At 40.6% G+C, this 144,179-nt stretch overlaps 1 protein-coding gene across 1 annotated transcript; it reads left to right on the top strand.

Moving 5' to 3' along the window:
* The first annotated feature begins 34,542 nt into the window (after positions 1–34,542).
* On the top strand, positions 34,543–141,874 carry LOC128686525 (dual specificity protein phosphatase CDC14B). The gene is made up of 10 exons (XM_070080474.1): positions 34,543–34,671; positions 46,294–46,386; positions 88,272–88,481; positions 88,636–88,954; positions 91,473–91,611; positions 107,220–107,394; positions 107,792–107,920; positions 119,400–119,533; positions 128,190–128,393; positions 139,661–141,874. The coding sequence occupies exons 1-10, from the start codon at positions 34,543–34,545 to the stop codon at positions 140,289–140,291; spliced, it is 2,163 nt and encodes a 720-aa protein (XP_069936575.1). The 3' UTR covers positions 140,292–141,874.
* The last annotated feature ends 2,305 nt before the right edge of the window (positions 141,875–144,179 follow it).

Here is a 144,179-nt window from a genome sequence, read left to right as displayed (position 1 = left end):
TGCGTGAAGATTCTTATCAGGTATTATTTTCTTGTCATCTTTGAAGCGACTAGCGTGATAGCGTATATATATATATATATATATATATATATATATATATATATATATATATATATATATATATATATATATATATATATATATATATATATATAATATATAGGGAAGTACCACCTCTATATGAATTTCTCATGTTGACACAGTTCATTATTATATATTGGCTTAAAAGTTAAATGTGACTTACAGCTTTCAAAAGACTGTGGATATATATTTGCATATCAACCGAACTTCACTTACAAGTAAAACTTTAACTCATAACATACAAATTTGATTAATTTACCAGATATAATCTAGCCTAAACTATCAGTTCAACTGTGGGTCATCATTTAACTGACCCACGTCAGGAAACGCTTGTCTTGTTTCCTGACAAACCTTAGCTGCCTAATAACGAGTATTAAGTCTCCCCGCAGATTAGAAAGGACTTTCTACCGGGAATGAAATAAAACTTAGGCTCAAATTTTCACCGCAGAATAAGCCAGAATGAGTTATCAGAAAGTATTTCTTCAGTATAAGAGTGGCAAAAAGGTGGAATGACTTGAACAGTGACAGAAGAAGCGAACTTCATACAAGGGTTCAAAAATAGATATGACAGGGCTTGCACGTCAGTCGGTCGAAGGTTAAGAGGCGAGACCAAGAGCTAGAGCGATCCCCCTTCCTTCTCCGTGCACACTCAAATAGGTAATTACAATGCAGGTGTGGACGCTATTATGAAGGTGGTGCTTAAAAATATGTGAGCACTCACTGAAGTACCTCTTTAGTACCTCTTTACAACAACAACAGCTTATAATGGAAAAACGAATAATCTGTCACCTTGAAAAAAAGAAAAACTTCCTAATACTGATCGTAAAATATAAGGAAAGCTGCCGTTGTAAAGGAGGCTATACTTACTAGACGCGCAGTAATACCAACCAAGGGTGTCATACGACGGACCCGTCTTGTGTGGCAGGGCTGCAGGCTGGTCACGCCACGAGGGCATTTCAAGCCAGCAAGAATTTCCACATCATCACGAACACATGAGTGATAATACAACACTGGCGGCTCATCCAGTCCTCACTCCAGCAACTCAGCTTTCATCGTCTTCCTCTTCATGTGACCAAAAAAACCTTGTTGATTTTCTAGTGAAATTTGATTATCTTGTGTAGTTATTATATCCCTTTTACCTCCGTCTTCCAAGAAGATGCGAGTGTCTTAAATTTCTATTCCTAATGTATATACATATTGACTCGCTGAACGAAGTGGAGTTCGAACCCATGGCAAACCAGTTCTAGAAAATAGCAGGTCACTGGATTAGCTTGCAGTGCGTTGAAACCTCACTCCGTTCAGCGCAGTTTACAATCGTGTCATTACTGTTTCGCGAGTCATATACTTATATTATACGATATCCATTTTGTAGCATTTTATCTCTTGTGTTTACAACACTACAAATATATAATCTTATTTTATTCTTTGAAAGCGTTCCGCAAACTCTGTATATGAAATATACTTTGAAATTCGTCAGTATACCATGCATGTTTTTATTACTACAGACTTTGCTAAAAGCCTTCGACAAGTGCGATCATGGCGTAATAACGCAGAAAATATGTGCTAAAGGAATAACTGGCAAAGTGGGTAGATGGATCTTCAACTTTCTAACCAATCGTACACAGAGTAGTGGTCAACAGAGTTAAATCGGAAGCTGCCATAGTGAAAAGCTCTGTTCCACAAGGCACAGTACTCGCCCGCATCCTGTTCCTCATCCTCATATCAAACATAGACAGAGATGGAATCCACAGCACCATGTCATCCTTTGCAGATGATACCCGGATCTGCACGAGACTGTCATCTATTGAGGACACTCTTAACCTCCAAGAAGATATAAACCAAGTTTTCCAATGGGCAACGGAAGACAATGAAGACAAATTCCAGCTACTCCGTTATGGAAAACTGGAGGAGATAAAAATTAGAACTAAGTATACAACAAACTCTGATCATACAATAGAGCGAAAAAATAATGTGAGGGACCTGATAGTGGTAATGTCCGAGGATTTCACTATTAATGATTACAACAGTGCCACGATCACAACTGCAAAGAAAATGATAGGATGGATAATGAGAACGTTCAAAACAAGAGATGCCAAGCCAGTGATGATTCTTTTTAAATCACTTGTTCTCTCTAGGCTTGAATACTGCTGTACATAACATCTCCGTTTAAAGCAGGTGAAATTGCAGATCTAGAGAGTGTACAGAGAACATTTACTGCACATATAAGTTCTATCAAACTACTGGGAACGCTTGGAAGCACTTGTACTCGCTGGAACGCAGGCAAGAAAGAGATATCACAATCTACACTTGGAAAATCCTACACAAATAACCCGCACATAAAAGAGAGAAGCTTACGACGACGTTTCGGTCCGACTTGGACCATTGACAAAGTCACACTAACCAGAAGTGGAGCAGGACGGCTATATATAGGCAGGAAGAGGTGGTGGTAGTAGTAGTAGTACAAGAATGGTATGTAATACCGACAAGATGAAATTAAGACACATGCGCAACCCCGGGCATCCCTATCGTAGACGTTTCGCCATCCAACCAGCCACTGGATGGCGAAACGTCCACAACAAAGACAACCAGACGCCGCACATGTGTCTTAATTTCATCAGTAGTTGTAGTAGTAATAGTAGAAGAGGTAGTGGTAGTGGTAGAAGTGGGAAATAAGGAGGACGAGCCAGTCAAATACAAAGGAAGGGGAGCACTGCAAGAGAGCTAGGTGCCCACTGAGGGAGAGCAAGCACACAGAGGTGCGTGAAAGGGGAAGTGGTGAAATAAATAAAGAAGGAACAGAAACACGAGACAGAAGAGAGAAAGACAACCCAGAGGAGAAAAGGAAAGAGGAAAGGGGAAGAGGGAGAAGAAAAAGAAAAAGTGAGGAGTCAGGGTAAGTCACGGGTGTTCTGAAGTTTGGAGCATTTTACAATGTAGTGGGAGAGGAAGGCATCTACAGAGACGAAGCCAGGGCTAAGGTTCATACAAGGAAAGTTGTGTATTAGAGAGGATTCAACTAGACGGCGACTGTTCGAGTTGGAAGTAGGGAAGACAGTTTTAGCAGAAGACCAATCAATAGGATGGCTATGATCTCTGACGTGACAGAAAAGAGCATTGTTAGTGTCGGCAAGCCTAACACTGTTTTTGTGCTCCCTAAGTCTGTCAGAAAGAGATCGACCAGTTTCTCCGAAGTATTGAAGAGGACAGGAGGAGCAAGAAATAGAGTAGACACCAGGAACATCTGTAGAGGGAGGAGAGGTATGAACGAGATTAGTGCGAAGAGTGTTAGTCTGGCGGAAGGTAAGCTTGATGTCTAAGGGACGGAGAGAATTGTTGAGATTAGAAAGACCGGAAATGTAGGGAAGGCAGAGGATAGAAGAGTTCCCAGGAGTAGAGAGTTTGGGAGAGAAGAAATTGCGTTTGGCACGTGAGAGGGCAGAGTCTATGAAATGGGAAGGGTAGCCAAGACAGGAAAACGAATTATGAAGAGTGGAAATTTCTGCTGGAAGGAACTGAGGATCACAGTTGCTGATGAAGTTAAGACACATGTGCGGCGTCTGGTTGTCTTTGTTGTGGACGTTTCGCCATCCAGTGGCTGGTTGGATGGCGAAACGTCTACGATAGCGATGCCCGGGGTTGCGCATATGTCTTAATTTCATCTTGTCGGTATTACATACCATTCTTGTACGACTACTACTACTACTATACTACTACTACCACCACCACCACCTCTTCCTGCCTATATATAGCCGTCCTGCTCCACTTCTGGTTAGTGTGACTTTGTCAATGGTCCAAGTCGGACCGAAACGTCGTCGTAAGCTTCTCTCTTTTATGTGCGGGTTATTTGTGTATCGTTCCAGTCACGGTATTGTGCCTTTTTTGTTATTTTTGGAAAATCCTATAAGGGTTGGTCCCGAATCTGCACACAGAAATCACTCCTTACGAAAGCAAAAGACTTGGCAGGCGATGCAAAATACCCCCAGTGAAAAATTGGAGCGCCATTGGTACACTGAGAAAACGCCATAATTGTCCGGGGCCCAAGACTGTTCAGCAGCCTTCCACCAGCCATAAGGGTAGTAGACTGCTGGCTGCCGTCAAGAGGGAGCTGGACAGATACTAAAGTCGGTGCCGGGCTGAGGTTCGTACGTTGGACTACGTGCGGCCAGCAGTAACAGCCTGGTTGATCAGGCCCTGATCCACCGGGAGGCCTGGTCGTGGACCGGGCCGCGGGGGCGTTGATCCCCGGAATACCCTCCAGGTATATGTATTATGACGATAACTTTTTCGTACCCACCCGTACAACCTTCAGGGCTTCATCCCTCTGTCCTGGTGCCCATTTTATTTACTGGGTGTACTCACCTAATTGTGGTTACAGGGGTCGAGTGACAGCTGGCCCCGCCTCTTCACTGTGTGTGTGTGTGTGTGTGTGTGTGTGTGTGTGTACTTACGTACTCTCGTCAATTTGCACTCAGCTGTGTGTGGTTGCAGAGGTGGAGTCGGCTTTTGGCCCCCGCCTCTCAGCTTGCCAGATTCACTCTCTCTTAGCCTCGTGGGCTCTTTAGTATCTCTTTCAAAAGTGCAAGGAGCCTACCTCCCCTTATTCATAGAAATCATTCCATTTCCCAACCACTCTGATATCGAAGAAGTGCTATCTGACATCCTTGTAGCTCATCTGCCTTTTAACTTCCAGTTGTGCCCACTAATACCCTTTTTCACTTTATCAATTTCCACTTGAGTATTTTGTGTGTTTTATCATGTCTTCCCTGATTCTTCTGTCCTCCAATATCTTTAGATTTAGTTTCGTTAGCTCCTCGTGCCTCGTGACGCATAGCCCTGGAACAAACCTTGTTGCATAATTCTCTACTTTCTCCAATTTCTAAAAAAAAAAAAATCAGGTGTGGGTTCCATTCGGTGCTGCACACTTTAAGATGGGCCTGGCATATGTTGTATTAATGGTTCTGAGTGATTGTTGTGATTTCTGAAGACCACTTTTAGACTTGCCAGATGAGCATTGGTTGCAGAAGTTATTCGGCTGATGTAATCCCTGGCGATATGCCAAACACTATGCTTATTCCCTAGGTCTTTCTCTGTCTGCAGTCTCTCTCCCCTAATCTGTACTCTGTGTCCGGTCATCTGGCCTCTTTCCCAGTATCCATAACCTTATATTTGCTGGGGATAAATTTAAGCAACCATTTGTCTGACCAGTCTTGCAGTTTATCCGGATCCGTTTGCATTCTCATTAGTGTTACATCATCAGCGAACAGGGATACATCTGACTTGATCTCATCTGGTATATCATTCACATAAACCAGAAACAGTACTGGTCCTAATATTGATCCTTGCGGAACACCTTTTGTTTTTCTAATCCTTTCTGACCTTTCTTCTTTCCGGACAATCACTCTTTGCCTCCTTTCCTTAAAGTACCTTTTAATCTACCGGAATACGTACCCTCTTATTCCTGCTTTTACCTCAAGTTATTGCCCCAGCCTTTTGTAGGGTACAGTATCCATTGCCTTCGTGCAATAAACCCATCCTTCTCTATCCTGTCTCGCTTCCGTTCTTTGCCATAAAATTCCAGTTTGTCATATCTGAATCCATGCTGGTTATCGTTTATAAGCCACTGTCTAAGTGTTGTACCACTCCCCTTCATATCTTTTCCATTGCCTTGCATAGTATGCATGCCAGTGAAAGTGATCGGTAGCTCAACGCTTCCTACCTATTTGTGGCTGCATAGGTCGAGTCTCGGCTGTTGGCTCTGCCTGTTTGTCTGTGTGTGTGGGGGGGGGGGTGACAGAGTAGCTGGCAGCCTGGAGTTGAGGTATGAAGGTAGGTAGTAGAGTGGGAAGCTGTAGTGTTTGTTGGTCGCCACCTGCCTCACCAGTTCTCCCACCACTTTGTATACCTGTTGCCCCATCACCAGCACCTTACCCATCCTTCCCTCCCTGCCTTCCTCGTTCTTCGTCCTGCTCCTCCTCCCCCGCCTTCCCTCTTCTCATAGTGGAAGTGATATAAGGAAGATAGTCGACACATATGTAGGTTCAGGGGCTGTGGGTATGGTAATTGATATGTGTGGGGGTTGATGAGGTGACTTTGATCATTATTGTCTTTACAGCCTCGTGAGATCATCAAACATAACCATCAGCAATGTTGTATGATCAAATTAGTTTGGGGTAATTGTAGCGACAATCGTTGGAAGATAACTGTATCATATTTATGGTGTATAATACAGGAAAGTTAATAAGACACATGTGCAACACTTACCTGTCTTTATTTACTGAAACTTATCACCTGCGCTGCAGGTGCAGAAGCAGTTTCAACTCTGGAGACAGTTCAATGCAGTTTTAATTTTGAGGTGGTTAGTTCCTCATCCTTAATAAGAGTGACACATGGAAGTCATTGTTTATAAAAAATATATATAATGAAAACTTGCAACCTTGACGCCAGCTTACCTACGCTTGTAGATTCTTTTAAGGGGCATTCTTTTAAGGGACATAAGAGCTGGTGAAGGGCGCATGATACTGAGACTTGTAGCAACCCCATCCTCCCCCCCAGGTGCTGTGGGGCCCCTATGACCTTAGCGATTCTTCTAGAATATTATAATAATGCGCATTTAGATAGTAGTGATTCTTTTATGCTTGCAGCGAGGCTCACCTGCCGTTACTCTCACGTGTTTCTCTGTGTCTGTCTGTCTGTACTCGCCTAATTGTGGCTGCAGGGGTCGATTCATAGCTCCTGGCCTCGCCTCTTCACTGGTCGCTACTGTGTCACTCCCTGCTCCGTGACCTTTATCATACCTCTTCTTAAAACTATGAATCCTGCCTCCACCATCCCTCTTTCCATACTACTCCACTTCCTGACAACTCTGTGACTGAAGAAATGCTTCTCAACATCCCTGTGACTCATCCGAGTCTTCAGCTTCCAAATGAGACTCCTTGTTGGTGTGTCCCATCTCTGAAACATCCTGTCTCTGTCCACCTTGTCGATTCCTCTCAGCATTTTATGTTGTCACCCCTTACCCCTCTGTACCTCCTATCCTCCAGTGTCGTCAGGTTGATTTCCTTAGCCTCTCCTCGTCGGACATGCCCTTTAACTCTGGACCAGTCTCGTTGCAAACCCTTGCACTTTCTCTAATTTCTTGGCGTACTTGGCCAGGTGTGGGTTCCAAACTGGGGCTGTATACTCCAATATGGGCCTGATGTACACGGTGTACAGAATCCTAAATAACTCCTTACTGAGATGTCGGAATGCTATTCTTAGGTTTGCTAGTCGCCCGTATGCCGCAGCAGTTAGGTGGTTTGTGTGTACTCACCTATTTGTGGTTGCAGGGGTCGATTCACAGCTCCTGGCCCCGTCTCTTCACTGATTGCTACTGCGTCCTCTCTTTCCCTGCTCCATGAGCTTTATCAAACCTCTTCTTAAAACTATGTATAGTTCCTGCCTCCACTACGTCACTTACTAGGCTATTCCACTTCCTGACAACTCTGTGACTGAAGAAATACTTCCTAACATCCCTCTGACTCATAGTAGTCTTCGACTTCCAATTGTGACTCCTTGTTTCTGTGTCCCATCTCTGGAACATCCTGTCTTTGTCCACCTTGTCAATTCCTCGCAGTATTTTATATGTCGTTATCATGTCTCCCCCGACCCTCCTGTCCTCCAGTGTCGTCATGCCAATTTCCCTTAGCTTTCCTTCGTAGGACAATCCTCTTAGCTCTGGGACTAGTCTTGTTGCAAACCTTTGCACTTTCTATAATTTCTTGACGTGCTTGACCAGGTGTGGATTCCAAACTGTTGCTGCATACTCCAGTATGGGCCCGACGTATATGGTGTACAGAGTCTTGAAGGATTCCTTACTGAGGTATTGGAAGAATAGCGTTCCAATATCTCAGTAAGGAATCGTTCAAAACTCTGTACACCATATACGTCAGGCCCATACTGGAGTACGTGTCTGCGTGTCTGTCAACCCTAGTCTTAAAAGACGTTACTTTTTTTTCACTGTTTACTGTTAAGCCGGGTTCTCTAAATTTGTACACAGTTTTTGGATAGATTTAATACGTTAACGTACATTAATCGAAAACATTTATAATAGAACTGAATGCAAATAGAAAAATATCTTACCTGGGTGTTTATATTCTTAACGAGAGTATATGGTAAAGACATATCAGGCGACTTCGTAGTCCACACCGAGGCTATCTGCTTCTTTTATCTTGAAGAAAATCACGAATTTACGAAAACGTATTTAAATACGTATTATGGAAAGAACTTCAGTTGAGTTTCATTGACTTGAGAAAGAAAGATTGATACTCGTCAATCCACATTTCATTATTCTGTCATCATGCAGGAGCAGCCATATATCTATGGCGCGCTCAACAAAATCAGCAAGACTCGTGCTCGCTAGTACACTGCCCGACTTCAGCCGGGTACCTCGGGGTTTAGCATTTCCACCTGATTGATGTTAATATAAACTTAATATAAACATTGCCTAAGGAACTGTTGTCACACCCTACGTCATTATCTGCCTCAATGCAAAAAAATAAATAAAAAGCCCATGAGTTTTAGGACAACTTACTCAGATGTTTTAACAACAGTTACACACTGTCAGCAATTCTTGTTAATATCGTAACTTTGCCAGTTGTAAATGACTCATTGCCAACAGTGTTCCTTCAAGGAAGATGCCTGATGCTGGTGAAGGGCTCTTGGCCAAAAGAATTAGAACTACCCCTCCCTTTATTTGGATTGAATGTCGTTCCCTCCTATTCCTTCCGTATGACCCTCCCCTCCTTCCCCATGAAGTAAATAAGATCGTGGCCACTGTAACTTGTCTAAGCAGTAAACCTGTGTAATTAACATCTTATTAAATTATTAACAATCTGCCATGGGTTCAGATCCTAAGTTGTCTTTCAGGTAGTTCATTATTACTTTGTTTAATTCAGCATTTTCAAGTAGTTTTGTTTTTTAGGAATTCAGTTTTCCGCTAAAATTTATATACCATATATCGTTAAAAATACTTAAATTTAGAGTACAAAATGCCCATACTTGTAGATTTTTAATGTTTTTTTTTTTTATATTAAAAATAATGTGAATTTATATAGCCACAAAAATATTACCGATATGTATGTGCGCCAGTCCCGGGACCCATTATACACCTTTGTAATTTTTTTGACTCTACCGCCCACACCATGGGTACAGTGTGTGTAATATGGCTGTTATATCAAGCTCCGGGAAAATCAGCGTTCTGCAATAATGATAACATTGTATATTCCACGGTTTTAAATTACAGTAAAAGAAACAAGGTTCTCTTAGAAGGATGGAAGCGAGCAGACGTGAGGTGTGCGTGCGTGCGTGTTTTGTCTGCGAGCGTACATACCTTATTGCTGTATTGTGTACGCTTGTAGTAATGCGTGCGTGTACACAACCAGTACACATAACTGCATGACTGTGTGCACGCATGGATATTCACGGTATTATATACGTGCGGGTATTTGTGTGTGTGTGTGTTGTACGCGCACGCGCGCGTGTGACACAATCGGCCTTGGCTGCCTGCCACGAACTTTGTGCCACTAAATGCTTTAACTCCAGTAAATAGCCATTACTTTTTTTTGGTTTGTTTGTTTTTTTAAGCCAGACTTGTGTTGGTGTTGTCACACGGGTTTAGCACTTAATGAGTATAATACTAGAAAATGTTATACTTGATTAATCTAGATAAATTCATTCAATACTGTTAGATGGAGTTGCAGATGTAACCGTGGAAATGTTGTACATTGGTCGAGTATTACAAGCTGATGCTTCCGTGTCTTGCATTTTCTGGTGCATTTTCTTGTGCATGTTGTTGTATTTGTGGCATAGTGCAGAGAGACAACACGGAAGCAGCTGCTGAGCCACCTATAAAATTAGCACAGTACCACCAGCGATACATCCTGAGGTAAGGTATTAATGTGCAAATAAAAGGAACCACAGAGATTTAAAGCAAGAGCACCGGGTCAGAGTAACAAAAATAAACAGCGGTTTAACGTTAGCTGATGCAAATATGCAATCTGTAACGCATCCATAGGCCTGGTACACGTGACACTTGTATGTCACACAGGTAACTTGTACAGACACGTGACGCACACGCACTATGGACAACAGTGAATGCAAATACTCACGTGTGTGGACAAAGACAGAACAAAAGATATTGATGTGAATCCTTTACTGGCTACGTTTAACTCGTATAATTCTGTTTGTGACTATTAACCCCGCCATGTAGGCATAACGTCGTCAAGAATTGATGATCGTTATTACTGCTGCTGTTCCTAATTGACACGAGTAACGTACGAGAGGAAATTGAGTCCTGTGTGGCAGCTTTAAAAATAGGTTGGATAAATACATGAGTAGATGTGGGTGGGTGTGAGTTAGACCTGATAGCTTGTGCTAACAGGTCGGTTGCCGTGTTCCTCCCTTAAGTCAATGTGACCTGACCTGACTAGGTTGGGTGCATTGGCTTAAGCCGGTAGGAGACTTGGACCTGCCTCGCATGGGCCAGTAGGCCTTCTGCAGTGTTCCTTCGTTCTTATGTTCTTATGTTCTTAATAGCAACTAGAGAGGGCAGTGACAAACTTCGGAGAGACCTTAACAGACTGATGTGTGGTCAAACTAGTGGCTCCTCAGGTTCAGCCCTAACAAATGCAAGGTCTTGCCAATTACAGCTGAGGGCAGACCGGACGGAGTACAGCATGGGTTGAGAAAAGCTGCAAATTTCAGATCGAGAAGATCTGCCGGTGAATATGACAGTAAACTATCACTAGACAAGCAACCTGGCAGGCACCAGACAAGCGTGGCCCATGGCCAGGCTGCAGGAAAGTGTCTTTGGGACCTGCGAAACACAGAAATAGGTAGAATAATAATAACGTGGTAAACAACATTAACACTCAAAAAATATCCTTCTTGGAAAAATTGCCTGTTATAAAACAGAAATAAATCAAATGTTAAAGCAGAGACAAAATAAACCAGGGAGATCAGAAACCCTCATATAGAGCATAATTAGGAAAGAAACGCATGCAACAAAGCACTGTGGTGCAAGGAGTACATTTCCATAGTAAAAGTGAAAGGTAAGCACAGATCATCGCAAGCAAGACAATCAGCGACACAAAATAGTGTCTCAGCTGGCGTTATTGTATGACCCGGTACTGTTTTCGAAGACGGTGCCTGCACAGCTCAGCTGATTTTGTTAGTGGTTCGGTTTCTATTTCTGGGGATAGTGTTGGCACAATTCTAGAAATAGTGTGCACTGGTGATCCTGGTATGGTCGCTGAAGACAGTGCTGGTGCAGATCTAGAATCTGCACTATTTAAAAATCCAGCTACCCAAATTTCTAGCCAGCAGAACTGTGCAAATTCTATGTTTGGGGTATCTGCAGGCATTGAATATCTGGAACGTGCAATTTTGACCATTCCAAAAACTGTCATGACCTCCTGACAATGTGAGTGTCATTCTTCCCCATGTAAACTTTTTCGCCCTAAAATGTGTTATACATCAGTTCATGAAAAAGTGATATAACACAAACTACCTACATATTGCTTGAAAAGAACCGGGTGGTCCAGACCCCACAAACCCTGGGAAACTAACCATGGTAGTAACCATTCAGTAGCAGAATTTTTAGTGCCAGGAAGCAGAAAAATTGGCAAGAAATGACAAAAATATTCCACCACCTCGGAACCTTGTTGAATTGGAGGAACAGTCATTGGTCTCCAATCCAATACTACAGATATTATTGCCAAAAAAAAAAAAAGCCCACGGAACAGGCTAGTAATACATTTATGTTAGGCCTTCCAATAGTGGACTCCTCTTGGAGGCAAATACAATGTTTGGTGCTTCCACAGAGATCCACACAAAAGATCATTATGATAGCGAAATATGGATATCAGGGTACAACTTATTTAGATGCGACAGGAAGAACAGGCAGCACAGGGGGGGGGGGGGTTGGCCTGTACGTCAAAAAGTCTCTCATCTGTACATTTACTAAACACCACTGATGATGAAGCTTGAGACATTTATACAACATATGGGAATCTTTATTAAGGAAACGTTTCGCCGCACAGTGGCTTCATCAGTCCTATATAAACCCTTTTTTTCTTTGTATTGGACTGATGAAGCCACTGTGTGGCGAAACGTTTCCTTAATAAAGATTCCCATATATTGCATAAGTGTGTCAATCTTCAGCTTGTCAGTTTTCAAAACTATTTATCACACTAATGATGTAGTTGAGGTTTTGGCAGTGAAGATTGAGAACCTAAACCTAGTCATTGCAGTTGTATATAAGCCACCAGATGCAACATCCCTACAGTTCAAGGAATAGCTATTAAAAATTTGTAACTTTAGAAAATCTTCCAACTCCATCCTCAAACATCTTGCTCCATAGCGATTTTCATTTAAGACATTTATAATGGAAAAACTTTGAGAATAATGTTATAGCAGAGATAATTCCAGGAGGCATCTCAGATGAAAATTCTCGCCCAAATGAGCTGCGGAATCTCTAATAAATACACTCTAAGCCAACAATTAGTGGAACCAATGGGACTGGAAAATACACTTGACCTTATTTTCAATATAATGATGACCTGATATGAAATATAAGAGTATCGAAGACAGTTAATTCAGATCACAATTTAATTGAAGTTCAGACTTGCATACACATGAGCACTGACCAGCAAAATTAAAATAGTTATGTGGGTGCCTTCTCCAGATTTAACTTCAACGACAAGAACATTGACTAGGATCAAATTAATCATTTTATTGAAACGTGCAAGGAAGATATCTTTAATGATATGGATCCAAACCAGTAACTGTAATTAAAAAGGTGAGAATATTTAAACTAGAAAGGGAGAGACGCTTCCTCTATAGACGAATCGTAGAACTTCTCAAGAGGGGCTAGACCATTTGAAATGCGGAAGGTAATACTAACTAGAGAAATAGAAAATATTTAACTTAAGTTAAATTAACCTTAAAGGACCCAGGAGAGACAGGACTAGCTAAAAGCCATAAATGAAATTGAAAGAAATCCTAAATATTTCTTTTCTTATGCCAAAACAAGGCAAATAACCACATCCAGTATCGGGTGTGGTTATTTAAACAAGATGAGACTTAAACTGATGAGAGCAAAGAAATGACTGGTGAGCTGTTAATCAGACTCAGACAATATGAATGATTTTATGCGAGACCCAAAGTCTTGTCAACACCTTCAGAATTTCTGACATAACCCTAACTCAACTGGATTTAAAAAAAAAAAAAATCATTGACATGCCCACGCACTCTGCCCGAGGCGCAGACTCTTGGAACTCCGTGTTCATCAAGAACTGCAAGAAATCTCTATCGCGTGCTTTGTGCATGTTATGGAGACTACTGACCCTTGACACGGAGGTTATCCCAGTCTCTTAATTAAAACAACGGATATTGCCCCCACTACACAAAAGTGACAGTAAAACAATAACATAGAATTATAAACCAATAGCTCTAACGTCCCACATAAAAATCTTTGAAAGGGTTCTAAGCAGCAAGACGCCAACCACTTGGATTCCCAAAATTTACACAACCCAGGACATCATTGGTTCAGATCAGGCTGCTCCTGTCTCTCACAACTACTGGACCATTATGACATGGTCTTGGGTGCACTGGAGGACAAACAGGATGCAGATGTGTAGTATACACAGACTTGAGCAAAATCCTTAGAGGTTCAAACTAGTATTAACTCAGGGGTAGGAAATTGCATCACTAAAGTTAGAGACGGGATGTTCAGTAAGTTTAATTTTAGCAACCATAGAATTGACTGGGAAAAAATAAACCAAGAGCTATCAGACATACCCTGGGAATCAAACAGGAGCACCCTAAATCCCCACAAGTGCCTAGAGAAGCTGAATACAGAAGCATACACAGTATGTATGAAACATGTACCATTGAGGAAACCCCGAAGAAGATCAGATATAGAGAGAGAGCGTAGGAGATGGTACAGAAGAAAACGGGTTACTGAACTGCTTAAAAACACAAATATGCTACAACAGAGGAAAGATACACTTAGCAGAGAGATCACTGAATTAGAGCAAAAACTTAGGATGTCATACCTCACAGAAGTACAAAGGGCCATACAGGATATTGCAAGAAACCCAAAATATTTATATTCCTACGCAAAATCTAAGGGGAGAACTACCTGTAGAATTGGACCACTACTGAGAGGAGACTCGTATATTGACGACGAACAGGAAATGAGTGAAATCCTAAAAGAAGAACAGTATGAGTCGGTGTTTAGCAACCCACTAAATGACAGCAAGGTAGAAAATGCAAAAATATTTTTCACTCCAGAAGAAGGCCGCACAGAACAACTGACATTAGTACAAATCCCATAGATTTCGAAAAAAAATGGAAAACATGCCCACTCACTCAGCACCTGGACCAGATTCATGGAATGCTCTATTTATAAAGTGCAAAGCACCACAAGCAGTATTCTTTGGAGAAAGAGCTTAGATCTAGGTGAAATACCGGAGGCCTTAAAGAGTGCAGACATAGCTCCTTTGCATAAGGGAGGTAGTAGGGCACTAGCTAAAAATTACAGGCCAGTAACCCTAACCTCTCACATCATAAAAATCTTCGAAAGAATGATGAGACGGCAGGTTACAGATTTCATGGACAAGCACAACCAACATAACCCGAACCAGCATGGTTTTAGAGCAGAGAGATCATGTCTGTCACAGCTGCTGAACCATTATGATAGAATTACGGAGGCATTGGAAGACGACCAAAACGCAGATGTGATTTACACAGATTTTGCAAAGGCGTTTGACAAATGCGATCATTGAGTGATAGCGCACAAAATGAAGGCCATTGGCATTACGGGGAAGGTAGGCAGATGGATTTTTGGTTTCCTAACACACAGAACACAAATAGTAGTGAACAAGGCAAGATCCAGCATCAGCGAGGTCAAAAGCTCAGTGCCCCAAGGCACTGTCCTGGCACCTCTGTTGTTCCTCATCCTCATAGCAGACAAAAATACCTGGCACACTTTTGTATCATCATCTGCAGATGACACTAAAATAAGCATGAAAGTCAGTACGGTAGAGGACACTGAAAAGTACAGGAAGAAATAAACAGGGTTTTCCAGTGGGCAGTGGAGAACAACATGACGTTCAATGGTGATAAGTTCCAGCTGCTTAGGTATGGAAAGAATGAAGAGCTCAAAAGGAGCACTATATACAAAACTCAAGAGGGTCACCAAATAGAACGTAAGGAACACGTAAAAGACCTAGGAATAATTATGTCAGTGGACCTTTCTTGTAAAGACCATAACCAGACAAAGATCACGACAGCCAGGAAGATGACGGGGTGGGTATTGAGAACTTTCAAAACAAGGGAAATAATGCCGATGGTGACACTCTTCAAATCGCTAGTGCTCCCTCACTTAGAATATTGCACAGTGCTGACGGCCCCGTTCAGGGCAGGAGAGAGATCTGAGCTGGAACAAATACAGAGATCGTTTACGGCTCACATTGAGCCTGTAAAGCACCTAAACTACTGGGAACGCCTGAAAGTCTTGAACATGTACTCTTTGGAGCGGAGGAGAGAGAGGTACATGATAATATATACCTGGAAGGTACTCGAGGGCTTGGTCCCAAATCTGCACACTGCCATAACGACATACTGGAGTGAGAGATATGGGAGGAAGTGTAAAATAAACCCAGTGAGGAGCAGGGGTGCGGTGGGGACAATAAGGGAACACTGTATCAACATCTGGGGTCCCAGACTATTCAACATCTTACCAGAAGATATCAGAAACACGGCTGGGACAAGTGTAGAAGCCTTCAAGAGGAAACTGGACAAGTATCTTCACCAGATGCCAGATCAACTAGGCTGTGATGGATTTGTGGGGCAGCGGGTCTCCAGCAGCAACAGCCTGGTTGACCAGGCAAGCACCAGACGAGCCTGGCCCATGGCCGTTCTCAGAGAGTAGATAAACTCTCGAAACTCTTCAAAGGTATATCAAAGATAAGTGCGATCATGGTGTAATAACGCACAATATGCATTCTAAAGGAATATTGAGAAAAATGGGTAGATGGATCTTTAACTTTCTAGCCGAGAGAACACAAAGAGTAATAGTAAACAGTTAAGTCGGAGGCTGCCACAGTGAAAAATTCTGTTCCACGAGGCACAGTACTCGCCCCCAATCATTTCCTTCATCCTTCTATCTAACATAAACAGAGATGTAAAACATAGCACTGTGTCTTCCTTTGCAGACGATACTATATTTTGCACGAGTGTCATCGATTGAGGACACTGTAAATCTTCAAGTGGAACTAAACCAAATCTTACAATGGGCCGCAGAAAACAAAATGATGTTTAGAATTAAAAAAAAAAAACGGAGTATCAAACGAATTCTAACAACATACTGGAACAAAAAACGAATGTGAAGGACTAATGAGTAATAATGTCAGAGGATCTCACTTTCTAGGACCAAAACAATGTCTATCACAACTGCAAGAAAAGTGATTCGATGGATAATGGGAGCCTTCAGACAAAGGATGTCAAGCCAGTAATACTATTTAAGTCGGTTTTTCTATCTAGGCTGGAATACTACTGTTCACTAACAGCCCCTTTCAAAGGCAAGCGAAAATGCAGATCTGGAGAATGTACAGAAGACCTTGACTGTGCGTATAAGTTCAGTAAAGCACTTCAATTACAGGGAACATTTGAAGTCCCTAAACATGTACTCCTTGGGATGCAGGAGAGAAAAATACATCATAATTTACACCTGGAAAATCCTAGAGGGACTGGTCCCAAATCTGCACACAGCTACTCCATATGAAAGCAAGAGACTCGGCAGACGGTGCAAGAACCCTCCAATGAAAAGCAGGTTGCCATGAGTACACTGAGAGAAAACACAATAAGTGCCAAGGGGCCATGGCTGTTCAACAGTCTCCCATCATACATAAGGGAGATTGCCAGTAGACTCCTGTCTGTCTTCAAGAGGGAACTAGCTAGATACTTAGTCAGTACCCGATCATCTGGGCTGTGGTTCGTACGTTGGATTGCGTGTGGCCAGCAATGACAGTCTGATCAGGCACTGATCCTGGTCATGGACCGAGCCGCGGGGGCGTTGACCTCCGGAACTCCCTCCAGGTAGACTCCAGGGGGGCACCCAGGACATGAAGAACCTGCCAGGATGCAGAGGTGATCATGTCTCAACTGTATAACGTCAGTAGCATATGCAGGATTAGCAAACCTCAGAACAGCATTCAGGGACTTAAATAAAGAACCCTTCAGAACCTTATATACGACATATGTTAGGTCATTAAATGAGTACGTGGCCCCACCGTGGAGCCCACACCTGGTCAAGCACATGAAGAAACCCGGAAAGCTCCGAAGATTTGCAACCAGATTTAACTGCCGAGATGAACACACTGAGGCGTGGTTGAAGGAACTAAACCTGACGACCTTGGGAGAGAGGACAAAGGGAGATATGACATACAAAAATCCTAAGAGGAAATGAGACGACAGATAAGGACTGACTGAATTAAGAGGACCGTGATCAAGGGGGAACAGGTGAAAGTTGGAAAGAGATGGGCAATAGGGATGCAGGGAAATACTTCTATAGTCTCGGGTGGTTGACAAATGGAATGACTTAGATGTGGCAGTAGTGGAGTCAAACTCAGTACACAGCTTCAAGAGTAAATGTGATAAGGCCCAAGGTGTCAGAAATCAGTGATGCTGATCAGGGTAGTTCTGGGAAGCGGGACAAAGAGCCGAGTCTCGACCCCGGCAAACACAACTCGGTAAGGACGTGTGTGGAATACAAGGAGTGGATATTCGACCACGTGTCCAAATGAAGGTATCTTTACAAAGAGGTATGCTAGTCATGAGTGAGGGTTGGGGTGTGGTGGAGGTATGAAGATGAACCTCGCTTCCCTGCCTGCATGCCCAACACAGTCTTAAACTATTGAAGAAGAGAGGGGAATCATCCAAGTTTTAGCGTTTCTTGATTATTCGAGTGATAAAGCTGGCGAAGGGTTTTGCCGGCAAAGATACCAAGGTATTCCACATACTTCTTAATCATAAATGTGATGGTTCCCTGGTTAGCCTGAGCCAGTGCTTTGCCAGACTTGTAGCGACCTCTGTTTGTAATGTGCTTATGGGTCGTTACATAATTAGTTTTTATAAGTTAGTATAGCTTAATATAACTCAAATAAAAGAATAGTGTTTGTAAGAATTAAGTAAATTGACGTTGGGTAAATTACAAGAAAACTAGATGTATTTTAGACGCTGTGCGATCCCAGTAAGATATCTCCGTATTGCACAACCCCAGCTTTCGGTACTAAATTTAATGCATGCGATAGGAATAGTGTGGAGTGCAGCATATATTTCTAATGCTGTTAAATATTAGGTTTAAAGATTTGAAGGGAATCAGAAAAGGTATTCAAAAGTCATCACATGGAAACTATCTTGCTTTATTCAACAAATATGGAAAACTAGGACATACATGACCCAAAACTAATTCAAACCATCCACTAAGGAACACCAGTTTTGAACCAAACTGAAGAGGCATTCTCTTATTATCTCGGTGAGATCAATATTCTAAAATTTACCAACACATTATGTTTGAAGCTAATTAGAAATTGCATTGTCAAATTATTAGCAATGAAAGGTTGAGGTACTTAGAAATTATAGCATGAAACTTATTTCAATTTTCTGAACTTTTTTCCATACAAATAAGGCAACTTGGGACCTGCTCTAGCTGAGGATATACAGACACAAGTATCATGTGTCCTCTAACCGAATTAATATATACTGTTGCTAGCAATGAGATTAACCAAGAAAACTGTTTCTGAATTTGTGAGAAAAACTTCTTTGGGTAGGTAATAAAACGTGTATTGAATAGCACCAACCAGCCTCGCAAAAGGACTTCCTTGTAGAGCTTACTGGAAAGATAAAGAGTGAAAAATGAAGTGGATATAGATCACAGAGCTAGTGAATTGGTAGAAACAGGTACGCAAAGCACGTGCAGAAAGAGCAAATACGAGATAAAAAGTGATGCAGAGTAGTGGATCACTAACAAGATTACGAGGCAACAGCAACAAAATCTGAAGAAACTAAAAATAGAAAAACTGAAATCACTCGTAGAATTGGACCACTACTGAGAGGAGACTCGTATACTGACGACGAACAGGAAATGAGTGAAATCCTAAAAGAACAGTATGAGTCGGTGTTCAGCAACCCACTAAATGACAGCAAGGTAGAAAATGCAGAAATATTCCATACCCCCGGCCGGGATTGAACCCGCGACGGGCTGGAGTTTTGAGACTCTATGACCGCGGGTTCAATCCCGGCCGGGGGTATGGTTTATTTGCAATCGCGTCATTACGATTTCTTAAGTCATGTTGACGGCAGTGAAGGGACATGAGCTAGAGTTCGTCACGGCCACGCTAGCTGGAGATTCGTCTGTAAAAACTTGCATTTGTGGTCACAGAGGTGCCTGTGCTAACCTTCCTATGGTGTAGAAATATACCTAGTTGGATAAATCTTATTGTGGCTAGCTGGTCTAGTGGCTAACGCGACGGGCTGGAGTTTTGAGACTCTATGACCGCGGGTTCAATCCCGGCCGGGGGTATGGTTTATTTGCAATCGTGTCATTACGATTTCTTAAGTCATGCAGAAATATTTTTCACTTCAGAAGGCCGCACAGACCACCTAACTGACATTAGTACAAATCCCATAGATTTCGAAAAAGAAATGGAAAACATGCCCACTCACTCAGCACCTGGACCAGATTCACGGAATGCTTTGTTTATAAAGAAGTGCAAAGTACCACTAGCACGAGCCCTCAGTATTCTTTGGAGAAAGAGCTTAGATCTAGGTGAAATACCGGAGGCCTTAAAGAGTGCAGACATAACTCCTTTGCATAAGGGAGGTAGTAGAGCACTACCTAGAAATTACAGACCAGTAGCCCTAACCTCTCACATCATAAAAATCTTCGAAAGAGTGATGAGACGGCAGATCACAAATTTCATGGACCAGCATAATCCGAACCAGCATGGTTTTAGAGGAGGACGATCATGTCTGTCACAGCTGCTGAACCATTGACAGAATTACGGAGGCATTGGAAGACAACCAAAACGCAGATGTGATTTACACAGATTTTGCAAAGGCGTTTAACAAATGCGATCATTGAATGATAGCGCACAAAATGAAGGCCATTGGCATTACGGGGAAGGTAGGCAGATGGATTTTTGGTTTTCTAACACGCAGATTACAAAAAGTAGTAGTGAACAGGGCAAGATCCAGCATCAGCGAGGTCAAAAGCTCAGTGCCCCAAGGCACTGTCCTGGCACCTCTGTTGTTTCTCATCCTCATAGCAGACAAAAATACCCTGCACACTTTTGTATCATCATCTGCAGATGACACTAAAATAAGCATGAAAGTCAGTACGGTAGAGGACACTGAAAAAGTACAGGAAGAAATAAACAGGGTTTTCCAGTGGGCAGTGGAGAACATGACGTTCAATGGTGATAAGTTCCAGCTGCTTAGGTATGGAAAGAATGAAGAGCTCAAAAGGAGCACTATATACAAAACTCAAGAGGGTCACCAAATAGAACGTAAGGAATACGTAAAAGACCTAGGAATAATTATGTCAGTGGACCTTTCTTGTAAAGACCATAACCAGACAAAGATCACGACAGCCAAGAAGATGACGGGGTGGGTATTGAGAACTTTCAAAACAAGGGAAATAATGCCGATGGTGACACTTCAAATCGCTAGTGCTCCCTCACTTAGAATATTGCACAGTGCTGACGGCCCCGTTCAGGGCAGGAGAGAGATCTGAGCTGGAACAAATACAGAGATCGTTTACGGCTCACCTTGAGCCTGTAAAGCACCTAAACTACTGGGAACGCCTGCGAGTCTTGAACATGTATTCATTGGAGCGGAGGAGAGGTACATGATAATATATACCTGGAAGGTACTCGAGGGCTTGGTCCCAAATCTGCACACTGCCATAACAACATACTGGAGTGAGAGATATGGGAGGAAGTGTAAAATAAACCCAGTGAGGAGCAGGGGTGCGGTGGGGACAATAAGGGAACATTATCAACATCTGGGGTCCCAGACTATTCAACATCTTACCAGAAGATATCAGAAACACGGCTGGAACAAGTGTAGAAGCCTTCAAGAGGAAACTGGACAAGTATCTTCACCAGATGCCAAATCAACTAGGCTGTGATGGATATGTGGGGCAGCGGGTCTCCAGCAGCAACAGCCTGGTTGACCAGGCAAGCACCAGACGAGCCTGGCCCATGGCCGTTCTCAGAGAGTAGATAAACTCTCGAAACTCTTCAAAGGTATATCAGAGGTATACAGTAAACAAAGCTGCAGCTGCCACAGAGAAGTAATATACATACATTCCATGGGAATCTGAATCTGCGAATATGGAATATGTAGATATTCACAAACAAAAGTTTTCTTGCCCTCTGGAAAACTTTGTTGATGTCTGCTTGCAAATTTTCTGTATCTTCTATCGACTTATTCTTGCTGTGGTATCGTCGGCAAAGCATTATTCGAAGCTGTGGTTAGTGTTGTATTTGTTATGAGGATGGGGTGCTGAACTTTTTCCTTTGCCTGGGCTAGATTTTTTTTGGTTTACTGTTTGTGTTCGGTTTCTTAAAAAGCGTTTATTAATAGCGATGAGGGTTTTGCAAGATTTTAAGAATTTCCTTGGGGCAAGGGTGGATCTACGATGAAACTAATGAAACGTATGCTTCAGGGTCCCTAATATCTGAGGGCCCCCAGAAGCAACTTTAGTCCACTTTGCTTAAAAATTTTGGGTCTATATGAGAAAGATTTTTTTAAGAATATTAATATAGTGTAATTCAATACCAAATAAGTAAAAATAAAAAAATATAAGATTATTAAAGTATCGTGTAGGCTAGCTGTTGCTGGTTACGAAGGTGACCCCATAATAATTCAGGCTTTAGGACCCCAGAAATGTAGATCCGCCACTGCCACGGGGTGTGTAATTGTATTTTATATAAAGCAAAATTGGGTACATGGGCAGTATATTGCTACTCTACTCTTTGATAGTAGCATTAGCAGAAAAAATAACTACTCTTACAAAGATAACTGCAATCAAATCTCTGTCCCAGATTTTTGCTTGGCCGACTTCATGGGACTGAAAAATTACCTGGGTGGGCTAAATTGGGATGTCCTGACAATGGGTCAGGTAGGTGATCTTGGTTGCCAATATGACGTTTTTCAGAGCATAGTTCTAGCTGCCCAGACAACTTTTGTTCCGAGTAGGGAAATAGATCTAACAAAAATGATCCCAAATGGATGAACAATAGATTAAAACATCTCATTGGTCAAAAGAGAGGCATATATAAGCGTATCAAAAGAGGGGATGGGCAGTTAAGAAATCAATATATTCAATTAAAGAGAGAAATAAAGAAAGGAATAAGAAAAGCAATAAGGGATTATGAGGCTAAGGTCGCAAGGGATTCAAAGACTAACCCAAAAGGGTTCTTTCAGGTATACAGAAGTAAGATTAGGGACAAGATTGGCCCAATTTTGAGTAACTCTGGTCAGATCACTGACAGTAATAAGGATGTGTGTGAAATTCTCAATACCTACTTCCTCTCAGTTTTCACCCAGGAAAATACTAGCGATATTCCTGAAATAATAGATTATGTAGAACTGGATGATGATAAACTATGCTCGATTGCGGTAACTAGTGACAAGGTCCTCAGACAAATAGAGAAACTAAAACCTAACAAATCCTCAGGTCCTGATGAACTGTTTGCAAGGGTGTTAAAGGAATGTAAAGGGGAACTTAGCATACCTTTGGCTAATCTTTTTAACATATCACTACAAACTAGCATAGTGCCTGATAAGTGGAAAATGGCAAATGTAATACCTATTTACAAGGCAGGTGACAGGTCCTTGGCTTCGAACTATAGACCATTAAGCCTTACCTCCATAGTGGGAAAATTTATGGAATCAATAATTGCCGAAGCAATTCGTGGCCATCTTGATAAGCACAGATTGATTAATGAATCTCAACACGGTTTTACAAAGGGGCGTTCCTGTCTTACGAATTTACTAACTTTTTTCACTAAGGTGTTTGAGGAGGTAGATCATGGTATTGAATATGATATTGTGTATATGGACTTCAGTAATGTTTTCGATAGAGTTCCACACCAGAGGCTGTTGAGGAAACTTAAGGCACACGGAATAGGAGGAGAAATTTTTTCCTGGGTAGAGGCATGGCTGACAAATAGGCAGCAGAGAGTTTGCATAAATGGGGAGAAATCAGAATGGGGGCACATCACAAGCGGTGTTCCTCAGGGGTCAGTGTTGGGCCCATTGTTGTTCACAATTTACATAAACGACATAGATGAGGGAATAAATTGCGACATAAACAAATTTGCTGATGACGCCAAAATAGGCCGTCCAATTCATTCTAATGAGGACACTAGAGCACTCCAGGATGATGTGAATAGACTGATGCAATGGTCGGAGAAGTGGCAGATGCAGTTTAATAGACATGCAAAGTTCTAAATGTTGGACAGGTAAATAACCATGCCACATATAAACTAAATAATGTTCATCTTAATACTACCGATTGCGAAAAGGATTTAGGAGTTCTGGTTAGCAGTAATCTAAAACCAAGACAACAGTGCATTAGTGTTCGCAATAAAGTTAACAGAATTCTTGGCTTCATATCTAGAAGTATAAATAATAGAAGTCCTCAGGTTGTTCTTCAACTCTATATATCCTTGGTTAGGCTTCATTTAGACTATGCTGCTCAGTTCTGGTCACCGTATTACAGAATGGATATAAATGCTCTGGAAAACGTACAGAGGAGGATGACAAAGATGATCCCATGTTTCAGAAATCTTCCCTAAGAGAATAGACTGAGGGCCCTGAATCTGCACTCTCTCGAAAGGCGTAGAATTAGGGGGGATATGATCGAGGTGTATAAATGGAAAACAGGAATAAATAAAGGGGATATAAATAGCGTGCTGAAAATTTCCAGCCAATACAGGACTCGCAGCAGTGGTTTCAAGTTGGAAAAATTCAGATTCAGGAAGGATATAGGAAAGCACTGGTTTGGTAATAGAGTTGTGGATGAGTGGAACAAACTCCCGAGTACAGTTATTGAGGCTAAAACGTTGTGTAGTTTTAAAAATAGGTTAAATAAATACATGAGTGGGTGTGAGTTGGACCTGACTAGCTTGTGCTGCTGGGTCTGGTGCCGTGCTCCTTCCTTGAGTGGAGGTGACCAGACTGGGTGGGTCATTGGGTTAATCCGGGGGAAGGACATGGACCTGCTCCGCATGGGTCAGTAGGCCTGTTGCAGTGTTCCTTCTTTCTTATGTTCTTATGTACTTGCGTGTTCCTGTCAAAGTTGATCATAAACGATATTGTTTGTACATCATGAAATGTGTCAGCCTGAGCTGGGCAAAGGGAAATGGTATAAAATACCGACACAATGGAGAGAGAGAGAAAGAGAGAGAACGAGAGAGAGAGAGAACGAGAGAGAGAGAGAGAGAACGAGAACACTGCTGCAATACAATGCCGTCCTTTATTGACAACTTCTCACCTGTACAATAGCTTTTATCAAGTCACAAAAAGATCTGATTTGCTACGTGATAAGGGCGAAACGTTGTCAACAAGGATCGCATTATACTGGATATTTTTTTCCATCGAACTGGGAAACTTTAGTAATGCAATAAGTTTATCAAATATACCTCTGCGGACAGAGTATCTACCCATAAAGGTATCATTTTCATATTGATCTCTATTGCTTCCGTTGTCTCCAGTATTGACGTCATGTCTATGTTCGACTGAACAAATTTGCTGAGCAGTCGAAACTTTTCGGTAGTAAAGATACCCTACTGTTGCATGTCTTATCGGTACTATATACCTGTAATAAAATGATAATTGCAAGGGGTTTCGTTTTAGCTGAACTAGAGTAACTTAAGCATTACCAGGGGATTTCCATGTCATAGCAGTTGTTGAGGGTTAGTGGGGTGGGGGAGCTTCCCTTGGGCTCTAAAGGGCATGCCACACACACAACCCATCTCTATTGTCTTGACACAGATTCCCGATAGTGGCAAGGTTATGCCACAATGACAGTGACGCATGTATCGTTGACAAATCCTGTGGTAATGCACAAAAACCTTGCAACACGCTGTCTATAATGCAGTTGCAGCACGTACACACATGACCGCAAGATTACCATGCACAAACTTGTGCCTTTTTTTTGACAAGGATAAATTTGACAGCTCTACCCCTGACGCTGGGTTACCGTAATATTGCGGGGGGGGGGGGGAGGGGTTCTCTTCCGATCCCCAGCGATGCTGGGTTATCTAGATTCACAAAATCGTAATAACGCGATACTGTACGGGCGGTGCTCGAACTCGTGACAAGTGAGTCGTAAAACTCCAGGCCAGTGCGTAAGCTGGCCCAGTGGCTTGCGCATTGGCCCGGAGTTTTACGACTGGCTTGCCATGAGTGCGATCCCCACCCGTACCGTGTTTTTTTTTTTCTGGATTATCTAGCGTAGTGGAAAGGTTTAAGCAGCTTGAGGGTTTTGTATCGTTCATTTTATGACTGTAATTAGCGTCTTTTCTGAGTTTCTTGTTTTTAGGCTAAGTGTGGGTACAGTAGATTAAAAAGTGCAACCAACTTTACAAGTAAATTAAACGAGCCTAGACAAACCATACCACGGACGTGTCATTACGATTTAGTGAGCCTAGACAACGTTAAAATTAACACTTTTTAGACGTGGTGAGGACGGACCGGACTAAAAACCCAGCAAACCATTTTTCCGCCTAAATTGTGAGATTTTCGTTTTTGTCAGTTTTTTTTATTATTGTTATTAATAGTGTGAACTTGAGTTAATATGTGGATTGTGACTAATGATATGGAATAGTCTACATTATATTGTGATTATTATGTATGTGATTCTATCATCAGTATGACAGTAAATTAATCATGATAGCATCAATTTTTTATATTCCTTTGACGGGTTTTCCGGAGTTTCTCTGCATCTGTCTGTAGTGCATAAGCTCCTCCGCGTTACTCTTTATCAAGATTTGATGGACTGAGCATATCGACTCCAGGCTGAGGGACTGATAACCTCAAACTCCTGATCTTCAACCGTTCTTCTCTGTATTGGACTGAGAAAGTCACTGGTTGGCGAAGCGTTTCCATAATAAAGATACGCAAGTGTTGCACACGTGTCTAATTCAATGTTTCTCTACTCCCGCAGCCCGGGCCAGGCTTGTATGGTGCTTACCTGGTCAACCAGGCTGTTGCTACGGGCGGCCCGCTGGCCCACATATCCGTCACAGCCTGGTTGATCCGGCACTTGAAAACCTCTTGACAATTTCAACTTAGCATTAATAGCATCAGATTGTTAAAATACCTGAAAATTGGTAATGATGACAGTGAATTAATATCTACAATTTATAATGTTACAAACGCTTGATAACCACAGTTGTAGTACACTTAATTATACAACCCAATATATAGGTTGTTTTCCACACCTGCTGTAAGTAGCTTTTTGTGTTCGCACCTGATTACATCAGCTCCTTGTGTTGTTCACACCTGATGTAAATAACTCCTTGTGTTGATGTTAACACCTGATATAGGTTTTGTTCTTGTTCACCCCTAATGTAAATAGCTCCTTGTGTTGATGTCCACGCATAATGTAGGCCAAATTTGTACGTGTTCACACCTGATGTCTTATGTTCTTGTTCACTCCTGACCGCAGCAACGCAACCCTGTGTTCTTGTTCACACTTGACCGTAGCAACACAACCCTTGTTATACTCCCGTGTCTTAACCTCTTATCGGTTTCTAGGGTTCTTCCTTCTCATCCCAGCCTGAGGCCAGGCCTCCCTGTTTACCATCTGGTGAACTAGGTTGTTGGTGCCAGCTGCCCTACATGTCCATTACAACCCGTGTGATAATGCACTTGCTGGAGATAGTGGCCTAGTTTTTCCTGAAAAACTTCTGACTTCGATCGTTCGAGATATTTCCAGTAATTTTTTTTATCATTGATAGCAGCCAATGTAGTACTTCTGTACGCATTAATGTGATACAGTACGAACACGTTGATGAATAAGACACATGCGTAACACGTGTACATCTTTATTGCCGAAACGTTTCGCCTGCACAACAGCCTTCTTCAGTAGAATAGATTTTTTTTTCCAGCTGTAATATCTCTTCTGTCTGGAAAAGTGCTATGAGCACAGGACATACCCACTCACACTCATCACGGTATGGTTTTCCTTTCATAACACAGGATGGTTTTCCCTCTCATACTCCAAACAGTTTGCTCCCTTTCATGCTCCATCATATAGGATGGGTTTGAAGATTGAGACACTTATGCAGCATATGGAAATCTTTATTCAGGAAACGTTTCGCCACACAGTGGCTTCATCAGTCCAATACAAAGAGGAAGGCGTAAGGAGAGGAGGAGAATGAGGTAATCAGTCCCTCAACCTGGAGTCGATGTGTTCAGTCCATCAATCTTGTAGAATGTACAGCATAGGGCCGTAGACGTGGCTTATATACTGTAGTGAGGTGACGTGAAGCAGATGGAGGCGGGGTCATAGTGGTACCATCCACTAGTCGAAGTAGGTCTTCGTCCAAAGGTTGAACAAGTGTTGAAGAATTCTTTGTAACAAGATCTCATGATGCTGCAGTGTCCGACAGTTGTGATGAATGGTTTGAAAAACCGACAAGTTGAAGATTGAGACACTTATGCAGCATATGGAAATCTTTATTCAGGAAACGTTTCGCCACACAGTGGCTTCATCAGTCCAATACAAAGAGGAAGGCGTAAGGAGAGGAGGAGAATGAGGTAATCAGTCCCTCAACCTGGAGTCGATGTGTTCAGTCCATCAATCTTGTAGAATGTACAGCATAGGGCCGTAGACGTGGCTTATATACTGTAGTGAGGTGACGTGAAGCAGATGGAGGCGGGGTCATAGTGGTACCATCCACTAGTCGAAGTAGGTCTTCGTCCAAAGGTTGAACAAGTGTTGAAGAATTCTTTGTAACAGGATCTCATGATGCTGCAGTGTCCGACAGTTGTGATGAATGGTTTGAAAAACCGACAAGTTGAAGATTGAGACACTTATGCAGCATATGGAAATCTTTATTCAGGAAACGTTTCGCCACACAGTGGCTTCATCAGTCCAATACAAAGAGGAAGGCGTAAGGAGAGGAGGAGAATGAGGTAATCAGTCCCTCAACCTGGAGTCGATGTGTTCAGTCCATCAATCTTGTAGAATGTACAGCATAGGGCCGTAGACGTGGCTTATATACTGTAGTGAGGTGACGTGAAGCAGATGGAGGCGGGGTCATAGTGGTACCATCCACTAGTCGAAGTAGGTCTTCGTCCAAAGGTTGAACAAGTGTTGAAGAATTCTTTGTAACAAGATCTCATGATGCTGCAGTGTCCGACAGTTTTTCAAACCATTCATCACAACTGTCGGACACTGCAGCATCATGAGATCTTGTTACAAAGAATTCTTCAACACTTGTTCAACCTTTGGACGAAGACCTACTTCGACTAGTGGATGGTACCACTATGACCCCGCCTCCATCTGCTTCACGTCACCTCACTACAGTATATAAGCCACGTCTACGGCCCTATGCTGTACATTCTACAAGATTGATGGACTGAACACATCGACTCCAGGTTGAGGGACTGATTACCTCATTCTCCTCCTCTCCTTACGCCTTCCTCTTTGTATTGGACTGATGAAGCCACTGTGTGGCGAAACGTTTCCTGAATAAAGATTTCCATATGCTGCATAAGTGTCTCATACATGAAGTAACGAAGTGTGTTGGTCTGAGCTGGGAGGCTTCAGTAAGGCGGTGAGGATATCCTCAAAATATTCCTGTGGGGGGGGGGGGGTTCAGTAACCAAGGCAGCTTTAAAACTTTGCTTGCAGCTAGAGGGAGTTATTGCGTGTCGGTGATCTTCTCTCAGGCAAAACTATTCCACACAGAGGGAGACATTTTATTAAGAAGTTAGAATGGAGAAGACAGAACTACCTCACACGGAGACACTTTAAAAATCTGGAATGGATCGGTGGTGCTGTCATGAACTTCAATGATTTAATGTTATCGTGTGCCGCCCACTTCCCGTCGTCTCGATTTTTACGATTTATGTATTTCTCATTTCCCTGCCTTCTGTTTGTACAAGTTTTTTTTTTTTTTTTAATTTCTCTTGTTCTTTTATACGTGATAATATTTCACTAATTAAATATGAAAATATAATTAAAATCTATAAGATTAAGCACTTAAACTTCAAATTTTTAACCCAGAATATTTTAATTTTATTGCAAATTTTGGCATTTTCCGCAAGGAAACACTGTGACTACCATCACCTCTTGTACCCTTTATTTGTCCACTCTTTGCCTTATTTTTTCTTATTTTTTATCATTTTCATTATGTCTTGTCTGGTTTCTTTATTGGGTTTCGTGCAACACGGAAGAGTTTATCTTGCGTGCACCAGGTACTCCAGCAATTGGCAGACGGTCCCATGCTCTATTATAGTGAGTGCTCCACTCTCACAAGAAGCATCTCATCCAACTGTCTGCTTATCCAGTTACTTGCTGTCTCCTCGTTCAGTCACTTGCTGTCTGTCCGTCCATTCACTTGCTATCTGTCCGTCCACTCACTTGCTGCCTGTCCGTCCACTTACTGTCTGTCCGTCCACTTACTGTATGCTTGTCCACTCGCTTGTCTGCTCGTCCATTCACTTGCTGTCTGTCCGTCCATTCACTTGCTGTCTGTCCGTCCACTCACTTGCTGCCTGTCCGTCCACTTACTGTCTGTCCGTCCACTTACTGTATGCTTGTCCACTCGCTTGTCTGCTCGTCCATTCACTTGCTGTCTGTCCGTTCAGTCACTTCCTGTCTGCTTGTCTGCTCGTCCAGTCACTTTGCTGTCTGGTTGTCTACTCGCTGTCTGCTTGTCCAGTCACTTGCTCACCATCTGTAACGCTCCTTTTTTCCTTCTTTCCTACCTCCAGTTTGATAGCTGCGAGATTTGGAGTAGACGAAAAGATTGAAGGAACTTATGGTGTGGGGTTTCAGGAATTGAGAGAGAGAGAGAGAATGAATTAATTGTGATGAGCTTAATCTTCCTGTTCTAAATACACGTTGGTCATGCATTTCCATTAACACGTTAAGTTGGCGTCTTGACTCCCTTTGAAAGGACTTCATGATATGTGTTGTTAACCCTTAAACTGTCCAACCAGATCTACATTCACATGCGTAGTGCTCCAAAAGTAGATCTACGTTTTTTTACATATTTTCAAATATAACAAAAAAAATGTAGATCAAAGTTTTTTTACACGTTTTCAAAAGTAAAAAAACAAAAGATCTACGTTTTTTACATACTTTCAAATGTTGAAAAAACGTAGATCTACGTTTGGACAGTTTAAGGGTTAATGCTGCTGGTCTGTATTTTTTTTTTTTTTTGCCATAGTTCTGCTGCCTCCTTTGTGAGGAGAGGCTACGTCTGAGAGATGATAAGAAGTTTCGTCATTGTGATTACCGAGTCAACCCTTCTGAAGTTGTTGAACTTCCTACTATTGTTGCAGCATTTGTGGTAGTAGTAGTAGTCGTAACTGTATAAATAATAACAGAAACAACAGTATAATCAACAATAGCAGTGGTGCTTATAATAAGTGGTATTATAGTAGCAGTAGTAGTAACAGCAGCAGCAGCAGATGTAATAGCAGTAGTGGTATCGTAACAGGATCAATAGTATTAGTAGTAGTAATAAGAGCAGGATCAGTTATATATTAGTAGTATTGCTGATAGTAATAGTAGCAGCAGCAGTGGTATAGTAGCAACAAAAATAGTAGTGATAGGTTGTTGCTTATCTTGAACATCACTAACCAAAAACACAAGAAAAAATGTTAGTTTGGGTCACCCTGGCCTGGTGGGAAATGACAGACCAGAAAACAAAATAAGAATTATATTAATTGTAATGACGCTACGACCAACAACGGCAGCTCGAAGAAAGTGATAACACTGAACGGTAAACAGTGCTACAGGATGGTGATAGTTGTATCTGCAAGTGTTGCTGGTGATAGTGATAATTGTATATCCAGGTTCATAGTAGTAATTGATGGTGGTAATTTTACATCTGAGTGAATGTGATAGTTGTACGTCTAAGTGCTGAAGAATTATTGTTGCTTGTGCCGAGTATATACGTTATATACTGTTTTTATTGGGCGTGCACTAAGCAAACCATAAATCTTGTAGTCATCTTTGCCAGCTGTCACCAAAGGAAATCAGAGCCTAAATATCTAGTGGTGGCATACAATTCAAGATTGTTTTGTGACCGCTAGGTGTACTGTAGCATTCTGAATTGTCAGTGGAGAGTTGGCAGGCTGGCTTGATTACTTCGTCTATGGTAATCATTCCAGTTTACCATACTGTCATAAGAACATAAAGAAGGAACACTGCAACAGGCCTACTGGCCCATACGAGGCAAGTCCAAGACTCCTACCGGCTTAAGCCAATGTCCCAACCTAGTCAGGCCAGGTCACATTCACTTAAGGAAGGAACACGTCAACTGACCTAGTAGCACAAGCTAATCACGTCCAACTCACACCCACCCACACCCACTCATGTATTTATCTAACCTATTTTAAAACTACACAACGTTTTAGCCTCAGTAACTGTACTTGGGAGTTTGTTCCACTCATCCACAACTCTATTACCAAACCAGTGATTTCCTATATCCTTCCTGAATCTGAATTTTTCCAACTTAAAACCATTGCTACGAGTCCTGTCTAGGCTAGATATTTTCAGCACGTTATTTACATCCCCTTTATTTATTCCTGTCTTCCATTTATACACCTCAGTCATATCTCCCCTAATTCTACGCCTTTCTAGAGAGTGCAGATTCAGGGTCCTCAGTCTATCCTCATAGGGAAGGTTTCCGATACATGGGATCAACTTTGCCATCCTCCTTTGTATGTTTTCCAGAGCATTTATATCCATTCTGTATACGGTGACCAAAACTGTACAGCATAATCTAAATGAGGTCTAACCAAGGATATATAGAGTTGAAGAACAACCTGAGGATTCCTATTAATGCTTCTTGATATGAAGCCAAGGATTCTGTTAGCTTTATTGCGAACACTTATGCACTGTTGTCTTGGTTTCAGATTACTGCTAACCAGAACTAAATCTTTTTCGCAATCCGTAATATTAAGATCGACATTATTTAGTTCATATGTGGCATGGTTATTTTCCTGTCCAACATTTAGAACTTTGCATTTGTCTATATTAAACTGCATCTGCCACTTCTCCGACCACTGCATCAGTCTATTCAAATCTTTCTGGAGTGCTCTAATGTCCTCGTCAGAATGAATTCAACGGCCTATTTTGGTGTCATCGGCAAACTTGCTTATGTCGCTCTTTATGCCCTCATCTGTGTCGTTTATGTAGATTGTGAACAACAGGGGACCCAACACTGACCCCTATGGAACACCGCTCGTGACGTTTCCCCACTCTGATTTCTCCCCATTTATGCAAACTCTCTGCTGCCTATTTGTCAACCATGCCTCTATCCAGGAAAAAAATTCTCCTCCTATTCCATGTCCCTTAATTTTCCTCAATAGTCTCTGATGTGGGACCCTGTCAAAAGCCTTACTGAAGTCCATATACACAATATCATATTCATTACCATGATCTACCTCCTCAAATACCTTAATGAAAAAAGTTAAATTCGTAAGGCAGGAACGCCCTTTTGTAAAACCATGATGAGATTCGTTGATTAATTTGTGCTTTTCAAGGTGGCTACGAACTGCCTCGGCAATTATTGATTCCATAAATTTTCCCACTATGGAGGTTAGGCTTATTGGTCTATAGTTCGAAGCTAAGGACCTGTCACCTGCTTTGAAAATAGGTATCACATTTGCCATTTTCCACTTATCTGGCACCATGCCAGTCTGTAGTGATATATTGAAAAGATTAGCCAAAGGTTTGCTAAGCTCCTCTTTACATTCCTTTAGAACCCTTGCATACAGTTCATCAGGGTCTGGGGATTTGTTAGGTTTTAATTTATCAATTTGCCTAAGGACCATGTCACTTGTGACCCTAATCGTGCATAATTTATTATCATCCTGTTCCACATAATTTATTTCTGGAATATCGCTAGTATCTTCCTGAGTAAAAACTGAGAGGAAGTATGTGTTAAAAATTCTACACATTTCCTTATTACTGTCTGTGAGCTGACCCAAGTAACTTTTGAGTGGGCCTATCTTGTCCCTGATCTTCTGTATACCTGAAAGAATCCTTTTGGGTTAGTCTTCGATTCTCTTGCAACTTTAACCTCATAATCTCTTTTTGCTTTTCTTATTCCCTTTTTTATTTCTCTTTAACTGAATATATTGATTTCTTAATTGCACCTCTCCTCTTTTGATTTGCCTATATATGCCTCTTTTGATCAGTGAGATGTTTTAATCTATTGTTCATCTATTTAGGATCATTTTTGCTTGATCTGATTTCCCTAGTTGGAACATAAGTTGTCTGAGCAGCTAGAACTATGCCCTGGAAAACGTCATATCGACAATCACCACCACCTACCTGACCCATAGTCAGGTCTTTCCAATTCAGCCCACCCAAGTAATTTTTCAGTCCTATGAAATCAGCCAAGCGGAAGTCAGGGACAGAGACTTGATTGCCATTATTAGGGGAATTCCATGATATATTAAAACTGAGTGATTTGTGATCACTTTCCCCAAGCTCATCATTAACCTCAAGATTATTAATTAGCGTTTCCCTGCTGGCAAGAACCAAGTCTGTCAGCTACAATATATCTCATGACCTCAGGCTCCCTGTGATATTTGTGTTAACTGTTTGTCATTAATTTGTCCTTTGCTGCTATTATAATCAAGATTGCCAACCACATATTATCAAAACAGTTACACAGTTCAGAGCAGCATGGGTTTAGGGCAGGTTGCTCTTGATTTTTACAACTGCTCAATCATTACGATGCAGTCGTGGAAGCTAGGTGTCGAAGTAGTATACACTGATTTTGAAAAAAAAAACATTCGACAAGTGCGACTATAGTGTGATTGTGCACAAAACGCGTGCAGAAAGAATAATTGGAATAGTGAGCAGATGGATATTTAACTTAACAGATAGAACCCACAGCAGTAGTAGTAAACAGAGTAGTCTGCGGCTGCCATTGTGAAAAGCTGTTTCTCAAGGCACAGCATTCGTCCCACTTTTGTTTCTCATTCTTATATCCGACATTGCCAAGGACATAAATTATAGCAAAGTAACATCCTTTCCTGATGACACCAGAATCTCTGAGAGTAGCGTCCGTCGAAGACACACTCATAGAGAGGGAACCTCAGGCAACAATAAGATATTGAACGGGGACAAGTTTCAGTTGCTCCACTATGGAAGAATGGAGGAAATACTATAATGGAATAGAGGACAAATTCAAATCATTCAATGAAGTTAAAGCCCTACGTGCGAGTAATGATGTCGGAAGATTGAGATCACAGTGTTGCCATTGCTACCGCAAGGTAAAGGATAGGTTGGATAGTTAGAATTTTCAAGGCGAGATGCTGATGATACTCAAGTCATTTGTTCTCTCCAGGTCAGGATGCTTCTGTATACTACTGACGGCCACCTTCACGACAGACGAGATTCTGAGCTGGAAAACGTAGAGAACCTTTACTATTCATATACTCTTAAGTATCTGAACTACTGGGAGCGCTTGAAGTACTTTCACCTGTATTCCTTGGAACGTAAACGAGAAAAGTACATATTAATTTACTCCTGGAAAATACTAGAGGGATTGGTCCCAGACACGAACACAAAATCGCTCTGTATAATAGCAAAAGACTTGGCAGAAGATGCCAAATACCTCCTCTAAAGAGCAGGGAGGCGACAAGTACACTGAGAGAACTCGACGAGTGTCACAGGTCCCCAACTCTTCAATGCCCTCCTCCGTGCGCAAGGATAATTACCAACACACACCTGGCAGTCTTCAAGAGAGAACTGGACAAGTTCTTTAAATCAGTGACTGACCTGCCGTACTGTGATTCGTACTTTGCACTGCGTGCGGTCAGCAGCAACAGCCTGGTTAATCAGGCCTTTATTCTCCGGGAGGCCCCTGGTTTGGGGCCGGCCGCAAGGGGCATTGACCACCGGAAACGTCCTTCAGAATGTTTCCGGTGGTCAGTAATGTAAATATTATGTATGCGTGTTATTTCCGAGTCAGAATTATTTCCTTATTGAGTAATATTTGTGACTGTTGCTCTCCACTGCTCGTAGTAAAATTCTGTACTGAAGATTATAGAATAGTTGATGTAGCAGTTGTGGTGTCAGTCGTGAGGTGTACTAGCTACTGTTCTGTACTGTTATTACTTATTAGAGATGTGGTGTCAGTCTGGATGACTTAGATCCCGGATGTAAACCGTTTTTGTTGTTCTTGTGGGGAAGAGGATGAAGCCTCCGGTGCTTGTGGGGGAGGGGGTCGAGCCTCCGGTCCTTGTGGGGAAGGAGATGAAGCCTCCAGTGCTTGTGGGGGAGGGGTCGAGCCTCCAGTGCTTGTGTGGAAGGGGGTCGTGCCTCCTGTGCTTGAGGAGGAGGTCGTGCCTTCGGTATGTGTGGGGGAGTGGGGTCATTCCTTCGGTGCGTGTCAGGGAGAGGGTCGAGCCTTCGGTGCTTGTGGGGGAGGGGGTTCTTTGAATGAAAGGTCAGTCGACATAACCACTCCCCTATCTTTGTTGTGTTCCTTTCTTGCTATTTGTTGATTCTCTTGGATTATGTAAACTGTCCCTTTCGAATTATTCATTCTTTCAGTATCTAAGCACCTGGAACTTATAACCATTGAACGTCATGTTGGTCTTCACTGCCCACTGGAAAATTATGCTTATATCTTCCTACTATTTTTTGTCTTCTACTGGGGTGATTTTCATGCTTATTTTGATATCAGCAAATGATGATGCAAAACTGTGGCGAGTGTTTTTGTCTGCTGTCTACCTGGAGTCTACCTACCTGGAGGGCATTCCGGGGATGAATGCCCCTGCGGCCTGGCGGTGGATCAGGGCCTGATCAACCAGGCTGTTACTGCTGGCCACACGTGGTCCAACGTATGAACCACAGCCCGGCTGATTCGGCACCGACTAAGCATCTGTCCAGCTCTTTTGAAGGCAGTCAGGGGCCTATTGGTAATTCCCCTTATGCATGGGGGGAGGCTGTTGAACAGTCTTGGGCCCCGGACACGTATTGTTTTTTTTCTTAGTGTACCAATGGCGCCCCTACTTTTCACTGGGAGTATTTTGCACTGCTTGCCCAGTCTTTTACTTTCGTAGGGAGTGATTTCTGTGTGCAGATTCGGGACCAGGCCTTCTAGAATTTTCCAGGTGTAGATTATGATCTCTCTCTCTTGCCTGCGTTTCAGCGAGTGCAAGTCAAGCGCTTCCAAGCGTTCCCAGTAGTTGAGATGTTTGATGGAACTTATATGTGCAGTAAATGTTCTCTCTCTAGATCTGCAATTTCACCTGCTTTAAACGGAGATGTTATGTACAGCAGTATTCCAGCCTAGAGAGAACAAGTGATTTGAAAAGAATCATCACTGGCTTGGCATCTCTTGTTTTGAACGTTCTCATTATTCATCCTATCATTTTCTTTGCAGTTGTGATCGTGCCACTGTTGTGATCATTGATAGTGAAATCCTCAGACATTACCACTATCAGGTCCCTCACATTATTTTTTCGCTCTATTGTATGATCAAAGTTTGTAGTATACTTAGTTCTAATTTTTATCTCCTCCAGTTTTCCATAACTGAGTAGCTGGAATTTGTCTTCATTGAACATCATATTGTTTTCCGTTGCCCATTGGAAAACTTGGTTTATATCTTCTTGGAGGTTAACAGTGTCCTCAATAGATGACAGTCTCATGCAGATCCGGGTATCATCTGCAAAAGATGATACGGTTCTGTGGATTACATCTCTGTTTGTGTCTGATATGAGGATGAGGAACAGGATGGGGACGAGTACTGTGCCTTGTGGAACAGTTTTTCAATGTGCCTTGTGGAACAGAGCTTTTCACTGTGCCTTGTGGAACACAGCTTTTCACTGTGGCGAGAGTAGTGAAACTCGAAACTCTTCGAAGGTATAGAGGTATGGCAGCTTCCGATTTAACTCTGTTTATTACTACTGTTTGTGTTCGATTGGTTAGAAAGTTGAAGATCCATCTCCCCACTTCGCCAGTTATTCATTTAGCACGTATTTTGTGCGCTATTACACCATGATCGCACTTGTCAAAGGCTTTTGCAAAGTCTGTGTATATTACATTGCATTCTGTTTTTTCTTCCAGGGCATCCAAGACCATATCATAGTGATCCAGTAGTTGCAATAGGCATGAGCGACCTGCTCTGAACCCATGTTGCCCTGGGTTGTGCAGTTTTTGGGATTCCAAGTGATTTGCAATCGTGCTTCTTAGCACTCTTTCAAAGATTTTTATGCTGTGAGGATAAGAAACAGTAGAGACGCCAAGGCTATATCTTGAGGTAGTAAGCTTTTTATCTCGCAAATGCTGGATTTTGCTCTGTACTACTATTTGTGGTCTATGTCGGAAAATTTAAAATTTATTGCCTACCTTCCCCGTTATACATATACCCCCATTTTACCTACCCCCCCCCCTTCCATTTTATGATCACATTTGTCAGACGTCTTTGCAAAATCCGTGTATACCACATTTGCGTTTTGGTTTTCTTCCAACGCCTCCGTAATTCTGTCATAGTGATTAGGCAGTTGCGACAAGGATGATCTCCCTAATCTAAAATCATGCTGGTTTGGGTTGTGCAAATTGTGCTGTTCTATAAAGCTTGTAATTTGGCGTCTCATCACTCATTCAGTAACATGATGTAGGATGTTAGGGCTCCTGATCCGTAATTTTTGGCTAGCGCTCTACTGTCTTCATTATGCAAAAGGGCTATGTCAGCGCTCTTTAAAATCTCTGGTATTTCACCTAGTTCTAAGCTCTTTCTCCAGAGGTTACTGAGTGGTACGTTGTACTTTTTTATAAATTAGGAATTTTACGAATCCAGTCCAGGTGGTGACGACGGTGACAATATCTGCTTATTGGAGGTAATGGGGAAACATTTATTGGGGGTAAAGGTAACATTTTTGAAGTTCAGTGTGTTTTTTGTGGTAGTGATGATGGTAATAGTGGTTATAATGTGGCAGAAACAGTGTTAGGTGCCAAGGGTGGTGATGGTGGCATTAGTTGTCTTGTGGAAGGAACAATGTCAGGTGCCGGCGGTGGTGGCAGCAACCAGGTGTACCATAATGAGCATCAGCAAGTTTTTGTGTACGAGTGAACAGGGTTGTGGTAGGTACATGACGCTAGCCCAAGGTCACCCTCCCTCCCCCTCCTCCTCCGCTTGTACCTTCACTCCTTCCCCCTTCCTCTAAAGCAGTAAGTAGTATGAGCATAGTGCTGTTGTATCCAATTTTGATACATTAAAAATTCGTGAAGCTAGCGCCATTATGTACTCTTAGACATGTAATAACTCTGCATTGTTATATGTTTATGAATGCCAAAATCACCATTATCGTAAAATTTAAGTATCTTGATGCCCTCCTACCCTTTTCCTCTCTTCTTTTTTTTTTGTGTAGAGTATTAAAATGTTTGCAGTTAGATATATTATTTCATCGAAATTTCTCTCCCATTCTTATTTTTCCCGTCTCCTCTATGTAATTTGTTAACCCTGCTCTGGTACCTACCTACCTGGTATGATGGAAATAACTTCAAAGTTCCATTTCTTCAGTGTATGGGATAGGCCATCCTGAGAGATGGTAATTGCCAATAATAATGACTCCAGCTGTGCTAGAACGATAACGTTGAAGCTGCCGTAGCTGCTGAACCTTTAATGGTATATACTTGATATATCTTCATTGCTCTACTGAAGCCTCCCAGGTCAGGCTGGCAGATTTCAACACTAAATATTAAACCCTCCTGCTTGAGGGAATATGACAGAGAAACCTAGATTAGAATAAATTAGTAGTAACACTGCTGAAGTTGCTATAAAATGACCATCCAGGGAGTTGCAATCTTCCTGTCATATAACTGCGAATCAAATCTGAAGGTTTTTTTATTGTCTCAAGAACACGTTAAATATTAAATAGATCATATTTTTTCTACTTCGTGATTATATATATATATATATATATATATATATATATATATATATATATATATATATATATATATATATATATATATATATATTTTTATTTATTTTTTATTATCACACCGGCCGATTCCCACCAAGGCAGGGTGGCCCGAAAAAGAAAAACTTTCACCATCATTCACTCCATCACTGTCTTGCCAGAAGGGTGCTTTACACTACAGTTTTTAAACTGCAACATTAACACCCCTCCTTAAGTGTTCTGAGCTCGGTAATACATCCTATACATGAAAGAGATCTGGTCAAAAACACGGCCGCAGAAACTATGATACCCAGAACCGATAACCTATAATACCCCTTCGTTTTTCATTACTTCGTGTATGGGACTCGTCTGAATATGAAAAAAAAAAACAACTTTACCTTTACAGAAGAATAACAAGACTTCCTTCCGTTGGGGCCTTCGCTCCTCTTGTCCAGGAGACTGCCTATAATAGCCGACTAATTCATACTAGGTATCTATTTACTGCTAGGACAACAGGAGAAAATTCGCTTCTCGCCTTGCCTGGGAATCGAACTTGGGTTACCTGGAGGTTATTCCGGGGATCAACGCCCCCGCGGCCCGGTCCATAACCAGGCCTCCCGGTGGATGAGGGCCTGATCAACCAGGCTGTTACTGCTGGCCGCACGCAGTCCAACGTACGAGCCACAGTCCGGCTGATCCGGCACTGACTTAAGGTATCTGTCCAGCTCTCTCTTGAAGGCAGCCAGGAGTTAAGTTGTGAACTAATTGCTCTACCACTGATTTATGTACCATATAAGGCTCGGTAGGGTACTGCTGGTGTAGACAGTTAAAAAAAAAAAACAGTACATGCCCCAGACTCCTTCAGAAGACTTATGAAAGACATGAGTGAGAATATTGTGGGAACTTTGTGGTTTGTGTTCCGTTGGGTGTGCCACTAGCCTCTAGCGGTGGTACACGCCCGCTCCATCCCAACTTCCTTGCCTTTAAAGGGCACTAACTTAAAGAAGTGGCCGGGCTACTTGCTCACTGTAATTTTCTTGTCAGCTTGATTTATGCCCGGATGCAATAATGCCTACATAAAATTTTGGTTATGAAGGAATCGAATGAGAGGCCAGCAAGTGGGTACAGCATATTGATTGTTACCTACTGTTTCTCATGAGGGTGTCGGGGTGAAGGGGAGATGCTGAGCAAGTATGCATAACTCTTCAACACTATGCGTGCTGGTGCCTGGTTACCTCAAGGTTACCTGAAGACGATCCCGGGGGTCACCGCCCACGCGGCCTGCTCCCAAATCAGGTCTCATGGTTGCTATCTTGATCAAGAAGGCTCTTAAGTAATAGCTGCACACAGTCCAGCATATACACAGCCCATCTGATGAGGAACTGAATAGACAGAGATATACATCACAGCACCGTATCATCCTTTGCGGATGACACTAGGATCTGCATGAGGCTGTCATCTGCTGAGGATGCGGTTAACCTCCAAGAAGATATAAACAAAGTTTTCCAGTGGGCAACGGTAAACAATATGATGTTCACTGAGGACAAATTCCAACTACTCCGTTATGGAAAACTGGAGGAGATAATAACTAGAACAGAGTATACTACAGACTCTGGCCATACAATAGAGCGGAAAAATAATGTAAGGGACCTGGGAGTAGTAATGTCTGAGGATCTCACTCTCAAGGATCACAACAGTGCCACGATCGCAAGTGCAAAGAAAATGATAGGATGGATAATGAGAAAGTTCAAAACGAGAGATGCCAAGCCAATGATGATCCTTTTCAAATCACTTGTTCTCTCTAGGCTGGAATACTGCTGTACATTAACATCTCCATTCAAAGCAGGTGAAATTGCAGATCTAGAGAGTGTACAGAGATCCTTTACTGCACGTGTAAGTTCTGTCAAGCACCTTAACTACTGGCTACGCCTGGAAGCACTTGACTTGTACTCGTTGGAACACAGGAGGGAGAGATATATCATAATCTACACTTGGAAAATCCTGGAAGGAATGGTTCCAAATCTGCACACAGAAATCACTCCCTACGAAAGTAAAAGACTGGGCAGGTGATGCAAAATGCCGCCAATAAAAAGTAGGGGCGCCATTGGTACACTAAGGGAAAACACCATAAGTGTCCGGGGCCCAAGACTGTTCAACAGCCTCCCATCAAGCATTAGGGGAATTGCCAATAAACCCCTGGCTGCCTTCAAGAGAGAGCTGGACAAATACCTAAAGTCAGTGCCGGATCAGCCGGGCTGTGGCTCGTACGTTGGACTGCGTGCGGCCAGCAGTAACAGCCTAGTTGATCAGGCCCTGATCCACTGGGGCCTGGTGATGGACCGGGCCGCGGGAGCGTTGATCCCCGGAATAACCTCCAGGTAACCTCCAGGAGTAACTCATTAGGTTACTTCTTGCGGACAACTAGGGGTTTGTTGGTAATGTCCATTTGGCGGCGCCACTATCAACACCATACAGGCCTCCCAAATTCACTCAACTCTCCAAATAAAGATAGTAATAATAATACTGCTTTAAAATAGGTCTATCCACTCCTTCCGACCAGATGGCCACACCTAAGCCCCCATCCTCAGTACCAGAAATTCTGGCGCCGTCCCTGGCTGCTGAAAGTCTTGGTCGTCGTACATTTATCGAGTTCTTTTTGTGTACTCATTGTATGTCTGCTCGTAATTGGAGGTATTTACACCGTATGCTAAGCCTCATGTTCTCGTAGAGAGTAATGTCGGTGTGCAGATTGAGGACCAGTCTCTCCAGAACTTTACAGATGTTAATTATTATGTATCATTCTTCTTGCGTTTCAGAGAATACAGTTCAAAAGAATTCAGGCATTCCAAATAATTTAGGTATCTGACTGAATTTATATATTTCCCGTTCAGGGCAGTACAGAGATATCAAAGCGAGAACAGATAATCATATACGATCCGCATAGAACAATAAAGCATTTAAATTGCTGGAAACGTCTCAGTCTTAAATATATACTTGTGAGAGACATAAACAGGGTTTTCCAGTGGCCAGTGGAAAACAACATGACCTTCAATGGTGATAAGTTCCAGCTGCTTAGGTATGGAAAGAATGAAGAGCTCAAAAGGAGCACTATATACAAAACTCAAGAGGGTCACCAAATAGAACGTAAGGAACACGTAAAAGACCTAGGAATAATTATGTCAGCGGACCTTTCTTTTAAAGACCATAACAAGACAAAGATCACGACAGCCAGGAAGATGACTGGGTGGGTATTGAGAACTTTCAAAACAAGGGAAACAATGCCGATGGTGACACTCGACAAATCGCTAGTGCTCTCTCACTTAGAATATTGCTCAGTGCTGACGGCCCCGTTCAGGGCAGGAGAAATATCGGAGCTGGAACAAATACAGAGATCGTTTACGGCTCACATTGAGCCAATAAAGCACCTAAACTACTGGGAACGCCTGCAAGTCTTGAACATGTACTCTTTGAAGCGGAGGAGAGAGAAGTACATGATAATATATACCTGGAAGGTACTTGAGGGCTTGGTCCCAAATCTGCACACTGCCATAACAACATACTGGAGTGAGAGATATGGGATGAAGTGTAAAATAAACCCAGTGAGGAGCAGGGATGCGGTGGGGACAATAAGGGAACACTGTATCAACATCCGGGGTCCCAGACTTTTCAACATCTTACCAGAAGATATCAGAAACACTGCTGGAACAAGTGTTGAAGCCTTCAAGAGGAAACTAGACAAGTATCTTCACCAGTTGCCAGATCAACCAGGCTGTGATGGATATGTGGGGCAGCGGGCCTCCAGCAGCAACAGCCTGGTTGACCAGGCGAGCACCAGACGAGCCGGGCTCAGAGAGTAGATATACTCTCGAAATTCTTCAAAGGTAAGGTATATCAAAGGAGCGGAGGAGAGAGAGAGACATGATAATGTAGGTGGAAAGTACTTGAGGGCCTAGTTCCAAATCTGCACACTGCCATAACATGCTGAGATGAGTGAGAAAGGAGGTTGTGCAAAATAAACCAATGAAAAGGCTCCTACTTCCGTAATTTACCTTCTCAGTGACTTAGTAATTTACAGTCACGCCTTCAAAAAAAATTCTGGAATAACTTTGCTTCCGTTTTGGCCTTTGATGCTGTCGTTTTTTTTTTTTTTTTTTTTTTATCTGAGAATCTCACGTTGGCGTTCCTAGCCCTTCTACTCGTCATGTTTTCTGATAACACCCCCCTCCTCTCTCTCTGAATATATGCATATAATGTGCCGAATATGTAAATTGGTCAATTAACAAGAACTCATTTAAAATTAAGTCCTTTCTGAAATTTTCTTTTATACGTTTAAAGATATATTTTTTTCATGTAAAAATTTTTAATTTTGCACCAAAAGAATCTTAGAAAACTTACCTAACCTTATTATAACAAGAGCAATTTATTTTAGCCTAACCCAACTAAATATATTTTAGATTTGTTGACAATTTAATACTAAACAAACACGGTGAATTTTTTTTTTGTTAGGTTCAGAAATGATTTTGGTGAAATTATTACATGCACAAATTTTCACTTGTCCTATAAGCCAAGATCGCAAGTTCTGCCTATTCGGCACGACGTACATATATATATATATATATATATATATATATATATATATATATATATATATATATATATATATATATATATATATATATATATATATATATATATGAATAGGTAAAAGTTGGCATAACTTATTTAAAATGAGGTCCTTTCTAAAAATAATTTTTATATTTAAAGATATATTTTTCATTTATGTTAATGGAAAAAAATAGAAATTTTGTACCAAAAGCTCCTTAGAAAACTTACCTAGCCTTATTATAACACTTACCTAAATATATTTTAAATAAGTTTACAATAATTTAATAATAAACACAATGAAATGTTTTTTCGTTAGGCACAGAAGGATTTTTGCGAAATTATTGTATACACAAATTTTTGCTTGCCTTGTTCGGAAAAAATAGCATTGCTATTTAAGCCAGAATCGCAAGTTTTACCTGTTCGGCACGAGACACACGGACAGTCACACGGACAGTCACACGGACAGTCACACGGACAGTCACACGCACAGTCACACGGACAGTCACATGCACAGTCACACGCACAAGCTGGACATGTGGTCCAGCAACTGGCTTCTCGAATTCAATCCAGCCAAATGCAAAGTCATGAAGATTGGGGAGGGGCAAAGAAGACCGCAGACAGAGTATAGGCTAGGTGGACAAAGACTACAGACCTCACTCAGGGAGAAAGACCTTGGGGTGACCATAACACCGAGCACATCACCGGAGGCACACATCAACCAAATAACCGCTGCAGCATACGGGCGCCTGGCAAACCTGAGAATAGCGTTCCGATACCTTAATAAGGAATCGTTCAAAACACTGTACACTGTGTATGTTAGGCCCATACTGGAGTATGCAGCATCAGTCTGGAACCCACACCTGGTCAAGCACGTCAAGAAGTTAGAGAAAGTACAAAGGTTTGCAACAAGGCTAGTCCCAGAGCTCAAGGGAATGTCGTACGAGGAAAGGTTAAGGGAAATCGGACTGACGACACTGGAGGACAGAAGGGTCAGGGGAGACATGATAACGACATACAAGATACTGCGGGGAATAGACAAGGTGGACAGAGATAGGATGTTCCAGAGAGGGGACACAGGGACAAGGGGTCACAACTGGAAGCTGAAGACTCAGACGAGTCACAAGGACGTTAGGAAGTATTTCTTCTGTCATAGAGTTGTCAGCAAGTGGAATAGCCTAGCAAGTGAAGTAGTGGAGGCAGGAACCATACATAATTTTAAGAAGAGGTATGACAAAGCTCAGGAAGCAGAGAGAGAGAGGATCCAGTAGCGATCAGTGAAGAGGCGGGGCCAGGAGCTGAGTCTCGACCCCTGCAACCACAATTAGGTGAGTACAATTAGGTGAGTACACACACACAGTCACACACACAGTCACACACACAGTCACACGCACAGTCACACGCACAGTCACACGCACAGTCACACGCACAGTCACACGCACACACACAGTCACACAGTCACACAGACAGTCACACAGTCACACGGACAGTCACACGGACAGTCACACGGACAGTCACACGCACAGTCACACGCACAGTCACACGCACAGTCACACGCAGTCACACACACACACACACACACACAGTCACACGGACAGTCACACGCACAGTCACACGGACAGTCACACGGACAGTCACACGCACAGTCACACGCACAGTCACACGCACAGTCACACGCACAGTCACACGCACAGTCACACACACACACACACACACACACACACACACACACACACACACACACACACACACACACACACACACATGCCTAGGTCAAAATGGTACACACACACACACACACACACACACACACACACACACACACACACACACACACACACACACACACACACACACACACACACACACACACACACACACACAAAACAAATAGAGAGAGAGAATGACTGGGATTGGAACCTGAGGTTCAGCATGAGCTAATCCTACATTTTACTGCTGAACTCTGGAGGCTGCAGTAAAATTCGATACGTTATCTCGGGTAAAGTTTGCAGGCGTCCCGGCTGTCCTGTGAACTACTGTATGTACCTTTTTTTTTTGAGACGAACTTCCACCAACACCAGTTTCTGTGGCCATATAAAGCTCTGGTGTCTTTATGCCATACATAGTATTCCTTGCATATGAGTGCGAATCTTACTGTAGCCTTCACAATCGAATGGTAAATCTTAAGGTTAGCACATACTGAGTTACAATCTCGTTCTTTTCTTGAAAAAAAATAGTTGAACTCGTTTATTACTTTTTTCTAAAGCACATGTATACTGTACATACAGTATATTCGAGTTTTACAGGTAGGTGTGAGTTATCGATGTTATTACGTTCCTACTCAAACCCACATTAATTTCAATAATAATTTTTTTTCAGTCTCTGTCACTGGCCAAGAAGAAGATCGTTCACTACACCACCACTGACTTGCAGAAGAGAGCCAATGCTGCCTTCCTCATCGCCTCCTATTCAGTAAGTACACTATACTTACTCTTTATATTCCCTGTGAGGTTATTCAGCGATTAGTACACGATACTGCTCTATACATTATCTGTGAGATTATTAAGTGAGTACACATTACTGTTCTGTATGTTACCTGTGGGATTATTTGTTTGTACTAATGAGCAGCACTGTGCTGGTAGCGTTATTCCTTAGTATTTGGCTTGTTAAATACATGTTTATAATGTGTAGCAGTTATAGCACATAATGCCACATATATTTCAATTACCATACCTATAAGTAAAGGCATTTTCTAGTTTTCTTTCTGTATCGCTTTTTCATAATTTGAAACTGCACCTTGTTTCCTATGATTGTAAATATTCCTAATCTGTTATCTCCTTTGTCTTGCGAACTTTTCTCATTTTCCATCTTTATCAATCAAAGTTAGTAATTCCAGTAGTTTACTTCTTAAATTATATTTATCAGTTCCGAGATCTGTCTGCTCATTTCAAGTATTTGTTTTCAAAATGTCTTCTGTGTTTATCGTGGCAAGATGTGTCTGGGACAAGGGCCTGGCACGGGTCTTAGTCGTATCATGACCTGTCACTGGAACTTTTGGTATTCTTACCAAGACCTTCCATTGGTTTACTTGTCCATCTTTTGAAAAATACATAGACTACAGTATATTCATAAATCAAAATGCTTCATGAACAGAGAAAGCAGTCTAACTCAAAGTAACAGAGGTTCAAACATCTCACGTGTCACACAACAGTATACTCACCTGTGGCTTGTTTGAACCTCGCCAGAGGTTCAAACAAACTTTCTCTATTGTTTCAAACATAATTTGTTTTATATGACTTTCCAGTTCCTGATGTTAAATCATTTTTTATTATTATTGTGTGTTCTCCTTTTTAAAGAGAACTGCTTCATACTATTGTCACCTAGGTTATGCACATTTGCATATATGAATTTTTCATCCTGACTTTGCATTTATACTCCTAAAATTTATGCATTATTTATGCTCTGGGTTCTAATTTCATTAGTTTGTACAATTTTTGCCTATATTTATATTTCGCCAGAGTTTTTCCCGACTCTGTTCTCTTCCATTCTGAATAATGGATTTCACATACCATCATGTTTAATATATGTTATCTGTTTTTTTGGTTTCCATGTATCTATCATCAGCGACTTCTGTTTATATTATTTACTTCTAGCCTTTAGGAGAGATTTACTTAAAATCTACAAATTTGTACTTTCCCTAGCTGTTCTCGTTTATTTCCGCCTCCAGTTCTAGGTTTTAGTGCCCTGAATTCTCATATGCTACCTGGTTACCTGGAGGTTATTGCTAGGTGGTATCCCACACATTATGAAAGTGTTTTGTTCACCTCCCCCTCTCTGTCTTATATTCATTATATATATATATATATATATATATATATATATATATATATATATATATATATATATATATATATATATATATATATATATATATATATGTAATTATAATATAGGAAGGTACCACCTCTAGAACTTTACTGGTGACCCTCATCCTCCGAGAAGACAAACGTACCTCTGGGAAAACTCAAAGTTCTCCCCGGAGCTGTTTGAATATTTTCTTCTCTTACCATCCCCTATAATTTATATTATATATGTACTTTATTAATAGACAGAACACATTGATAGAAAACACAAACATGAGTACATTGGTACAACATGTCAAAGGTTATGAATCGCCTCCAGCTCCTCTGAAGCCAGACGCGAGCCCAGTATGCAGCATGCATTTTCCCTCTGGATGGCCATGCTGAGGTCATATATATATATATATATATATATATATATATATATATATAATGTGTGTGTGTGTGTATAATAGTTCAGGGGAGAACCTTGAGTTTTTGCTGAGGCACATTTATTGTCTTCTCTGAGGATGAGGGTTCCCAGTCCAGTTATAGAGGTGGTACCTCCCTGTATTTTTAAATATATATATATATATATATATATATATATATATATATATATATATATATATATATATATAAACAAGTCGGCCGTCTCCCACCGAGGCAGGGTGACCCAAAAAGAAAGAAAATACACAAAAAGAAAATACTTTCATCATTCAACACTTTCATCTCACACATAATCACTGTTTTTGCAGAAGTGCTCAGAATACAACAGTTTAGAAGCATATACGTATAAAGATACACAACATATCCCTGCAAACTGCCAATATCCCAAACCGCTCCTTTAAAGTACAGGCATTGTACTTCCCATTTCTAGGACTCAAGTCCGGCTATATAAAAACCGGTTTCCCTGAATCCCTTCACTAAATATTACCCTGCTCACACTCCAACAGCTCGTCAGGTCCCAAATACCAATCGTCTCTATTCACTCCTATCGAACACGCTCACGCACGCTTGCTGGAAGTCCAAGCCTCTCGCCCACTAAACCTCCTTTACCCCTTCCTTCCAACCTTTTCGAGGACGATTCCTACCCCGCCTTCCTTACCCTACAGATTTATACGCTCTTCATGTCATTCTACTTTGATCCATTCTCTCTAAATGACCAAACCACCTCAACCCCTCTTCAGCCCTCTGACTAAATACTTTTATTAAGTCCACGCCTTCTCCTAATTTCCACACACCGAATTTTCTGCATAATATTTACACCACACATTGCCCTTAGGGCATCTCCACTGCCTCCAACCGCCTCCTCGCTGCTGCATTTACAACCCAAGCTTCACACCCATATAAGAGTGTTGGTACTACTATACTTTCATACATTCCCTTCTTTGCCTCCATAGATAACGTTTTTTGTCTCCACATATACCTCAATGCAACACTCACCTTTTTTCCTTCATCAATTCTATGATTAACTTCATCCTTCATAAATCCATCCGCCGACACGTCAACTCCCAAATATCTGAAAACATTCATTTCTTCCTTACTCCTCCTCCCCAATTTGATATCCAATTTTTCTTTATCTAAATCATTTGATACCCACATCACCTTACTCTTTTCTATGTTCACTTTCAACTTTCTACCTTTACACACACTCCCAAATTCGTCCACTAACCTTTGCAACTTTTCTTTAGAATCTCCCATAAGCACAGTATCATCAGCAAAAGGTAACTGTGTCAATTCCCATTTTGTATTTGATTCCCCATAATTTAATCCCACCCCTCTCCCCAACACCCTAGCATTTACTTCTTTTACAACCCCATCTATAAATATATTAAACAGCCATGGTGACATTACACATCCCTGTCTAAGACCTACTTTTACCGGGAAGTAGTCTCCCTCTCGTCTACACACCCTAACCTTAGCCTCACTATCCTCATAAAAACAGCATTTAGTAACTTACCACCTATTCCACATACTTGCAACATCTGCCACATTGCTTCCTTATCCACTCTATTATATGCCTTTTCTAAATCCATAAATGCAATAAAAACTTCCTTACCTTTATCTAAATACTGTTCACATATATGCTTCAATGTAAACACTTGATCTACACATCCCCTACCCACTCTAAAACCTCCTTGCTCATCCGCAATCCTACATTCTGTCTTACCTCTAATTCTTTCAATAATAACCCTACCGTACAGTTTTCCTGGTATATGCTAGGTGGTATCCCACACATTATGAAAGTGTTTTGTCCCCCTCCCCCTCTCTCATATTCATTATATATATATATATATATATATATATATATATATATATATATATATATATATATATATATATATATATAATATTCAAACGGCTTCAAGAAGAAATCCAAATATTTTTCCTTGAAGCCTTTTTATCCACTTCTCCGAGGCTATGGGTCCCACAATTTACACCAGAGGTGGACCCCAATATATATATATATATATATATATATATATATATATATATATATATATATATATATATATATATATATATATATATATATATATATATATATTGATTCTTGTTGATTTTTGTGGTTTAACTTTCAGTGAATCTTGCCTAATAGCTATGAACTTAGTCTTCGTGTTAATTATAGTCCTTGACTTTCTTTAAACACTTGTGTTTACTTAGCATGTGCGAGTGTAAAACAGGATTATTGCCCTCGCACTTTCATGTTTGCCTTTCCTGCTGCGAATGGCTAAGTGCTTGTTCTGCTAGACTCAAGTCATCTGTATTCTTTATGATTATTTTCCTTACCTGTTCTTTTTTATCATTTGCATTATTGATCTCTCTTCCATTATTGCTGAAAATGAAAACTTTATCTAAAGTATTTAGTATGGTGAGCTTATTTGTAATTACCTTAATTATATCAATCCTTGTATTTGCCTTAGTGATAATTTCTTTATTTTACTTGTTTCTAACATTTTTTATACTTTGTTTTTATGAGTCAGCAGGCTCACCACAGGTCATGTGGGTACTTTTTTTATTGCATGTAGCTGTGGTTGTTAGCTAGTCGTCTGTCTGCTGGCACTACCACTTTCAGTACTCTCAACTAATCGCAGATTCCTAGTTACTTGGACTCTATCTTACAGAAACCAAACTCCAAGAATGGTCTTATCAGTAGTTGCATGAACTTTTAAAATTTTGAAACTATTGGATGACGCATTCTCAGGTTGTTTATAAACGAAAGCATTTACAGTAAAAAAAAAAAATCTTAATTGCAGCCAGACAAACCTGGCTCAAGGCTGAGCTGCCAGGGAAGGAAAACTCTCGAAACTCATCAACGGTATACTTAAAGGTACCGTACAATTCAGGAATGCCTAACAGCTCTATATATACTATGTACACAGGATAAAGAAGAAAATAAAAAGTGATTGCAAAAAAAATTGTAGAAGCAAAAAAAAAAAGTTCAGTTAAGTATGTATGTATGTTAAGAATGGAAATAAATCTCAACTTTCTACCTGCAAATATAATAAATATTGCTAAAACATTGTTAGAAATCTTCAAGAGGAACTGGGCTATTTTCTGTAGGAAGTGCCAGATCAGCCACACTGTGGTGTTTGTAGGCTTCGGGCAGTAACACCCTGCTTGATCAGGCTTTCAACAAAGAAGTCTGGCCTCAGACCGGGCTGTGAAAGTAGAAATAACTCTTGAAGCCCATAAAAGGTATATCATCACTTCGTCTTACCCCAACTTTTCACTGGCTTTATTGTTAATTTCCTCCAATATCTTTCACCAGAAAGTTTTGGCAGTGTGCAGATTCTCGCGTTCTAGCATTTTTCATGTTCCTATATATATTATTAAGTAATTTTGTTCTCCGTTCCAGAAAGTTTATTTTCAAACGCTTCGAAATATTAGACGTCCTTGTCGCTATGGACAGTATTGGAGATGTGCGAGCACTTATGATTTAAAGGGTTCCATTATTGTCGTGACTTTTCTTGTTTAGAAAGTTCTCATGATCCAACTTGTCATTTTCCTGGCTTTCGTGGCTCCTAGCTTAGTGATAGTCCCGGGTTCGAGTTCGAGCGAGGCTGGACGTATGGGTGTCTTTACACTGCTTCCCCTGCTCACCTAACAGTAAATGGATACTTTTGAGTTAGTCAATTTTTGTAGGGTGCATCCTAAAGAAGACATAAGGACCAGAATGGAAATAAACCCCACTGCTTGACTTCCTTGGATTACTTACCTAGAGTTTACCCGGAGTATGTTTCGAGGGTCAGCGCCCTTGCGGCTCAGTCAGACCAGACCTTCCAGTGAATGGCCATATCAACTAGGCTGTTGGTGCTAGTCACACGAAATCCAACATAAGCACCACAGCCTGGCTGATCAAGGACTAACTTGAGAAACTTCTCAAGTTCTATATTGAAAACAGCCAGGAGTCTATTGGTAAATCCTCCTATGTATGGAGGGAGGATGCTGAAAAGTCGTGGTCCCTTCACACTTAGTGAGTTTTCCCATAGTGTACTCATTGCTCCCCTGCTCTTCGTTGGGGGTACTGTACTGTCTGCCAAGCCCCTTTCATGGGGAATGATTTATTTGGGACCACTCGTAGAATTTTTCAGATGTGGACTAGAATGTGTCTCGTCTACATTCCAAGGAGTACAGATCAAGGGACTTCAAACGTTCCCAGTAATTTAGGTGCTTAACTGAATCTGTGCGGGCAGTGAAGGTTCTTTGCATATTCTCCAGGTCTGCAATTTCACCTCCATTGAACGGACCTGTTAGAGTACAGCAGTATTCCAATCTAGAGAACAAGTGACTTAGAGCATGGTTCCCCAACCTGCAGCCCGAGGGCCGCATGTGGCCCTTCTAGGAAATGGATGCAACCCTCACGTGAAATTATGAATCAACTTCTATGTAGGTTCCATACTGCACAGTGTCAACAATTACAAAAATTACAAAATGCGGCCCTACTTTAAATTTGGCTTTTCAAATTAGTTTTCATACTAAAAGGTTGAGGGCTACTGACTTAGAGTATCAGCATTGACTTGGCGTCCCTTGTTTTGAAGGTTCTACTTATACAGCCTATCATTTTCCTTTTGGCTATGATAGAGATACTGTTGGCAGTCTTGAAGGATACCTGAAGGACGTTCCCGAAAGGGGGGGGCATCAGTGCCCCCGCAGGCCTGGAAAATTAGGGCCTGATGAACCAGGCTATTACTACTGGCCGAACGTCGTCCAGTGTGTGTACCACAGCGCGATTGGCCAGCACTGATTATAGGAACTTGTCCAGTTTCCTCTTGACTGCCAGAGGTTGGTAATTCCCCTTATGCCTGGGGGGGGCGTTGAAGAGTCGGGGACCTCTTGACAATCAGAGTTCTCTGTTAGTGTATTTGTCGCGTCCCTGCTTTTTAGTGGAAATATTTTGCACCGTCTGCCACGTATCTTGTCATACGGAGTAATTTCGGTGTTCAGATTTGAAACCAGTCCCTCCAGGATTTTCAAGGTGTAAATTATTAGGTACTTTTCTTGCCTACGCTTCAAGGAATACAGTTCAGGTGAGGCCTGACATGATCACTCCGTGGTGTGTCTGCATGAATCTTCCGCTCTATTGAGTGTCCCAAGTTTGTTTTATACCCTGTTCTAGTCATTTCCTCAATCTTAACATACCGGAGTAGCTGAAGCCTGTCCTAATTGAGCTTCATATTGTCAGTGGCCCACTGGAAGACTTTGTTTATATCTGCTTGGAGGTCTGGAAGACTTTATATCTGCTTGGAGGTTTGCCGTATCAGTATATGCCACTTTTACACAGATTCTATTTTCATCTGCAAAGGATGCCTCTATGTCAGATATGAAAATGAAAAAGAAGATAAGGGGCCAATACTGTTTCTTGGGGATGAAATCTTTTCGCTTCGGCAGTCTCCGACTTCACTTTGTTCACTATTACACTTTAGTTTCTATTCGTTAGAAAATTAAGGATCCGTCTACCCACGTGTCCTTTTTTCTGATTAAGCGTTATAAATGATGTAGAGAGAATGGCGGGGTGGCTAGGTGGTAGGGATTTGTTTTTAAAATTCCTGTTAAAATTTCTGGGGTCACTGCACCAGCAGTGCGGTTTGGACCAAACCTTATCAGTCTAGCTGGCTGTCTGGTGGAGCCCCTTCCCTCCTCTCCCCACCATGAAATGTAACAGGGAGACATCCCTTACCTTTGTTCCCAATATGTAATTGATAAGTGTGTTAGGTAACAGCACACTGCTAATGTATCCAACTTATAAAAAAGATTGTCTCCAACTAGATGGGTGGGTTGGAGACTCAGGCGAAGATCGGTGATAATCAACGCATCCTCTTGAAATCAGTATTTCACTGTTGCTAAAACAGTCATACTGGTGACTATTGACGAGTCTGAACAGTGATTGTCTGACTGTATATTGTACTATAGAATGCGCTCTCTGGTTCCCCATTTTCTGTTCGTTTCAAAGATTTTTATCGTCTCTAATAATTTATTTGTTTGCGTAGTGCTGTTATAATTGGTTAACTTTTATTTATAGAAGACAGTTTAACCTAACTAACCCCTCTAAGGAAGATTCCTTGATGCCGTTGAGGGGCTCATGATCCAAGGAATTGAATCTGTTCTCCCCTTACCATTCCTCCATGCGCTGAATAGCCCTCTATAAGCCTAGCGATTTTCAATAATAATAATTAATGTAGAGTACGGATAGGCGGGAAGGGCGCGGGAGAGGGCGGTGTATCGGCGCCAGTTACGGTTCAAGGTCTCCCAGCATCACCTGCATCCCTGTGTAATTTCCGCCACACACTGCACCACTAAAAAGTCACTATTGTGTAAAAAGTGTCCCGGAATTGCGCAGCGAGGAATTGGCGTTCCTCGTACAGTGTGTGTGTTGGGGGGGGGGTGCGTGCGTGTGCTCATTGTGTGTTGTCAGATGCTCTTCTGAGAATGGAGGGTAGAAGGGGTGCTCTTAGGGGTAGGGACATGAATAGAGAGCTGTGAATGAAGGAGAGGAGATGGTAGAGGAAGTGATTTAAGAGGAGTTAGTTAACATGCTACCAGCAAATGTCTTTGTACCTTTGATGAGTTTCGAAAGTTTTCCTAAGTTGGCAGCTGGGTCCTGGTGACCCACGTTGTTGTTGCTGGCGGCCCGCTGGCCTTTATAACCATCACAGCCTGGTTACCTAGACCTAGAGGTTACCTAGAGGTTATTCCGGGGATCAACGTCCCCGCAGCCCGGTCCATGACCAGGCCTCCCGATGGATCAGGGCCTGGTCAACTAGGCTGTTACTGCTGGCCGCACGCAGTCCAACGTACGAGCCACAGTCCGGCTGATCCGGCACTGACTTTAGGTATTTGTCCAGCTCTCTCTTGAAGGCAGCCAGGGGTTTATTGGCAATTCCCCTAATGCTTGATGGGAGGCTGTTGAACAGTCTTGGGCCCCGGACACTTATGGTGCTTTCCCTTAGTGTACCAATGGCGCCCCTACTTTTTATTGGGGGCATTTTGCATCGCCTGCCCAGTCTTTTACTTTCGTAGGGAGTGATTTCTGTGTGCAGATTTGGGACCATTCCTTCCAGGATTTTCCAAGTGTAGATTATGATATATCTCTCCCTCCTGCGTTCCAACGAGTACAAGTCAAGTACTTCCAAGCGTTCCCAGTAGTTAAGGTGCTTGACAGAACTTATACGTGCAGTAAAGGATCTCTGTACACTCTAGATCTGCGATTTCACCTGCTTTGAATGGAGATGTTAATGTACAGCAGTATTCCAGCCTAGAGAGAACAAGTGATTTGAAAAGGATCATCATTGGCTTGGCATCTCTTGTTTTGAACGTTCTCATTATCCATCCTATCATTTTCTTTGCACGTGCGATCGTGGCACTGTTGTGATCCTTGAAAGTGCGATCCTCAGACATTACTACTCCCAGGTCCCTTACATTATTTTTCCGCTCTATTGTATGGCCAGAGTCTGTAGTATACTCTGTTCTAGTTATTATCTCCTCCAGTTTTCCATAACGGAGTAGTTGGAATTTGTCCTCATCGAACATCATATTGTTTACCGTTGCCCACTGGAAAACTTTGTTTATATATTCTTGGAGGTTAACCGCGTCCTCAGCAGATGACAGCCTCATGCAGATCCTAGTGTCATCCGCAAAGGATGATACGGTGCTGTGATGTATATCTCTGTCTATGTCTGATATGAGGATGAGGAATAAGATGGGGGCGAGTACTGTGCCTTGTGGGACAGAGCTCTTCACTATGGCAGCCTCCGATTTCACTCTGTTGACCACTACTCTTTGTGTTCGATTTGTTAGGAAGTTGAAGATCCATCTCCCCACTTTCCCAGTTATTCCTTTAGCACGTATTTTATGGGCTATTACGTCATGATCGCATTTGTCAAATGCTTTTGCAAAGTCTGTGTGGATCCGGCATGTGTCGAGTTTCTTCTTGAAGACTTCTACACAATATATTGACAAAGTAAAGATGTAGATGACTTCAAAAGGAAACAGACCCACTATGGCTATGTAGGCCTGCTGGCCGCAGCAGCATACTGTCTGGTTAAGTATGCAGTCAACAGTGAAGTTTGCCCTCAAGCAAGACCTCAAGAGCATACTTCTTGAAACCGGTCACAAAAAAAAATATTCACACCAAGAGATTGCTGATATAGAGCAGAAACTAAAGCTTACGCTGATATCAGACGGAAGAAGCACAAAAAGGGCAAAAAGTTGTTCAGGAAATTGCAAATCTTGAATATTTCTACACTTGCACAAATTTAATGGCAAAAAAAGAAAGAAATAGAATTGTCCCATGACTTACAGATTACTTTGGTATATCCATGTCTAGCGAAGTAAATAATGAAAATGAATGTTTTAGGAATGTAGTTAGAAGCCTGAGTAGATCTATAACCCACTATGATAACATGAACATAGATATGTATGTTTATGGAGCAACTTGCAATGTGAACGGATTGACTGATGTTGTAGTGGCCAGGCTTAGGCTTGGTTACAAGTACTTCTGGCAGTTTGGGGAAGACACAGATGATGATCAAACTAAATGCAAATTATGCGGTCAGGCATGTGGTCACACTCTTGAACACTATGTGCTTAATTGTCCACTTGTTGAGGGATATAAAGATAGTATAATAACCTGTGACATGTCAAGGTATCTTATTAATGAAAATAAGATACCAGATATATTGAGAAAATTTCCTAAATTTGCTTGTAACAGATAAGTGAACTCTAGATATAAATCCAAATGTACACCTATTAACCCCTTTTGGGGCCTAGTTCCTAGGCCTTTTGTGTATCCATATGCTCTTGCGCTTCCGTCCACAGGATGGATGTGGGGTGCACAATAAACTAGCCACTTTGGTGGCAAAATGTAAATCTAATCTTACAGGTGGTTCACATACCAATGAAGAAAATATAAATGAACAATATTTTAATAGACCAGCAGTCTACTAAACGTGGAAAATTGAGAATCCAGGTAGCTTTATTCATTACTTGTGCCTACCCTACAAAGCATATATCTGAAGTTAATGAGGAGAATCAAATCGGTCGAGGATCAGGCAGGACTACAAAGAGACCTGGACAGGCTACAAGCCTGGTCCAGCAACTGGCTCCTTGAGTTTAACCCTGCCAAATGCAAAGTCATGAAGATTGGGGAAGGGCAAAGAAGACCGCAGACACAGTATAGTCTACGTGTCCAAAAACTGCAAACCTCACTCAAGGAAAAAGATCTGGGGGTGAGTATAACACCGAGCACGTTTCCTGAGGCGCACGTCAATCAGATAACTGCTGCAGCGTACGGGCGTTCCGATACCTCGGTAAGGAATCGTTCAAGACTCTGTACACCATTTACGTCAGGCCCATACTGGAGTATGCAGCACCAGTTTGGAATCCACAGCTGCTCAAGCACGTCAAGAAATTAGAGAAAGTGCAAAGGTTTGCAACAAGACTAGTCCCAGAGCTAAAGGGATTGTCTTATGAAGAAAGGATAAGGGAAATCGGCCTGACGGCACTGGAGGACAGGAGGGTCGGGGGAGACATGATAACGACATATAAAATACTGCGCGGAATAGACAAGGTGGACAGACAGGATGTTCCAGAGAGGGGACACAGAAACAAGAGGTCACAATTGGAAGTTGAAGTCTCAGATGAATCAAAGGGATGTTAGGAAGTATTTCTTCAGTCATAGATCCATCGGGAGGCCTGGTCATGGACCGGGCCGTGGGGGCGTTGATCCCCGGAATAACCTCCAGGTAGAGTAGTCAGGCAGTGGAATAGCCTAGAAAGTAACGTAGTGGAGGCGGGAACCATACGTAGTTTTAAAGACGAGGTTTGATAAAGCTCATGGAGCAGGGAGAGAGAGGACCTAGTAGCAATCACTGAAGAGGCGGGGCCAGGAGCTATGAATCAACCCCTGCAACCACAAATAGGTGAGTACATAAGCACAAATATCCCAGAATTCGAGAAAGGAATATAAAACATACCAACACATGCAGCATCAGAGGTCTGTATCGTTATTTAAAAAGAGGTATAAAATAACAAGGTAACAAGCGCACTCTTATTTTTTGAGGGGAAAAGTTGGATCTAAGTGAAATCCCAGAGGTCTTAAAACGTGCAAACATGGCTCCTCTGCAGAGAGAAGATAATAGAGCAGCACTGAGATCATACCATAAAAGTTTGTGAGTGTTTAGACGACAGCTCACAAATTTTATGGCAGAATATGACCTACACATCTCAAGTCAACATAAATATAATATGGGAGGATCATACATGTCACAACTCTTAAACTATTATGACAAAATTATGGAGGCTCTGGAAGATACCTGCAGAGCTGTATGGTCTTTGTGAGTTTAGCGCTTAATTATGATGATAATAATGTGGATTGTACCAAAAACGTAGATGTGGTCTACACGAACTTCGCTAAAGCTTTTGACAGATGTGATCATAGAGTAATAGCCCATAAAATAAGGTCAGTAAGTATAACAGGAAAATTAGGAAATTTGGTTTTCAGTTAGCTAACAGATATGATACAAATAGTAGCAAACAATAAAATATTGCCTTAACAGAGTAAAACAGTCAGTACCCCAAGGCCACAGTCCTGGTATTGGTTATTCGCACCCTTGATATGCACACACCCGCACCATTGTTGTTTCTTATTCTCATACCGGACATAACAATAGCCACGCCTTTGTATCATCCTTGCAGAAGTTACAAAAACACGAAAGTCACTAGAAGAAGACATGGAAAAATTGTGAACAGATATCAAATCTTCCAGTGGGTAACAGTGGTCTGCATGATTTTTTTTATTGACTCTGTGGTATCTTTTTCGGTATATATAGGGAAAATAGTGATTGTGTTTTTTATTCATCTGTATCACATCAGGTTGTCAAGTTATACGGAAATGTTACTTTTCTCTTTTCGTATAACATAAGTAAATGAGAAAGTGGTATATTACCAATTAAAATGCTTACCTTATATTGACTTAAAAGTTAAATCTAATATATTTTTCTTTATTTTTAGATTATTAATATGTCTAGATGCTGCATAAACTCACCAAACATATTTCGCTATGTCTGCGGGCAAGTCATCCCTTCAGATTCCCCGGAGCAACATTACTCCTTTATTGAAGCGTTGCTACTTTGCTTATTTTGGCTGCAAACTTGGAGACCAGGACAAACCATTTGCACCACACAAAGCTTCCAAGAGTTGCATCAGTAAGCTCCAAATGTGATCATTTGGAAACATTAAATGTATGCCCTTTGAAGTACCAATGGTATGGCGGGAGCAGATTAACCACCATGATGATTGTTACTTTTGTATGACTAAAGTAGCGGGATTCAACAAGAATAAAGATCGCATAATGTACCCACATATTCCTTCAGCAATAAGGCCTGTTCCACACACTGAATATATTCCTGTACCTGTGCCACCTGAGACATGGCAAATTTCATCAGTCTGATACCAGTGATTCTAATCTAAGGAGATGGAAGTAGACTATGAACCACCAACAAATGACGATCCCACACCCTTCAACCAATTTGAGCTCAATGACTTGGTGAGAGACCTTAATCTTCCAAAAGAAAGTGCAGTCTCTAGACTGAAGGAACACAGTCTTCTAGCTCCTGGAACAACATTTACTTGGTACCGTCATCGTGAAGCAGAATTCACTCAGTTCTTTGACAAGGAGGAATCTTTAGAATTCTGTTCAAATTTTTCTGGCCTTATTGAACACATGGAGATGTCATACAAAGCAGATGAATGGAGACTTCATTGACTCTTCTAAAAAAAAGTTTAAAGGCTGTACTTCTCTACAATTGCAACACAGCTGCATCTGTGTCAATTAGTCATAGTGTCCAACTGTCAGAAACTTGCGCAAATATGAAGACACTAATATCTGCAATCAAGTACCGAGATCACAATTTTCTCATTTGTGGTGATTTAAAAGTTATTGTTCTCCTACTAGGTCTTCAAGGCAGATACACCAAGTATCCTTGTTTTCTGTGTCTTTGGGATAGTAGAGCAGACAACCAGCACTATGGATAAAAAGAATGGCCACCAAGAACCAGCTTCTTACTCGGAAATCACAACGTGAAAAGTGTGCCACTAGTTGACCCCAAGAAAACTCTGCTGCCACCACTCCACATCAAATTAGGGCTTATGAAAAATTTTGTGAAGGCCTTGAACAAGAATAGAACTGCTTTCAAATACCAGAAGTCAAAGTTTCCTCGTATAAGTGAAGCCAAGTTAAAGGCAGGAATCTTTGTTGACCATCAGATTCGGGAATTGATGAAGGACAAGCATTTTGATGGAGCATTAGCAGGTGTCTAGGTGAATGCCTGGTTTTCATTCAAGCAGATCGTCCACAACTTCCTGGGGAAACAGGCGCTCCCCCAAATATGAAAAAAATGATCCAAGACCTGATTTCAAATTTCCGACAACTTGGGTCTATAATGAGTGTGAAGATGCACTTTTTGCACTCAAATCTTGACTATTTTCCCAACAATTGTGGGGACTACACTGAGGAACAAGGAGAGCGGTTCCATCAAGATATTTTTACCATAGAAACTCGATACCAGGGCAAATGGAATGTCAGCATGTTGGCAGATTACTGCTGGTCATAGAAACGTAATATCGATGCACAGCACACGCTAAAATCAAAGTGGTCCTCCTTCCTTTGATTCAGTATGTAGGCTAACCATTAGGAGCATATTTTTTTAATAAAATAATTTGATTTGATTCATGCTGATTTGGAATTCATATGTTCTTAAAACAAACAGAATGTGCTTTTCCATGATTACTTGCCTAATTTTAATAAATTAACAATTTATTAAAAATTCACATTTTTTGTCATTTGTGTTTTATTCAGAATCCTTAAGCGATAGAGAAAATTGTTTTAGATATTTACAGTCAGCAGCCAAAGAATATGTAAGATCGCAACGAAGAATAAAAATAAAAATTAAAAACATTTCAAATGCAGATGTTCAGTAGTGACAAATTCCAACTTCTCAGATATGGAAAGAATGAAGAATTTAGAAGCGTTGGATCTAAAACACAGGAGGCTCATAGGGAAAAAAAACTAAAAGACTCGCTGAGCTATCATTTTGAGAACAGTGTCCTAAATTTATTACCAATAAATTTACTGAGAAATATAGGAAGTGTATAATAAACGCAGTGAAAGTAGGGAGACCAGAGTCACACTTAAGGGATCACAGTGCTAACATCAGCGGCACAAGACCATTTAACCTGCTACTAACTGATATCAAAAACATTTCTAAAACAGGTGTAGAAGTTTTCAAGAGGAAATTGTAACTTTACCTCCACAAGGTGCTAGATCAGATTGGCTGTGATGGTATGGGAGAGCAAGCCGCCAACTGAAGCAGCTTGTATGAGCAATCAGTAAACAAAAACTGACCCCGGGCCGGGCCACATGGGTAGAAAAAATCAGGAATCCTGCCAGAGGTATATCACACAGGTATGAGTGGAGGGAAGAGGACGGCATGGCTTGATGAGTGGGAGGCGGCGCACAAATTGGATGGTGAATTCTTGATGTGTGTGCATCGCACCCTTGGTGTGCACACACCCACACCCTTGATGTGCACACACACCCGCACCCTTGATGTTCACACACCCCCGCACCCTTGATGTTCACACACACCCGCAACCTTGATGTTCACACACCCGCACCCTTGATGTTCACACACACCCGCACCGTTGATGTTCACACACCCGCACCCTTGATGTGCACACACCCGCACCCTTGATGTGCACGCACACCCGCACCCTTGATGTTCACACACACCCGCACCCTTGATGTTCACACACCCGCACCCTTGATATTCACACACACCCGCACCCTTGATGTTCACACACCTGCACCCTTAATGTTCACACACACCCGCACCCTTGATGTTCACACACACCCGCACCCTTGACGTTCACACACCCGCACCCTTGATGTTCACACCCGCACCCTTGATGTTCACACACATCCGCACCGTTGATGTTCACACCCGCACCCTTGATGTTCACACACCCGCACCGTTGATGTTCACACACCCGCACCCTTGATGTGCACACACCCGCACCCTTGATGTGCGCGCACACCCGCACCCTTGATGTTCACACACACCCGCACCCTTGATGTTCACACACACCCGCACCCTTCATATTCACACACCCGCACCCTTGATGTTCACACACCCGCACCCTTAATGTTCACACACACCCGCACCCTTGATGTTCACACACCCGCACCCTTGATGTTCACACACCCGCACCCTTGATGTTCACACACCCGCACCCTTGATGTTCACACCCGCACCCTTGATGTTCACACATCCGCACCGTTGATGTTCACACCCGCACCCTTGATGTTCACACCCGCACCCTTGATGTTCACACACATCCACACCGTTGATGTTCACACACCCAAACCCTTGATGTTCACACACACCCGCACCCTTGATGTTCACACACACCCGCACCCTTGATGTTCACACACACCCGAACCCTTGATGTTCACACCCGCACCCTTGATGTTCACACACCCGCACCCTTGATGTTCACACACCCGCACCCTTGATGTTCACACACACCCGAACCTTTGATGTTCACGCACACCCGAACCCTTGATGTTCACACCCGCACCCTTGATGTTCACACACCCGCACCCTTGATGTTCACACACACCCGCACCCTTGATGTTCACACCCGCACCCTTGATGTTCACACACACCTGCACCCTTGATTTTCACACATCCGCACCATTGATGTTCACACCTGCACCCTTGATGTTCACACAAACCTGCACCCTTGATGTTCACACACCCGCACCTTTGATATTCACACACCCGCACCCTTGATGTTCACACACACCCACACCCTTGATGTTCACACACGCCTGCACCCTTGATGTGCGCGCACACACCCGCACCCTTGATGTGCACACACACCTGCACCCTTGATGTTCACACACACCTGCACCCTTGATGTTCACACACCCGCACCCTTGATGTTCACATACCTGCACCCTTGATGTTCACACACCCGCACCCTTGATATTCACACATACCTGCACCCTTGATGTGCACACACCCGCACCCTTGATGTTCACATACCTGCACCCTTGATGTTCACACACCCGCATCGTTGATGTTCACACACCCGCACCCTTGATGTTCACACACCCGCACCCTTGATGTTCACACACACCCGCACCCTTGATGTTCATACACACCCGCACCCTTGATGTTCACACACCCGCACCCTTGTCAGACGTACGTGGACAGACACTTGGCTTCTGCCGAAAGGAAGGTGTCACGATGTTCCAGGGACACGACGGAGGACTCGGATTTAGAAATGTGGGGCGCAGTCCTAACGAAGAAGTTGCGAGACCACTCCGTGTCATCAGAGGAAGAGTCTCCAGATTTGACAAGCCTAACCATGCAGCCAGCGAATACGGAAGGATGGATCAGTGTCAACAACAGTAAGACACGGCGTCCCTCCAAGGAGCAGGTAAACCAGCTCAAATCACCTTCCAGATTCAGGGTAAAGGCTTATGGGGAACACAAAACCCGCTATGGAGTGGTTACACACCTGGAAACACGGCACAAACTGAGGTTCAAAATATAGTTCAACATGAGGGGAGAACCAATACTGACTCCTATCAACGGGGAAATGCATACCACCTTGAATAGAGTCATGGAGACAGACCGCTCCTTTACTCTGGAGGAACTGGATTCTCGGCAGATCACCAAGGGTGTAGTGATGCGATACCCGCTGATGATGCCTATCGAGGCAGTAGCAGCTCACTCCAGTGTCGTGTCAGCTCAGCGTCTCAAGGCAAAGTCAGCAGGCAACGCACCAACCCGGCAGGTTCTCATTAAGCATGTAGGACTGCTGCCATCCCAGCTGGACCTAGGTTCTTGGGGCAGGTACGATGTCAGGACCTTCACGGCAGAACCAGTTCGCTGTTTCATGTGCCAGCGTTACGGACACCTGGGTGCACTCTGTCCGAACAGAGCAATCTGCGGTGTCTGCAGCCAGCCCCACCCTACCGAGGAATGCATCACCAAGCTGAAGAATGCATCGCCACCCACTCCACGATGCCCGAATTGCAGGCAGAAGCACCATGCCTGGAACCCTCGATGCCCCGAGAGGCTCGCTAGAATTCGTGAGGCCTGGAAGACGCCAACAACGAGTCAGCAGGCTACGGCAGAGCATCACCCTCAGCAGACGATGGGTGCAGAGAATCCTACCATACTGCAGAACTCGCATCAGGCAATCCAACTCAATGCCCAGGAATTTCCAACCCTTGAAGACTCAACCAGGCGTCATGAGCAGGAGCATCCTCCCCCACTACCGCAACGAAGAAACAAAAACATGAGGAACAAGCGGCGCCAACAGGAAACATCTAGGCAACTAAATCAGCAGACGGCACTACACGAGCCCCCACCGGCCATAACACGGCAACCCAGGTACTCCTTGCCCCGCACAGCCACTATGCAGGCTGTGCCTGCACCTCACCAGCAAATGCCGGCTACCCAACTTGGCATACAGCAACAGACCACGGTATGCACAGTCAAGAAATACAACCCTCAGCAGTCTCCACAGATTACAATAGCCCTGCTTCGAACCCACCGACAACGCCGGCCCTCAACAGGGAGGATCTCCTAACACTCATCAAGGCATTCACGGATATTATCTGCAACACAATCACCTCCACGGAACAACAGAGCATGTTCCGGCAGATGGTCAGCACACTCCTGAGGGTATGCCTACTGACAGAGGAGGAGACAGTGGATGCCATGAATCTGCAGATTATCAGAGCGGACAGAGCCCAGTCCCCAGCTCAGGAAACAGCTGAGATGGAGTAACCTCAGTACCAAATCATGGTTGCTTATGAGGCACACTAGCTGAACTGTCCAGAACAGTGCTTGAGCAGCATATGCTGCAACAATGAAGAATCAATTCTCCTTCAGGAGCCAGAGACGGGTCATCTCAAGATTAAGACCTGTGCCAGGACCCTGGTCTTGGCGCCTATCGAGATGGCTTCTTATATTATCAGCTATAACTGAAAGGGGACCTATCTTATCTCTAAATTCTGTTCTATAAACCTGGAAAAAACTTTTTGGGTTAGTTTTCGAATCCCTAGCAACTTTAATTTCATAGTCCCGTTTTGCTTTTCTTCTCCCCTTTTTAATGTCCCTCTTAATGTCAATATACTGATTCATAAGATGACCCTCACCTCTTTTGATATGCCTATAAATTCCTTTCTTCTGTCCTAAAAGATATTTGAGCCTATTATTCATCTATTTGGGGTCATTTCTATTCGATTTAATTTCCTTATATGGGATAAATGTCCTTTGGGCAGCATGTATTGTGATAAAGCTGTCATACTGATAGCTCTCTTCGTTACCCCAGTCCACAGATGATAAGTGTTCTCTAAGCCCATTGTAATCTGCTAAGCAAAAATCTGGGACCATTACTGAATTATCCCTACTATCATACTTTCATTCAATGCTAAAGGTAATTGATTTGTGATCGCTTGTTCCGGGTTCCTCTGTGATTTCTAAATTATTAACAAGGGTTTCCTTGTTGCCAAAACCAAGTCAAACAAGTTATTTCCCCTTGTAGGCTATGTCACAAACTGCCTCAAAAAAACAATCCTGAACTACTACTAAGAAGTCGTTTGATTCTAAATTCCCAGTCAAGAAATTCCAATCTATATGACTTGAGTTAAAGTCTCCTAGAATTACTACGTTATCGTGCCTTGTGGCCTTAACAATTTCCTCCCATAGTAGTCTCCCTTGGTCCCTATCTAAGTTTGGGGGACGGTATATTACACCTAAAATCAATTTTTCACTTCCCTCTGAAAATTCTATCCAGACTCTGTGTTACTTCAGACTTAATACCTGTTTTTATGCAACAGTTCAAGTGATCCCATTCATACAGTGCCACCCCACCCCCTTCCCGATACTTCTATCTACTTTGAACAATTTAAAACCCTGAATGTGACATTCTGCAGGCATGTCCCGACTTTTTTAATTAAACCAAGTCTCGGTTATGGCAAATACATCAATGTTACCTGCACTAGCAACTAACCTCAACTCGTCCATCTTATTTCTAGCACTACGGGAATTAGCATAATGTATATTTAAAGACCCTCCTTTTTCTTTACCCTTCCTGCTCATTTCTGTTTTTCCACTAAACCTATTACTGTCTTTGTCACCTAGTGCCACTGGCTTTCCAATATCCACCTCATTTTTGCCTATTACTAGTTCTCCTAGTACTCATATAACTACACTGGGACTTCACTGTTTTCCCGCCAAAACCCATACCACTATTCCTAGTTTAAAGTCTTAACAGCTCCCTCCACTGTAGTTGCCAGTGCCCTCACCCCAGAACTAGATAAGTGAACCCCATCCCTGGCATACATGTCATTTCTGCCATAGAAGAGGTCCCAATTGTCAATGAATGTTACCGCATTTTCCTTACAGTATTTGTCCAGCCAGCAATTAACACCAATTGCCCTGGACAACCATTTGTTTCCAACTCCTCTCCTTGGCAAAATACCACATATGACAGGGTTCCCACCCTTCCTCCTAATTATCTCTATTGCTAACCTATAACTGCTAATCAGGTCCTCACTCCTACATCTGCCAACATCGTTGCCTCCAGCACTGAGACAGATAATAGGATTGCTCCCATTACCTCTCATGATGTCATCCAGACGGCTAACAATATCCTCTATCCCAGCCCCAGGAAAGCAAACCCTCTGTCTGCTACTCCTGTCCTTCAAGCAGAATGCCCTATCCATGTATCTAACCTGGCTATCCCCAACAACAACAATATTCTTTCCTTGGTGTGGTTCGTTGTGACGTTCCCAGTTGTGGAATTCGTCAAGACGTTCTTGATGGTCTTCGTTGGAGTTTCTAGGGATGTCTCACTCACGTCTGCCAAAGCTTCCTTGATGCTTGGAAATAAATGGTATAAAATACCGACACAATGGAAATATAAACACAAATGCAGTATAATGTGATCCGTTATTGACTACGTTTCGCCCACACAGTGGGCTTTTTCAAGTCACAAACAGAACTGAACATTAAAATGGTATAAAATACCGACAGGTTGTTAGGTAAGACACATATGCAACTGTTGCATATACCAGTTTTTATGCAACAGTTAACATTTTCTCGAACATATAATGCAACTCCTCCCCCCTTCCCATTACATCTATCAGCAATCATATCCCGACTCTTAAAATCATACCACGTTTCAGTTAATGCAATGACGTCAAAGTTCCCAGCACATGCTACCAAACGTAGCTCATTAATCTTATTTCTTGCACTTCGACTGTTAGCATAAAATATAGTCATATGTTTTTTCTTCTGCACATTTTTCCTATTCATCTTTGTTTTTGCACAATTTTTGAAATTATCATTACCCAGTGTTACTCCATGACAGTTACTATTAAGATTCTTAATATCAGAGCATAAGTCAATATATCCATACTCATTATTTATCATTTCTAAACCCATACCTCTAATTAATCCTAGTTTAAAGCCCTAACAACCCCCTCAACTGAGCTAGCAAGAAAACCCACACCTGCCCTGGATAAGTGAACCCCATCCTTGGCATACATGTCATTTCGGCCATAGAAGTTGTCCCAGTTGTCAATGAATTATATTGCATTATCCTTAGTGTTTATCCAGCCAACAATTAATACCAATTGCTCTGGACAACCATTCATTTCCAACACCCCTTCTTGGCAAAATGCCACATATAACAGGGTGCCCCCCCTCCCCTTCCTAATTATGTCTATTGCTGTCTTGAACCTTCTAACTAAATCCTCATTTCTACGCTTGCCTACATCATTGCCTCCAGCACTGAGGCAGATAATAGGATTGATCCCATTACCGTTCATGATGTTGTCAAGCCAGCTAACAATATCCTCCATCCCAGCCCCAGGAAAGCAAACTCTGTCTCCTACTCCTGTCCTTCAAGCAGAATGCCCTATCCATGTACCTAACCTGGCTATTCCCAACAACAACAACAACAATATTCTTAACTTCCTCGGTGTCGTTCGTCGTGACGTTTCCAGTAGTCGACTCACATTCGTCGGGTAGCACAGAGAATGCATTAGATGTTTCCACAACAGTTTCCACAGCAGTCTCTTTCTTCTTCATCGTTTCTACCTTTCCATTCGTCTTCTTGATCGTCAACTTCGTTCCATGCTGCCCAGCCACTGTCCAGTTTTCCTTCTTGACCTGAGGACTTAGAACAGGAGGACTGCTACGAATCCTCTTGTTTTCCTCAGTCAATCGCCGTATCTCCGTCTTCGCTACCCTCAATTCTTCCTTAAGCTGCTGGTAAAGTTGTTCGATGGAGGGCATCTTGGTTCAATCCAAGGAGAGTACACTAACGTCACCACTCAAAGCTAAGTATACGTCACCACTGAGCTAAGTACACGTCACCACTGAGCTAAGTACACGTCACCACCACCTGCGTGGCTAACCCTTGGGGGTTAAAAATCCGAACGAAATCTTATCTTAACAGTAGCTGTGATCATCAGTTGGGTTATGATAGCAACTGCGATCATCAGTTGGGTTCGGACAGCGGCTGCGATCATTTTGGTTCTAACAGCAGCTGTGGTCATCAGTTTTGTTCTAACAGCAGGTGCAATCATCAGTTGGGTTCTAGCAGCATCTGCGGTCATAGGCTGGGTTCTGCCAGCCGCAAGTACGTTAGCTGTGACCAGAGCTGTCAGGAAGTGACTACGGTTAATTACGTTAATATCGTTCTTTATATCTTTCAGACATAATTTTTGCAAGGGACATTAGCGAGAGTAATGCGGTAAATTACAAGCCTGTAATGGATTTTTCTTCAGCGTGTTGAATGTACCTCTTCAGAGGGTGACAAGAGATATATTTATAAGAGAATAATGCAATAAGATCACAAGAAGGAGGCGATATCTTAATATGCAAAGTGGTATAAACCTTGGTAATAAATACCGACAAGTTGGTTTAGAAAGACACGTAAACAAACACTATGACATATTTATTAGAAAACGATTCGGTCCTGGGACCTTGATCACTTCAAGGTACCAGGACCGAAACGTTTTCTAATAAATATGTCATAGTGTTTGCTTACGTGTCTTTCTAAACCAATATGCAAAGTAACTACAGGGGAAAAGTAATAATGTTCCAAGCGCATTCGTGATTTCTCACGTCATCAAGAACAGCTGTTCCTTGATGTGAGAAATAATGAAGCGATTGGAATATTACATTATCCATAGAATATTATATTATCCAAGCCTCCTAGGTTGGTAAGGAAATAATACAGGATTAAGAACTATTAAGAAGCACATAGGAAAATAATGATGTGTGTGTACTGAATGTAATTAGGGGTTTGTAAGATTTGGTTGTCATCTTACGTGTTCATGACAGAAACGACATAATTCGTAGGGGCTTTAATAGTTTAATGTTCTATAAGAAATTTAGTTTTATAATCGAAAATTAATATGCTTTCTAAATAACTAGCACTACGGAGAAGAAACGTTACACGACTTTTCGGTTTACCATGGACCAAGACAAACCGAAATGTCTACTTTTGTGCAGCTCAGGACATTTACCGGCATTAAAGGAAAACGTAATGACACGATTGCAAACAAACCATACCCCGGCCGGGATTGAACCCGCGGTCAGAGAGTCTCAAAACTCCAGCCCGTCGCGTTAGTGGTCTAGTGGCTAACGCGACGGGCTGGAGTTTTGAGACTCTCTGACCGCGGGTTCAATCCCGGCCGGGGTATGGTTTATTAAAGGAAAACTTTTCGCCACGAGTGACTACTTCAGTCCTAATACCAAGTAAACTCAAACATGACTGAAGGACTGAAGAAGCTAAATGTTTCCTTTAATAAATGTCTTTAACTGTACATGAACGCTTTTATCGACAGCATGTGGGTATCACCATACAATTTACAATGAAAAGTCAGCTTTCCTAGATCTAAAGTGGAGCCAATTTGTGAACTGTTGCAATCACTTTTATTCTCCATGGATATTTTTTACTTAGGAAGAGTATTTTTTCTTATCAACTTTGTTGACTTTTCTTATCAAGTCTGTTTGCTTTTCTTATGTCTTTTGATTCTTATTAAGGTTGTGTGCTTTTTTTCAAGATTATCAAATGTTTCCTTTTCTTATCAGCCTAATTTTCTTAGTAAGACTGTTTGCATTTTTTATCAAGTTTTCTATCTAGTCTGATTATATCAAGACTGCTTTTCTTATCAAGACTTATGGGAAGAACGCTTGAAGTCACTTTAATCAAAACCTGCGGGGTAACAAAGGCAGTAATTGCAAGAACTCATTTGTAACGCTTATTGCACAGATTATGTCAGTAATTGATAGCAAGAACGTTCACCAGGATCCCCCCCCCCCAAGAAAAATAGTTAATTGAAATTAGCTCAGATTTATTCTCAAAGGTTATTCCTGTATAAATTATTTGCTTGAATAATAAGTGTCATTTATATGTCCTGGATCTCACAGTTTTCTTTTAAACCCACGGAAGCTAACAAATTAAAGGAAAAAAGAACGAAAGGCGAGTGGGGCGTGTGCAGTGTTGTTATAAAGCAGGTGACGTCATGCTATTGTGTTGGTACAGAAAAAAAATATCCCTTCCCTCCTGGGGGTGTAGCCAACGTCATGCTCCTAACCTCCCCCCCCCCCACACACACACACAAATATCTCGCGAGAGAGGCTTCTACTAGCCCAGCAGAAGCGACCTTGTTAACGCCGCGAGTATTGTCTGGGATGCAGTGAAGAGTTTGTTTGTAGGGGTGTAGTCTTGGCGCCTCTCTTATATATATATATATATATATATATATATATATATATATATATATATATATATATAATATAATATAATATAGGGAGGTACCACCTCTATAACCGGACTGGGGACCCTCATCCTCAGAGAAGACAATAAATGTACCTCAGGGAAGTTTTGAATATTTTCTTCTACCACCCCCTATATTTTATATAAGATTTTTACCAGTTTGACGGTAATAAGCTTTATCGCAAATTTTACAAGGAATCTTATAGACACATCCGTCAGCATTTTGGGGGGAATTCTCTCTCAAAAGTTTTTTTTACTGTATCAAGATTTTTAAATACAACTTTGATATTAGAAGTCTTAAGAAGAGAAGGCATATCAGCCAAGTTTTCATGGTAAGGGAGAACCAACATATTTTTAGTTGAATAAGGCTGGTTGTCCCTTTTTGGATTGTAAAAAGTATTTCTAGCAATTTTAAAAGATTTATCAATTACGTTTCTTGGGTATTTCAAATCATTACCTATTTCATAAATTTTGGATATTTCCTCATCATAGGTAATGATTTGAAAGTTGTATCAAGCAAGTCCATGGTCGACAGGGATATACGTAATTGAATCTTGTTTCATAAAAAGCAGTTTTGACAATAATATGAATATTTCCTTTGGTTTATATAAATTAGATCCATTTATAATTAATAGAATTTGGGAAGAATTTAATAATTGGACAAATAATAAATTTTAAAATTCTTAATTCTTGGGTAGAATAGTTTGTTGGTGGGAAGGACCTGTCTAGTTGGGCCAGTGGGCCTGCTCAGCGTTCCCTTTGTTATGAGTTGCGCATCAGGTGTTGCTTTGTTGTGGGATGTGATAGCGAGGTGTGGGCTAGACCCTTTATATGCCTTCCTTTGATGCATTACTTTCATTGCTCCTTGATAATGTGAGTAGTCACGAAAGCGCTTGGAATTTCTCTATTCTTTCACAGTGGTTGTTTTGCATATTCTGAAATCACCTGTTTATTATGATCTTATTGCGTATATATATATATATATATATATATATATATATATATATATATATATATATATATATATATATATATATATATATTGTATATGTATTGCAGATAGGTTGATTATATTTACCTAGACATTGATTATTTTCATATAGTTTCCCTATGAAAAACTGATTTGGAAACAAATTATGTGGAGAATTAATGGTAAATTATTACAGTGGACGAGAGAGATTTTGTTTGAGAGGAAAAAGTGTCTGCATGACGTGATGTCAGAAGGTTCTGTATTTTCCCCAATAGCATTTATAATTTATGTAAATTATTTACCAGAAGGAATAGAAAAGTTATGAATATGTTTACAGTCAATGCAAAAATCTCATGAAAAATTAATGAAAATGACTGTAAATCGTTATAAGATCTACATACATTGAACACATGGAGTAATAGATGGGTGATGGAATTTAATGTAGAAAAATTCCATGCAATAAAATGGGAGAAAGGGAAATCAGGCCACACGAGGTCTGATTCTCTATCTCTGTCTCTATCTCTTTCTGTCTCTCTCTCTCTTTCTGTCTCTCTCTCTCTCTCTCTCTCTCTCTCTCTCTCTCTCTCTCTCTCTCTCTCTCTCTGTCTCTCTCTGTCTCTCTCTCTCTCTCTGTCTCTCTCTCTCTCTCTCTCTCTCTCTCTCTCTCTCTGTCTCTCTCTCTCTCTCTCTCTGTCTCTCTCTCTCTCTCTCTCTCTCTCTCTCTCTCTCTGTCTCTCTGTCTCTCTCTGTCTCTCTCTCTCTGTCTCTCTCTCTCTCTCTCTCTCTCTCTCTCTCTCTCTCTCTCTCTCTCTCTCTCTCTCTCTCTCTCTCTCTCACACACACACACACACACACACACCATGGGGTGTTTTAGAATCTCTGGTTAAAGTGTTGAAGGAGGTGGTTCTACTTCTTCAGGAGGAAAATGGGAGGCTGAAGCTTCGCCTAGATGGGTTTGGGAGTGAGTGTGAGATGGATGGAGCTTGTAAGGAAATGGGTCACCAGCAGTGAGAGTGGCAGCTGCTTTAAGTGGCAAGGGGTTCACAATTCAGGAAGAAGGAAGATAAGGAAGGCTAATAGAAAAGTTGTGAAGGTAGGAAATCAATTCTCTGTTCTCCAGGACAAGTGTACTTCAGTGGTTAGTGAGGTTAAAGGTGCTAATCAAGGTAAGAATATTCTGATTGTGGGAGACTCTCAGGTAAGATATATGAACCGTGCTTTTTGTATCGGAGATAGGAAGGTCAGACAGAGGATGTGCCTCCCAGGAGCTGGTGTTGGTGACATAGTCAGCAGGTTGGATAATATTATGCCAGGTAATGGGAACAAGCCCATTATCTGTCTTAGTGCTGGTGGTAATGACATTGGGAAGGGTAAGAGACAGGAGCTACTGGATAAGTACAGGTCAGCCATAGCCATGTGTAAGGGAGGGGGATCCCAATCATATGTAGCATCTTGCCTAGAAAGGGAGTGGGCAATGAATGGATGCCTCTTTAAGGGGGGGGGGGGTGCTCCTTGTCGTGGTAAAGAGGCTATTGGTCTGAGGAATTGGACTTCTTGGTCTTCTTCCTCCGACCAAACCTAATTACCCCCCTTTCCCTATCCCATCCTCCCATTTTCTTTTCCTCCTCCTCCTCCTCCTCCCCGCCCCTCCCTTTTGCCCTTCCTCTTTTTGGCCTTTGGGATTTTTCCCACAGGCACGCTAGTTCCTATGTAGGGAAAAGGGTACCGAGGTCCATCCCATTCCGTTCAGGTTCTTGACGGTGGTGTAGTTTGTCATGGAATCTGGATCCCCTGGGAATGTACCAATCCCTCTCCGGTCTCACGGGGGGTGGCTTTTGGTGTCTTTCGGGTGACGGGTGTATCTCTGGAGGCTGCCTTTCGGATTCCAGGGGTGGTGGCCAAAGGAGGTATGCTTTGTGGTGGATATCCGGCCGCCCTCTCTTTTATCCACCGAGGTAGCTCAGCAGATGTGAGGTTGCTACCCCGGATTGCTGGTTTACTGGCATGAAGGGTAGGGTATGGCACGGGTTCCATGCTGCATCTACGCTACTTGCGGTGCTGAGGTCCTCTTGGGCGCGGAGGGAGATATCTGGCCCTTTCATTCCTCCTAGGAACTATCCCTCCCCAGTCCCCCCTTTTTTTTATTCTTTTTTTTTTATTTTTCTTTTCTTTCTTTTTTTTTCTTAAAAACAAAAAGAAAGAAGTAACCTAGCCATGGAAGACCCAATCCATGACCCCGCTACCCCCAGGCCCCTTCTTGTTACTGCATCCCGTTCTGACCCTGCCTTGTCTTCTGACCACTCTTCGGACACTCCTAATGCCCCTGTACCTCTTGCTGGTGCTGTTTCATCACCTGCTTCAGGTGCCAGGGTTTCAACTGACTCCTTCAATTTGTCTGACCTCCGCTCTGCTTTGACTATGCTTCTGGCCTCTCTGTCTACGGTGCGGCAATTTTCGAATCGCCAACCCATCCCACTTCGGACCAACTCCGGTCCTACTCCTAAACACCAACGACAATTGCCTGATGATACTTCTTTGCCACCTTCTCGTTCTACTCAGAAAAGACCAACACATCGTGCACTCCCTTTCCACGCTCAGTTTCAGAATGCACAATGGACTAAATTCTTTACTTTACGACCGACTTCCTCTATTGCCTATACGTATTTCCGACCATAGTACTGGCAAAGCGCTCCTACGCCATGTTGGTAGAGATATTTATTTTCAAGAGCGGCACCTGCATCATCATTGTCCAGAATGCCACCCAAGCTCGTGATCTTTCTCTTCTTTCACACAACAATACTATTCCTGTCACTATAGAAAAACATCATTCACTCAATTCTTGTAGTGGTACTGTTATTCTGCCCCCATACCATAATCCAACAGAATTTCCAGACATGTGGGAATGACATTCTCGAACAGCTGGAACTCCAAGATCTCCCAACCTGCAAAGTAGACACTTAGGTCCTTCCTGCCCGCGGGCAGAGACGTTACCCTTGCAATGTGGCTCGATTAACTTTCAACAGCCATGAACTCCCATCCTCTGTCTATGTAGCAGGACATTTGCGCGTTCAAAAGGTGATCCCTACACCGCAACAGTGTAGAAGCTGCTGGCGATTTGGTCACCCTGCGAAATATTGCAGATCTATTGCTGAATGCCCAGTCTGTGGTACCATTTATATATATATATATACGTATATGGTGCTGATGACCATTCTAATACGTCTTGTAGTTGATCTCCCTCTTGCCTTAATTGTCATGAGGCTCACCCTTCATACTCTCACCGTTGCCAGGTCTACTTAAATGAGCGAGAAATCCGTTGCCTCAAAGAAGCTGAAGGTCTCCCTTATTCTATAGCAGTTTCTCAACTGTGCCTCCAAGGAAGACTGCCCCGTATTTCTTATTCTCGTGTTTCTAAGCGTCCCCCCACTTCTTAGGCCCCATTTTCTGCAACTTCCTCTGTGGCTACCCCTCCCATAATCACTCCTGTCTAATTCTTTTGCTGTCCTGGGCTCAGAAGTCCCTACTTCAACACCTCAGTCTGTTCTCACTTTTTCGTGTTCTCCCTCACAAGCCTTGATATCACCAAGACCTCATACGACACCTCCTCCCGATCATCTCTCTACTTCTCAGAAGTCCAAAAAATCTCCAGGCAGAAAAAAGGAATTTATAGGTGTATCAAAAGAGGTGAGAGTCATTTTATGAATCAGCATATTGATATTAAGAGGGGCGTTAAAAAGGGGATAAGAAAAGCTAAACGGGACTATGAAATTAAAGTTACTAGGGATTCGAAAACTAACCCAAAAAGTTTTTTCCAGGTTTATAGAACAAAAGTTAGAGATAAGATAGGTCCCCTTAAAAATAACTCTGGGCAACTTACTGACAAGGAGAACAAAATGTGCTCTATTTTTAATAATTATTTTATCTGTTTTCACTCAAGAAGACACTAACAATATCCCAGTAATTAATTTTTATAGCGGGCCTGAAGATGATAAATTATGCGATATCATAGTCACTAGCGAAATGGTTATCAAACAGATTGACCGGTTAAAGCAAAATAAATCCCCAGGCCCTGATGAACTTTTTTCAAGGGCTCTTAGAGTGTAAAATGGAACTTTGTGAACCATTGACTAATATTTTTAATATTTCTTTTCAAACAGGTGTACTGTAGTGTCTGATATGCGGAAGATGGCTAATGTAAAACCTATGTTTAAAGCAGGGGATAAGTCATATATTATATATTATATTAACACACTGGCCGATTCCCACCAAGGCAGGGTGGCCTGAAAAAGAAAAACTTTCACCATCATTCACTCCATCACTGTCTTGCCGGAAGGGTGCTTTACACTACAGTTTTGAAACTGCAACATTAACACCCCTCCTTCAGAGTGCAGGCACTGTACTTCCCATCTCCAGGACTCAAGTCCGGCCTGCCGGTTTCCCTGAATCCCTTCATAAATGTTACTTTGCTCACACTCCAACAGCACGTCAAGTATTAAAAACCATTTGTCTCCATTCACTCCTATCAAACACGCTCACGCATGCCCACTTGAAGTCCAAGCCCCTCGCACACAAAACCTCCTTTACCCCCTCCCTCCAACCTTTCCTAGGTCGACCCCTACCCCGCCTTCCTTCCACTACAGACTGATACACTCTTGAAGTCAGTCTGTTTCGCTCCATTCTCTCAACATGTCCGAACCACCTCAACAACCCTTCCTCAGCCCTCTGGACAACAGTTTTGGCAATCCCGCACCTCCTCCTAACTTCCAAACTACGAATTCTCTGCATTATATTCACACCACACATTGCCCTCAGACATGACATCTCCACTGCCTCCAGCCTTCTCGCTGCAACATTCATCACCCATGCTTCACACCCATACAGGAGCATTGGTAAAACTATACTCTCATACATTCCCCTCTTTGCTTCCAAGGACAAAGTTCTTTGTCTCCACAGACTCCTAAGTGCACCGCTCACCCTTTTCCCCTCATCAATTCTATAATTCACCTCATCTTTCATAGACCCATCCACTTACACATCCACTCCCAAATATCTGAATACATTCACCTCCTCCATAATCTCTCCCTCCAATCTGATATCCAATCTTTCATCACCTAATCTTTTCGTTATCCTCATAACCTTACTCTTTCCTGTATTCACTTTTAATTTTCTTCTTTTGTATACCCTACCAAATTCATCCACCAACCTCTGCAACTTCTCTTCAGAATCACCCAAGAGCACAGTGTCATCAGCAAAGAGCAACTGCGACAACTCCCACTTTGTGTGTGATTCTTTATCTTTTAACTCCACACGTCTTGCCAACACCCTTGCATTTACTTCTCTTACAACCCCATCTATAAATATATTGAACAACCATGGTGACATCACACATCTTTGTCTAAGGCCTACATACTCTTACTTGAGCCTCACTATCCTCGTAAAAAGTCTTCACTGCTTTCAGTAACCTACCTCCTATACCATACATCTGCCACATTGCCCCCCTATCCACCATGTCATATGCCTTTTCCAAATCCATAAGTGCCACAAAAACCTCTCTAGCCTTATCTAAATACTGTTCACTTATATGTTTCACTGTAAACACCTAGTCCACACACCCCCTACCTTTCCTAAAGCCTCCTTGTTCATCTGCTATGAACAAGGAGGCTTTAGGAAAGGTAGGGGGTGTGTGGACCAGGGGACAAGTCGTTACCGTCAAATTACCGCCCAATAAGCCTAACCTCAATTGTAGGTAAATTACTAGAATCAGTTATAGCTGATAATATAAGCCATCTGGATAAGCACAGCTTGATTAATGATACTCAGCATGGATTCACGAGGGGCCGTTCCTGCCTAACTAATTTATTAACCTTCTTCAGTAAAGCTTTTGAGGCCATTGATCATGATAACGAATTCGATATTGTTTATTTAGATTTTAGTAAGACTTTTGATAGAGTACCACATCAGAGACTGTTAACCCTTTCAGGGTCCACAAGCCCTCTCAGAGACTTGTTCTCAGGGTCCCCCCAATTTCAAAGAAAAAAAAAAATTTTTTTCTTATGAAAAGATATAGAATCTTTTCCCGATCATAATGACACCAAAAGTATGAAATTTAATGGAAAACTTACGGAATTATGCTCTTGCGAAGTTAGTGGTCTCGACGATGTTTACACCGGCGATTTTGCCCACTTTGAGCCCTATTTTCAGTCAATTCCAATGTACTAGTCGACAAAAATCCTAACTATTTCACTAGAACTCCATTTTTTTCTATCAAATGAGTACAAGAAACCACCAATTTACCGATTTTAACTATCCAATTCTGTGGTCAGAATTTAGCAATTTTGCCAATTTCACACAAATTTCAAAAGATGCCAATTTCCAAATAGGGTCCAAAATAAACAAGAAAGACATTCCTGGCACTAAAATAACATTTCCTCTGTTCATTAGTCATGTCCCCACGCCCCTCTTACATTCTTTTGCTTTCCATTTTGAATTTTTATTCTCACAAAAAAAATAGAAGATTTATTGTTATGCAGACTACTGCATTAGTGTAGAAATGGTATAAATAATATCGGTACACTTGTGAAAGAATATTAGACTCGCCAGTTGATGTGTATTGGACGCTTAGCATGATTTGTTTACTTTTGAACTTTGGTAAAAATTGAACATTTCTGCTACTTTGAGCTCAATTTCAAGGTACTTTTCATTGTAAAACCAGTCAAAATCATCTCAATTTCTGTAATATGTCTTCCATTCTATACAACGAGACCAGGAAAACTAGAATACAACAATAAATACCATACGAAAATACAGTGCAAAGTCGCTGTTTTAATCAAAAACACGGTCAAAGTTTTTTTTTTCTCATTACGCACTGTGTGCTGCAGGATTTTTTTTTATACTGCGCACACTGACCACATAGACCCATTCTTTCATATGTAGGCCTACCAGCTTTCTCTCACTAGATTTGAAGGTGCTAGAATTTATGAGTACTAATACGTCATGGACCCTGGTGCGTAAGCCGTACTAGTACGGCTGAAACCCTGAAAGGGTTAAAGAAAGTGGCACCTCATGGCATTGGGGGAAAAGTGTTGTCATGGATCGAGTCATGGCTCACTAATAGGAAGCACAGAGTATGCTTAAACGGGGTTAAATCCGAGTGGGGATCTGTAACAAGTGGCATTCCACAGGGATCAGTCTTGGGCCCCTTGTTGTTTATAATATATATCAATGACCTTGATGAGAGAATTACTAGTGGTATGAGCAAATTCGCTGATGACACAAAGATAGATAGGATAATTGATTCAAACTTAGATGTCAGGGAACTTCAGGAAGATTTAGACAAACTCAATTCCTGGTCAGAAAAATGGCAGATGCAGTTCAGTGTAGATAAATGCAAGGTTCTGAAGCTCGGGAGTGTCCATAACCCTAGTACTTATCAGTTAAATAACATAGAACTTAGCCATACACATTGTGAACAGGATTTGGGGGTTATGGCAAGCAGTAACCTTAAACCAAAACAGCAGTGCCTAAGCGTACATAACAAAGCAAACAGATTACTGGGATTTATATCTAAAAGTGTAAGCAAAAGAAGTCCAGCAGTTATTTTACAACTTTATACATCATTAGTAAGGTCTCACCTAGATTACGCAGCTCCATGTTACAAAATGGATATAAATTCGCTAGAAAACATCCAGCGTAGAATGACCAAATTAATACATAGCATTAGAAATCTTCTATACGAAGAACGGTTGAAGACTCTTAAACTACATTCACTTGTAAGACGAAGAATGAGGGGAGACATGATCGAAGTGTATAAGTGGAAGATGGGTACTAACAAAGGGGATATAAATAAGGTTTTGCGGATATCCCTTCAAGAGAGAACCCGCAATAATGGATTCCAGTTGGATAAGTTTAGACTTCGAAAGGATATTGGAAAGTACGTATTGGTTTGGAAATAGGGTAGTTGGTGAGTGGAACAGTCTACCTAGTAGTGTTATTGAAGCTAAAACGTTGGGTAGTTTCAAATTTTGGTTAGATAAATACACGAGTGAGAGGGGTTGGATTTGAGTGAGACTTGCGTAGCATTGAAAACTGGGTTGGGCAAATATTTTGGTAGTGGGAAGGATTGTAAAGGACTTGCCTAGTATGGGCCAACAGGCCTGCTGCAGTGTTTCTCCTTTCTTATGTTCTTAAATTTGTGTTGGATAAATACACGAATGAGAGGGGTTGGACATGAGTGGGACCTGCACATGAGTAAATAGAATTATCAAAGCTTATTGCTTGGGTAGCATTGAAAATTTAGTTGGGCAAATATTCTGTTAGTGGGATGGATTGTGAAGGACCTGCCTAGTATGGGCCAACAGGCCTGCTGCAGTATATTATTATTAGAATGTATGTAATAATAATAATATAATAGTTATTATTATTAGTAGTAGTAGTAGTAGTAATTTCGGGAAGTTGAGCACAGATCCAGTTCCCTTGATCAAGAGCCCCTCACCAAGGAACCTCCCTTGAGGGGGAAGTTTGCATCCTGAAATTTCGTTCGTATCCAGAAGCAAAAAATCAATCGAGTGACTGTATCCTGAAAAATTCGCGTGGTGGGGCATTCGTAAACCAAGGTTCCACGGTATTACACAAGAGGAGAAGGCATTACCAGGACACAAGCCAATGAAGGATAGGTTAACTCTCTTGTTCTGTGCCAATGCATGTGGGGCTTGCAAACTGAAGCCTCTTCTGATCTACCACTCTGAAAACCCTAGGGCCTTTAAAAAACATAACGCGCAGAAAGCCCAGTTACCTGTGATGTGGAGGTCAAACAGCAAGGCTTGAGTAGCCAGAGAATATTTCAGCAAATGGTTTAATGTTGTGTTTGGGCCAAGAGTAAAAAGTTATTTAGAGAAAAACTTGCCTCTGAAGGCCCTCCTCATAATGGACAGTGCTCCAGCTCGCCCTCCAAGCTTGCAGGACTGTGTGCTGCCAGAGTTTGACTTAATCACTGTAAAGTTTGTTCCCTCTAACATGACTCCTCTCATTCAGCCCATGGATCAGCAGGTCATCAGTAATTTCAAGAAACTATACTAATGCACTATTCCATGGCATAGGTGCTTTGAAGCGACCTCTGACACAGAGTTAACCCTGAGAGAGTTTTGGAAAGATCACTTTACCTTCGCTCATTGCATAACTCTCATTGACAAAGCCTGGCAGGAAGTTTCATACAGAACAATCAACTCTGCTTGTAGCTAGAGGCAGTGGCTGAAAGGAATTTTGAGGGCTTTGAGGCTGTGTCTATAGTGGAGGATATTGTCTCTCTGGGCAGGTCCATGAGTCTGGATGTGAGTGATGATGATGTGGAGGAGTTAGTGGAGGGGCACAGGGAAGAGGTGACCACTTAGGAGCTGCAGGAACTTGAGAAGGAGGAGCACAAGACTAAGATGGTTGCACTCTCTTCAGGCTCAGAAGAGGAGACAGAGGAAGCCTCTACTTCATTAATCATGGAAATCTTTGTCAAATGGATGGACATCAAAAACTTTGCAAGTACCACCCCCAACAAAGCCCAAATATGCCATAATAGCATTGTCTGGAATGACCAGACAATGTCACATTTCCAAATCATCCTGAGGAGAAGGCAGAAGCAAAGGTCTTTGGACACATTTTTAGCAAAAGCCAAACCTGGTAACTTAACCAGGTCCAAATAGGGAAAAGAGACAGAAAAGAGAAGGGGACTCTCCTTCCAAACAATATTTCCTCCTCCTCCCTTCTCAGCACTATCCTAGTAGGCACTCGACTGTTTTCAGCAAAGTAAAGTGAGGTTAAATTTGCATTTATATCATCTAATTCTTTTGTACTTAGGTATGTATTTTAGTATTAAGCAGTGTTTAAATTATTTTATACAACCTCATCAATGTATAATAAGCCAATAACAATAGAATTTTTTTCATGGGACTGAATTAATCGTTTTCCCTATACTATTTCTTGGGGGAAAAGTTACTTGGCATACGTCCTGTTTGGTATAAATCCAAGGTCCTGGAACGGATTAAGACGTATACCGAGGTACCACTGTGATATTATTATTATCATCAATCATTATTATTATTATAGTTAGTTTGATCTTCCATAATCCTGACCCCCATTCCATTCTCCTTGACCTTGAAAAAGGAGACTACATGATTGTCAGTTCTTAGTATTTATAGCCCAACTACAAACCCACAGGCCACATTCAGACTATGTATTACTTGTGTTGCCCACCAACACTTGTAGCACTAGTTCAACTGAAATTTTGTCTCCTATTAATCTTAAACTTTTTCTTTTTGTATATGTAATTTACCTGTGACCTGATTCGAGAATTTTCCAACTTTTGCATCCCTGGCCTTGATTAGGCTTCCCTGTTGATCAAAAATGGGTGCGCCAATCAGGGTTATAAGAATGGGTAATTCTACCACAGTAGTGGCGTTCTTCATGGAGAAATAAATTTGTGTATTCACCCTGCCCCAACCCAACTAACCTTACTGGAAGACTTGCAATAATACACTGCTAGGGTTATTGTTATTTTTTTTCTAACATGCCAGCCATCTCTCATCGAAATAGGATGGAACCCCCCCCCCCCCCCCCCCCCAAAAAAAAAAAAAAAAAAAAAAAAAAAAAAACCTGCTATCATTCTTTCTATTACTGTCTCACCAGAGGCATGTTAACATTACAGAGAGATTAATCACCAAATCATAATACGATTGCAAACAAACCACAGAATGGGTGGGTTTTAAACCCATTGCGAGTGAGTCGTAAAACTCCAGGCCAGTGCCAGAGGTCTTCGCAGTCACACTGACTGGAGATTCATCTGTAGTCACAATGGAACCCATGCTAACCTCCCTGTGGTGTATAGAAATACACCTAATTGGATGAATCTTATTGTAGCCAGTTGGCTACTATGTTTGTCAATGAGTAAATTCCTCTGCGTTATATATGTTAGCTACTACTGCAGCAACAAAAAATTTTTCTAGCCAGAAATGGATTGGCAGATTGCATTTACAGTTACAGAATTTAAATTTAAAGAAAGTTTTTGATGGGGTCCCTCATGAAAGACTAATCTGTAACCTAGCAAATATAGGAGAAATAAAAGGTGAACTATTATAGTGGAGAGATCATCAGTTGAAGGAAAACTAGTAATAAGAGGAATGATACCATTATTTAGTAATGTTACCAGTGGGATGCCACAAGGATCAGTTCTTGGCTTGGTCATGTTTCTAATTTGAAAAAATAACTAGCCAGAAGGAAGAAGAAACTTAAGAATTTGTCTGTAAATGATGGAAAGATCCATCGTTGTTATTGGTCATTATTTTTCTCTGTGTAAGACATGTAAGTCAGCATACTAGTCTTTAGTTTGGCACTTCTTTGTCTGTTTTCTTTTTGGAAGATTTGATTGCAATTGCAGTTTTCCAGCTTTCAGACCGCTCTCTTATCTCTAGTAACTGTTCTTGTAGTTCCCTGTTAGTGGCTTGCACAGTATCTCTGCATTCTCCTTCAGCATCAACATTGAGATTTAATTTGGTCTAATTGCTCTTGATGCTGATACAAAAGTGTAAAGCCGTAAAATTACTGTGGGATTCCTATTACTTATACTTCTTAGTATAAATCCCAGTAATGTTAGCTTTATTGTTAATACTTAGGCAATGTTGTCTTGGCTTTAGATTTTTGCTTACCATGACTCTCAAGTCTTTTTTTTTTTTTTTCACATTCTGTATGATCTAGCTCTACATCACCTAGTTTATAAGTATGAGGGGTTAATGTCATTCCCAAGAATTAGGACTTTACACTTGTTCACATTTAACTGCATCTGCCACTTTTCAGACCATGACTCTATACTTCGTTTGAATTTTCTTGAAGTTCAGTGGTATCCTCCTCAGAATCTATTTTTCGACTTCTTATTGTGTCATCAGCAAATTTTCTCATGTCCTTGTTATTCATGAAGGTCAATAATTTATCACATGAACAAAACTGGGCTTAAAACTGATCCATGTGGAATGCCACTAGCATCTGGTTTCCATTCAAATTTCACCCCATTTAGGAAGACTTCGCTTTCTATTAGTCAGCCATGCTTTGATCCATGTTGAAATCTTTCCTCTTATACCATGAGCTGCCACTTTTCTTAACAGACCTTTGTAAGGCACTCTTTTGAAAGCTTAACTAAAATCCAAATAAACAAGTCTTATATCATGGTCCACTGCCTCAAATGCTTTATTAACCCTTTGAGGGTCGACAGGCCCTCTCCGAAACTCGTTCTCAGGGTCGGCCAAATTTAAAAAAAAAAAAGAAATTATTTTCTCTTATGAAAAGATAGAGAATCTTTTCCCGATCATAACGACACCAAAAGTTTGAAATTTGATAGAAAACTTACGGAATTATGCTCTTGCAAAGTTAGCGGTCTCGGCGATGTTTACGGATCGGCGATTTTGCCCACTTTGAGCCCCATTTTCGGCCAATTTCACTGTACTAGTCGACAAAAAACATGAATATTTCGCTAGAACTCCATTTTTTCTATCGAATGGGTGCAAGAAACCACCCATTTATAAATTCAACTATCCAGTACAGTGGTCAGAATTTAGCAATTTTGCCAATTTCACACAAATTTCAAAAGATGCCAATTTCGGAATAGGGTCCAGAATAAACAAGAAAGACATTCCTGGCACTAAAATGACATTTCCTCTAGTCATTAGTCACGTCTCAAGGCCCCTCTTATATTCTTTTGCTTTCCACTTTGAATTTTTATTCTCACAAAAAATATAAGATTTACTGTTATGCAGACTACTGCATTAGTGTAAAAAATGGCATAAATATTATTGGTGCACTTGTGAAAGAATATTAGACTCACCAGTTGACGTGTATTGCACGCTTGGCACGATTTGTTTACTTTTGAAGTTTGGTAAAAATCGAACATTTCTGCTACTTTGAGCTCAATTTCAAGGCACCTTTCATTGTAAAACCAGTCAAAATCATCTCAATTTCAGTAATATGTCTTCCATTCTATAAAATGAGACCAAGAAAACTAGAATACAACAATAAATACCATACGAAAATACACTGCAAAGTCGCTGATTTATTAAAAAAAAATGGAAAAAGTTTTTTTTTTCTCATTATGCACTGTGTGCTGCAGGATTTTTTTTAGACTGTGCACACTGACCACATAGACCCATTCTTTCATATGAAGGCCTACCAGCTTTCTCCCACTAGATTTGAGGTCGCTAGAATTTATGAGTACTAGTACATCAAAAACCCCTACGCGTAAGACGTACTAGTACGACGAAAACCCTCAAAGGGTTAACCCCTTGACTGTCGCAACCCCCAATCCTGAGGTGTCTCCTGGTGTCGCAAAATTTAAAAAAAAAAAAAAAAAAATTGTAATGATACCAAAAAAAAACGAAATTTGATGGAAAACTGACGGAATTATGCTCTCGCGAAGTTAGCGACCTCGGCGATATTTACAAATCGGCGATTTCGCCCACTTTGAGCCCTATTTTCGGCTAATTCCATTGTTCCAGTCGACCAAACTCATAGCTATTTCTTTAGAACGACATTTTTTCTATCGATTGAGTACAAGAAACTGCCCATTTACCGATTTCAACTACCCAATAATGTGGTCAGAAATTTGCAATTTGGCCAATTTCACAAAAATTAAAAAATATGACAGTTTCAAAATAAGGTCCAGAATGAACAATGCAGACATTCCTGGCTCTAAAATAACATTTTCTTTGTTCATCAGTCACATCTCCAGGCCCCTATGATATTACTCTTGCTTTCTATTTTGAATTTTTATTCAAACAAAAAATAGAAGACTTACTATTATGCAGGCTACTGCAATACTGTAATAATTGTATAAATAACATCAACCCATTCATGACTGCATACTAGAATGGCTAGTTGGACATTTATTGGACAATGACATCATTTGTTTACCTTTGAACATTGGCAAAAATCAAACATTTCCCCTACTTTGAGCTCCATTTCCAGGTTCTTTTCATAGTAAAATCAATCAAAATCACCTCTATTTCTATAACATATTTTCCATTCTATCAAATGAGACCAAGAAAACGAGAATACAACCATAAATACTATACGAAAATAGACCACAAAGTCAGCATTTTAATTAAAAAAAAAACGGTCGGAGTTTTTTTTTTTTCTCATTATGCACTGTGTGCTCCAGGATTTTTTTTATATGGTGCACACTGACCACACAGACCCATTCTCTCACATGTGGGCCTACCAGCTTTCTCCTGCTTGATTTGAAGCTGCTAGAATTTATGAGTACATATATATACGTCAAACATGATACCTCGTAAGACGTATATATACGGCCACGACAGTCAAAGGGTTGAAGAATGACAGCAAATTTGTTAGGTACAAATGCCCTCTAGTGATACCGCTTTTTTCACTAATTGCGTGATGAAACAATACGGCTCTTCTCCCTTTTCTCATATGTTAGGGTAAAATGTAATGTTGTGGGAGTGCAGGTGTTAACTGTTGAACAGTCAGTGGTGCCATTGTCCCAAGGAAAACAGTGGTGTGAAAGTGGTGTAGGCAGTGACTACAAGGTAGATGATGCAGGAGTGTCGGTGGTGAATTCCATGCAAAGTGCATGTAGATCTTGTGGATTTTATGTGGTTGTGCATCAGTCATGAATTTTTTTTGCAGGTATGTATTAATCCTTTCAGGGTCCAGAAGCCAAATTTCAAAGTGCACACCAGGGTCCAAGAATTTTCAAAAAATAATTTTGTTATTTTTTCTTATGAAATGCTAGAGAATCTTTTTCTGAAGGTAATAAAACAAAAAGTATGAAATTTGATGGAAAATTGACGAAATTATGCTCTCACGAATTTTGATGTGTCGCCATATTCTTAGCTATTTCACTACTATTACTTCTATTCTATCGATTGAGCACAAGAAATTGCCAACTCAACTGTTTCAACTACAAAATAAAGTGATTGGAAATTAGTAATTTGTCCAATTTAATGCAAAGTTCAAAGTATTCTAATTTCAAAATAGGGTCCAGAATAAACAATGCAGGCATTCCTGGCACTAAACTAACAATTACTCTGTTCATTAGTTACGTTTTCAGGCTTTACAAATGAATTCCATTTTGATTTTTTATTCACATAATGAATTCTTATTCAAACCAAAAAATAGAAGATTTACTGTTATGCAATATTGTAATGATTGTGTAAATAATATCACCACATTTGTGAATGTATATTAGACCCACCAGCTGGCGTGTATTAGATGTGTGAGGTCATTTGTTTACTCTTGAACATCGGCAAAAATTTAACATTTCTGCTTTTTTGAGTTCAGTTTCAAGCAATTTCCATTACTAAAACCAATCGAAATCTTCTCTATTTCTGTAGTATATCTTCCATTCTATCAAATGAGACCAAGAAATTGCAAATACAACTATAAAAAACATAGGAAAAAACACTGCAAAGTCGCTGTTTTAATCGAAAATTATGGTCTCAGTTTTTTTTTTCTCATTATGCACTGTGTGCTGCAGGAATTGTTTTATGTGGTGCAAACATACCACATAGATGCATTTTCTCATACCTAGTCCCAAATTTACCGCTCACAGCTTATCAGAGTGAGCTGAGCTCATGGCGTACATCGACGGTTTGGACCCTCAACATATAGCCGTAGATCTACGGCACGGACCCTGAAAGGGTTAATGGTAAATTCTAGCTTTAAGACTCGAATCACAAATTAAACTTTTATTTGAGCTACTCCTGATTTTGGATGATGCTGTATATCTAACCACCACCTCTGATATATAGACAGCAGTAGAAGGCAATGTTTTCTTTATCACACACTATTTACGTTTTGAATTCAAATACAGTACAATACCATATTAAGTTTGTGTCCACTCCAGTAAAATATTTCTATCTCCACTTCCTGCTTGCTAACCCTCCTAATTGAATAAGTTTCTTTATGAAGTACTGAACATCTCTTTGGCTCACTTTAGTGCCTTAACATTTTGTGTGTGTGTTTAGGTAAAATATTTTTACTTTACTATATTCCTTCATTGGGTAAAACAAATTTCTCTTGAGGTAAATTATACCAGTATTACAAAGGACTTAATAAAATAAGAGGGTATGCAGTGTATTGATAACCTCTCGGTAAAATGCTAAATCTTTTAATTTTAGATTGTCTACTTAAAGAAGACTCCTGAGGAGGCATACAAGCCTCTGATTGGTGGCAACAGTCCTCCATTTTGTCCTTTTCGGGATGCAGCTTATGGGATGTCAACGTACCACCTAACTCTGCTTGACTGCCTGCAAGCTATTGACAAAGCCTACAAGCTTGGGTTCTTCAATTTTGAAGACTTCGATGTTGAAGAGTATGAATATTATGAGGCAAGGATAATAACTGGTTGATGTAATTGTGTAAATTTCTTTGATTTGAATATATTTTGTCTACTTTCAAAAGTACCTTTTTTCTAATGTCATTTAGTAATGCATAGTATGTTGTAATATTATTTATTTGTATTATTCCTTTCATCATTAATAGAAAGTACAAAATGGTGATTTCAACTGGATCATGCCAGGAAAATTCTTGGCCTTCTGTGGACCCCATGCAGAAAGTAAAATAAAGAATGGTTATACTTTGCACTCTCCTGAGACATACTTCAGTTACTTTCGCAAGCACAATGTCACGTCCATTATCAGACTCAATAAGAAGATCTACGATGCTGCCCGGTTTAAAAATGCTGGGTTTGAACATTATGATATGTACTTCATTGATGGTTCCTGTCCATCTGATGACATTATGAGAGAGTTTCTTCGAGTGTGTGAAAATACTGAAGGAGGCATAGCAGTCCACTGCAAAGGTATTATTTGAAATTCTTTTTGTACTAAATATTAACTTTCATGTAAATTTGTTCAACTATAAAAATTTATTAAAATAATTGTAGGCTTATGTCAGCAGTGTTTCTTGTGTAGTACGCATCTTGATCATCCCAGCTACTTTATAGTAAGGACCCCTTGCTAGCTATGATGCCACGAGATTCTCTATAGAGTAACTGGGATGATCTGTCTTCAGTGTAGTACTACACAAATACATAAGTAACACTGTTGACACTTGGAGAATTGATGAATATGTAGCTAATTTTTGTATGTCACTTTAAAATATGCTTTCTAAAACAAATGGTAATCCATTAAAGTGTGATGAACACTTGTCATTGCTAAGTAATAACCCATGTGGAGACAGGAACATGGAAGATAAAGTTGTCTGCATATTTTGACCCCTAACTGGAGGACTCTAGTTGGGATCAAAATACATATACAGACAATTTTAACCTCCATGTTTGTATATATAAATTTGTACTTTTTTAAATGTTTATCAGCAAATTGGTTTTGTTGTCACTGATGGTACAGGTAATAGTAGGTTGGTAGACAAGAACTGTCCAAGGAAATGCTACCATCCTGCCATGTGAGTATAAAAGCCAGTTGAACATTTTACACTGGCAGGATTGCTAGCTTTTTGTCTGTAAGATATCAGGTAGTATTCACTTATCTACTTTAGTGTGCATCTAATTGTTCTTATTCTTAAAATATTACCTTTCCAATTTAGGAGGCCTGATTTCAGACCAGGTTCCATAGATGATGAATCTTGGAACTTCTATTAGGGGTTGATTTTTAGCTCCTAGACATTTATGCTAATCAGTATGCTTACTGCGTAATGAATGCTAGAACATATTCAAACATTAATGTTTTATAACTAGTGTAAGCGTGCCTCTGGCAAGACAGTGATGGAGTGAATGATGATTAATCCCTTGACTGTCGCAACCCCCAATCCTGAGGTGTCTCCTGGTGTCCCAAAATTTCAAAAAAAAAAAAAAATTATTTTTTCTTATGAATTGGTAGAGAATCTTTTCCCGATTGTAATGACACTAAAGAAAACGAAACTTGATGGAAAACTGACGGAATTACGCTCTCGCGAAGCTAGCGACCTTGGCGATATTTACAAATCTGCGATTTCACCCACTTTGAGCCCTATTTTCGGCTAATTCCATTGTTCCAGTCAACCAAACTTGTAGCTATTTCTTTAGAACTTCGTTTTTTCTATCAATTGAGTACAAGAAACTGCCCATTTACTGATTTCAACTACCCAATAACGTGATCAGAAATTTGCAATTTGGCCAATTTCACAAAAAAAAATAAAAAATATGACAGTTTCAAAATAAGGTCCAGAATGAACAATGCAGACATTCCTGGCTCTAAAATGACATTTTCTTTGTTCGTCAGTCACGTCTCCAGGCCCCTCTGATATTACTCTTGCTTTCTATTTTGAATTTTTATTCAAACAAAAAATAGAAGATTTACTATTATGCAGACTACTACAATACTGTAATAATTGTATAAATAACATCAACCCATTCATGACTGCATATTAGAATGGCTAGTTGGACATTTATTGGACAATGACATCATTTGTTTACTTTTGAACGTCGGCAAAAATCAAACATTTCCCCTACTTTGAGCTACATTTCCAGTTTTTTTTATAGTAAAATCAATCAAAATCACCTTTATTTCTATAATATGTTTTCCATTCTATCAAATGAGACCAAGAAAACAAGAATACAACCATAAATACTATACGAAAATAGACCACAAAGTTGGCATTTTAATTAAAAAAAACGGTCGGAGTTTTTTTTTTTTCACATTATGCACTGCGTGCTCCAGGATTGTTTTTATATGGCGCACACTGACCACACAGACCCATTCTCTCACATGTGGGCCTACCAGCTTTCTCCTGCTTGATTTGAAGCCGCTAGAATTTATGAGTACATATATATATACGTCAAACACGGTACCTCGTAAGACGTATGTATACGACCCAAACAGTCAGAGGGTTAGAATTTTTCTCTTTCGGGCCACCCTACCTTGGTGGTAAACTGCCGATGTTTTAATAAAAAAAATCCAAACATCTATTTTTTTTATATCAATATATAGAGGGAACATGTTTTAGAATTTCAATTTGAATCTGTGAGTATGAACTTTTAAATTTCATGAATTATATACGTAGACAATTTTTTTATTCATATTTTAGTCCCCCACCAGGGTAGGGTGACTCAGAAAAGAAACACTTCACCTTCATTCACACTATCACTGTCTTGCCTGAGGTGCACAGAAACATGGTATAATTTTACAGCCTCCCATAATTAGACTAGACTAAATGATGATAGAATATTGGGACACACGCTGGGTAAGAGAAAGATATTGCAAACTGCATACAGGAGGTAAGTTAAACTTTATATTGATTCAGGATATATATATATATGTACAGATGTATAAATCTATTAATTTTTGCATTGAATCTAGTTAATGTAGGATTTTTGTTTTCAGCTGGTTTAGGTCGAACTGGTTCCCTTATTGGATGCTATATGATGAAACATTTTCGATTTAGTGCTGCTGAAGTTATTGCTTGGCTGCGCATTTGTCGACCAGGCTCCATCATTGGTGGTCAGCAACAGTGGCTCACTTCGTAAGTTTTCAGATACATTATTTTAAAATATCAGATAAGCTTTAATATTTATTAGACATGTTCCATTATAAAGCTACAGTGGAACCTCGATATCGGCCGCTGCATTTATTGGCCGAATCGTTTTTAGGCTGAAATTTTGCTCTGTATTTCGGCCAGTGCCTTCAACCCGCCTCCCGCTGGGACACCGCTGCATAGGTGAGTCAGTCTCCCTGTCTCTTGGTGAATAAGCATATACAGTGGACCCTCGAATTTCGGCAGCATCGACTTTCGTGAAATTCGACTTCGGCAAGTTTTTTTGGCAAAATTTGCCCTAAAATTTCGTGATTAGACTCGTGATTCGGCGACCATCCGGTACCCGTCCACCCGTCACCACGCACACAAAGCCAGTCTCCCACTCCATTCACGCTCAGTGTGCTATTGTTTACCAACACGTGGCCATCACCCCGCGGGTTCATACATAATAATCCATTGTTTTTTGTGAGTGCAACTGCTAAATAAGTCACCATGGGCCCAAGGAAAGCTAGTGCAAGCCCTTTGGTAAAGAAAGTGAGGAACACGATCGAATTCAAGAAGGAAATCATTGAAAAATATGAGAGTGGAGTGCGTGTTACAGAGCTTGCCAGGATGTATGGCAAACCCCATTCAACCATCACTTCGATCGTGGCGAAAGGAAAGGAAATAAAGTGTGCTGTTGTTGCAAAAGGGGTGGATATGCTGACAAAAAGGAGATCACAAATCCTCGAAGAAGTGGAGAGGTTATTGTTGGTGTGGATTACCGAAAAACAGTTAGCAGGAGATAGTGTTAAGCAGTCGATAATATGTGAAATAGCAAGGCAGTTGCATGACGATCTCGTAAAGAAAATGCCCGCAACAAGTGGTGATGCTTGTGATTTTAAGGCCAGCAAAGGTTGGTTTGAGAGATTTAAGAAGCGTAGTGGCATTCACAGTGTGATAAGGCATGGTAAGGCTGCCAGTTCTGACAAAATTGCAGCTGAGAAGTTTGTACAGGAGTTTAAGGAGTGCGTAGACACTGGAGAATTCAAACCCCAACAAGTGTTTAATTGTGATGAAACAGGCCTCTTTTGGAAGAAAATGCCAAAGAGGACCTACATCATGCAGGAGGAAATGGCATTCCCAGGACACAAGCCTATGAAGGATAGGCTTACTCTCATGTTTTGTAGCAATGCTAGTGGGGATTTTAAAGTGAAGCCTTTACTGGCGTATCACTGAAAATCCCAGATTGTTCCAGAAATACAGTGTCGCCAAGAGTAATTTGTGTGTGATGTGGAAGGCTAACAGTAAGGCATGGGTCACAAGGGATATTTTCCTAGGCTGGTTTAATGAAGTGTTTGGCCCCAGTGTGAAGAAATACCTCCTGGAAAATAAACTGTCATTCAAGTGCCTCCTGGTAATGGACAATGCTCCTGGTCATCCTCCAGACTTGGAAGAGCAAATAGTGGAGGAGTTTAGTTTCATCATGGTGAAGTTCTTGCCCCCTAATACAACTCCTCTCCTCCAGCCCATGGACCAGCAGGTCATTTCAAACTTCAAAAAACTGGACACAAAAGCAGTGTTTCAAAAGTGCTTTGAAGTGACCTCAGACACTGAATTGACCCTAAGAGAGTTCTGGAAAGATCATTTTAATATCCTCCATTGCATAAACCTTATAGGTAAGTCTTGGGAGGGAGTGACTTCCAGGACTTTGAACTCTGCTTGGAGAAAATTGTGGCCAGATTGTGTAGAAGAGAAGGATTTTGAAGGGTTTTTGGCTGACCCTAAGGAGCCTATGCCAGTTGTGGAAACTATTGTGGCATTGGGGATGTCCCTGGGGTTGGAGGTGAGTGGTGAGGATGTGGAAGAGTTGGTGGAGGACCACAGGGAAGAGCTAACCACTGAAGAGCTGCAAGAGCTTCTGCAACAGCAACAGATCACGGCTCAGGAAACTGCTGCAGAGGAGGAGGAAGAGAGATGGAGGAAGGTGCCTTCTTCAAAGATTAAGGACATTTGTGCAAAGTGGACTGAAGTGCAAACATTTATGGATGAACTTCACCCTAACAAAGTTGTTGCAGGCCGTATTGGCAACATGTACAATGACAGTGTTGTGTCCCACTTAAGACAAATCTTAAAGAAACGCTAGAAACAGAGCTCTCTGGACAGATATTTTGGGTGACAGGGGTCCAGTGGCTCTCAAGTTGTTCCCAGTGCCAGTGTCTTTAAAAAACAAAGAAGGGAAGTAACCCCAGATAAGGACTTCATACCTGAAGTCCTAATGGAAGGAGATTCTCCTTCCAAACAATAGTGTACACCTTCCTCCTATCCCATCCTCCCGTCTTCCATCCACCCAGAAGTCTTCAGTAAAGGTAAGTGTAATGTTGTTATTATTTTTTTAAATGCATGTACTTGATTTCTGATTGTTTTCATTATGTAAATCTTTATTTAATTTGAAAAAAAAAATTATTTTAATATTTTTGGGTGTCTGGAATGGATTAATTTTATTTCCATTATTTCTTATGGGGAAAATGGTTTCGAGTTTCGTGAATTTCTACTTTCGGCAGGCTCTCTGGAACGGATTAATCACAAAACTCGGGGGTCCACTGTACTCCGTGCATTCATTCAAACATTTCCTTCAAATCCATTGGTTTTTGTGCTTGTTTATTATAATGGGCCCAAAGAAAGTTCCTAGTAAAGTTCCTTTGGTAAAGAAAGTGAGAAACATGATGGCATTTAAGAAAGAAGTTATTGAAAAAGGAGAGTGGTGTTTGAATGCTAGAACTTGCCAGGATGTATGGGAAATCCAAATCAACAGTCACTTCCATCCTGGCACAGAAAGTAGATATCAAAGAAGCTAATGTTGCAGAAGGGAGTTTAGCAGGGAGTGTATTCTCAGTGGTGACCTGTACTTAGCTCAGTGGTGACCTGTACTTAGCTCTGTGAAGATCTGTCCAGTGTGTTCTCTGTGAATCTGGACAAGATGTCTTCTCTTGAGCAACTCTACCAGCAGCTAAAAGAGGAGCTTAGGGTTGCTAAGCTTGAGATACAGCGATTGACGGAGGAAAACAAGAGGATTCGAAGTAATCCTCCTGTTGCTAGTCCTCAGGTCAAGAGAGGAACCTGGTCAGTGGCCGGCCAACATGGAACAAAGCTGAAAATCAAGAAGTCTGTTGGAATGGCGGAAGCAACGAAGATCCAGAAGACTGCTGTGGAGACTTCCAACCCAGTGTCGGTGCTACCAGACGAATGTGTGTTGTCTACTGGAAACGTTGAAATGAGTACCAAGGAATCATTGGCAGTGGAGGGTGAATTGACATCCCTTGAAACCCCAACGAAGACCATTGAAAACATCACTACGGCCTCCACCAGTGAAGGTAAGAACATTATTTTAGTTGGGGACAGTCAAGTGAAATTTATGGATAGGGCATTTTGTCTTAGGGACAGGAAGAGGAGGCAGAGGGTATGTTTTCCTGGGGCTGGGATGGGGGATATTGTTAGCCATCTGGACGATATGAGAGTAATGGAAGCAATCCTATTATCTGCCTCAGTGTGGGAGGCAATGATGTTGGCAGACGTAGGAGTGAAAACCTGATTAGCAGGTATGAGACAGCAGTAGAGATAATTAGGAAGAAGGGTGGGAACCCTGTGATATGTGGCATTTTGCCCAGGAGAGGAGTTGGTAATGAATGGCTATCCAGGGCAATTGGTGTCAACTGCTGGCTGGACAAACACTGTAAGGAAAATGCAGTAACATTCATGGACAACTGGGACCTCTTCTACGGCAGAAATGACAGGTATGCCAGGGATGGGGTTCACTTATCTAGGTTTGGGGTGGGAGCACTGGCCAACGCAGTGGAGGGAGCTGTTAGGTCTTTAAACTAGAAATAGATAGTGGTATGGGTTTTCGTGGAAAATCAGTGCATTCTGATTGTAGCGATAGTGTGAGTTTCAAGGAAACCAGTTACAGGCAGAATGAGGAAGAGTTATTGGTGAACATTGGAAAGCCAATGGCATTAGGTGATAAGGAGAGTAACAAGCATAGTGGAGGAACAGAAATCAGCAGGAAGAAAAAAGAGAAGGGAGGGTTTCTGAAAATATATTATACTAATAGTCGTAGTGTAAGAAATGAGATGGGCGAATTGAGATTAGTTGCGAGTGCAGGTAACATTGATGCTTTTGCCAAAACTGAGACATGGTTTAATATAAAAATTAGGGACACACCTGCTGAATGTCACATTCAGGGTTTTAAATTGTTCAAAGTTGACAGAAGTATTGGGAAGGGGGTGGGGTGGCACTTTATGTCCGTGATCGTTTAAATTGTTTCCTAAAAACAGGTATAAAGTCTGAAACACATACTGAGTCTGTTTGGGTAGAATTTTCAGAGGGGCATGAAAAATTGATTTTAGGCATGTTATACCATCCCCCAAACTTGGATAGAGACCAAGGAAGACTACTCTGGGAGGAAATTGTTAAGGACACAAGGCACGATAACGTAATTCTAGGGGACTTGAACTTTAGTAATATTGATTGGAATTATCTGACTGGGAATTTAGAATCTAACGACTTTTTAGAAGTAGTTCAGGGCTGTTTTTTGAAGCAGTTTGTGACAGAACCTACAAGGGGAAATAACCTGCTTGACTTAGGAAGGAATCCCTTGTTAATAATTTAGAAATTTCAGAGGAACTTGGTGCTAGCGACCACAAATCAATTACATTTAGCATTGAATGGAAGTATGATAGTAGGGATAACTCAGTAAGAGTCCCAGGTTTTCGCTTAGCAGATTACAATGGGCTTAGAGAACACTTATCTGTTGACTGGGTTAACAAAGAGAGCTATCAATATGACAGTTTTCTGAATACTATACATGCTGCCCAAAGAACATTTATCCCATATAAAGAAATTAGATCAAATAGAAATGATCCAAAATGGATGAATAATAGGCTCAAATATCTTTTAGGACAGAAGAAAGGAATTTATAGGCATATGAAAAGAGGTGAGGGTCATCTTATGAATCAGTATATTGACATTAAGAGGGACGTTAAAAAGGGGATAAGAAAAGCTAAAGGGGACTGTGAAATTAAAGTTGCTAGGGATTCTAAAACTAACCCAAAAAGTTTTTTCCAGGTGTATAGAACAAAAGTTAGAGATAGGATAGGTCCCCTTAAAAATAACTATGGGCATCTTACTGACAGAATAAAATGTGCTCGATTTTAAGTAATTATTTTCTCTCGGTTTTTCCACAGGAAGACACGAACAATATCCCAGCAACTAATTTTTATAGTGGGCCTGAAGAAGATAAATTATGTAACATCACAGTTATTAGTGAAATAGTTATGAAACAAATAGACTGACTGAAGCAAAATAAGTCACCAGGACCTGACGAGCTTTTGTCAAGGGTTCTTAAGGAATGCAAAATGGAATTCTGTGAACCATTAATTAATATTTTTAATTTATCTCTTCAAACAGGTGTAGTGTCTGATATGTGGAAGATGGCTAATGTAATTCCTATTTTTAAAGCAGGGGTCAAGTTGTTACCGTTAAATTACCGCCCAATAAGCCTGACCTCAATTGTAGGCAAATTACTAGAGTCAATTATAGCTGAGATTATAAGAAGCTATCTGGATAAGCATAATCTAATTAATGATACTCAGCATGGATTCACGAGAAGCTGTTCTTGTCTAACTAATTTATTAACTTTCTTCAGTAAAGCATTTGAGGCTGTTGATCACGATAAAGAATTTGATATTATTTATTTAGATTTTAGTAAATCTTTCTATAGAGTACTGCACTAGAGACTGTTAAAGAAAGTGGCAGCTCATGGCATTGGGGAAAAAGTGCTCTCATGGATCGAGTCATGGCTCACAGACAGGAAGCAGAGAGTGTCCATAAATGGGATTATATCCGAGTGGGGATCTGTAACAAGTGGCGTTCCACAGGGATCAGTCTTGGGCCTGCTGTTGTTTATAATATATATCAATGATCTTGATGAGGGAATTACTAGTGAAATGAGCAAATTCGCCGATGACACAAAGATTTTTTTTTTTTTTTTTTTTCAACAAGTCGGCCGTCTCCCACTGAGGCAGGGTGACCCAAAAAAGAAAGAAAATCCCCAAAAACAAAAAACTTAAATCATCATTCAACACTTTCACCACACTCACACATTATCACTGTTTTTGCAGAGGTGCTCAGAATACAACAGTCTAGAAGCATACACATATAAAGATACACAACATATCCCTCCAAACTGCCAATATCCCAAACCCCTCCTTTAAAGTGCAGGCATTGTACTTCCCATTTCCAGGACTCAAGTCCGACTATATGAAAATAACCGGTTTCCCTGAATCCCTTCACTAAATATTACCCTGCTCACACTCCAACAGATCGTCAGGTCCCAAGTACCATTCGTCTCCATTCACTCCTATCTAACACGCTCACGCACGCTTGCTGGAAGTCCAAGCCCCTCGCCCACAAAACCTCCTTTACCCCCTCTCTCCAACCCTTTCGAGGACGACCCCTACCCCGCCTTCCTTCCCCTATAGATTTATATGCTTTCCATGTCATTCTACTTTGATCCATTCTCTCTAAATGACCAGACCACCTCAACAACCCCTCTTCTGCCCTCTGACTAATGCTTTTATTAACTCCACACCTTATCCTAATTTCCACACTCCGAATTTTCTGCATAATATTTACACCACACATTGCCCTTAAACAGGACATCTCCACTGCCTCCAACCGTCTCCTCGCTGCTGCATTTACCACCCAAGCTTCGCACCCATATACAGTGGACCCCCGGTTAACGATTTTAATCCGTGCAAGAGGGATAATTGTTATGCGAAATAATCGTTATGCGAATGAATTTTCCCCATAAGAAATAATGGAAATAAAATTAATCTGTGCAAGACGCCCAAAAGTATGAAAAAAATTTTTTTTTACCACATGAAATGTTAATTTTAATACACACAAACTGAAAAAGGCATGCACAATTACATGACACTTTTATTGAAGATCTGGTGATGATTGATGGGATGGGAGGAGGGGAGAGCATTATCTTCTTACTGTTTAGAAGGGGAATCCCCTTCCATTACGACTTGAGGTAGCAAGTCCTTTTCCGGGGTTACTTCCCTTCTTCTTTTAATGCCACTAGCACCAGCTTGAGAGTCACTGGACCTCTGTCGCACAACAAATCTGTCCATAGAGCTCTGTACCTCCCGTTCCTTTACGATTTGTCTAAAATGGGCCACAACATTGTCATTGAAATAGTCACCAGCACGGCTTGCAACAGCTGTGTCAGGGTGATTTTCATCTATAAAGGTTTGCAGTTCAACCCACTGTGCACACATTTCCTTAATCTTTGAAGTAGGCACAATGGATTCCACAACTGGCATAGGCTTCTCAGGGTTAGCCCCAAACCCTTCAAAATCTTTCTTAATTTCCATACTAATTCTCACCCTTTTTACCACAGGGTTGGCACTAGAAGCTTTCTTGGGGCCCATGGTCACTTATTTTCCAGAAACAGCACCGAAAACACTGTAATAATACGAAATATTCCGAGTGTATGCTTGGATGTTACCGCGGAGGCTGGCTGGTAAACAATGGGACGGCCGGCACATGTGAGGCTGGCTGAGGGCACATTGGACGCGTCTCGGACGAAAATCGGTAAGCGGGTTTTTAATCAGTATGAGCGGCAAAAATTTTGCGATAAAAGTAATCGGTATGCGGAAAAATCGCTATGTGATGCCATCGTTATGCGGGGGTCCACTGTAAAAGTGTTGGTACTACTATACTTTCATACATTCCCTTCTTTGCCTCCATAGATAACGTTTTTTGACTACACATATACCTCAACGCACCACTCACCTTTTTTCCCTCATCAATTCTATGATTAACCTCATCCTTCATAAATCCATCCGCCGACACGTCAACTCCCAAGTATCTGAAAACATTCACTTCTTCCATACTCCTCCTCCCCAATTTGATATCCAATTTTTCTTTATCTAAATCATTTGACACCCTCATCACCTTACTCTTTTCTATGTTCACTTTCAGCTTTCTACCTTTACACACATTCCCAAACTCATCCACTAACCTTTGCAATTTTTCTATAGAATCTCCCATAAGCACAGTATCATCAGCAAAAAGTAACTGTGTCAATTCCCATTTTGAATTTGATTCCCCAAAATTTAATCCCACCCCTCTCCCGAACACCCTAGCATTTACTTCCTTTACAACCCCATCTATAAATATATTAAACAACCATGGTGACATTACACATCCCTGTCTAAGACCTACTTTTACCGGGAAATAGTCTCCCTCTCTTCTACACACCCTAACCTGAGCCTCACTATCCTCATAAAAACTCTTTACAGCATTTAATAACTTACCACCTATTCCATATACTTGCAACATCTGCCACATTGCTCCTCTATCCACTCTATCATATGCCTTTTCTAAATCCATAAATGCAATAAAAACTTCCCTACCTTTATCTAAATACTGTTCACATATATGCTTCAATGTAAACACTTGATCTACACATCCCCTACCCACTCTGAAACCTCCTTGCTCATCCACAATCCTACATTCTGTCTTACCTCTAATTCTTTCAATTATAACCCTACCGTACACTTTTCCTGGTATACTCAGTAAGCTTATTCCTCTATAATGTTTACAGTCTCTTTTCTCCCCTTTCCCTTTATATAAAGGGACTATACATGCTCTCCGCCAATCCCTAGGTACCTTCCCCTCTTTCATACATTTATTGAACAAAAGTACCAACCACTCCAACACTATATCCCCCCCTGCTTTTAACATTTCTGTCATGATCCCATCAGTTCCAGCTGCTTTACCCCCTTTCATTTTACGTAATGCCTCACATACCTCCCCCACACTTACATTCTGCTCTTCTTCACTCCTAAAAGATGGTATACCTCCCTGACCAGTGCATGAAATTACTGCCTCTGTTTCTTCCTTAACATTTAAAAGTTCCTCAAAATATTCTCGCCATCTACCTAATACCTCCATCTCCCCATCTACTAACTCCCCTACTCTGTTTGTAACTGACAAATCCATATTTTCCCTTGGCTTTCTTAACTTGTTTAACTCACTCCAAAATTTTTTCTTATTTTCATTAAAATTTCTTGACAGTGCCTCTCCCACTCTATCATCTGCTCTCCTTTTGCACTCTCTCACCACTCTCTTTACCTTTCTTTTACTCTCCATATATTCTGCTCTTCTTATAACACTTCTGCTTTGTAAAAACCTCTCATAAGCTACCTTTTTCTCTTTTATCACACCCTTTACTTCATCATTCCACCAATCATTCCTCTTTCCTCCTGCACCCACCCTCCTATAACCACAAACTTCTGCCCCACATTCTAATACTGCATTTTTAAAACTATTCCAACCCTCTTCAACCCCCCCATTACTCATCTTTGCACTATCCCACCTTTCTGCCAATAGTTGCTTATATCTCACCCAAACTTCCTCCTCCCTTAGTTTATACACTTTCACCTCCCTCTTACTTGTTGTTGCCACCTTCCTCTTTTCCCATCTACCTCTTACTCTAACTGTAGCTACAACTAAATAATGATCCGATATATCAGTTGCCCCTCTGTAAACATGTACATCCTGGAGCCTACCCATCAACCTTTTATCCACCAATACATAATCTAATAAACTACTTTCATTACGTGCTACATCATACCTTGTATATTTATTTATCCTCTTTTGCATAAAATATGTATTACTTATTACCAAATTTCTTTCTACACATAGCTCAATTAAAGGCTCCCCATTTACATTTACCCCTGGCACCCCAAATTTACCTACTACTCCCTCCATAACATTTTTACCCACTTTAGCATTGAAATCCCCAACCACCATTACTCTCACACTTGATTCAAAACTCCCCACGCATTCACTCAACATTTTCCAAAATCTCTCTCTCTCCTCTACACTTCTCTCTTCTCCAGGTGCATACACGCTTATTATAACCCACTTTTCACATCCAATCTTTATTTTACTCCACATAATCCTTGAATTAATACATTTATAGTCCCTCTTTTCCTGCCATAGCTTATCCTTCAACATTATTGCAACTCCTTCTTTAGCTCTAACTCTATTTGAAACCCCTGACCTAATCCCATTTATTCCTCTCCACTGAAACTCTCCCACCCCCTTCAGCTTTGTTTCACTTAAAGCCAGGACATCCAGCTTCTTCTCATTCATAACATCCACAATCATCTCTTTCTTATCATCTGCACAACATCCACGCACATTCAGACTTCCCACTTTGACAATTTTCTTCTTCTTATTCTTTTTAGTAATCTTTACAGGAAAAGGGGTTACTAGCCCATTGTTCCCGGCATTTTAGTTGACTTTTACAACACGCATGGCTTACGGAGGAAAGATTCTTATTCCACTTCCCCATGGATATAAAAGGAAAATTAATAAGACCAAGAACTATTAAGATAAAATCAAAGAAAACTCAGATGAGTGTGTATGAATAAATGTGTACATGTATGTGTAGTGTGACCTAAGTGTAAGTAGAAGTAGCAAGACACAAAGATAGTTAGGATAATTGATTCAAATGTAGATATCAGGGAACTTCAGGAGGATTTAGACAAACTCAGTAGCTGGTCAGAAAAGTGGCAGTTGCAGTTCAATGTAGATAAATGCAAGGTTCTGAAGCTCGGAAGTGTCCATAACCCTAGCACTTATAAGTTAAATAATGTAGAACTTAGCCATACAGATTGCAAAAAGGACTTGGGGGTTATGATAAGCAATAGCCTGAAACCAAAACAGCAATGCCTAAGCGTACATAATAAGGCAAATTTTTACTGGGATTTTTATCAAGAAGTGTAGGAAACAGAAGTTCAGCGGTTATATTACAGCTTTATACATCATTTGTAAGGCCTCGCCTAGATTATGCATCTCAGTTCTTGTCTTCATATTACAGACTGGACATAAATTCGTTAGAAAACATTCAGCGTAGAATGACTAAATTAATACATAGCATTAGAAGTCTTCCTTATGAAGAAAGATTGAGGACCCTTAACCCTTTCAGGGTCCGTGCCGTAGATCTACGGCTTTACGTTGAGGGTTCAAACCGTAGATCTACGCCATGAGCTCAGCTCACTCTGATAAGCTGTGAGCAGTAAATTTGGGCCTAGATATGAGAGAATACATCTATGTGGTATGTGTGCACTACATAAAACAAATCCTGCAGCACACAGTGCATAATGAGAAAAAACTGATACTGTCATTTTCGATTAAAATAGCAATTTTGCAGTGTTTTTTCGTATGTTTTTTATAGTTATATTTGTGATTTCTTGGTTTCATTTGATAGAATGGAAGATATATTACAGAAATAGAGATGATTTTGATTGGTTTTAGTACTGAAAATGGCTTGAAACTGAGCTCAAAGTAGCAGAAATGTTAAATTTTTGCATATGTTCAAGAGTAAACAAATGACCTCACACGTCTAATACACGCCAGCTGGTGTGTCTAATATATGTTCACAAATGTGCTGATATTATTATTACAATATTGCATGACAGTAAATCTTCTATTTTTTCGTTTGAATAAAAATTCATTATTATTTTTATTTTTTTATTATCACACTGGCCGATTCCCACCAAGGCAGGGTGGCCCGAAAAAGAAAAACTTTCACCATCATTCACTCCATCACTGTCTTGCCAGAAGGGTGCTTTACACTACAGTTTTTAAACTGCAACATTAACACCCCTCCTTCAGAGTGCAGGCACTGTACTTCCCATCTCCAGGACTCAAGTCCGGCCTGCCGGTTTCCCTGAATCCCTTCATAAATGTTACTTTGCTCACACTCCAACAGCACGTCAAGTATTAAAAACCATTTGTCTCCATTCACTCCTATCAAACACGCTCACGCATGCCTGCTGGAAGTCCAAGCCCCTCGCACACAAAACCTCCTTTACCCCCTCCCTCCAACCCTTCCTAGGCCGACCCCTACCCCGCCTTCCTTCCACTACAGACTGATACACTCTTGAAGTTATTCTGTTTCGCTCCATTCTCTCTACATGTCCGAACCACCTCAACAACCCTTCCTCAGCCCTCTGGACAACAGTTTTGGTAATCCCGCACCTCCTCCTAACTTCCAAACTACGAATTCTCTGCATTATATTCACACCACACATTGCCCTCAGACATGACATCTCCACTGCCTCCAGCCTTCTCCTCGCTGCAACATTCATCACCCATGCTTCACACCCATATAAGAGCGTTGGTAAAACTATACTCTCATACATTCCCCTCTTTGCCTCCAAGGACAAAGTTCTCTGTCTCCACAGACTCCTAAGTGCACCACTCACTCTTTTTCCCTCATCAATTCTATGATTCACCTCATCTTTCATAGACCCATCCGCTGACACGTCCACTCCCAAATATCTGAATACGTTCACCTCCTCCATACTCTCTCCCTCCAATCTGATATTCAATCTTTCATCACCTAATCTTTTTGTTATCCTCATAACCTTACTCTTTCCTGTATTCACCTTTAATTTTCTTCTTTTGCACACCCTACCAAATTCATCCACCAATCTCTGCAGCTTCTCTTCAGAATCACCCAAGAGCACAGTGTCATCATTAAAAATCAAAATGGAATTCATTTGTAAAGCCTGAAAACGTAACTAATGAACAGAGGAAATGTTAGCTTAGTGCCAGGAATGCCTGCATTGTTTATTCTGGACCCTATTTTGAAATTGGAATATTTTGAACTTTTCACTAAATTGGTCAAATTACCAATTTCCAATCACTTTATTTTGTAGTTGAAACAGTTGAATTGGCGATTTCTTGTGCTCAATCGATAGAATATTAGTAATACTAGTGAAATAGCTAAGAATTTGGTTGACTGGAATAATGTAATTGGCCTAAAATGGGAGTCAAATTCGGCAATATCGCCGACACATCAAAACTCGCGCGAGTTTAATTTTGTCAATTTTCCATCAAGTTTCGTACTTTTTGTTTTATTACCTTCAGAAAAAGATTTTCTACCATTTCATAAGAAAAAATAACAAAATTATTTTTTGAAAATTCTTGGACACTGGTGTTCACCTTGAAATTTGGCCTCTGGACCCTGAAAGGGTTAAATTACATTCACTTGTTAGACAAAGAATGAGGGGAGACATAATTGAAGTGTATAAGTGGAAGATGGGTATTAATAAAGGGGATATAAATAAGGTCTTGAGGATATCTCCTCAAGAGAGAACTCGCAGTAATGGATTCAAATTGGACAAGTTTAGATTTAGAAAGGATGTAGGAAAGTATTGGTTTGGAAATAGGGTAGTGGATGAGTGGAACAGTCTTCCTAGTTGGGTTATTGAGGCTAAAACCTTTGGTAGTTTGAAATTTAGGTTGGATAAATACATGAGTGAGAGGGGTTGGATTTGAGTGGGACTTGCATATGAGTGGATAGTTATCAGAGCTTATTTCTTGGGTGGCCTTGAAAATTGGATTGGGCAAATGTTTTGTTATAGGGATGGATTGTGAAGGACCTACCTGGTATGGGCCAACAGGCCTGCTGCAGTGTTCCTCCTTTATTATGTTCTTATGAGTATAGCATGGAGGAAGGAGTGTAGCTGGGAAATCAAGGAAGCTAATGTTGCAAAAGGGAGTTTAGCAGGGAGGCAGGGAGTGTAGTGGGGAGGCAGGACCCCAATAGAAATAAGTCACTCTTGACTTTTTTGAGTCATCCTAGGTTCTTTACACATATGCTGTGAAAGGGAGGCAGGGAGTGTAGCAGGAAGGGAGGGAGTGTGGAAGGGAGACAGGGAGTGTAGCAGGGAGGCATGGTGTGTAACAGGCAAGCAGGGAGTGTAGCAGGCATGCAGGGAGTGTAGCAGGCAGGGAGGGAAGTAACCCTATAGAGAGCTTTGATACCTGAAGTCCTTATGGAGGGGGGGGGCTTCCCCTTCCAAACAATCAGTCCTACCTCTCTCCTCCTCCCTGTCTTCCATAAGCCAACAAGGGTCTTAAATAAAGGTACGTCATAGTGATTTAAATGTTCATTTATTTATTTTATTTAGTTCTCATTGTTTCGTGTATGTAAAACTGTAACTAATCTTTCAAAAATTTATTTTTTGTTAATATTTTTGGGTGTCTGAAACTTACTTTTTTTTTCTTTTCTCAACAAGAAGTCGGCCATCTCACACCGAGGCAGGGTGACCCAAAAAGAAAGAAAATCCCCAAAAAGAAAATACTTTCATCATCATTCAACACTTTCACCTCACTCATACATACTCTGTTTTTGCACAGGTGCCCAGATACAACAGTTTAGAAGCATATACGTATAAAGATATATAACATATCCCTCCAAACTGCCAATATCCCAAACCCCTCCTTTAAAGTGTAGGCATTGTACTTCCAATTTCCAGTACTCAAGTCCGGCTATATAAAAATAACTGGTTTCCCTGAATCGCTTCACATTTATTCTTAGGGAAAATATTGCTTCGAATTTAGGCCTTTTCAAATTTAGGAACGGATTATGGCCGATATTCGGGGTTCCATTGTACATTATTAAAACTACTTTGGAGTATAAAACAAATTCCAACCACACAATAGAGCAAAAAAACAAATGTAAAAGACCTGGGAGTGATCATGTCAGAGGATCTCACCTTCCATGACCATAACATTGTATCAATTGCATCTGCTAGAAAAACGACAGAATGGATAATGAGAACCTTCAAAACTAGGTATGCTAAGCCCATGATGACACTCTTCAGATCACTTGTTCTATCTAGGCTGGAATATTACTGCACACTAACAGCACCTTTCAAGGCAGGTGAAATTGCTGAACTAGATAATGTACAGAGAACCTTCATGGCACACACAACTGCGATAAAACACCTCAGTTACTGGGCACGCTTGAAGTTCCTCAACCTGTACTTCCTATCATGCAGGCGGGAGAGAGTCATGATTATTTACACTTGGAAAATCCTATTGGGATTAGTACCAAACTTGCACACGAAAATCATTCCCTATGAAAGCAAAAGGCTCAGCTGACGATGCTACATCCCCCCAATGAAAAGCATGGGTGCCACTAGCACGATAAGAGACAACACAATAAGTGTGAGGGGCCGAAGACTGTTCAACTGCCTCCCAGCATACATAAAGGGGATTACCAATAGACCCCTGACTGTCTTCAAGCAGGTAATGGACATGCATCTAAAGTCGGTGCCTGACCAGCCGGGCTGTGGTTCATATGTCAGGTTGCATGCGGCTAACAGTAACAGCCTGGTTGATCAGGCACTTATCCACTATTAGGGCTGGTCACAGACCAAGCCATGGGGGCATTGACCCCCGGAACCCTCTCCAGGTATAATATACAGATCTTATAATGTAATATTAATGTACTGTAGATTATTCATTTGATCATTGTATATAGCTTAGAAAAAAATTTCTTATTTTCCAGAAATCATATACTACACACAGTTCTGTAGTTCTGGTACTCTTATTTTCTGAGATTACTAGTACCAGAGGAGAAGTTTTGTGCAGTTATATATTTTATTCATGTGCATGTGAAGCCAGTGCATAAAATGTATTATGTTGAGAATATGATTTCTTTTCCTGTATTGACACAGTAAGCAGTCGTCACTATGGCTTGAGGGTGATATATTCCGAGGGCGTAATAAAAACCAAAACTTAAACAAGAAGTGCCAGTTTGGTATATACAGTGTTGCCTACCGTGAACATGTAGCCAACATGAGGAATAATCTTAACAAAAATCATTGCAGGAATCACAATCAGAAGAAACAAGTAAGTCTAGATATGATTGCTCTAAGGTTTAATACTCTTTCTAGTTTGTTCAGGTGAATAGTACAAATTTTTCATAATGTTTGCTTTTATATAAAATGGTATACTGTATCGTTCATGAAGTGTATAGTGAGCCTAATAAGTTTAGTTGAGCTTGCATATGTACATTGTACAGAATACACCAATAAACCTTAATATCACAACATGGCATCAGATATTTATCATGTGGTAGTTGCAAGTCTCTATTCTGTATCCTTGCATATATTGCACATCTTTTCTGTAGCTTTGCATATATTATTTCCTTTTCATTTTAATGTTCTTAAAAAACTGCAAAGCCTTTGTCGTTTTGTAGATTATTGAGAAGTGGGGAATCATGCCTTGATAAATACATACATTACAGCTTAATGGTAACTCTTCTGACGATGATGGTGAGCGTGAAGAGAATGTTCAGGTTGTGTTGAGTGGCGTGGACACCCTGAAGCTGGATGATCACACCTCACACACTGACAACCATGAGAAATATATTGAGGTAAAAAAGTTAATTACTGATAGATGGCTATTAATTCCACCTGACTTAATATTTATTTATATTGATATTTCGACACTTCAGCTGTCTCCCACTGAGGTAGGGCGACCCAGAAAAGAAAGAAACACTTCCATCATCATTCAACACTTTTAGTGATTGTGTGAATGATGGTGAAAGAGTTTCTTTTTTGGGCCACCCTGCCTCGGTGGGAGGCGGCTGACGTGTTGAAAAATCCATACTGATATTACACCTTCACGATATTTTTGTATTTTTATGGTTGTATTTTCGTTTTATTTTTGGTCTCATTTGATAGAATGGAAGGTATATTACAGAAATAGATATGATTTTGATTGCTTTCACGACGAAAAGTACCTTGAAATTGAGCTCAAAGTAGGAGAAATGTTCAATTCTTTGGGTATGTTCAAGAGTAAACAAATGATGTCACTGTCCATTCCAATAAGCAGTTGTGAATGGGTTGACATTATTTATACAATTATTACAATAAGGCAGTAGTCTGCATAACAGTAAATCTTCTATTTTTTCTGTGAATAAAAATTACAAATTATTTATATAGTAATAATAATATGTATAAAAATACGTATAATAATAAGAGTATAACGATATAATGTAATAATAGTAATAATTTAGGTAGTAGGTTGGTAGACAGCAACCACCAAGGCAGGTACTACTGTCCTGCCAAGTGAGTGTAAAACGAAAGCCTGTAATTGTTTTACATGATGGTAGGATTGCTGGTGTCTTTTTTCTGTCTCATAAACATGCAAGATTTCAGGTACGTCTTGCTACTTCCTCTTACACTTAGGTCACACTACACATACATGTACAAGTATATACGTATATATATACACACACCTCTCTGGGTTTTCTTCTATTTTCTTACTAGTTCTTGTTCTTCTTTATTTCCTGTTATCTCCATGGCGAAGTGGATCAGAGTTCTTCCTCTGTAAGCCATGCGTGTTGTAAGAGGCAACTAAAATGCCAGGAGCAAGGGCTAGTAACCCCTTCTCCTGTATATATTACTAAATGTAAAAGGGAAAACTTTCGTTTTTCCTTTTGGGCCACCCCGCCTCAGTGGGATACGGCCGATGTGTTGAAAGAAGAAAGGATTGCTGGTGTCTTTTGTGTCTCGTAAACATGCAAGATATCAGGTACGTCTTGCTTCTTCTACATACATTTAGGTCACACTACACATACATGCACAGGCATATATATATATATATATATACACCCCTCTGGGTTTTCTTCTGTTTTCTTTCTAGTTCTTGTTCTTGTTTATTTACTCTTATCTCCATGGGGAAGCGGAACAGAATTCTTCCTCCGTAAGCCATGCGTGTTGTAAGAGGCGACTAAAATGCCAGGAGCAAGAGCCTAGTAACCCCTTCTCCTGTATAAATTACTGAATTTAAAAAGAGAAACTTCCATTTTTCTTTTTGGGACACCCTGCCTTGGTGGGATACGGCTGGTTTGTTGAAAAAAAAAAAGTTCGTATAATAATGATAATAGTATAATTATATGTGTAACGAAATATAATACGTATAATAATAATAATTTTTTTTTTTAACAAGTCGGCCGTCTCCCACCGAGGCAGGGTGACCCAAAAAGAAAGAAAATCCCCCCCAAAAAATACTTTCATCATCATTCAACACTTTCACCTCTCTCACACATAATCACTGTTTTTGCAAAGGTGCTCAGAAGTGTTTAGAAGCATATACGTAAAAAGATACATAACATATCCCTCCAAACTGCTAATATCCCGAACCCCTCCTTTAGAGTGCAGACATTGTACTTCCCATTTCCAGGACTCCTGTCCGGCTATATAAAAATTACCAGTTTCCCTGAATCCCTTCACTAAATATTACCCTCCTCACACTCCAACAGATCGTCAGGTCCCAAATACCATTCATCTCCATTCACTCCTATCGAACATGCTCATGCACGCATGCTGGAAGTCCAAGCCCCTTGCCCACAAAACCTCCCTTACCCCTTCCTTCCAAGGTTTTCGAGGACGACCCCTACCCCGCCTTACTTCCCCTACAGATTTATATGCTCTCCATGTCATTCTACTTTGATCCATTCTCTCTAAATGACCAAACCACCTCAGCAACCTCTGTTCAGCCCTCTGACTAATACTTTTATTAACTCCGCACCTTCTCCTAATTTCCACACTCCGAATTTTCTGCATAATATTTACACCACACAAGCAACCACCCATGGGGGTACTACCGTCCTGCCAAGTGAGTGTGAAACGAAAGCCTGTAATTGTTTTACATGATGGTAGGATTGCTGGTGTCTTTTGTCTGTCTCATAAATATGAAAGATTACAGGTACGTCTTGCTACTTCTACTTACACTTAGGTCACACTACACTTACATGTACATGTTCAGTTATACACGCTCATCTGAGTTTTCTTTGATTTTATCTTAATAGTTCTTGGTCTTATTACTTTTCCTTTTATATCCATGGGGAAGTGGAATAAGAATCTTTCCTCCCTAAGCCATGTGTGTTGTAAAAGTCAACTAAAATGCCGGGAACAATGGGCTAGTAACCCCTTTTCATGTAATTGCTAAAAAGAATAGGAGGAAGAATATTGTCAAAGTGGGAAGTCTGAATGTGCATGGATGGTGTGCAAATGATAAATAGATGATTGTGGATGTTATGAATGAGAAGAAGCTGGATGTCCTGGCTTTAAGTGAAACAAAGCCGAAGGGGGTAGGAGAGTTTCAGTGGAGAGGAATAAATGGGATTAGGTCAGAGTTAGAGCTATAGGAAGAGTAGCAATAATGTTGAAGGATAAGTTATGGATGTGAAAAGTGGGTTATAGTAAGTGTATATGCACCTGGAGGAGAGAGAAGTGTAGAGAGAGAGAGAGAGAGAGATTGTGGGAGATGTTGGGTGAATGCGTGGGGAGTTTTGAACAAAGTGTGAGAGTAATGGTGGTTGGGGATTTCAATGCTAAAGCGGGCAAAAATGTTGTGGAGGGAGTAGTAGGTAAATTTGGGGTGCCAGGGGTAAATGAAAATGGGGAGCCTTTAATTGAGCTATGTGTAGAAAGAGGTTTGGTAATAAGTAATACATATTTAATGAAGAAGAGGATAAATAAATATACAAGGTATGATATAGCACATAATGAAAGTAGTTTGTTAGATTATGTATTCGTGGATAAAAGGTTGATGGGTAGGCTCCAGGATGTACATGTTTATAGAGGGGCAACTGATATATCAGATCATTATTTAGTTGTAGCTACATTTATAGTAAGAGGTAGATGGGAAAAGAGGAAAAATGGCAACAACAAGCAAGAGGGAGGTGAAAGTGCATAAACTAAGGGAGGAGGAAGTTCGGGTGAGATATAAGCAAATATTGGCAGAAGGGTGGGCTGGTGCAATTGTGAGTAATGGGGGGGGGGGGTTGAAGAGGGTTGGAATAGTTTTAAAATGCAGTATTAAAATGTGGGGCAGAAGTTTGTGGTTATAGGAGGGTGGGTGCAGGAGGAAAGAGGAGTGATTGGTGGAATGATGAAGTAAAGGGTGTGATAAATGAGAAAAAGTTAGCTTATGAGAGTTTTTTTACAAAGCAGAAGCGTTATAAGAAGAGTAGAGTATATGGAGAGTAAAAGAAAGGTGAAGAGAGCAGTGAGAGAGTGCAAAAGGAGAGCAGATGATAGAGTGGCAGAGGCACTGTCAAGAAATTTTAATGAATGGAGTTAAACAAGTTAAGAAAGCCTAGAGAATGAATGGATTTGTCAGTTCAAAACAGAGTAGGGGAGTTAATAGATGGGGAGATGGAGGTTTTGGGTAGATAGCGAGAATATTTTGAGGAACTTTTAAATGTTGAGGAAGAAAGGGAGGCGGTAATTTCATGCACTGGCCAGGGAGGTATACCATCTTTTAGGAGTGAAGAAGAACAGGATGTGAGTGTGGGGGAGGTGCGTGAGGCATTACGTAGAATGAAAGAGGGTAAAGCAGCTGGAACTGACGGGATCATGACAGAAATGTTAAAAGCAAGGGGGGGGGGATAGAGTGTTGGAGAGGTTGGTATTTTTGTTTAATTAAATGTATGAAAGAGGGGAAGGTACCTAGGGATTTGCAGAGAGCATGTATAGTCCCTTTATATAAAGGGAAAGGGGACAAAAGAGATTGTAAAAATTATAGAGGTATAAGTTTACTGAGTATACCAGGAAAAGTGTACAGTAGGGTTATAATTGAAAGAATTACAGGTAAGACAAAATGTAGGATTGCAAATGAGCAAGGTGGTTTCAGAGTGGGTAGGGGATGTGTAGATCAAGTGTTTACATTGAAGCATATATGTGAACAGTATTTAGATAAAGGTAGGGAAGTTTTTATTGCATTTATGGATTTAGAAAAGGCCTATGATAGAGTGGATAGAGGAGCAATGTGGCAGATGTTGCAAGTATATGGAATAGGTGGTAAGTTACTAAATGCTGTAAAGAGTTTTTATGAGGATAGTGAGGCTCAGGTTAGGGTGTGTAGAAAAGAGAGAGACTACTTCCCAGTTAAAGTAGGTCTTCGGGATGTGTAATGTCACCATGGTTGTTTAATATGTTTATAGATGGGGTTGTAAAAGAAGTAAATGCTAGGGTGTTCGGGAGAGGGTGGGATTAAATTATGGGGAATCAAATTCAAAATGGGAATTGACAGTTGCTTTTTGCTGATGATACTGTGCTTATGGGAGGTTCTAAAGAAAAATTGCAGAGGTTAGTGGATGAGTTTGGGAGTGTGTGTAAAGGTAGAAAGTTGAAAGTGAACATAGAAAAGAGTAAGCTGATGAGGGTATCAAATGATTTAGATAAAGAAAAATTGGATATCAAATTGGGGAGGAGGAGTATGGAAGAAGTGAATGTTTTCAGATACTTGGGTGTTGACGTGTCAGCAGATGGATTTATGAAGGATGAGGTTAATCATAGAATTGATGAGGGAAAAAAGGTGAGTGGTGCGTTGAGGTATATGTGGAGTCAAAAAACGTTATCTATGGAGGCAAAGAAGGGAATGTATGAAAGTATAGTAGTACCGACACTCTTATATGGGTGTGAAGCTTGGGTGGTAAATGCAGCAGCGAGGAGACGGTTAGAGGCAGTGGAGATGTCCTGTCTAAGGGCAATGTGTGGTGTAAATATTATGCAGAAAATTCGGAGTGTGGAAATTAGGAAAAGGTGTGGAGTTAATAAAAGTATTAGCCAGAGGGCAGAAGAGGGGTTGTTGAGGTGGTTTGGTCATTTAGAGAGAATGGATCAAAGTAGAATGACATGGAAAGCATATAAATCTATAGGGGAAGGAAGGCGAGGTAGGGGTCGTCCTCGAAAGGGTTGGAGAGAGGGGGTAAAGGCGGTTTTGTGGGCGATTGGCCTGGACTTCTAGCAAGCGTGCGTGAGCGTGTTAGGAGTGAATGGAGACGAATGGTACTTGGGACCTGAAGATCTGTTGGAGTGTGAGCAGGGTAATACTTAGTGAGAGGATTCAGGGAAACCGGTTATTTTCATATAGTCGGACTTGAGTCCTGGAAATGGGAAGTACAATGCCTGCACTTTAAAGGAGGGGTTTGGGATATTGGCAGTTTGGAGGGATATGTTGTGTATCTCTATACATATATGCTTCTAAACTGTTGTATTCTGAGCACCTCTGCAAAAGCAGTGATAATGTGTGAGTGTGGTGAAAGTGTTGAATGATGATGAAAGTATTTTCTTTTTGGGGATTTTCTTTCTTTTTTTTGGGTCACCCTGCCTCGGTGGGAGACGGCCGACTTGTTGAAAAAAAAAAAATATATATATATATATATACACAAATAAGTTTTGTGTGTAAGTGCTCTAAGTAGTTCGCTATGTCTCATGACTCGACTAGACTTAAACCAGTATCTGACAAAGTCCTCACATAATCTAACTTCTTGACCACCTGGCCATCAGAACAGCTTGCTTGAACAATAAACGACCGCTAAGCCCAATAGCAATATAACAAGCAACTGCGACACAGAATCAGGATCAAGGAGATAATATAACGACACTAAGTATGCACCATCTGCAGATCCTCCACAAAAGTCACAAAACTCCCATACTACTGAATCTAAGTTCAGCATAAGAAAATCCCCGACTGTGACAGTACACAGATACCACTACAAATTAGGTCAGAAGCTACAGCTCAGGATCTGAGTTGCTCAGAGTGTCTATTCGACACTCAGCCTCAGTACAACGTCAAAAATCACTAAGTCTAGACAATGTTCTGTGAACAGAGTTCTACAGAACCCACAAGAAAGCTACAGAGACGATCTGCCAATAAGGGAGAGTTAGGCACGTCTTGTCAGGAATACGTCCAACCACCAAGAGAGTCTAGCCCAGACTGACTACTCCAGGCGAGGTGTGAACACCCCTCCTCGATGACGTGATAGCTCTGTGGACAGTTGCTGCCCAGCAACACAGAAGCTGGCAGAGTAACAAGCCACAAGCGATAATTACAGTAGTTAGACAATCAAGACTTGAACTATGAGCATATAATAATATATGAATGTTACATCCTACTTAACAATATAACTAAGTCAAATAATAATATAAAGCAATATATTTACGATTTAGCTATTATCGCAAATATAAGCAATATAAAATTATATGAAAAGGTAATATACATTATATACATTGTGACCCATTCAGGGGTTGCAACAGGTGAAAGTGTTGAATGATGATGAAAGTATTTTCTTTTTGGGGATTTTCTTTCTTTTTGGGTCACCCTGCTTCTGTGGGAGACTGCCATCTTGTTTAAAAAAAAAAAACATTGCCCTTATACAGGACATCTCCACTGCCTCCAACCTCCTCCTTGCTGCTGCATTCACAAACCAAGCTTCACACCCATATAAGAGTGTTGGTACTACTGTACTTTCATACATTCCCTTCTTTGCCTCCATAGATAACGTTTTTTTGTCGCCACATATACCTCAACGCACCACTCGCCTTTTTTCCCTCATCAATTCTATGATTAACCTCATCCTTCATAAATCCATCCGCCAACACATCAACTCCCAAGTATCTGAAAACATTCACTTCTTCCATACTCCTCCTCCCCAATTTGATATCCAATTTTTCTTTATCTAAATCATTTGATACCCTCATCACCTTACTCTATAATATATAATATAATATAATACAGTGGACCCCCGGTTAACGATATTTTTTCACTCCAGAAGTATGTTCAGGTGCCAGTACTGACCGAATTTGTTCCCATAAGAAATATTGTGAAGTAGATTAGTCCATTTCAGACCCCCAAACATACACGTACAAACGCACTTACATAAATACACTTACATAATTGGTCGCATCCGGAGGTAATCGTTATGCGGGGGTCCACTGTATAATATAATTTTTTTTTTTTTTTTTTTTTTTTTTTTTTTTTTTTTTTTTTTCAACAAGTCGGCCGTCTCCCACCGAGGCAGGGTGACCCAAAAAAGAAAGAAAATCCCCAAAAAGAAAATACTTTCATCATCATTCAACACTTTCACCACACTCGCACATTATCACTGTTTTTGCAGAGGTGCTCAGAATACAACAGTTTAGAAGCATACACATATAAACATACACAACATATCCCTCCAAACTGCCAATATCCCAAACCCCTCCTTTAAAGTGCAGGCATTGTACTTCCCATTTCCAGGACTCAAGTCCGACTATATGAAAATAACAGGTTTCCCTGAATCCCTTCACTAAATATTACCCTGCTCACACTCCAACAGATCGTCAGGTCCCAAGTACCATTTGTCTCCATTCACTCGTATCTAACACGCTCACGCACGCTTGCTGGAAGTCCAAGCCCCTTGCCCACAAAACTTCCTTTACCCCCTCTCTCCAACCCTTTCGAGGACGACCCCTACCCCGCCTTCCTTCCCCTATAGATTTATATGCTTTCCATGTCATTCTACTTTGATCCATTCTCTCTAAATGACCAAACCACCTCAACAACCCCTCTTCTGCCCTCTGACTAATACTTTTATTAACTCCACACATTTTCCTAATTTCCACACTCCGAATTTTCTGCATAATATTTACACCACACATTGCCCTTAAACAGGACATCTCCACTGCCTCCAACCGTCTCCTCACTGCTGCATTTACCACCCAAGCTTCACACCCATATAAGAGTGTTGGTACTACTATACTTTCATACATTCCCTTCTTTGCCTCCATAGATAACGTTTTTTGACTCCACATATACCTCAACGCACCACTCGCCTTTTTTCCCTCATCAATTCTATGATTAACCTCATCCTTCATAAATCCATCCGCCGACACGTCAACTCCCAAGTATCTGAAAACATTCACTTCTTCCATACTCCTCCTCCCCAATTTGATATCCAATTTTTCTTTATCTAAATCATTTGACACCCTCATCACCTTACTCTTTTCTATGTTCACTTTCAACTTTCTACTTTTACACACATTCCCAAACTCATCCACTAACCTTTGCAATTTTTCTTTAGAATCTCCCATAAGCACAGTATCATCAGCAAAAAGTGACTGTGTCAATTCCCATTTTGAATTTGATTCCCCAAAATTTAATCCCACCCCTTCCCGAACACCCTAGCATTTACTTCTTTTACAACCCCATCTATAAATATATTAAACAACCATGGTGACATTACACATCCCTGTCTAAGACCTACTTTTACCAGGAAGTAGTCTCCCTCTCTTCTACACACCCTAACCTGAGCCTCACTATCCTCATAAAAACTCTTTACAGCATTTAGTAACTTACCACCTATTCCATATACTTGCAACATCTGCCACATTGCTCCTCTATCCACTCTATCATATTATTATTATATTATTAACACACTGGCCGATTCCCACGAAGGCAGGGTGGCCCGAAAAAGAAAAACTTTCACCATCATTCACTCCATCACTGTCTTGCCAGAAGGGTGCTTTACATTACAGTTTATAAAGTTTTTCTTCTTCTCTTTTTTAGTAAATGTCTACAGGAGAAGGGGTTACTAGCCCATCGCTCCCGGCATTTTAGTCGCCTCATACGACACGCATGGCTCACGGAGGAAAGATTCTTTTCTACTTTCCCATGGACAATAGAAGAAATAAATTAGAACAAGAGCTATTTAGAAAAAGGAGAAAAACCTAGATGTATGTATATATATATATATGCATGTGCGTGTCTGTGAAGTGTGACCAAAGTGTAAGTAGGAGTAGCAAGATATCCCTGTGATCTAGCGTGTTTATGAGACAAAAAAAAGACACCAGCAATCCTACCGTCATGCCAAACAGTTACAGGTTTCTGTTTCACAGTCATCTGGCAGGACGGTAGTACTTCCCTCGGTGGTTGCTGTCTACCAACCTTCTACCTACCTACTCTATCATATGCCTTTTCTAAATCCATAAATGCAATACAAACTTCCCTACCTTTATCTAAATACTGTTCACATATATGCTTCAATGTAAACACTTGATCTGGTGGCCTGGTGGTTAACGCTCTCGCTTCACATGGTGAGGGCCTGGGTTCGATTCCCAGCCAGAGTAGAAACATTGGACGTGTTTCTTTCCACCTGTTGTCTATGTTCCCCATCAGTAAAATGGGTACCTGGGTGTTAGTCGACTGGTGTGGGTCGCATCCTGGGACACTGACCTAAGGAGGCCTGGTCACAGACCGGGCCGCGGGGGCGTTGACCCCCAGAACTCTCTCCAGATAAACTCCAGATAAACACATCCCCTACCCACTCTGAAACCTCCTTGCTCATCCGCAATCCTACATTCTGTCTGACCTCTAATTCTTTCAATTATAACCCTACCGTACACTTTTCCTGGTATACTCAGTAAACTTATTCCTCTATAATTTTTACAATCTCTTTTGTCCCCTTTCCCTTTATATAAAGGATCCATTCTCTCTAAATGACTATACATATTTTATTAACTCCACACCTTCTCCTAATTTCCACACTCCGCTCTCTGCCAATCCCTAGGTACCTTCCCCTCTTTCATACATTTATTAAACAAAAGTACCAACCACTCCAACACTATATCCCCCCTCTATAAATATATTAAACAACCATGGTGACATTACACATCCCTGTCTAAGACCTACTTTTACCGGGAAGTAGTCTCCCTCTCTTCTACACACCCTAACCTGAGCCTCACTATCCTCATAAAAACTCTTTACAGCATTTAATAACTTACCACCTATTCCATATACTTGCAACATCTGCCACATTGCTTTTAACATTTCTGTCATGATCCAGTAAACTTATTCCTCTATAATTTTTACAATCTCTTTTGTCCCCTTTCCCTTTATATAAAGGGACATCAGTTCCAGCTGCTTTACCCCCTTTCATTCTACGTAATGCCTCACGTACCTCCCCCACACTTACATTCTGCTCTTCTTCACTCCTGAAAGATGGTATACCTCCCTGGCCAGTGCATGAAATTACCGCCTCCCTTTCTTCCTCAACATTTAAAAGTTCCTCAAAATATTCTCGCCATCTACGTAATACCTCCCTCTCCCCATCTACTAACTCCCCTACTTTGTTTTTAACTGACAAATCCATACTTTCCCTAGGCTTTCTTAACTTGTTTAACTCACTCCAAAAAATTTTCTTATTTTCTTTAAAATTTCTTGACAGTGCCTCTGCCACTCTATCATCTACTCTCCTTTTGCTCTCTCTCACCACTCTCTTCACCTTTCTTTTACTTTCCATATACTCTGCTCTTCTTATAACACTTCTGCTTTGTAAAAACCTCTCATAAGCTACCTTTTTCTCTTTTATCACACCCTTTACTTCATCATTCCACCAATCACTCCTCTTTCCTCCTGCCCCCACCCTCCTGTAACCACAAACTTCTGCCCCACATTCTAATACTGCATTTTTAAAAATATTCCAACCCTCTTCAACCCCCCGCACTACTCATCTTTGCACTAGCCCACCTAAAAATTATGGTACTGAAATAGTGAAGAACTTGTATACTATACTGGCAAACTTCAAATTAGCTTTTTATAGATGAGATGCTGAAAAAATATTCACAACATGTATTAGGACAGAATTTTAATATGGAGCACTGGTTTGCTGTCTACACCTATAAAAATGTAGACACTAGAAAAAACTATCTTGAGCTTTAAAATAACTTTCAAAGCTTAAAAGTGAAGAAAAATGCAGAAAACTATAAATGCCCATGTTAGCTGTAAGGTAGTAGGAAAAAAGTGATAATTGGGTAAGAACATGACGGCAAAAAAAAAAAAATTAATATCATTAAATGGAAAAAAACAATACATATTTGTAAATTAAGAAAAATGAGATAAAAGGCTAATAAAAAGCTTTTTGCAGTGTTAAAACAGTGGTGTTAAGTGTTAAAAAATATTAAATATTGTTACGCTGCTGTAGCTACACATGTCATTATACACACACACACACATTGACATGTACATGTCATCTTCCAGTTGTAGGTTAATTATTGAAATTACTTAATTATTTCACACAGGATGTAGCCAACAGTAATGCCAATACCAAGGATTTAGAAACACGTATCATCAATGGACTCTCGCAAGGGGACCGTCTAAATCAGCTTAAAGCTTCTCGGTCCCACTCAAGGTCTGCGACAACTGGTCGTGTTCAGTAAGTAAATCTCTGAAACTTACTTTCATTGTCAGTGTTTCATAATTAGTGGATATGAGTGTGTGTGTGTGTGTACACTATACAAGAAAGCTTCATGGGTGTCCTACAGACTAATTTTATATACAGAATTATCAACCAAAATGTGTTTTAATATTCCACTTTCCTTTGAAACCTTATTTTTCCCTGCAAACTTTTTCCCAGTTTGCAGTATATTTCTAAGGTTAGAGTAGGTTAGGTTGTCCTATATCCATAAAAAATAATGAATTATAGCATACCACTACAGAACTCTATAAATATAAGATGAAAGGCGATAAAAAAGTTTGGCATGAACAGAAAATGGGCACACACTGTTTGTGGCTAGAGCAATACAGTCAGATTACTTCTCTTCATGTTGCATTCAACAGTCACCTATTTCAATGTTTTCACAACTGTGCCATGGTTAAGAGGATGGACTGGGTAATTGTCTTTGCAGCATTAACTGTGACTTGATTCAAATTTTACAATATCTCAGCCTAGATTAAAACTTGGGGCTTGCCTAATTAGCCAGGATATTGCCTCATGAGGCTCTCATAGCTATTATAGCTTAATTCAATAGGCACCACCTGCAGGAACTTGCATTGTTCCTTGTTGAGGATGTCTACATCTGTTCCAGCATTATTTCTTGTGTTTATTGGTTATAGGTTGAAGAGTCATAGACCTTGGATATTAACAGCATTCTCTAATTTGTATCTCTCTCCAGTAAGTTATTTTATTCTGCAGATTAAACATTTGGTATTATAGTACCTTCCTGATGCATATATATAGAGTATGATGCAATGAAAATTTGATGTCAGATTATAATGGAAAGATGTAGAGGAAATAAACACACAGCATTTAGCTACAGTATTGGAGTATATGTTTAGATGGACAGGCTCGTGAAAAAACAGGGCGAATATGGTAAATGAGAAGAAAAAATGTGAATAAATGGTTTACAAAACCGACATGTTGATAAATGACAAACTCATGCAAAATTTGGGTATCTTTATTCTGGAAATGTTTTGCCACACAGTGGTTTCTTCAGTACAGTGCAGAAAAAGTTGGAAGATGAGAAGTTTGAAGTAATCTGTCCCTCAGCCTGGAGTTGATGTGGTCAGCCCATCAATCTTGATAAAAGTGCCGAAGACTTATGGACTGAGCACATCGGTTCCAGGCTGAGGGACTGATTGCCTCAAACTCCTTCTCATCTTCCAATTTTTTTTTGCATTGAACTGAAGAAGCTACTGTGTTGCAAAACATTTTCAGAATAAACATCCCAAATTTTGCATGAGTGTCTCATTTATCAAGAAAAACATAACTGGAGTGTTTGGTAGCCTCTGGAAAGAAAGGTCATTAGTGAATGCAAAAGAAAAAAAGTACCTGAATGTAATTGTGCCAATAATTTTATTCAAGTGTGATGCTTGTTCTTTGAATTTTGCAGTGAGAAAGAAAGCTAGAAGTATTTTAGATGTGTTTAAAATCATTGTGTGTGTGTGTGGGTGTGTGTGTGTGGGCGTGTGTGGGTGTGTGTGTGGGCGTGTGTGTGGGTGTGTGTGTGTTGGGGGGGAGTGTTGTGCAGAGAATAAAGAGTGTAGAAATTAGAAGACAGTAAGGATATGAGACATTTAATTCAATGAATGGAGGAAGGGTTGTTGAAATCTTTTGGTCACTTAGATAGGTGTTGGGTGGATAGAAAATATAGGAGGCGTCCCAGGAAGGGTTGGAAAGCGAGTGTGAAGGAGGTTTTGAGTGGTGGGGACTTGAGCATCCAATATGCATGTGTGAACATGTTACATTAAAGTATGTGGAAGAAAGTGGATTATGTGATTTAATATTCTGTTAGTGTGAGCAGGGTAATATTTATAAAGCAATTCAGGAAAAAATTTTAACCAGACGAGTTCTGGAGGTGAAAGTGTATAGTGCCTACACTCTGAAAGTTGGTGAGATGTTGCAGTTCAGTGGATTATTATATCCCTGCACTTTTGGACAGATAGACTGAGAAATAGTAATTGAGGTCTTTGTTTGGTCAAAAGTTTCCAGTATATTAAAAGGAGGTACATACTGTATCTGCCATAGCCATGGTCCCAGCAGTTCATTTATTTTAATAATTCTGTGCTAGCAGTAAAATGTCTCTAGTTTTTGCTTGGATATCTTGTCTGATTTAGAAAATGATATGAGCATAAAACAAGTGTTCTGAGTGTCAGAGCACAAGTGCTTTGCAGCATTACATCACTGGCCTGGCAGCCCTTCTTTTCAAAGTTGTAATTCTTACCCTTTATCAATTCAGACTTTGACTGTTTTTATTCTTGTTCTTTCAATTACATCATTATTATTCTTAGGTCTTCTATCTGTTCCATCCTTTTTATAAAACTACCTGACTTTGTCTTTTATCCTTTGCTCATTTTGAGCTCTTCATTCTTTTCTTATTAAAGCTATTGAAATTTGTCACAATTTGCTGATTTTGTTATTGCCCAAAATACCAAGTTTTAATTTGTACTTTTGTCAGTTTTATTGCTTTTATACCCCACCATTGAAATATCCAAGTACATTTTATTTTTGGATATTTCCCTTTCAGTTGCTACAATCATGTAATTATGATTTCAAGTCATATGTACAAGTGTGTTCAAACCATTGCAAGGTATAATATTCCTCTCATTGTCTTTGATATACCTTGGAGAGGGTTTTGAAAGATATCCTGCTTCTGAAGCCCATCCCTGAGCCAGGCTTGTCTAGTACTTGCCTGGTCAACTAGGCTGGTAGTTCACTGGCCCACATATCTATCAGTCTGCTTGATTCAGCATTTTACAGAGAGATATATTGTGTATTTTTATACGTATATACTTCTAGGCTGTTGTATTCTGGGCACCTCTGCAAAAGCAGTGATTATGTGTGAGTGAGGTGAAAGTGTTGAATGATGAAAGTATTTTCTTTTTGGGGATTTTCTTTCTCTTTGGGTCACCCTCCCTCGGTGGGAGAGGGCCGACTTGTTGAAAAAAAAAAAAAAATTGTAAAGTTTGCTTTTGAAGACTATTATGCAGGATTCTCTACACTTGTTCCAGCAGTGTTTCTCATATCTTCTGATAAGAGGTTGAATACTCTAGGCACACAGATACAGTGTTCTCTTATTGTGACCATGGGGCCTCTGCTTTTCGCAGGGTTTATGTAACATTTTCTCCTATATCTCTTGCTCCATTGTATTGTTGTGGTAATGTGTAGATTTTGACTAGGCCCTCCAGTACCTTCCACATATATTTCAATGCTTATCTCTCCTCTGATACAAATAGTAAATATTTAGGACTCTGAATCATTCTTAGTAATTTAAATGCTTTATTGGCTGTATCTGCTTCAACCCCAATGTCTCTCCTGCTTTGAACAGAGTGGTCAACACTGAACAATAAGTGAGAGCACAGGTGATTTGAATAGTGTTACCAATGGCATTATAACTCTTGTTTTGAAAGTGCTTATTTTCCACATTTTCCTGGCTTTTGAGACTTTTAACTTAATGCATTTTTTAAAAGATGGGTCAGCTGGAATTATTACACTCAGGTCCTTTTGGAGGTTGTATTTTGTATCCAATGCTTTTGATTAGTTCTTCATTCTTCCATATCTAAGCAGTTGGAACCTTCCAGAATTGAACATCACATTATTCTGTACTGCCTACTGAAAGGCTACTTATATCCTCTTGTAATTTATCCATTCTTCTTCTGTTAAAGTGATTTTTTCAGGTTTATTTTGGTATCGTCCCCAAATGATATGAAGCTGTATGGAATGTTTTTATCTAAACAAAGGTGCCAGGGCCATGCAAATGCTACATTATGCTTTGTTTGCTGCTTTGTGTTCTATTTGTCAGAAAGTTAAATGTATATTTGCCTACTTTCCATTATATCTGTTGCCCTCATTTTATGTGCAATCACTCCATGATTGCATTAGTAAAATGCCTTCATGAAACTGGTGTAGACCACATTTGCATTTTTGTCTTTTCCAGTGTCTCCTTAATTTTTCATCATAATGGTTTAGTAATTGTGATGTGCATGATGTTCCTGTTCAAAATCTATATATAGTATAGTACTTTCCTAAACAGAACAGTAAATTAATAGAAAAAGGCATTCATTTAATTTGTATAATTGAAGTTGGAAAGTATAAGAAAGCTAACATACTGGGAATGTTGTAGTAATCCCAAGCATGGTATATTTTACAAAACTTGTCCATTGTTCTCTTTCTGTACTTGCTTGCATAAAGTAAATACAGTAGACAAAATTGGAATTACTTTTTGGTAAAGGCTTTAAAATGATAAAAAAAAAAAATTATGTATGCATTAAGTACATGTATATGTAATTTCACTTTCTGTACCATTTCATTTTAGAAGCTTGTTTGTTTTTGCATGGTTATTTCCTCTGTATAGATCATTATTGTAGAAATAGTGTAAAATATTTTAACTTGGTATTATAAATTCTTTAGAGTTTTTGTAGAATTACAATGGCTTCAAGTCTCATTTTATTTTAAATAATGTGCTGAATATCAGTGTATCCCAGGCTTGTCATTTTTTCAGTTCGTTACATAAATTGATTTTCTCATTGAAATATCATTTACTGATTTAAAAAAAGTTTAAATTGTAATTCCTCTAGAAATGTTTCCAGAAGAATGCCTAGAAATATCATACTAAAGATGGTCTCTGATTGAGAATGGAAGAAATACGAAGAATACATTTCAGCTAATATTTATTGTGACTGTATGCTAATCATTTTAGCTTTAATGAAGTCTGGGATTTGCTTTGTTGCGGTCACTTAGAATCTAGGTATATGAGTTTTGCTTGCTTTTATAAGTATTTAGTTATGGTAGAGTATTTAGTATGGTAGAGTTATAATTGAAAGAATTAAGAGTAAGACGGAGAATAGGATAGCAGATGAACAAGGAGGCTTTAGGAAAGGTAGGGGGTGTGTGGACCAGGTGTTTACAGTGAAACATATAAGTGAACAGTATTTAGATAAGGCTAAAGAGGTCTTTGTGGCATTTATGGATTTGGAAAAGGCGTATGACAGGGTGGATAGGGGGGCAATGTGGCAGATGTTGCAAGTGTATGGTGTAGGAGGTAGGTTACTGAAAGCAGTGAAGAGTTTTTACGAGGATAGTTAGGCTCAAGTTAGAGTATGTAGGAAAGAGGGAAATTTTTTCCCAGTAAAAGTAGGCCTTAGACAAGGATGTGTGATGTCACCATGGTTGTTTAATATATTTATAGATGGGGTTGTAAGAAAAGTAAATGCGAGGGTCTTGGCAAGAGGCGTGGAGTTAAAAGATAAAGAATCACATACAAAGTGGGAGTTGTCACAGCTGCTCTTTGCTGATGACACTGTGCTCTTGGGAGATTCTGAAGAGAAGTTGCAGAGATTGGTGGATGAATTTGGTAGCGTGTGCAAAAGAAGAAAATTAAAGGTGAATACAGGAAAGAGTAAGGTTATGAGGATAACAAAAAGATTAGGTGATAAAAGATTGGATATCAGATTGGAGGGAGAGAGTATGGAGGAGGTGAACGTATTCAGATATTTGGGAGTGGACGTGTCAGCGGATGGATCTATGAAAGATGAGGTGAATCATAAAATTGATGAGGGAAAAAGAGTGAGTGGTGCACTTAGGAGTCTGTGGAGACAAAGAACTTTGTCCTTGGAGGCAAAGAGGGGAATGTATGAGAGTATAGTTTTACCAACGCTCTTATATGGGTGTGAAGCGTGGGTGATGAATGTTGCAGCGAGGAGAAGGCTGGAGGCAGTGGAGATGTCATATCTGAGGGCAATGTGTGGTGTGAATATAATGCAGAGAATTCGTAGTTTGGAAGTTAGGAGGAGGTGCGGGATTACCAAAACTGTTGTCCAGAGGGCTGAGGAAGGGTTGTTGAGGTGGTTCGGACATGTAGAGAGAATGGAGCGAAACAGAATGACTTCAAGAGTGTATCAGTCTGTAGTGGAAGGAAGGCTGGGTAGGGGTCGGCCTAGGAGAGGTTGGAGGGAGGAGGTAAAGGAGGTTTTGTGTGCGAGGGGCTTGGACTTCCAGCAGGCATGCGTGAGCGTGTTTGATAGGAGTGAATGGAGACAGATGGTTTTTAATACTTGACGTGCTGTTGGAGTGTGAGCAAAGTAACATTTATGAAGGGATTCAGGGAAACCGGCAGGCCGGACTTGAGTCCTGGAGATGGGAAGTACAGTGCCTGCACTCTGAAGGAGGGGTGTTAATGTTGCAGTTTAAAAACTGTAGTGTAAAGCACCCTTCTGGCAAGACAGTGATGGAGTGAATGATGGTGAAAGTTTTTCTTTTTCGGGCCACCCTGCCTTGGTGGGAATCGGCCAGTGTGATAATAAAAAAAAAAATAAAAAAAAATTAGTTATTGATCAGCTTAACCCTTGCAGGGTTGGTGCCGTACTAGTACGCGTAAATTCTAGCGCCTTCAAATCTAGCGAGAGAAAGCTGGTAGTCCTACATATGAAAGAATGGGCCTGCGTGGTCAGTGTGCACAGTATAAAAAAAATCCTGCAGCACACAATGCATAATGAGAAAAAAAATCCGACCATGTTTGTGGTATAAAACAGCGAATTTGCAGTGTATCTTCGTGTGGTATTTATGGTTGTGTAGGTAGTAGGTTGGTAGACAGCAACTGCCCAGGGGGTACTACTGTCCTGCCAAGTGAGTGTAAAACTGAATCCTGTAATTGTTTTACATGATGGTAGGATTGCTGGTGTCTTTTTTCTGTCTCTTAAACATGCAAGATTTCAGGTACGTCTTGCTACTTCTACTTACATTTAGGTCACACTACACATACATGTACAAGCATATATATATACACACCCCTCTGGGTTTTCTTCTATTTTCTTTCTAGTTCTTATTCTTGTTTATTTCCTGTATCTCCATTGGGAAGTGGAACAGAATTTTTCCTCCGTAAGCCATGAGTGTTGTAAGAGGCGACTAAAATGCCGGGAACAAGGGCCTAGTAACCCCTTCTCCTGTATAAATTACTAAATTTAAAAAGAGAAACTTTTGTTTTTCTTTTTGGGCCACCCTGCCTCAGTAGGATACAGCCGGTTTGTTGAAAGAAAGAAAGAAGAATTCATGGTTGTATTCTCGTTTTCTTGGTCTCATTTGATAGAATGGAATATATATTACAGAAATAGAGATGATTATGATTGGTTTCTTGATGACAAGTACCTTGAAATTGATCTCAAAGTAGCAAAAAAGTTCGATTTTTGCTGATGTTCAAGAGTAAACAAATCATGCCACACATTCAATACTCATCAACTGGTGAGTCTTAATATTCTTTCACAAGTGTGCTGATATTATTTATACCGTTTTTACAGTGATGCAGTAGTATACAAAACAGTAAATCTTCTATTTTTTGTGAGAATAAAAATTCAAAATGGAAAACAAAAGTAATGTAAGAGGGGCCTGGAGACATGACTAATGAACAGATGAAATGTTATTTTAGTGCCAGGAATGTCTGTCCTGTTTATTCTGGATCCTGTCTTGAATAGGCATCTTTTGAGATTTGTGTGAAATTGGCCAAATTGCCAATTTCTGACCACTTCATTGGGTAGTTGAAATCAGTAAATGGGCAGTTTCTTGTGCTCAACAATTTTAGTAGACTGGAACATTAGAATTGGCCAAAAGTAGGGCTCAAAGTGGGCAAAATCATCAATGCGTAAATATCGCCAAGATCGCTAACTTCACGAGAGCGTAATTCCGTAAGTTTTCCGTCAAATTTTCTACTTTGTGTCATTAAGATTGGAAAAAGATTCTCTATCATCTCATTAGACACCCCCCCCTCCTTCCAAAAAAAATGGACCCTGGGAACGAGTTTGGGAGAGGGTCTCTCGACCCTGATAGGGTTAATGATATCTGGTAAATATTTTGCATACACGTTCTTTTACCATTTTTGTAACTAATGTAAACGAGACGAAACTATGATTAAGATCTTGTTCACTTGACTTATTCAGCACAGATTGTTTGGCAAATAAGCTTAACTTGTATTGTTGATGCAACTCCTGCTAATGGAGTAGTTTAAGCAATACAGTGGACCCCCGGTTTACGATATTATTTCATTCCAGAAGTATGTTCAGGTGCCAGTATTGAACGAATTTGTTCCCATAAGGAATACTGTGAATTTCATTAGTCCATTTCAGACCCCCAAACATACACGTACAAACGCACTTACATAAATGTACTTACATAATTGGTCGCATTGGGAGCTGATCGTAAAGCGGGGGTCCACTGTATAATTCTACATTATACGTAACATAATACATATGCTCACATAGCCTAAGTTATACACCAACTATAGGGAAGGGCTGCAAATCAGAGATGTTGGAAATTTTATTGTAATTTGAATTATTTAATCCTGTTAGTGTTTACCACGTATTATTATTGTTGTTACAATTAGTCAGATTTCAGCCTTCTCAACTAAATTATTTAAAATGAGATTTGATACAAATTTCAGTCTTCTTAACTAAATTATTTAAAATGAGATTTGATACAATATTGAATGCTCTTAGGACTTGACTTGAATTTTAGTAGTATTGTATGCCTAAAGCTCTTGCTGTATTTCTAAAATGTAGTTTAAAAGTGTTACTAGACTCCAGGTGTAACAACAATGTTGTTGCAGCCTTGAGGACAAAGCCCACATTCGCACCAAGTCCACGCCTCTGGGCAGTGGCAGTGGCGGTGGTGGTGGTGGTGGCGGCGGCAGCGGTGGGAGAGAGGCAGTGTTGTCTCCATTGAAGGCTGGCAAGGTTTCCACTCTCACCACAGCCCATCGAGATACTGCACGTAGGCCTATACGTACCACCACCACAGCCACCAGCAAAAGGTGAGGAATTTGCATTTATACAGTGTCTGATATAACAACATTTGGTCTAGAATTTATACAATAGGATTATGTTAGTAAAGTAAATAAGTGTTTTTACTTTATGGTTATTGAGGTATCTCTGTAGTATCTGTACTTGTTGCTATCACTGCAGTAAAACTCCCAAGCTTGGGTCATTTTGTGAATAAATTATATATTTTAATAATTTCTTTATATATAAATGATTGCACAGTAGGGCTTCACTTGTAATAGTCAGGACCAAGAATAGTAACTGATATTTTGGGCTAATTAGAGTTTCTATAGTAGGATTGCAGAGCATAATTCATTTAACCTTGTAATGATTAATCTGTTTATATATGAACCACATATTGTACTATACAGTGGAGTAATTTACAAAAATACTGAAGAATGTAGAATGATGTCAAGACAATTTAAATATCAGTTGAAGTAGCAGAAGTCTTGGAAGTTGGGATGACAGATAAGCCTTATTAACCTTACCACGGGCGGGGTTAGAACCCACGATCAGAGTATCTTTAAACTCCAGATTGTCGCGTTAGTCACTGGGCCAGCTAGCCACAATAAGATTCATCCAACTTATTGTGGCTAGCTGGCCCAGTGGCTAATGCGACGGTCTGGAGTTTTGAGACTGATCGCAGGTTCTAACCCCGCCCGTGGTGTGGTTCATTTGCAATCGTGTCATTACAATTTCATGAGTCGAGTCATAAGCCTTATGTTAAATGTACATTATAATGTAGCCAGATTTTTTCTAGTCTATATTTTCATTGTCTAGTAAAAGGATTGGTGAAGGGTGGCTGTTACAGGAGGCTGCCAAGGACAGTTATTTAAAATCTTCCTAAACAATAGTTTTAAATGCCATAAATTCATACACTTATATTTCTCTCTTATGAACTTGCTGTTACTTGAACATCTTTATAAATAAGTACTGGGTGATTAGTTCTCATCACTGCAAGCAGAGTTATTTCATGAATTTCCAGAAAACAATGAGCACATTAGGCCTAAATTGAATATGCTGGTATATATTGTCTCTCTCTCATTATCACTTTCATCACTGCAGCATTTGGCTTCAAGACTCTCATTAAGGTACATTAATATCACACAAATTCCACTGATTGATTTCTACTTCATTAACATCAGGAACAATGTTCATTAGTGTTTTTGACTAATGTAATAACTTGAGAATTTCTTATGTTGCCCTGAAGCACCACTTGTATCTACAATATATCATCATCCTTAGTATTCATGACAACAAACCATATCTTTCTTCTTTCTTTCGACACACCGGCCGCATCCCACCGAGGCAGGGTGGCCCAAAAGGAAAAATAAAGTTTCTCCTTTTACATTTAGTAATATATACAGAAGAGGAGGTTACCAGCCCCTTGCTCCCGGCATTTTAGTCGCCTCTTACAACACGCCTGGCTTACGGAGGAAGAATTCTGTTCCACTTTTCCATGGAGATAACAGGAAATAAACAAGAACAAGAACTAGAAAGAAAATAAAAGAAAACCCAGAGGGGTGTGTATATATATGCTTGTACATGTATGTGTAGTGTGACCTAAGTGTAAGTAGAAGTAGCAAGACGTACCTGAAATCTTGCATGTTTATGAGACGGAAAGAAGACACCTGCAATCCTACCATCATGTAAAACCATTACAGGTTTCCGTTTTACACTCGCTTGGCAGGACGGTAGTACCTCCCTGGGTGGTTGCTGTCTACCAACCTACTACCTGGGAACAAACCATATATTATACCATATTATCCACAACATAAGACTGGGTAAAATGCCAGAGCCATGCAATGCACTAGTCTGCAAATGTAATGAGTTGACAAATAAAGGTATTGAACCCTTGGCAAGCCAGTCCTAAAACTAGCAGACCAGTGCATTATCCACTCTACCATGCTGTCCCTTTTAATGACTTTGTTGGGCCTTGAGGTAGAGCTGGTTTGAGATTCATTTGTAAAAACCTGCATTTGGTTACATTGGGGCTAATGCTAACCTTCGTATGGTGCATAGCCAGTGTACCTAGTTGGATGTATCTTATTTAGCCAGCATGGTCCAGTGGATATATTAGCCTGCTAGCTTTAAGACTGGCTTGCAGTGGGTTTGATCCCTCTTTTCTGTTAGTTGATTATCATGTCAGTACAGTTTTGCAAGTCATTTAAATTTAATATTGAAACCTTTCCTAAAACTTTCATAGCTATCAGATTCTATGAACTTCAAAAATTTCTTTTGAATTCACCGCAGAATTGGCATTTTGTATTCCTAATTATCTGATCCTTGGACTGATTCAAAGATGTGCAGTTAGGTTGCAAGCAGTAAATACTTTGTATCTAACTATGGCTGGATAAGCTGGGTCAGCACAACAGTTAAAGAAACAGCATCACAATGCTCTTGACCTCAGGAATATAATAGCTATCAAAATAGTTGCAGGCACTTTCTTGTGAAGTCCAGTAACTTGTTGAACTGGTAATGGGGACACTGAAAACCCTAGAACAATTATGGATGAACACTTTTTCCACTGATAAGAAGTTTGCACTGGAGTGTGCCAACTGTATTAGGCCATGACAAGATAGCATCTTCTTTGGCTTATCACTCCACTGGCTTATTTCTTACTACTAAAAGCAAGGTTAATTCACGACTTTCCAGAAATCAAATGAGCAGATTTCTCCACTTGTTTCTCAGTATCATCGTTATCTACAGATATCTTTTCACCAGGTTTGAAGTGATGAACATCATGGAAAAACCTTGATCCTAGTAGAATAAAAAATGGCCGTCTCATTAGGTGTTCACTTCTGTATGAAAAAGCTTAATTCTATCCATCACCTGAGGTCCAAATACAGGCACACCTACTGCAATGCTGACAACACTCCACTTAAAAAAAAAAGTATCCAAATAAAGTGTTATGAAACCCTGTAATATTTAATGTTCAGTCATGTCCTTTAACAGACATTCTCATCATAAAACAATGAATTTGTCATTCTGTGTCTTCACCCCTTTTGTTGTTTCTCCAACCATATTCTTTCCAGTGTTCATAAATAGCACATTGTTCTTCCTTACTGAACCACAAGATTTTCTGACACTTTCTGAAAAACTGTGAATATTTTAACACAACAACCAGCACTCAGAAGAGGATTAGACCTGCTGCTGTTAACAGGTTTTACTGTGAATTTACAGTAGTGTATAATGTTTGCAAAAAAATAGTCCAGGCACATTGTGTAACTCATGAGTTGTCAACAAATTACAAGGTTAAATGGTTGCATATAGGGCTGCTACAGCAATCATTTCGAGTGGCTGCAGAAGTAAGGAAGGTGCTAACCTGAACACTGGAAACTATGTTGTTAAAGGGGCACAGATATGAGCCCGTGAATTTTTCTCAAAGATCATTGCTTTTTACTAAACGGGGTTTTGGATAAATGAAGCCTTACTGTACAACCAAATAAAAAATGTCCAAATAAAGAGCTCCAAAACCTATTTTATCTTGCATATGTAACTACACTCATTAACTTAATCAAGGAATTCTGTCTTCAATGCACAGTACCAGGAAGTGTGAATGTCTTTGTATAAAAGTTACTAGATATAATAGCTACACTAAAGCAATAATTGTGTTACTAAAAATAATATATAAGAATGGAAGGGATGCTTATGGAAGAGGGAATCAAATATGAGGTGCTGAGAAGAAAACTGATGAACTCGCCAAATATCACTTTTGAGAAAAATCTACAAACTTTTGCTGTGTGTTTGCAAAAATATCTTGGTAACCAACCAAACTGGTCTCATTTTCAAGCAAATTAAATAAGCTTTGAGGTGGTATGAGTTAATTTCTTTTCTCATAAGCCAAATTACTGTTAGCATGGTAAGACATTCTTTTATTCTCAACAGATAAAAGGGACAAACTCACCAGTCTGAGTGATATATACAGTACTTGAAAGAATAGTGAACATTTCGGTATAGAAAACACAATTTTCGCTCACTGGCGAGTTTGTCAGTTTTTGTGTCAGTGCCTCATTTTTCCATTAGTTCATCTAAATATTCAATAATTAGATATAGGTAAGAAGTGTCTTGTTGCATATATATATATATATATATATATATATATATATATATATATATATATATATATATATATATATATATATATATATGGAAATGGCATGTGACAGGGTGGACAATGGAGCACTGTTACTGGTGATGGAAACATGCAATAGATGTTAAATTATTCAAAGCTGATTTATTGATTGAGGAGTCAAGTTCAGGTTAGGGTATGTAGTAGAGAGGGGGGGGGGGTAATGTTTTCCTTCTGGAAAGGGTCTTAGACAAGGCTTTAATTTTTTATTTTAACCCTTTGACTGTTTATGTCGTATATATACATCTTAGGCACCACTGTTTCTGACGTATTTATATGCGTAAATTCTAGCGGCTTCAAATCAAGCGGGAGAAAGCTGGTAGGCCCACATGTGAGAGAATGGGTCTGTGTGGTCAGTGTGCACCACATAAAAAAAATCCTGCAGCATGCAGTGCATAATAAGAAAAAAACTGACCGTTTTTTTGGATTAAAACGCCAACTTTGAGGTGTATTTTCATATAATGTTTATCGTTATGTTCTTGTTTTCATGGTCTCAGGTGATAAAATGGGGTGGCCCGGTGGCCTGGTGGCTAAAGCTCCCGCTTCACACACGGAGGGCCCGGGTTCGATTCCCGGCGGGTGGAAACATTCCGACACGTTTCCTTACACCTGTTGTCCTGTTCACCTAGCAGCAATTAGGTACCTGGGTGTTAGTCGACTGGTGTGGGTCGCATCCTGGGGGACAAGATTAAGGACCCCAATGGAAATAAGTTAGACAGTCCTCGATGACGCACTGACTTTCTTGGGTTATCCTGGGTGGCTAACCCCCCGGGGTTAAAAATCCGAACGAAATCTTATCTTATCTTATCTTAACACATTACAGAAATAGTTTCATTACTTTCACGATGAAAACGACCTTGGAATCGAGCTCAAAGTAGTGGAAATATTTGATTTTTACCAATGTTCAGGAATAAGCAAATTACACCACACGTCCAATACATGTTAACTGGGGAGTCTGCAGTGTTCCTTCTTTCTTATGTTCTTATGAGTCTAATATTCTTTCACTAGTGCACTGATATTATTTATACCTTTTTACAATAATGCAGTAGTCTGCATAACAGTAAATTTTGTATTTTTTGTATGAATAAAAAATAAAAATAGAAAGCAGTAGTAATATAAAAGAGGCCTAGAGACGTGACTGATGAACAGAGAATATGTTATTTTAATGCCAAGAATGTCTACATTGTTTATTCTGGACCCTATTTTGAAATTGGCATCTTTTTTAATTTGTGTGAAATTGGCCAAATTGCCAGTTTCTGACCACTTTATTAGGTAGTTCAAATTGGTAAATGGGCGGTTTCTTGTACTTAACTGATAGAAAAAATGGAGTTCTAAAGAAATAGCTATGAGTTTGGTCAACTGGAACAACGGAATTGGCCAAAAACAGGGCTCAAAGTCGGCGAAATTGCCGATGCGTATATGTCGCCGAGACCACTAACTTCGCGGAAGCATAATTCCGTGAGTTTTCGACCAAATTTCGTACTTTTGGTGTCATTACCATCGGGAAAAGATTATCATTTCATAAGAAATTTTTTTTTTTTTTCCAAAACTTTTGCGACATAGAATGACAGTTTCAGAAAGGGGCTTGCAACAGTCAAAGGGTTAAATGGGGCTTGGAAATGATAATGAACTTGATGCCATCTGGGAGTTTTGCTCATTGCTATTGATTCACTGCTTCTTTATTTTAAAGTGAAGTTGCAAAGCTTGGTGGAGGAGCTTGAAAAGATGTTTAAGAAAAGGAAGAAAAAACTGAACACAGAAAATAATAGGGTGATGAGAGCAAAAAGTATTGAAAAAGTGTTTGTCAAATTGTAGGAAAGGAAGATAGCAGTGTTGAGAAATTGGAAAAAAAAACAGAAGAAAGTTTGTCAATGGATGCAAAAGGGGGAAATGTATCAGGACATAGTAGTGCCAGTACCTTAATGCTGGTAAAGGGCTCTTGATCCAGGGAATTAGTTATCCTTCTTGAGATCAAACCTGATTACCTCTCTTTGCCCAGGCACTGCACGAGCTTTACATATTTAGCTCTTCCCATGAATATAATATTTGTGCCAATGATTTTGTATAGGTGTCAAACATTGTCTTTGAATGTTGTATTCAGCAAGTGGCAATGAAGATATTTGAAATTCATTATGTGGTGTGAATATTATGCAGAGAATAACAAGTGATATTCAAGCACTTAGCACACCAACCTCTACCCTCTCCTTTCATCTGTTCCTGGGATGACCCCCAGCCTTCTTTTCACCCCATATTTATAGACCCTCTTTTTCGTCTTAATCCCCTTTATCCTCTCTTCTTCTTTCAACAAACTGGCTGTATTGCACCAAAGCAGGGTGGCCCAAAAAGAAAAACAAAAGTTTCTCTTTTTAACTTTAGTAATGGATACAGGAGAAGGGGTTACTAGCCCCTTGCTCCCGGCATTTTAGTTGCATTTTAGTCTTACGACACACATGGCTTACGGAGGAAGAATTCTGTTCCCCTTCCCTATGGAGTTTATCCTCTAGATACCCAAAATCACCTCAACAATCCCACCTTATCCCTCTGAATTATTTCCTTTGTTCTCCCAGACCTAGTTTTTACTTCCTGAATTCTCGGCATTTTATTCACACACCATATATTGCTCTCAAACATGACATCTCTACTGCTTTCAGCCTCCTCCTCGCAGCTGTGTTCAGAGTCGATGCTGTGTACCCATACAGAAGTGTTGATACCACTCTGGTACATTTTCCTCTTTGCCTCCAGAGATAAACTTACTTTCTACATAGGCCAGGTAGGCCTCAACACCACCTACTATTTCACCCCCCCTCTCCCCTTTCATCTTTCATAGACCCTTAAGCCAACATGTCTACTCTCAAATACTTGAATACTGTGCACCCACTTCCTCCCTCCAATCTGATATTCAATCTTTTATTGCTTAGACTTTTTGTTGCTCTCGTCACCTTGTTCTTTTTATGTTCACCTTTATTTCCCTCTTTTACACACCCTTCCAACTCTTGGAAACATAAACACATATGCAGTTTAATGTGATCCTTTATTGACAACGTTTCGCCCACACAGTGGGATTTTTCAAGTCACACACAGATCTACCTGGGGTGGAAGGTACGGGAGTATTTATAGTCAGGTTCAGAATGTTGAGGTCAGGTGAAGAATGCTGCATCTGATGATCTGCCGGGTGGGGTTATAGAGTCTTGGGTAGCTTGGCAGGGGTATTGGACAAGTTGTGAGTAGACCTTCTGCAGTGTTCTATGTTCTTATGTGGGATAGCGATGAAGAAGTTTCTTGGCAAGTGGTTCAGCTATGTTATAGAAGCCATTGTTCTGGTTGAAATTGTTGGTTATAGAGATAAGCGATGATTCCAGGATTCTTCGGTATTGAGTGTTGTCTTCTGTGGCGATAAGTCTTGAGTTTCTGTAGTTAATTAAATGGTTGTGTGAATTGCGATGTTGTACACAGGCATTCCTTGTATCGTCAGTCCTGCTTGCGTATTGGTGTTCTGAAATACGTGTTTGGAGGTCTCTTGATGTTTCGCCCACGTATAATTTGTTGCAGTCATTACAAGGGATTATGTATACCCCTGCTGAGGATGGAAGCTTGTCCTGTCTACTACTGATGATGTCCTTGATGGTCGTGGTTGTGGAGGTAGATACTTGGAATGATGTATTGGAAAAGATGTTGGAAATATGTTTGGCAATGGAGTTGGTGGGGAGGACTATGTATCTCTTCTCGGCAGTGTCTTCTCTGGGTGTGTTGAAGATGTTTAATGCCCGCCGTCTGCAGTCTCTGATGAAGTGACGAGGATAGTGGAGTTTAGAAAATACTTGTTCAATTATAGTGCATTCTTCCTCAAGGAGCTCATTGCTGCAGATTCTGAGTGCGTGCAGGAAGAAGCCTATAATTACACCACGTTTTATTTTGGTGTCGTGGTGAGAGTAGAAGTGGAGAAGATCGTTTTGGTTGGTTGGTTTTCGATAGACTTTAAAACGAAGTTCATGGTCAGTTTTGCAGAGAAGAACATCAAGGAAAGGAAGAGTGTTGCCGACTTCTTCTTCAAGTGTGAACTGGATTGAGGGCTCGACCTGGTTGAGCTTGTCTTGGAGAGCTTGAACGTTGAAGCGCCTGGGAGTTACGAGGAGAATGTCGTCAACATAACGGAGCCAGGTGACAGTCGAAGGAATAATGGTGGAGAATCGCTCGGCTTCCAGATGTTCCATGTATAAGTTCGCCAGGACGGCACTGAGTGGCGAGCCCATGGGTAGACCAAAAGTCTGTTGAAAGAGGTGATTTTCGAAAGAGAAACACGTAAAGCCGACACATAGTTCAACGAGGTCGGCTTTACGTGTTTCTCTTTCGAAAATCACCTCTTTCAACAGACTTTTGGTCTACCCATGGGGTCGCCACTCAGTGCCGTCCTGGCGAACTTATACATGGAACATCTGGAAGCCGAGCGTTTCTCCACCATTGTTCCTTCGACTGTCACCTGGCTCTGTTATGTTGACGACATTCTCCTCATAACTCCCAGGCGCTTCAACGTTCAAGCTCTCCAAGACAAGCTCAACCAGGTCGAGCCCTCAATCCAGTTCACACTTGAAGAAGAAGTCGACAACACTCTTCCTTTCCTTGATGTTCTTCTCTGCAAAACTGACCATGAACTTCGTTTTAAAGTCTACCGAAAACCAACCAACCAAAACGATCTTCTCCACTTCTACTCTCACCACGACACCAAAACAAAACGTGTAATTATAGGCTTCTTCCTGCGCGCACTCAGAATCTGCAGCAATGAGTTCCTTGAGGATGAATGCACTATAATTGAACAAGTATTTTCTAAACTCCACTATCCTCATCACTTCATCAGAGACTGCAGACGGCGGGCATTAAACATCTTCAACACACCCAGAGAAGACACTGCCGAGAAGAGATACATAGTCCCCCCCACCAACTCCATTGCCAAACATATTTCCAACATCTTTTCCAATACATCATTCCAAGTATCTACCTTCACAACCACGACCACGACCATTAAGGACATCACCAGTAGTAGACAGGACAAGCTTCCATCCTCTGCAGGGGTATACATAATCCCTTGTAATGACTGCAACAAATTATACATGGGCGAAACATCAAGAGACCTCCAAACACGTATTTCAGAACACCAATACGCAAGCAGGACTGACGATACAAAGAATGCCTGTGTACAACATCGCAATTCACACAACCATTTAATTAACTACAGAAACTCAAGACTTATCGCCACAGAAGACAACACTCAATACCGAAGAATCCTGGAATCATCGCTTATCTCTATAACCAACAATTTCAACCAGAACAATGGCTTCTATAACATAGCTGAACCACTTGCCAAGAAACTTCTTCATCGCTATCCCACATAAGAACATAGAACACTGCAGAAGGTCTACTCACAACTTGTCCAATACCCCTGCCAAGCTACCCAAGACTCTATAACCCCACCCGGTAGATCATCAGATGCAGCATTCTTCACCTGACCTCAACATTCTGAACCTGACTATAAATACTCCCGTACCTTCCACCCCAGGTAGATCTGTGTGTGACTTGAAAAAGCCCACTGTGTGGGCGAAACGTTGTCAATAAAGGATCACATTAAACTGCATATGTGTTTGTTTCCAGTGTGTCGGTATTTTATACCATTTATTTTCCTCCCAACTCTTACAACTTCTCAGAATCTCCCAAAAGAACTGTCATTTACAAAGAGCAACTGTGACAGTTTCCACTTTGTATCAAATTCAGTCATCTTTTAATCTAACCCATCTCCTTAACACTTGCATTCTCTTCTTTTATAACTCTCTCTCTAAATATATTAAACAACACTAGTGACATGCATCCTTGTCTAACTACTATCACTGGAAAATAGATCCCCCTTCTCCCTGTCCTACCTTCCATAACCTGAGCCTCATTGTATAATAACTGCTTTTAGTAACCTACCACATACTCTATACATTGGCAACATCTACTGCATTACTTCTCCATCCACCCTATGATATGTCTTTTTAAATCTATAAATACCACAGTTCATCATTATCTAAGTATTGTTCACACATTCTTTCATTGTAAACATTTAGTCTTCACATCACTTACCATGCCTCAGTACTCCTCCTTGCTCTTCTGCTTTCTGCCTTACCTCTAATTCTTTCAATAATAATTCTATTGTAAAAGACATGTGCACTGATCAAGGAAACTTTTCTACACAAGTAGCTTCTTTTGAAGAAGCCACTTGTGGCAAAGCATTTTCTAATAAATAGCTTCATCTGTGCATACATGTGTCTTTTACCTACAACCTGTTGGTATCATCATACCAGTTCTACCAGTAATTCTACCATTCACCTTACCGAGTATACTCAACAGGTCTATTCTCCTATAATTAAAACAGTCTCTTTTGTACCCTTATTAGAAAGGAACTATCTATGCTGTCTGACAGTCCTTAGGTACCTTCATTCTTTTCATGCACATGCTGAACAGATTTGTCAATCACACCAACACTATGATATATCCCTATCTGCCTTGTTCCCATCTAACGTGGCTGCTTTACTTCCTTTTGTTCTACTGTTCTTATTGCCTCGTTCATTTTCTTGACATCTATCTCAAGCTCCTCCTTACCTGTGTGTGATTATTAAAATAATTTTTAAGGCTCAAACTGCTGGGAGTTTTCTGTACTAATAAGTATCTAATGAAAAGTTTTCTGAATAACAGTGTCTTGCACAGACACAGCTTAGAGCAAGAATAACTAAGGCACTCTTTCCAAGGTATATGAAATAGTAATGAATACACTGATGCATGAGTATGTATAGTAGTACCTCGCATATACAGTATGTAGAACCGCAATCAATATTAGTTAATATTAACTTTAAAATATGTTTGTCCTGTAGTTTTTTTTTGCTTAACTTACAATTCTTATTAACTTTTCAGGGAAGGAAGTCTGTTTAAATTACTATATCTTACTACTTGTGAGATATACTTGTACTTTTATGTGATGGGTGATTGAAGGCAGTCTCATAATTTAAAAGCGTTGCATGTGATATACTTAAGTGTAAATTGAAAATGTTATGTAATTGTGAGATTTTTTATCTCAAATATTTCTCATCCCATTTACACAAGACATGCTTGGCTATTGGGATCAGTGTACCGGGGATCTGCTCACCGTGGCAACAAGTCTCGTGGGGTTAGCCACTTCCCAGGACCCGCATCAACTTCTCACTCTCAAACACATGGCTTGAGCCCAACCTCTGTGATTCCTCTGGGTAACTCACAGATTTCTGATAGCTCAGTTTCTCAGAACCCAAGAATAAAGACACATCTGAACTTATCCAATTCTTCATCTTTCCCATCCTCCTTGACAAAGTCTTCATTCCGTGCTGCTCTTACATCATCCTCCATTTCGAAAGCTACCTCTATTTTCTCTTCTCTTTCATCTTATTCATCCTCGGTAAATGAAAGCCAAATCCCCAGAGGCAGCGACATGACCAACACAGGTGCAGCGTTGTCATCAGATAATGTGGATAATGGCAATATTGGAGATCATCCTGAGTTAGAAAATAACATCTGTAAACAGGAGCTAGAAAACAATGGCTGCAACCATCGAGATGACATTAGAAGCCGGACCTCGAGTGTGGCAAATCAGTCTCGGCTCTCGCCACCTGTTGTACACAGCAAACTCCCAGTCTATCGCATAGTAAAGGGAATAACAAATAGTAATCAACTTTTTCACTACCGTTTCTCTCCTGTGTAAGTTAGATGTTTAGTGATTAGTAATTTTATTTTTATTTGTCTGCATGAACATATGTTTTCAGATTGAATCAGTTTTGCTTTAACTTGCTTGCAGATTCTTTGTGCATAGACAGGTATTTTAAAGCATATGTTGTTCTTATTTGGCATGATATTCCATTATATATACAAACTAAATAGTAATACCTGTTAAAAGCAGGGGGGATATAGTGTTGGACTGGTTGGTATTTTAGTTCACTAAATGTACGAGAGGGGAAAGTACCTAGGGATTGGCAGAGAGCATGTATAGGGAAGGGAGACAAAAGAGATTGTAAAAATTATAGGGGAATAAGTTTACTGAGTATCCATGGGGAAGTGGAACAGAATTCTTCCTCCGTAAGCCATACGTGTCATAAGGGGTGACTAAAATGCCAGGAACAAAGGGGCTAGTAATCCATTCTGTATATATTACTAAATTTAAAAAGAGAAATTTTTGTTTTTCGTTTTGGACCACCCTGCCTCGGTGGGATACATCCAGTGCATTAAAAGAAAAAAAAAAGAAGTTTACTGAGTATACCAGGTAAAGTGTATGGTAGGGTTATTATTGAAAGAATTAGAGGTAAGAGAGAGCAGGATTGCAGATGAACAAGGAGGCTATAGAATGGGTAGGGTAGATCAAGTGTTTACGTTGAAGCATATATGTAAACAGTATTTAGATAAAGGTAGGGAAGTTTTCATTGCATTTATGGATTTAGAAAAGGCGTAGGGTGGGTAGGAAATTAATGTGGCAGATGGTGCAAGTATATGGAATAGGTAGTAAGTTACTAAATGCTGTAAAGAGTTTTATGAGGATAGTGAGGCTCAGGTTAGGGTGTGTTAAAGTAGGTCTTAGACAGGGATGTGTAATGTCACTATGGTTGTTTAACATATTTATAGATGGGGTTGTAAAAGAAGTAAATGCTAGAGTGTTGGGGTAAGGAGTTGAATTAAACTATGGGGAATCAAATACAAAATGGGAGTTAACACAGTTACTTCTTGCTGATGATACTCTGCCTTTGGAGGATTCTAAAGAAAAGTTGCAAAGGTTATTGCATGAGTTTGGGAGGGTGTGTAAAGGTAGAAAGTTGAAAGTGAACATAGACAAGAGTAAGATAATGAGGGTATCAAATGATATAGATAAAAATAAATTGGATATCACATTGGGAGAAGGGAGTATGGAAGAAGTGAATGTGTTCAGATATTTCGGAGTTGATTTGTCAGCACATGGGTTTATGAAGGATGAGGTTAACCATAAAATTGATGAAGCAAAAAAAGGTGAGTGATGCTTTGATGTATCTGTGGAGACAAAAAAACGTTATCCATGGAGGCAAATAAGGAAATGTACGAGAGTATAGCGGTACCAACACTTATATGGGTGTGAAGCTTGGGTTGTAAATGCTGCAACAAGGACGCTCGAGGCAGTGGAGATATCGTGTCTAAGGGCAATGCGTGGTGTAAATATTATGCAGAGAATTCGTGGTGTGGAAATTAGGAGGTGTGGCGTTACTAAAGGTATTAGTCAGAGAGGTTGTTGAGGTGGTTTGGTCATTTAGAGTAGAATGATTTGAAGAGCGTATAAATCTGTAGGGGAGGGAAGGTGGGGTAGGGGTTGTCCTTGAAAAGGTTGGAGGGAGGGGGTAAAGGAGGTTTTGTGGACGAGGAATGTGGACTTCCAGCAAGCATGAGTGAGTGTGTTACATAGGAGTGAATGGAGACAAATGGTTCTTGGAACCTGACGAGCTGTTGGAGTGTGAGCACGGTAATATTTTGTGAAGGGATTTATGGAGACCTGTTAGCTGGACTTGAGTCCTGGAAATGGGAAGTACAATGCCTGGACTTTAACCCTTAAACTGTCCAAACGTTGATCTACGTTCGCTCGCGTAACACACCGAACATAGATCTGTGTTTTTTACATGCTTTCAAATGGGGAAAATCAAGATTGGAGCGCTATGAACATAAATGTAGATCTACGTTTGAACAGTTTAAGGGTTAAAGGAGGGGTTTAGGATATTGGCAGTTTGGAGAGACGTCTAAACTGTCGTATCTGAGCGCCTTTGCAAAGACAGTGATTATGTGTGAGTGATGATGAAAGTGTTGAAGGATAATGAAAGTTTTTTCTTTTTTTGGGGGGGGTTTTCTTTCTTTTGGGTCACCCTGCCTTGGTGGGAAACGGCCGATGTGTTAAAAAAATATACAGTGGACCCTCGGGTAACAGCGCCATCGGCTAATGCCAAAATCAGATAGCAGCACGTTTTTGGATCAGAATATTGGCTTGGCTAACGCACAAGAACTTGGTTAAGGGCATTCGTCCCGAATGTGTCCACGCGGCCTGAGCCCATGTAAAGCCAGTGTGCCATTGTTTACAAGCCAGGGAGGACGATTCCTCGTGTTCATGTGATATATTTTGTATTATTCCATTGTTTTTAGTGGTTGTAACTGCTGATGAGGTTAATTATAGAATTGATGAGGGAAAAAAGGTGAGTGGTGCATTGAGGTATATGTGGAGACAAAAAAGTTATCTATGGAGGCAAAGAAGGGAATATATGAAAGTATAGTAGTACCAACACTCTTATATGGGTGTGAAGCTTGGGTTGTGAATGCAGCAGCGAGGAGGCGGTTGGAGGCAGTGGAGATGTCCTGTCTAAGGGCAACGTGTGGTGTAAATATTATGCAGAGAATTCGGAGTGTGGAAATTAGGAGAAGGTGTGGAGTTAATAAAAGTATTAGTCAGAGGGCTGAAGAGGGGTTGTTGATGTGGTTTGGTCATTTAGAGAGAATGGATCAGAGTAGAATGACGTGGAGAGCGTATAAATCTGTAGGGGAAGGATGGCGGGGTAGGGGTCGTCCTCGAAAAGGTTGGAAGGAAGGGGTAAGGGAGGTTTTGTGGGCGAGGGGCTTTGAGTTCCAGCAGGCATGCATGAGCGTGTACGATAGTGAATGGAGACTAATGGTATTTGGGACCTGACGATCTGTTGGAGTGTGAGCAGGGTAATATTTAGTGAAGGGTTTCAGGGAAACCGGTTATTTTTATATAGCCGGACTTCGAGTCCTGGAAATGGGAAGTACAATGCCTGCACTCTAAAGGAGGGGTTTCGGGATATTAGCAGTTTGGAGGGATATATTGTGTATCTATATACATATGTGCTTTTAAGCTGTTGTGTTCTGAGCACCTCTGCAAAAACAGTGAGTATGCGTGAGCGAGGTGAAAGTGTTGAATGATGAAAGTATTTTCTTTTTGGGGATTTTCTGTGGGAGACGGCCGACTTGTTAAAAAAAAAAAATGCTAAATAAGCCACCATGGGCCCAAAGAAAGCTTCTAGTGCCAGCCCTGTGGTATAGAAGGAAAGAAGCACAATAGAATTCAAGAAAAAACTTGTAGCAAAGTGCCAAAGTGGAGGAGGAAGAGAGGGGGTGAATGTGCCTTCTGCAGTGATTCAGTGATTCTACGATATGTACTATACTAAAGCAGCAGGTATCGATAAAGGCTATAGTGCCAGCCAGTGATAAAGTGTAGAATTAACAGTGTAGCAAGTAAGTTAAGCGAGTAAGCGACAGAAAAACGTCACGAAAGTAACTCTCCAATGTTGTTGGATGTATATCGAGCCAATGAACATACTCCAGCCTGCTACATATCTTTCACCACCCTAAACCTCTGCCAGCATCTCCTCCATCAAACTAACTAATTAAACTAACATCTCCTCCAAGGTAAGTGTAAATATAAAAGTGTAAGTATAAAAGTAAATACATACAAGTGTAAATATAAAAGGACCCTAATGGAAATACGTAAGTCACTCTGACTTTTTTGGGTTATCCTAGGTACTTTACACTTATGCTGCTATGTATGTTAATCTATGTACATAACTGTATTTGTGTA

Source organism: Cherax quadricarinatus, unplaced genomic scaffold (genome assembly GCF_038502225.1).
Source record: "Cherax quadricarinatus isolate ZL_2023a unplaced genomic scaffold, ASM3850222v1 Contig501, whole genome shotgun sequence".
NCBI classification, from domain to species: Eukaryota; Metazoa; Arthropoda; class Malacostraca; order Decapoda; family Parastacidae; genus Cherax; species Cherax quadricarinatus.
The sequence above is the reverse complement of the archived record's forward strand: the minus strand, read 5'-3'. Positions and strand labels throughout refer to the sequence as shown.

Coding starts and splice junctions, on each gene's coding strand:
- LOC128686525 (XM_070080474.1), top strand. CDS start 34,543: ATGGAAGAATGGAGGAAATACTATAATGGAATAGAGGACAAATTCAAA. Junction 88,955..91,472: donor CATAGCAGTCCACTGCAAAG/GTATTATTTGAA, acceptor TTTTGTTTTCAG/CTGGTTTAGGTCGAACTGGT. Junction 107,921..119,399: donor ACCATGAGAAATATATTGAG/GTAAAAAAGTTA, acceptor TATTTCACACAG/GATGTAGCCAACAGTAATGC.